Raw genomic sequence first — 102833 nt, forward strand, 5'->3', positions numbered from 1 at the left:
TGTGCCGCACAACCTCTTATCTAAGTCTTGGGAAACCGCCAGTGAACTTACGTATAGATAGTTGATAGACAGCATTACAAACGCAGATGCTTCTACAGAGCTCTAGCTCATGATATAAAAAGCAATTAACAGCATGGAATAAACATGGAATTTGTTATCAGTACAGAGAATAACTGCATGGTTTAATCTGCATCAGCACAGGCACCGTGTCTATCTGCTTCCATGTTTCATGCAGACGTAAGACAAAAGACACAAAGAGATGAAATCACACACGGCAATCGATGAAGACTCATCTGATTAGAACTAGAGAAGCGGTTCTCAAACTGAGGGTCAGGACCTCCCAAAGGGGTCTTGAGTTAAATCTAAAGGGGTCATGAGACGATTAATTGGACAAGAGGGAATGAAAAGCAGAAGATTATGCTCCACAAAGCGATGTCTGTGTCAGGCTTTTCTATAATCATCAGTGTTATCTCGTGAAAAACTAGATAGTTTTATCTCTTCTATCTCAGAAATAATCTGAAGGAAAAATCACTGGCAGGTTAATGATAATTTTATCTTATGAGGAGGGGTCCTGAGTTGGCATTGATTTGTTTCAAGGGGACAAAAATCAAAAAGGGTGGAATCGCTGGAGCACAAGCAAATCCTTCTATAACACATGTTAGTGCCATAATATATTTTTAAGGGATAAGTGAGAGGTTAGTTGAATATCTTCACCCCAAAAAAATCCTTTCGACTACCACACACACGTTAACACATACACACCTGCACAATTTAAATGGCAGGATGAAAATACTTGTGTATCTGCTGTAACACACAGTGCTGGCTCCACATCTGTCCCTCCTCTCACAGTGTGCTTCCTGTTTGCCTGTTTGCATGATGCTGTCCCTCCTCCTCTTCACCAGAGACTATAGATGTCTCTTTGGGGGGGGGGGGGGGGGGGGGGGAGCAGCCAGATTCAACCATTTTATATCCCCACAGGATCAGAGAGCTGCTGACGATCTTCAACTAGAGCTCTTTCCATCATGTTTACCCTCGCACTGTTTGTCCTACTGAGCCATTCTCTCTGATAACTGTTACCCTTCCTCGCTGTGAGGAAGACAACATCGAATGCTGTGTGTGTGTGTGTGTGTGTGTGTGTGTGTGTGTGTGTGTGTGTGTGTGTGTGTGTGTGTGTGTGTGTGTGTGTGTGTGTGTGTGTGTGTGTGTGTGTGTGTGTGTGTGTGTGTGTCCTGCCTGTGCAAATGTTCCCTCTCTCCATCACTCATGCATTAATTTGCTGTCCTCCATTATTGGCCTCTAAATAATGTTCACCCAATGAGAGTGTGTCAACTGTGAATCTATGTACTTGTGTGTCTGTGTGTGTGTGTGTGTGTGTGAGTGTGTGTAAGATGGGACGTTTATTTAACACAGGTAATAATGTTTGGTCTGATACTATCTAGTAAAGGTTTTGAGTTTTAAAGCTGCAGGTGCTGATGCAGGAAGTATTCAAATCATTTACTTTAAACCAGTCCAATAATAATCCTTTTAAAGTAAAAGTCCTGCATTTAGTTTTACTCAAGTGCAAGTACAGAATTATGACAAAATGTACTTAAGGTATCAGAAGTACTCTTTATGCAGAATTGCCTCTTTCAGTGTTACATTCTTATGTTCAGCTCTTAAGCTCATTGTAACTGCTTTATTTACCGTTGAAAACGACAATTCATCATATATTCTATGAGTTGATCATATATTTTGTCAGCAGTTGGAAGATGGAGTTTCCATGGAATACAGAATACAGACGGGAGGTCCTTAAAGTACTCAGAAAAGCTCCATCCGCTGAGGAAGATCTTGTGATACGACTGAAAGCTCCAGAGCAGCTGCTCAGGTGAGTTTGTTTTTGTCAGCTGTTGGTGCCGAATTGAAGAGTGGACATTAGATTTCAGCGTGAGTCTTTGCTGTCATTGTATCAGACACTATGAGCAGTAAACATGTCGAGTCAGTGTACTCACTGCTGTGTACTCAGCACTTAAGCTTTTAATGCTCCTGTTAAACTAATCTGGAAGATTTGTTTGCACACATGGTGTGATGGTTTCAGATTGCAAGTATGATACACAGATGTAAGACATGTCTCATTTCATCATTAACCACAGACTGAGTTTTAATGTATCCACCCTGGTGTATACTGTAATGTGTTAGAAGTTGTATAAGTAAAGATAATACACAGGTTACATAACTCCAGGCTCACCGAAGAAACCTGACAGGAGTTTTGGGGATGGCGCTGGTATTTTAAAGTTTAAGAATAAAACCCCTAAGAATGTATCAGCCAGTACCATTTTTAAACCTTTATGATATAAATATTTTTGGTGGTGGAAGTACATTTATTCAAACATTGTACTTATTGTACCCGCTGGATGATGATAATTAAATAATGATGTATCATCATAGATTAAGCTGCCCAGCAACATACAAAGTGGTTCAAATGAGCTCCACCTTGAACAAAATGATAGAATGAATTTTTTTGGGGCACTTTTATTTGAGTAAAATTTTGACTTTTATTTCTAACAGGGTATTTCTTTTCTGTTGTACTGGTATCTTCACTGAAGTCATGAGTACTTCTTCCACTGCTGAACGTTTTTGAAGAGAATAAAATAATTATTGTCATTATTATGTTTTTTAAGGAACTGTGACTAAGATATGTCTACTCTAATACTTGTCAAATGTATCTTGGGTATTTCTGTACTGCAGTTTCTTGTTTGATAAACGACTAGCCACTATCTGTCTGACATGGCATCTGGATAATGTGTCAGTTGAGCTCTTGTTATTATTACACTTTACACTGATAAGCTTGAAGCTGTTTTACGTTGACAGCTGTTTGAAGGAGATTTGGGACTTTTTGTCTGCAGAAAGTCCTTTAAGACTTTAATTCTGGATTTAATAGACTCTGGGACTGACTCCAGGTCAGTTTAAAGCACCATATTAGTCCCCAGAAAGCTACATCACTTAGTGGGCACTTGCCCCATGACCTCAAGGTGCTGCCTAAACGCAAAGTTTATTGTATGAAATTTGCAAATTTGTTCTATCAGCTGTGGGTCCTGCATTACTTTGTTCACAGACCACATATTCCTAAATAGTTGTGTTTATTTAAATTAAGACAAATTAACACAAAATGAATCTGGTTTGCTCTGTACATTGACAGTGTACTTACCCCCAACTGTTCACTTCTAACATGGGTCCTCCTAATGTTTGTTCATGTTTGTCAATGATGAATTTGTGTTGAATTAATGAATTATCCTTAAAACAGCCTGCTGGCCCTCTCCTCCCTTTTGTTGTATGTTTACAACACTGTATGCTTATGTTTCAATCAGTTTAGCAGTGCTGAAGTCTCCTGAAGTCTTCAGTGTACTTAAATGAAAAATTAAAACTAAAAATTGATTTATATGCAAGATGCAAAATTCCTACTAAGGGAAGCACAGCTGAACTGTGTGTCAGCAGCCTCCAGGTCATTGTTCCTCATTTTTCTGTTTACCTCAACTACATCAGAGTCGTTTCCTACTGCAGTAGGTTCAGTTCTCTTTCTACGAGTGGATGTACCGCAGGTTAACTCACAGGTTAAACACCATGAGAATTTCTTTTTTCTCAAAATGACCTCTTCAGTGCTGTTGCTCTTGTGCAAACATATGGAAATTTGCCTTCAGCTTTTGTGGCTAATAGCAAGCAGTTTTATTAGACAGATGGCCTTTCCTCATTCATCCTGCAGGCTATTTACATTTCTTGGCTGTTCATTATGCAATCAGCGTTATGCGCAAGGATGCTTGACCTGGCTTGATTGCTATTTAGCATGTTGCTACAGTCTCCCTTCGTCTCTCTCGCTCTGCTCTGGGCAGCTTCACAGAGAGCCAAGGTCACCTAAATTGATTCAGTTCCTCACCAAGTACATGGATTCTCCAGCAGGGCTGTAATTGCATTTCTGTACCAATCACTCTAATAACAATCACGTACTGTAATCTAATGCAACACACACGTGTGCACACACATTCAGTCATGTTTCCATCGTTTTCACAGGACATTATATTGACTTACATTCATTTCTGAGAGATTTACCATAATTACTACTTGCGTAACTCTAACCCTTACCACCTAAAGCTTAACCCAAATCTTACCTTTAACCAAGTCTTCACCCTAAGATTTAATGATTCACATGATGGGGACTTGTGTTTTGGCCGCAGTGATCACGAAGAAGAAAAGCAAGAAGATGAATGGAAAAGATCAGCATCAAAAATTCCATATTTAACAATATGTGTCGGTTGTTGAATATGGAAGGCATCACTGTCATCAGTGATGCCGCTGTGACAGTCTTAACACAAATTGGACAAGGTAGAATTAATTGCTCCTGATTGGATCTGACTGAAAACCCAAGGACACACCATGGTAGCGCCTTGTCAACTACAAGCTAGCCACACCCTAAAGCATACCCTGTGTTATCATTTATTTTACTCTAAATGCGGCCAGAATCTACAGAATGAACAGCATGCTGAAGTGAAGAATAAGCTCATTGGGAAGATGTTTACTTTGGGAATAAATCAAGTGAGAAGTGGGTTAATTTCTCATAAGCTTTCATACAGACTTCCTTTTGCAGCCAGTGTGCTCGCCCCCTGCTGGCCATCAGAGAGAAGACATGTTTAAGGCATTACCTCATTGGCTTCACTTTGCAGACCCTGAAACTCTGTCCCCTTATTAAACTGTCTATGATTTACAACCAGTACATAAACAATTAATACATTGTTTATAACACACTCTATTACACTATATATATGTTTTAAGTGATAACAGTTATGTTGTCTGATATTAACAGTAATTCATTAACTGTTGGATGCATCATGGTTTACACTTATTATAGTGTGGCTTCTAACTGCATGAAGTATAAAATGCATATAAACCCATAAAGTGTGCCCCTAAATATACTGTATATGCAAAAACTCATATGATGTTCCAGATCAGCGTCCAGGTGCTCCATCCCCCCCCCCCCCCCCCCCCCAGCAGGTACCACTTTAGGCTGATGTATTAGGAGAATTAAATCCGCTGCCAGCCTGTTGACTTTAACATCATTACGCTGTAAAAGATGAAGGTCCACTTGTTTCCGCTGTGGCTGCACCCCTCACTCTACCCCCACCTCCTCTTCATCCTCGTGTGTGTGTGTGTGTGTGTGTGTGTGTGTGTGTGTGTGTGTGTGTGTGCGTGCGTGCGTGCGTGCGTGCGTGCGTGCGTGCGTGCGTGTGTGTGTGTGTGTGTGTGTGTGTGTGTGTGTGTGTGTGTGTGTGTGTGTGTGTGTGTGAATGAATGTGTGTGCGCGCATTCCTTCGCATCCAGTGGAGCGGCAGTCGGAGGTTGAGGGTCCGTGCAGAGAGGACACAGTCGTGCAGAAACCAGCCATCAGTGTCGCCGTTACAACACAGAGAAACATGCAGGTAAGACAATAAAGATTCTCATCTCATATTCTTATCCGACAGGACGACAGGTTGGAAACGATTATGTGTTTTTTTTGCAGGTGGCAAAAACAAAAAAAACGCGTCTTAAGTTAAATTAAAAGCCAGGATCTGATCGCCAGGGAACTTGTTCGCTGAATTGATATTTTCATCTTATTTTTTAATTCCTCCACGACCCTCAGCAGCTCATTTGCTCCCACTTTGCCGAGAGCTGAGTTTCGGAGCGAAGTTATGTAATTGTAGCCCTGCTGGAGGTTGTGGAGGAGAGACGCTTCTCTGCAGAGGGCTTCCAGCAAGTGTCACCTGGCATCAGGTCTTCCACGGCGACTGTCCTCCCTCTCACTCCTGGTTTATCTGTGAGAGGGATTTTTGTTTGCTTTTTGTTTTTTTTCTCCATGCGTCTCCAAATGTTTCACGCGTGACTTAAAAAAAAAAAAAAGAAAGAAAGAAAGAAATCTGTATCTGGCTTAAAATCCGCACAGCGTGCCTTAAATCCTCGTTTCTGGGAAGAGGAGGGAGATTGTGTTTGTAATTCTGCCTCTGCCTGTTTGCCTGAAACAATTTAGCAGATCCGTCCTTAGCAACAAGCAGCCTCTGAGCCTAAATCCGAGTTAATACTGTAAAGTAAAAGCCCAGCCTCCCTGAAGTGACTTCCAACACCTTGCAAGGCATTGCTCATTGATATTCCCTGAATGCTCCGTTTGAGGTTCCCATGTTTCTCATGGTGGGCTGGAAAACAGGGAAAACCTGTTACTGCAGATGTAAATCAAGTCCTCTTAGGAAGGATGGCACCTCCTCTCACATGGTTGCGCATTGTTCAGTAGGAGAAAGGAAGCTGTGTTTAACCTCAGAGTTTACTTGTTTGTGCTCAGATGCAACCATAGGATCACAGCCAGAAGACAAATGGTCTCTTCCTGCACACCCACCTCTGGATGAACACAAACATCTGCATGAACGCACGTCTTGGTAGTGCAATTCTGGTTGGATGTTGAAATAGTGAGAACGAGGCTTCTCTGTGAATGATGAAGCTCATCATCAATCACTGCATGAGTCAGTCTGTCAGTCAGTGAATCAGTCAATCAGTCACACAAATGTAATCAGGTGGAGAGCTGAGCTCTGCAGGCTTCAGTGTGTGCGTAGATGCATCGATTTGCATGCATGAGCACTTGTTTTTATATTTGTTCACGTCTTGGGTTCATTATGGTCGTTCACTGGTAATGGTTTTAAAGTATTAATTTTTATTTGGGCTGTAACAACTGATTGTTTTCTTTATAGGTTAATCTGCAGACTGTTTTCTCCAGTAATCGGTTAATCGTTTCGTTGTTGACGTTTAACTGTCAGCTAATTAACCAAGACGTTCAGTTTGAATGTACAGAAGAACAAAAAAATCAAATAATATTCACATTTAAGAAGACAAAAGCAATGATTTTTTTTTTTTTGCAATTTCTTCTTAAAATAATGATTGATTATCAGAATAGCTGCAGATTAATTTTCTGTCAGTTCATTGTTCTCTCTGGTTATTTTCTCAGTGAATCGGTGAATCCTTTGACCTGTGAAAAAATCAATATAGTGGCTGATTGATTGTTTCAGCCATAATTTTTATTTTTTCTGGGCTTTGAAGTCTCTCATGTTCCATGTATACACTAAACTTAAGTCAAATTTAATCTGTACAAACCTAAATTATAAATATCAGTGGCCTTTCTTCGCACCAGTTTGGCACCTGCTGCAGCACCTCTCTGTCAACATTTGATTTTTCTCTTCTCTCCTCCCTCCATGGGTATTGACATGCAGGTGTTTGAATTAAATCAGGCTGTGAGGCATCAGGGTGCCTGATATTTCAGTGTGTGACTCACTTGTTTTTTGCCAAAGAATGACTGTATGATCAATAGGGTTTTTAGTTGTTCGCTCATTCTGAGTCATTTTCTGTGAGCTCAGAGTGGCTGTCACAACAAATCCTAAAATCCAACAAATTATTATTTATAACATCATGTATCAGGTTTTTCATGTGCTTGAAGAAAAAGCTCAGTCTGTTCCAAGAATTACTTTGAGCCGAAGTCTTGAATTATCGATTTAGTGATCCCGTGTCTGCCACCCACTTCTGCTTCCACTAACAAGTGTTGTCTGTGTAGCCAAAGCCTGGTACATCTTTTTGCTCTGTGCCATTGAGGTGATGGTTGACTGGCTGACGTGTTCCTTCGCTGTAATGAACCTCAGCAGTGCAGCTTAGTTTGACTCAATCCCACATACGCTGTCCCCACAAATGCACTATTTATACCTGATTAACCTTTGGTCTTGAGTAACTTCTGCTTAAAATTAGGAAATTATTTTCAAAATGAAAGTACTCGATGTACTTGTAAACAGTTTTAAAGATTTCCATCTTAAGTAAGAACTATAGGGCTTAAGGCTAAGAGCCACAAATATGCTGTGATCTTGGAAAATACGGAGCCTACACTGGAAGCTATGGTAGCTACAGAGGTACCACAGGTGGAGCCCATAAGGACTGTGGTCTGTCAGTGGAGATGGTTGATTGTGAAGACTTTAAGGAAGTTGAAGACAGCTTCCTGCTCCTTTTCAACACACATCGAGCATTTCCACGGCAAACCCTCCGCTCACCACTATCACTCTGTATCACAGTGAATGAATGAACATAACACAGCCATCGCACAGGTGAAGTCTCCAATTCAGTAATGACACGTGGCAAAACACTGGGGATGAAACCGTGATGTAAGAAGAAGCCCATTGTTGCTGTGTATTAGAAAGTGAAGGGAAGCAGTTCTATATACTTAAAGCAGCATGTGGTCTGACCATGTACTGTTCACGAGTGATACTAATGAGGGAAACCTACAGTATAGATTTGTCCCCTTTGCATCAGCCATAAATCTATTGATGGTTTTGGTCTTTTCCTGGGATTTTTTTGGCAGTAACAAAAGTGTTGAATATCTTTATCCTCAGTAGCTTCAATGCCGGTACTAGTGGGCTTTGTCACTTATAAGTAAACACCTTTTGAAAAATTTGCTCAAAGAAGTAATCTTTCTTGGGAGGACAATCTCATATGATCAGTTTAATCAGCAGCTATGGATTCTGTCATTCTATCATGTTTTCAGTTATTGGTTCTGCCTTAGATAGAAAGAGATGATGTATTATGTTATTTATTTGTCAATTACTGACCGTCATCTGTGATTGAAATGTTCTGCCCCGGGAAGGCAAAACCAGCCCACAGTTGCTTTTCTCTTATTCTGATTCTTGTCTCATAACCATGCGGAAGGTAAATTCTGCTGTCTCACTGTGAATTTAATGCTCACCTAGTAAGTATTTCATGCTGGACTTTTCCTTTAAGAGGCTCAGTCTGATAATGCAGTTTTCCACAGCACGTCAATCAAAACAGTCACACACAGTCAACCCGCACAGATCATTGACACTACACCAGACAGGCTGACGGCAGCATGCACACACACGCACACACACACATGCAGTGCATTGTGCTACACCTGATATAGCATCTGAGGGACCCACCTGTTCAATAGGTGGCGTGATTGGTAGATTTAAATAATTAAACAGGTCTGGTAACCGTATCCTTTAAAGTGGGAACAGGGATGGGCCCCACACACCTCTGATCCAACTTCAACATCAAACGCAGAGGAGAGCATTTCTTCACAGTACTGCAGAGAAACAGCGCATTGGCAGACTTTTAGCTAGGGACTAAAACGGCCTTTTTTTCCTGAAATCTTCATTTTATCTTACCGTAGTTTAATTTTCTCAGGCTATGGGTTTTAAAAAATGAGCTTTGATACGGTAAAGTCGCCCAAATGGAGGATTTTTCTCTCTGCTGTGTATGGAAGTTAGTGTGCATAAAGAAACACACACAAAGCTCCACGCACGCACAGTATTATTGACCTAGAGGGGAAAAATGCAGTGAGGTGAAAAGATGGTGCTGTAAAATATCAATCACTGATCAATTAATGCTGTGATGTTCATACACGGTATCTGCATTATCTGTCAATGTACTTGTTGACCTGCACGAAGACGAATGACAGGATCTGATGTGTTTGACATGGACTGATTTCTGTGTGTGTGTGTGTGTGTGTGTGTGTGTGTGTGTGTGTGTGTGTGTGTGTGTGTGTGTGTGTTTGAGGGAAAGGAGGAGGAGCTGATAATTGAAACATGGCTCGTCTATTGCTTGGAGCATCCCCAGAGTATTAATTCTTTCTCCACATGAAGGCTCACACATCAATATGATACTCTTTCTCTCGCACTCTCAGTCACACACACACACACACACACACACACACACACACACACACACACACGCAGCATGCAGTCCATATGGATGTGCCATCCTCCCACAGACACACTGATTCACACTGACAGCCATACTGAGAGGCTCAAGCAGACAGGACACAAATAGTATCAGCTCTCGACCGTCGGCCTGCATATTTTCTTCAGAATGCAGCAGGCTTCATGTAAGGAGTCGCACTATACGCAGCCTTATCTTATATACAGTGATTTAGATATTTTCTATTAAATCTCAGGAAAGGTTACAGCTGGTTAGATGGCAATACTGAAAAGTTAATCAGTCTGGCTCTAACTACCATCCAAATAATCATCTGTCAGGCAGTTTTTCTGTCAAGGGACTCGACGTCTTTTTGTTTTCCATGAAAACTTATTTTTGCTTCATCTTCATTGTTTGTTTACTGTGTTCTTCCCTTGTTGAGTTGTTCTATTAAGACAAATGACACTACAAGGAAAAGATGTATTCAAAAAGGTCAAAAACACTGTATTTCCTTCTGTAACTGGTAAAGTGGAGTATGGAACTTTTACAAAAACATCTGTTACAGTCAAGCCTTTGCCAAATAAGCTCACACAATGCTGATTAAAACCTATCACTGCCAGGTAAACCTGTCTGTATTTCTCAGTGTATTTAAATATGATGTCTGTGGTCATACTCCTGCACTGATGCACCACTCGTGACGCATTTTAGGTAACTAGAAATTGTTGGTTTGCCACAGGTGAAGGTGGGGATCATCTGGAGGAATGGGGTTGGCTGCAGCAACAGGTTTCACATCCTGGTTCAGTCCGGTCAACAAAAGCACTTTGGCTGTAGGTGAAAGTTACAATTTTCTGCAACCTGAACCAAGTGCTGTGAGCGCCTAAACATAACAATAAAAACATTAATTATAGGTTCTTTCAATACGTATCTGCTGTTGCAAATTAAAACATGAACATAACTTCTAGGAGACGCATTGCTCTCCCATAAAATTGAAGGAGCAGAAGCATATATATATGTAGATGTGTATGTTAGACCTTCATCAGGTCAGGCAAACATCGCCCACATCCTTCAAACTTCACCATCAGTCTGTAGCACAGTCAGTCTGTGACAAATTTGAAGAAGCATACAACCTTTTCTTTTCTTGCCGCCCATCATTTTATAACTCGAGGGATCACTTTATTCCAACTTACTCTGGTACAAATCTCTTCCATGTTATTTGTCAACACATATCGGCAACAGAAGGAGCTAACTCCCAGTGAAACTGCGTTGTTCTTATGCTGCTTCACACCTGCATGGAGGAGATTTGAGACCACCTCGCCTTCCGCACACAGCTCGGCTTCCTCTGCAGGAAATCCCTGGTGGTAGAATTTATGTGCATGGTTTTTTTTTTTTATCAAGTATTTACTGTATCTCTGCCTTTATGCTGTCAGTACTTGTCACCGCGCTCCTCCTCCTGCCTGCTCGCCTCATTTCTCTACATATTCAAGCACACATGGGCTTACATACAAAGAGACACACAGACAAAAACACACTCTGTCATTCTCACGCTATCAGAGACTGAGTCTACCTCCCTTATGTTTAGATCCCAGTTGGTATTTCTGCTTCACCTGGACAGTAGTCTGGTGACAGGTGACATGGTGAGAGAGGAGGGTGAGGTGCGTGCGTGCGTGCGTGCGTGCGTGCGTGCGTGCGTGCGTGCGTGCGTGCGTGCGTGCGTGCGTGTGGGTGGGTGGAGCAGAGAGTGATTGACTGTGAAGTGAATTGGAAAGAATGAAGAGGTGAGGTGATGGAGGGATGAAGGACAGATTCATGCTGCCTTCCTGGGTGAAGTAGAATAATAAATATTAATATGAATGGCTGATTAAATGACTGTTGTTGTTTCTCACTTTTTCCTCTGTATGTATGTATGTATGTATGTATGTATGTGTGTGTGTGTGTGTGTGTGTGTGTGTGTGTGTGTGTGTGTGTGTGTGTGTGTGTGTGTGTGTGTGTGTGTGTGTGTGTGTGTGTGTGTGTGTGTGTGTGTGTGTGTGTGTGTGTGTGTGTGTGTGTGTGTGTGTGTGTGTGTACTCTCATTTTCATTCCAAGTGAAATTAGGTTAGGTCTTTGAAATATAGCCCAGTGGATCAATTAGATCTCCACAGTTTTATGACGGAGTATTGAGCAATAAGCAGATATTGGAAGAGAAAAGGAGCGTAGGAAGGGAAGCTTGTGGTTGGATTTCTGGGATGAGCAAGGAAGAGGGGAAAATGTGTTTTTAAATTGAATAACCTTTTAAAAAAAGATTTCCTGGTAACTATCAGTTAATAATGCAGCTGGTGTAGGGCTGGCCATGGGTGTGGCACTTAATGGCTAAATATTAATGCTAAAAGACAGAGGCTAAAGCTAACAGATCCCGAAAGAAGTTGTTGGCGTCAGCTACGTTACACATGGCTACAATAAACAGTAGAATATTGAAAACCAGAAGCAACACAAGTTGTTGAGAGAAAAATGGAAATGGAAATAAGACACAGCATTGTTGTGTTGCAGTTTACAGGTATTTGGCGCTAATATTTCATTCTAATCAGAACCTTGTTAGCTCCTTAGCTCACATGCTTATGTGCATTTTCAACCAGGACCCCTTAAAGGGCAGGACAGAGCCGCTAGCGTTAGCCTAAAGCCCTGGAATGCTTGCTTCCTGTAGGTGGTTCGCTAGTTAGTCTGGCATGCTAACAATTGTAGCTTATGTTAGAGCAGACAAACACATTGCTTCATCCAATTTTACACTTCCACCTATGTTTTTGGCTTTGGAAAAGATAAAAAAACAACAACAAAACACTAAGCTCTCCAACCGTATCACTCGTACTGTAGTATAATACAGAATCATTCCTCACTTAATTGAACCCAGGATTGTTGTATTGTTTGAGGTTCGTTTGACCTTCTGTATACGGCGTCATTGTGCTGCAGGGTGTGTATGTGGGCGGTTGCGGTATGTGTGACAGATGTAAAGAAAGGTATATTTGGGAATGTGTGTGCGTTAAGATCTCAGTGTATTTATAGTCTGTGCTTGTGCCTGCTTGTATGTCACCGCTCTGAATGCTCGTCTATAGATGCGTTGTGGAGGTGTCTGTGTGGTCTCACGCAGGTTTGCCTGGTTATTTTTGTAAATTTGTACACTTCAGATGTCCTCACAAGGGTACAATATTAAACTCAAGTAGTGCAGCTGCGCAGACGCTAATTTTTGACAAAACTGTTGAAAGCTCTGTGACAAAATGTATGAAAGAATGTGATATTCCCTTCTCTGATGGCAAAGACAATTATCAACACTCAGTGAGCTTGCCTGTTGTTGTTGTTGTTGTTGTTGTTGTTGTTGTTGTTGTTGTTGTTGTTGTTGTTGTGTCTAAATTAGCTTGTCTAATATTATTCAGGCTGGGATTCGATAGTCAATTGCTTTTTGTTTCTGGTTCATGTATATGCCTGATCTGTTAGTATTCCACTGTAGCAATCTCTTACGAGAACCTTTATCTCCTTTGTCTTGATTTATTTGCACAGAACAATGTACAAAACTTTCAGGTAGTCGGGAATTTAAAGTCCTTTCAATGTTGATTTTTGAGGTTTATTTCTTAAATATAAGTTTCAAAATTGTACAGTATGAGGGGCTTAAAGGGATTGTGATTTGATTATTAGATTAAACATTGGATTGAGATTCATTTAAATGCAAATGAAACCTAACAATTCATATTAGCTTGTCTACAATCTACTAGAACTGGATATAATAATATATATTTTTTAATATCTTACTTAAATAAATACGGATATGTTTGTTTTTCTCATTGTCTGAATAAGAAACATCATAAAATTAGCAAAACGCTCATTTAAATTAGGATCTGCCTGGTAAAGGAATGACAAAAGTAAACCACCAAGCCTCCAGTGATTGGTTCAGAGTACGTTTTTACGTACTTTTTACGTCTGTGACTCGAGGATTTTCCCTGCAGTGACATGCTTAAGAACATTTTGACCTTGAGGAGGCAGTCAGGAAGAACAAATGAAACTCTACTGGCTGAGTTTGACTCTTAGAAAAAGTGTGAGTACACGTGAGCTGGGGCACTATAGCAGAAGAGGAGACAGACAGAGACATGCTGTATCTCTGCTGTGGCCTGGTAGAATGTTAATCACATATAACTTATTAATGGAAGCTCCCAGCTGCTAATATGACATTACAAGAAGACAGCTCTTTCTTTGTCTCTGGTCCCTTTCCACTCTACTCTGTCTCTTCCTTCTTGTACAAAGTTTGAAATGTAAGTATAATAATTGAGAATGTAAGAAAAAAAAAAAGAACAAATGCTTTACTGCATAGTAACATTAATAAAAAGCTAATAAATATCAAATCAAAATCAAAATGAGCTTTCAGATGTTGAAGGAGTGCAGTTTTATCAGTTACTCCGCATGTTTTCCCTCCGGCTGTGGCATATTTTGCTGCTTCCATTGCAATGTCAGCTTTTTCCCCAAGGTAAATATTGAATTTTGGTTTGGACTGAAAGTGTGTTGAACCCCTGGTATTTGAGTTTTATTTCAGTAAAGGTTTTGATGCCTGTCTTTTTACAGGTTGCAGTGTGGCAGGAAGTGCTGCTCTATTTCTGCCTCGTGTCGGCAGAAGTATGTTTTCCCTGGGTTGCCATGTCTGTCTGTGCCCACCAGTCTCAGCCACCAGTCTGTGGTCACTCAGTCTGCAGTTCATGTCCTTCCCAGTTTCCAGTCACTCTTGTGGCCACATAATCTGCCACTCTCTATATCTATCTTTTTATATATTTTTTGGTATATATTCTCTCTCAATCTCTCTCTGTTGGGTACAGTAGACTAACAGTGAGAGGACCTCATGTAATGAGGTCAGAGTTTACGCTTCACATATACCGACATTCATTGAACCAACAGCACAGTCCCTGATCTTTAATAATTTATGGCAAAGCATAGCGATGTGCACCACGTCGCTGCTATGTGTTTGCTTTGAGCGTTATGGGATATGGGTATGTGCTCTGCCTTATAGGATGTGCGTGCGTGCATGTGTGTGCATATGTGTGTGTGTGTGGTTCAGAGGATGTTGCAGGATGTTGTGCAGACATTACAAGAGGCAAGTGTTGCCCCCAGGACAAAACTTGCTGAACCGTTGAGAAGGAACATAAGATAAATATATGAGTTGAAACTGTGTGTGTGCGTGCATGCTTGTGTGTGAGAGTGTGAGTGTGCATGCATGTGCGTGTTGGTATGTGTGCCCTATGATTGTGAGTCTGCCTGTGTGTCCGGTGTTCCGTGAATAAACACCTAATGTAGCGCTGAATTTTCTTGTGTTTACACTGTGTCTGTCTGCATCTGTTTGTCTCGCGGCCTCCTCTTTCCAATTTGTGACTTCCACTGAAAAGCCACACAGAAAACAATTCTTTCTCCTAATTCAGTTCTCCGAAGCAGCGAGTCACTGCTGAGCTCACTCCTCACGCCTTTTCTCATATTACACCTCTCTGCTGTGCCACGGTTGATCTGTGAGTAAGTAGATGTTGGGATAAATGGAATAGTTTCCGTCATCTCTCTCCATTTCGGTGCGTTGTCATTATGTCACGAGCCAGTTTGGCTCTGTGTGTTGGAGTGAGTGTGTATCTATGCAGATGTTCACTCCTCTCTGTGTACATTTTCTCTCCTCGCAGGCTTCCTCCTTTCCCGCCCTTTCCTCTCTCATATTTTTTCTCTTTTTATCCATCTGTTCATGTGGAAGATGGACCGAAATAGCTTTGCAAATGTATTCCCCAGCAAAGTGCTTTCTTATCTTCATCTCCTCTATCTTCCCAGCCTCCATCCCTCCGTCCTCTGGCCGTCCTTTGCTCTTCTTCTCAGATAGGCCAGTATTCATTATGCTAATTGACTTCAGTTCTTCCAGGAACATGAGCAGACCTTGTTCTCCTCACATTTTTTTTCCTTTTGCTTTCTCTCTATTCTCCTTTTCTCATTTTCTCTCACTACTTTTAAGTAAAGGATTTGCATGGTCAGACTCCCATGGGATCAAATAGCTGTTTAAAATCCTCTGTGTGCGTGCTCGCTCCTCCCACCTCCTCCCTTTCTCCCCCTCTGTCATCCTTTGCTTTCCTTTCCTCCCCACAGAGTAAACAGAGCTACTGTTTGTTCTGTGTTCACCTCTTTCATCTTCCTCCCCACACTTGTCCAGTGTGCACATAGTATGTGTGCGTGGGTGTGTGTGTGTGTCTGTTTTGCATGCGCCCAGCAGGAGCAGCTTAATAGACCTCTGCGAGAACTTAAGAAAAGACATTCTCATGAAATCGTATCACATCACATCAAATCAGCGTTTGCTGCAAAAGAGACTGAAATGATGGCAAGACATAAAGGAAATAAACTGAAGAATGAATTAGAGCAAAAAACTTCGACGTCAAGTTTATCTCTGCTGATGAAAGAGGATAAACGCTGTGAGTTGTGTGAATATGAATATGAATATGAATGGGTTGGAGGGGATTGGTCTTGCATAGTAAGAGTCACGATGATAAGTTGGAGCTGAATGTGAGAATGAACAGAAACAGGCTTTTAATTCATCTGAGTGAGTTGCTATTTCAAGGTGTGATTAACTCAGAAATATTAAAAGTAACCTCACCTCAACCCTGCTTTCTCAGAAAGATGATATCAAGGTTTATGTCTCGAGGCTGCACGTCTTTAACAGAAAAACTCAGTACTCTCCATCACAGATTTGTAGATGAAGTGGAAATCAAAACACTTGCCGAACCATCGTCTCTCTAACATTAAAGATGGACCCCCCTTTTTCTTTTTCCTGTATCCACTCAGTGTCATTGCATTGTTGTGATCTACTGCATCTGCAGCCAAACATTTGTAAGAGCATACGGTGAGCGAGTCTACTACATGATGGTGCTGTTGGCTTGTAGAGCCCCTTGTGTGGGATGCACATTCAAACACAGGAATCCAAGCGCTGCTCCAACACTTTATTACTGTGGCAATTAATAAGTGATAGATGGGTGGATTTTTTTATACACATGAAACAGAACACATTAACAAAACATGACAAACCACAACACTGGCAGTAAAGAAGGAAGTAAATTCATAAAATCTATTCATCACTATTCTCACTAGTATCAATGAAAGCATCCATAATGTTTCCATTTGGTACATCCTCATATAATAGAAATGCGGTCCAATGTTTACATGAACAATGGTTCAAACGGCTACATTTAGTATGAAAGGTGTCACTGAGGACAGTAATAAACACGGGGTTAACGTTTTGACCTTTACATTAGGGTTAGGGGTGGCAGAGCTATAGCAGACAGTCGATTTGGACACAAATTTTCCAAAAACCTGGATAATAAAGAACCCCTGAAACATGACCGATCCTGTGAACTGAACGTTTTTTTTTTTAACCTCTTTAAGGTGTTCCTGAAAAACCTCCAGATCAGAGGCTAATCATATTTTCCAGACACACTCATAATCTGCTGCTTAATTTAAAAATCTCAGCCTGGTTTTTTTTAATTTCCATATCGACCTGAACTCTCTCGCTGCTTTCTTCTTTCCCTTTCCTCCAGGCGGATGGAAAGGTGGTCGATGGCAGCCTGCTAGGAGATGCCAACGGCGTTGAGCCTGCGCCTGGCAGAGTGAAGGATTCTGGGAAGTGGCAAAAGCCGCGGTTCTCTCGGAAAGCCTTGATGAAATGCTGCCTGGTCAAATGGATCATCGCCAGCACACAGCCACAGGACAAAAGTGAGAGGGGGGGAGAAGCCAATGATGAGTGAGTGTGATGTGTTGGTGAGACTGACGATGTGGTCAGTGCACACGAAATGTGACTAACAGTGTTTGAATTGATCACCAAATTGACTGTCTGGGCCTGTTCCAGCCTCCTGAGGTCCCTGTGGGCAAGACTGACTCACTGACCACAGGGTCAAGTACCAGAGATCATTTAGTTGCATACATTCATTCATCAAACGTCTCTACATCCTCAATCCACCATTAATAATGTCTACACTGACCTGAAATACTCTGAAACACCCTTCTTCTTCCTCTGTGCCTACCACTGCTGCCGTACATTTGCTGTACATGCACACTGTTCTGGTGGAAAACAACTAAAAGACTTATCATGTCTTTGTGAATGGTTACCCTGCCTGTCTGGATCCAGTATGCTGCGTGGACTGGGCTCCAGTCCTAGTTTGTTCCTGGACTTAGTCTCAGTGCTCCACCCAGTGGTACAAATGTGATTGTGCACAATTAATCTTTTGAGGAAGAGTATTGAGTAGGAAGTGTTTGAGTGAAAGCATTCGATCTGCCTGCTAAGCTCTCAGCATTGTTACAGCTGGTGTATAGATGTGGTTTAATCCACAGAGGTCGCAGTTTCACCAACTTTTATTTCAGCCTCCTCTCATACTTGCCCTAACGTGTTATCACCTTTGACTCATGACACCAAACCTTTCCTTTACCTGCTTGATGTAGAGTGAGCAGAGTGCAGGTAAAAGCCTAGTTTTAACTGTAGTTTCATCTTAACAGATAACAAGCAAGAAAAATATGTTGAACATGTCTCAGTTCTTTAGCCTCAGTTCAGGCTTTCTTTCCATCTTCCTCCTCCTTTCTTTGCCAACCTCCTCTTCCTTTCCCTTCCTTCCCCCTCCCTTCATGAGTTCCTTCCCTACCACTTCATTTCCTTGCATCACCTCTTTTTCTTCACTAACTCCTTGTCTCCTTCCCTTCTTCTCCCTGTCCCCCCCTGCCTTCTCCTTTCCTTCACTTCTTTTCTTCCCCTTTTTTTCTATCCTGCCTGCCTTTTCATTTCCTTCACTAACTCCTTGTCTCCTTGCCTACAGATCCTTGTCCTTCCCTGGCCCTTTTCTTTCTTTACTTACCTATGTCTTCCTCTCCTTTTCTGCCCCCTCCTGTCTTTCACTCCCTGCTTGTATCCTTCCATACTTCCTCCAGTGCGTCCCATCTTCCTTTTTTATTCTTCCCCACTTTTTTACTGTCCCTTCATGCCTCCTTTTTCCTTCACTGCCTACTTGTCTCCTTCGCTACTTATTCCTCTCCTTTCACTGCCCTGCTTTCGTGTCTCCTCCCTTATTTCTCTCCTGTCCCTTCCATCCTCCTTCACCAACTTCTTGTTTTCTTCCCTGCTTCTCTTCTCCTTCTTGTCTCCTGCTTCTTCTTTCCTACTTATATCTATCCATCTATGCGTCCTCTCACTTTCTTTCCTTATCAACTTTTCTCCTTCCATTTTTCCTAGCCCCCTCATTTCCTTCTTACTTACTTGATGCCTTCAGAACTTCTTCCTGTCCATTTATGCTTCGTCTCCTGTGCTTTACTATCTACTTGTTTCCTTGGCTACTTCTCTGTGTCCCTCCCTGTCTCTTCACTTTCTTCATCACCTCCTTGTGTCCTTCCCTATGGCTTCTTGTCCCTCCTGCTACCTCTGTTCCTTCTCTACCATCTTATCTTGTTTCTGACCTCTTCATTGCACCAGTGCCTCTTGCCTTCCTGTCCTCCCTGTTGTATTGTTCACCTACCCTTCTTGAAGCTGAAAAAAGTTTAGACAAAAACAGAAAAATAGATACCTCATTTTGGAGGTACTGTGTGATTGTGACCTGCCATTAAGGTCTGAGGCCATCCCAGCCTCATTTACCATGTAATGGTACTCGAACAGGTCACTGAAATGTGAGCACTACACCTGTCGTATAAGACCTGCCCTTGTGGCTTATCGTGTAATCATGTTTATCTCTCTCTTACACACACACACACACACACACACACACACACACACACACACACACACACACATTGCATCAAGTAGGTGTCTCCTCTCCTCTTCCTTCCTTGGCTCCAGCAGCAGCAGCAGCAGCAGCAGCAGCAGCAGCAGCAGCAGCAGCAGCAGCAGCAGCAGCTCTTCATTAAATGCTGACATGTTTTTCCTCACAGCTCCAACAGGAAACTTTGCAGTTTGGCGGCCTCATCTGGCAACAAGAGACAACTGCTAAGATTTTTGAAAGTTTAACTGACTTTTATGAAAGAAAACACTTTTACAAGCTGCTTCAATAAAACTTCCTTTGGCTGAAAATCAAAAATGATTTCACAGCAGGTGTTGGTCCAGATTTTACTTTAAACTTACTTCAAATTTTACTCTTTGAAGATTCCCACTAATGTCCTCCTGCACCCGAATTACATCTACTCAGTGGGGTTAGGAGGCTCTTCTTAGCTTCTGAACTTTGCATAATGAATCTTTATCTGATTCAGATTATCCTCCAAGTCTTCGGTTGCAAAAAGCATTGAAAGAGCTCTTTGTGTAAGTGAAACAAGAGCACAGTGAGTATAAAACAGTCACACAGAGAAAGAAAAGCAGGGCTGTGATGGGATCTACTACATCTCAGTGATATGAAGGGGAGATAGATTGGCATCATCAGTGGGCAAGCCCTCACCTCGGTAATGACCAGCAGCTAAAAATAGCAGCACAGAGACAGAGATGTGTATCAGACAGAGATGGTGGTGGTGGTGGTGGTGTTGAGGCAGTTTATGTGGTTTAGTTTAGATGTGGAGAGGTTGAGACAGCGAGCAGTGATGAGCAGAATAACTGCTCAGTTTGATAGACTGCTGGACATGAAGTACTACAGACAAGAGTTGGTCTAAAACAAAATGGACAGAGGCAGAGAGGATGCTGGTGCTAACAGAAGGAGAAACTGAGTGTGAGGAAGACGTGGAATGGCAGTTCTTCGTCGGCACTCTAACCCCAGGGCCATAAAATGTCACAAAACAACCTACAGTCCAAAGCCCAAAGATATTGAATTTACACAGAAAAAGAGCCGGTCTTTACATTCGACAAGCTGCAGCCTGTAAATGCTTTTGTTTGACAAATGATTTAAGTGATAAATTCACGATCGAAATGGTTGTTTTAATTAATCGAATAAGGAGCGATTTCCCTTCTAATGCAGAAATGAAGCAATCAAACAGCCCCTCTCTTACACTATCTGTTCTAGATAAGCATGGGGAAGTTTTTCGTTTGATCATCAGAAATTACACTCAGCACAAAGTTTAATCTTTGAATTAAAAGTAACTCCCACACAATGGAGGAAGTGCCAGATAATGAGGCCATATGGGGGAAAGGAGGAGAGATACGAGTGACAGTAATGTGAAAAGTGTAATAAGAGTCGGATTAGATATGGAGGAGAGACAAAGGAAGGAGGAAGGAAAGTTGAGCAGTCAGATTTGGTTTCTTCACTGAGTTGTGAAATATGTCTGCAGCAGCTTCTCTCCGTATGACGTTTATCTGTCAGAGAAAGTGAGCTGAACTTCAGAGGACGAGCAAGTCCCAGTGGCCATGCGGCTCTGTGACCGAGTGGAGGCTGACGCAGGAGGCGTGTTAACGGGTGTCAGTGCTGTGTGTTGCGGTTGGTCAGGGACGGTCATATGAAACAACAGTGACCCGAGCTTCAGGATGTACCCAACATCATGCGATTCAGTTCACCTCCTCTGAGGCGACAAGGGTAGAGGAGAGAAACAAGTGAAGGAGAAGAGAGGAGGAGGAGGAGGGAGTGAACATCATCTGTGAGCAAACTGGGACACCAGTTTAAAAAGGAGCTTTCAAGTGTTATCTAAAGAGAAACGGGCAACATCAGACCCAGGAAACATCCTCAGGGAGAGTGCTGACTTCTTCTGCAAGTTTTTTCAGGCTGCGCTTTCAAACTTGTGGCTCAACATAAAGGGTCTTATTCTTTCATGTAATCTTTTGGTGAAGCCTCTCCTGGTCATTTTTTTCTTCTTCCCCTGTGTGGTTTGTTTTGACTGGTTTTATCTTGTGAGACCCCCGTATCATCCTGCGTGTTTTTTACACTCTCTGGTGCTGGTGGTCAAAGTTTAGAGGATGAATGCATGCAAGGCAGAGTGTGAAAAGGAGATCACCAAGCTGGTGCGCTGCTTCTTTGGCTTCATCAGTGGGACGCTAGTTCAAGGTATTTTCTCTTTTATTTCTGTTTCTGCACATGTATATCAGTTTCATTCCTGTTATCTGTAACAAAGTGTTCTGAGTTTTGTTCATTCATTAGATTTTGAATCAGTGGTGGAAAGTAACTCAGTACATCTATTTTAATTATCATTAAAATTCTGATAATCTTGTGAAATACAGTACAAAACTCTCTTTTAGTGTTTTGCTGGGGGCTCCTGGTCACATTTCAGATGTCTAAATTTTTACCAGTTTCTGCAAACAGACATTTCTCCTCTAAACCACTCAGATGGTTTCACATAAATAACTTTTCAGGCCCAAGAGGTAAAATTATCTAGCATCTCACAGAAAACCAGATGCTAATGTGTAGCAAAACTTTCTCAGATTGTCAATCATCTCATGACCACTCATTTATTGTTGGGAACCATTGTACAGCCTAAGCCTAACTGTGTATATATATGTATACAAAGTAGTTAAAACTAGCTGTACCTGGATCAGCTACAACAGTAAAATGCTGCTCATACATTGATGCATTAAAATGAACAATCCAATAGTATAAAATATGATCATTATCATTCACAGAGGCCAAGTACTTCTGATACGTAAAGTACATTTAGCTGATACTTACTGTATGGACTTTTACTTGTAGAGTATTTTTTAGATGCTTTTACTTAGGTGGGGGGTTTCGAGTACTGTGTTGAATACAGGGGTATTGAGGGAGCTTGTGCTTAATTCAGTTTTCTGAATGTGGCTGTTTGGCCCAGTGGGAGACCGCTGTGTGCGGTCGATATGTGGCAGTCTTGTTTTTACTCACAAAACCTTTGTACCTTGAGGAAGCAGTGCTTTGACTTTCTGACTTTGGATTGAAGAGTTGCTTCTACATTTGTTTTTAGCAAACTTTCCTCTTGATTTGAAGGAGACTTCTGAATGTCACCAAAGTAAACTTTTCTGGGGTGTTGTCTGATCAATGGCACCTTTTCCAAATTAAGATCATTATTTTTGTTACTGTCCTGTTCATCTTTTTACTAGCCTGTCCTTCTTGAGTTAGTCTGTATGTCCTTCCGTTCATCATTGATTAGATGTAAGTCTATCCTCCGTCCTCCTCCTGTGTCCTTTCGTCCAACAAATACCATCAAACCACGGCTGCCGAATCAGCACTTGGTATCCCTCTCTCTTCATCCCTACTGTTCCTGTTTATCCACACTCATTCCTCTTTTTCTAGAAGTTCATCATCAGTCCCATTCTATCTGTTGTCCTCTGCTGTTTCCTCTGTCCCAGATTCTCCTGAAGTTCGTACAGATAGGTGAGGACGCCTCAGGGTGCAGTGTTTACACGGCCTCTTTAGACAGGCAACAGGAGACACAGGACTAAATGATGAATGTTCTCTGCAGAGGAAAAACCGCCGTCTTTTGCCTCTGGCTTTGTTTAGCATTTCTTCATCTTATATTCCTTTTGACAGCCCCCACTTTGAATTTTCATAATGGATTCCTGCACAGGTAGGGGCTCAGGTCTCCACTGATCCATTACCTAAGCTTAATTCTGCCTTCAACATAGCATGGGTGCAGTGAGGAGAGCAAAAGAGAGACATATATGGGTGTTGCATAAAGAGAAATGAGAGGAATAAAGCAACAACCAGGGAAGAAGCAGAGGAAGAAAAATTGGCTTTGATTAAGAAACCCCTGTTTTAATTACACAGCTAAGGTTGTCTTTGAACCTGACCAGCAGAGGTGGTTTTATGAAAAGAGGATTATATCATGAAAGTGAGACTGGATTTGGTTTTAATTGGAGCACATCAAGCAGTTGAAGGGGTTAGGTAGAGATAGCAGGACTGGGAAAAGCCTGAAAGAGCTGCCATATTTCCCCTAATGACCAGTGTTATATTTCTGCAGCTCTGGTAGAAAGTTTTAGTGGTGAGGCCATACAGCAAATTTAAATGTCTGGGGTGTTGTTTACTGAGATTGGAGAGAGCAGTTCATGTCAACACTTTTCATCTTCAGTCCCTGGAGCAGGTTGTTAGGGAAGATGCAAGCATTAAAATGAAATGGAGGGTATAATCAGCTATCTGCAGTGTGTTCAGACTCCTGGAGGCTCACTGTTTGATCAGCTGGCTCTGCACATGCACAGAAATACATGCACTCACCATGCAGATTTTCACTGCATGGTTACATAGCGTGGATTTACAGAGAGTAAGCTCATGGTGGTAATAATGCATCATATTATATTTCTTTGTTGCTTGTTTCATCATTGCAGGAGTTGTTCCTGATCAATCATTTACATGTCAAATGCGGAAACTGATGATGTGACAAACCGCACGGCATCCAGCGATTGGTTTTCAGCCGAGTAAGCTTACATACGATCTTGGAATAGTCAGAAAAATTTGATCCGTTCTCTCGAGTTTCAGTTCCTTCTCTTTGTGATTGTGCTGGTGTGATGAGGTGAGCTGCTGTTGTGCTCTGCTATGTGTTGTGTGGTGTCCAGCGTCCCCTAGTGGACAGAGGGGATATTACATTGCTGCTGTGGAAGTTGTCCAAAGTGGTAACTTCAGATGACTTCTTTTGTCCAACCAACAATCCAAAAACATGTTTAGTTATATTAAAGATGAGTAACAAAAACAGAAATCTATCATATATGAGAAGCTGAAACCTGCAAATATCTGCTTGAAAAAATATTATCTTTTACTGTTTATTACTATAAGAATTGTTGCTAATTCCTTTTCTCTCAACTAATGACGAGTGCAGTCGTAGTGTCCGTCATCTGTTTGCAGCATGCATTGGCCTCGTCACACGTTCAAACTTTTTCATAACTCAACCTTTTGATGTGATTGTTTTGATAATGAACTCATTTGTTCTGCATTTATCATTAATCAGGAGCAATTTGAATCTTGCCCAAGGACACTTTGACATGCAGACTGGAACTGGAGGAGCTGGCGATCCAAAAAAGAAAAAAAAAAAAAAAAAGGCAAATATTTGCTCCTTCCAGCTTCTCAAATGTGAGTATTTCTAAGGGGAAACTTTTTTCTTTTTATTTGAATGGGCACGACCCTCCTGTGCACACTATAGAGGCAAAGTTTTAAGTGGCTTTGTGCTGTAATGCAAAGCTAACAGAATGTAACAGAGCAGCTTTTATGTATTTTAAATTACCTTTACTATTATATCACTTTGATGCAAAAGTTTTAATTCATCCCTTTGGATAATAGTCAAGTTAAAGTTGTTTCCATGCATCTTGGTTTATATTTTACAATTCACTGAAATGGAGAGCCAGGAAATACGGAGAAGTTGCAGTTACAAACCATCAAGCAAAGGCTCTGTCATTCCAGTCCAGGAATAAATACTCCATTTACATCATCAAGGATTTACTGTAAATACAAGATGCGGATTGTTAAAAACAGAACAATTACAAATGTGATATGTGGGAAATTAAGATGGGCTCCATTATCTTCCATTTGTCATAAAGTGCAGCAGTACTTCCACAGGAGCAGTAAACACAGCAGGGGATCATCCCGTGACCACAATCAAAGGAAAGATATTTTTACAGTTGATTCAATCCACTTACAGAAAGCAAGGAAATTTTTACTGAGGTTTCTTAAAGGAATTGCTCTATATTTTGGGAAATTCACTTGTTTGCTTTCTTGCTTAGAATTCGATGAGAAGATCAATACCCATCTAAAATCTGTACAGGCTACAGGCTACAGCCAGCACCTGGTTATCTTAGCTTAGCTTAGCTTAGCTTAGCTTAGCTTAGCATAGCTTAGCTTAGCATAGCATAAAGACTGGAAACAGGGAAACTGCTATCTTGGCTCTGTCCTTAGGTAACAAAATCTACCTAGCAGCTCCTCGTATGCTCTGCATTTGTACTGCTGCAACAAATTAGATATTTCGTTACCATCTGACAAGTCTGAAGGTGACAAAATTGACCTAGCAGCACCTCTGAAGCCAACTAAATATGCCTTATCTTGTTTGTTTAATCCCTTAAATTAACTGCAAACATAACTTGTTCAGAAAAACTCCACAGGATTAATCCTTTAATAGATTTTCCAGATAATTCACGATATATAGGCTGTTGACGCTGTGACATTACATACAGCATGACTGATGATTTTATGCATATCGCCCTCCCTTACTGTACTTGTAATTGTCTGGAGTGAGATAGTGGAGACTTTCATAAGCACACAACAGCAAATTTGTATAACAGAGAGTCTGTAAGAGTGAGATCGTGTATAGGAGTTATAGTCACGCTTCTATGAGGAGAACGATCAGAGGAGAGGAAGGGAGTGAGACAGACAGAAAAAAGAAATGTGGAGGTGTGTGATGTGAAAGGTCAGAAGCTCTGCTGTGCTGTTTGATCCCTTCATCTTTTTTATCTCTCTCTCACACTGTGACGTGGTGTCACAAACTCAAACAGATTTTCAAATGTGGCCTCTCACACACACACACACACACGCACACACACACACACACACACACACACACACACACTGAACAACTCTCTCACCTGTCACCTTTTCCACAGTGCCAGATAGTTGCCTTTGTCGGGACATAAGACTCACACTTTCAAGCTTGTTTGCCTTCTTTGAGGCTGAGATTTCTTGAGCCGGCGGTCAAACTCAGCAGCTCAACGATTTAAATCACTCTGTCAGCATCCAGTCTTTTTAAGTTTGGATCTTGCCTTGTTAGACTAATCCAGGATCTCCAGTGGTATTCAGAGATTTTCAAGGCAGCCTGTTAGCAGTGTTAGCCTTGTTGTTGTGGTGGTTGAGCTGCATTATGGGAGCTGTGATGGCTGCTCTGTCTGTGGAGGCCAGGAGGCGCCTCTCGCGGCCCAGCTGCCTCTCTCACTGCGGCCACAGTGCAGCCAGATACCATCGCTCAGGTAGGCAAGCATGTGGTTGCAGCTCCGCATCATTATCTGTTTCTTCATTCTCTTACCAACTCATTCACTCCATCGCTCTCTCACTGTATCTCTCATTTCTTCACTCTTGCTTCTTCTAGTCCAGAGAGGTTTATAGTCAAACACTGTGTTCAGTTCTTTAAAATCTTTAGAAATTGGTTAGTTTTGAGTCTAAGGGTTGTGTTTTTTAAGTGTCTGTCCAGTAATGACGGGAATCATTAAACACATCATTTCTTATATTCCGAATAGTACATTTACCCTTCACAGTGTTGAAATACTGTGTTACTATACTTATACTTGGTACAATGTTATCGATCAAACAAAAAGTAGCTTAACTCTTCAATCCCACAGACCTGACCGTGGATCAGTCGTGAAGTCATGTTGTTTATCTGAGCTTAAAAATTCACAGAACTATATTTTAAATTCTAGTGGAGACCCCAAAGTTTACAAAGATAACAAATAAGTCATGCAGGATCTTTTTGGAAATGTTTATAGACAGGAAATTAAAGGGATACATTTTTCTCCACTGCAACCAGCTGCAGTGCTAAAGGAATGCTTCAGTAATAATAATCTAATCACACGTATGATGTCCTTAATGATAATATATAACTCACTAGGGCAGAACATCAGTATGTGTCAGCAAGTAAATCTATTTCAATATTTCAGGAGAACTATTTCAAACATGGTGTAGAACATAGAAAATAAATTAATAAATGGATCCTCCAAACTGCCATTCAATGTACTGTGAATGCACTCATAAGATGTGTCTTTAGAAAGCCTTAAATTAATGCCAGAGGCTGTAATTAAGTACTTTTACTTTTGATACTTTCAGTACATCTTGTTGCTACTACTTCAGATCTTTTTCTGAGGTAGAATTTTGAATGCAGAATTTTTACTTTCATCGTTTACTTTTCCATGATGGACAACTTTTATTGACATAAAAGACCAAAGAGCTTCTTTCTCCATTAAAGCATAATTATATTAACAAGTTTGTCGCACAGGTTTTCATGAATTGATTGCCAGCTGAATCACATGAGGGAAAAATGATGACAGCATCAGACCATTGCAGAATACTATAGCTGCAATTTCAAAAGCAAGGAGTCATTTCTCATCATGTTACTACAAATGATTAAGTGTCATTTCTGCGGTTCTTCCTCTGCAACTGCGGTGAAGGCTGAGGTGATTCTGCTGATGTGTCTGACTGAGAGGAAACAGTCTGGGTCTTCTCTTCCTATTTACTGACTGTTGTGTGAGCAGGCAGCGCCAAGCCTGCCTTTTAAAAACCTGTTAGTGTCCTAATGGCCTGCCCAGAGGAACAACCACACACACGCATGCACACAATAGACCCCATAAACTCAGTACGCGAGCATCGATATGAAAGAGAACAAACTTAAATGCGTGTAAACAGCCTCCAAAACACACAAAACACACTCCCTAAAGCATCAGATAATGCCCTGAGACTTACATGCATGATGTTTTGTGTGTGTGCGTGCGTGCGTGCGTGCGTGCGTGCGTGCGTGCGTGCGTGCGTGCGTGCGTGCGTGCGTGCGTGCGTGTGTGGGGTGTGTGTCACCTGATCCACTCTCTTCCAAACTGCGGTAACTGAAATGTAAATTTGACCTTCATAGTGAGTCCTCCACTGTAAAGACAGACGCCCCAGACTCTGACTTGTGAAGGAATAGTAACAGTACAGACTGAAAATAGATTTCTGATTTTATTACTGATGGTTGATTTAGATTTTTCTGGTAAGGTGTAAGAAGCAGAGAAAGAGGAGGGGAAGCTCCACCACCACCCCCTCACCACAACGATATTGATCTCTCTCACTCTGGCCTCCCATCTGCATCTCCTATCTCCAACCAAGTCAATGCATTAACACACACTCACACACACACACACACACACACACACACACACACACACACACACACACACCTCCATTCCCCATATTACCTTGATGCATTAGCAAGTGCAGAGTCATCACCATACTCCTTTGACCTGCTAAACAAACAGACACACAACCACATTTATACACACTCATGCCCACACACTCTAGAAATATCTGTCCACGTTATCTATGGCAAACTGTTGCACACAGTCCAGGAATCAATGATATTTTGTGACGTTGATAATATAGTAATTTATTCATAATCCTCAGGGTTCATCGTCACTCCAACAGTCTTCAGTTCACAGAGAAATGGAAAAATTGATGAAGGAAAAAAGGTTGAGGAGGAGTTGTGGGGAGGTGTTGTGTCTCTGCTATTTGATCTGTGTGCACCACTTTGTGTGTGTGTGTGTTTGCACACTACACACATTTTGGTAATTTGGCTTTACCCATCATTTGCAAAATGTAGCAGCAAGGGAAGATGTAGACAGGGCAGGTCCAGAGGGGTGGTCACAGACCGCATCCTGCAATCATCTTGGCTACCCCTGGTGCCAGAGTCACTGTCTGAAGTGACTGCTAATATTTCTCATTGGAAAGTCAATCAAACGACCAAAAAGAAATACAAAACAAAACGACTACAAAGATGCAAACCGTAAAGAGAAGCAAAAGGACCACAAAGATGCTAAATGACCTTGAAGAAAGGAAAAATTGTCTCTTTCAGTCTGGGCATTTTGTTCAGTGTAGAAGGAGTAGAGAGGGCTGTGTCCAGTGGCCCATTGTCTCATTATCTATCCTTGCTGAAGGCTATTTGGAGTTACAGATAGCAGCCTTTAAGTGATATTATTTCATAGGAAAATATTTAAAGTTGCTCATTTCATTACATCACAAACAATTTTGGCCAAAACCAGAGCAACACAGTTTTACTCATTTTACAAATGTGTGCCACATTCTGGACCCCCCAGTTCAAGAGGTGGATGTGGTGGAGAGAGGAGATACCCTTTGGAGCAGGGAAGCTAAAGAGGAGGTCGAGCAGAGGGGGAGAGAAAGTCTGCGGTTGGCCAAAGTTATGGAATGACAGAGGGGATAGAAGGAGGAGGGGGAAGCAGCGAGCTCAGGCGCACAAAAGCGAATCAGATGGACAGAAGGAGAAAAAGGAGGAGTGCAGTGGAGTAGGGAGAGACCACAAGAAGGACGGGATGGGTGGAAGGATTTGGGGTGGACAGTGTACTCCAGTTGTAAATATCAGTTGGAGTGAGCGCTGACTAAGTGAGTAGAAGGAGGAAAAGTTGCGACTGGGAGCAGCCACAGATAAATTCAGGAAGCTGCAGAGGGAGAGAGGGGAGTGATGGAAAAGTATGCGCGGAGGAGGTAGACACCAGGGGAGGAGGTTTCATGCCCCACAGCTCCTCTCAGTTTCTCAGGATTTCCCTCCCTGGACGCTGCTGCTGCTGCTGCTGCTGCTGCTGCTCTAAGTGCGTTCTCTCCAGAGCCATACTCTTCCATATCTGGAGCTGGACTTGGACAAACAGTGAAGCGGACTGAGTCAGACTGGACAGCAACGCAGAACCTAAATTTGCGGTTAAATTAAGTGTGTGCAGAAAAGGTTTTTGGTGGACCTGAGGATTACTGACTGAAATGCAGCAGGAGAAAGCAGAAAAAAGTGGTTTACTTGGTTGATTTAAAACATCGTAGTAAACACCTGATCAATACTTTTGATTTTATGGACAGTGCAGCCTTGTTCTACCTAGTTTTCACTTGGATGTTCAGCTTTTTGACTTTTCTTGACTAACAAGTCTGTTTAAAGATGATTTCATCCTGAATGTTGTGAGCAGATGCCACTGAGACCAGAAAGTCAGATTGTCCCCAGCTTGCAGATAAAGAGCAGTTACAGTATGCTTTTGTTCCAAAGCTGAGGTTTCAGAAACTGCTTGTGTGGTCGGCTCCCATAATGGGGTAATTTATTTATAATTGCTAATGTTGTTCTGCCGCTTTATGGCATGGAAGATGAGAAGACTTTGGTATTGCATGTTGTGTTCTCTGAAGCTCTCTGTTTCAGTAAGTCAGTTGTATTCATCTGGACCTTCTCTGACCTAATGGGAGAAAAATCCTGAAAATGGACACAGAGGCTGCACTGAATTCTTTGCTTTTCCCAAAAGACATTTTCATGTAAAACCAAAATGTGATTAATGAGCGTAAACTATGACGTGAGGACTGATAATAGATTTCTGGATTAAGAGGGTGAGCAGTAACTTGTGTCTTTGCCAGTCTGATCTCCTGAGAGTGCACGCAGGAGGAAAGTCTGGAAAGTGACTCTAAACGTCTCGTTTAATGCACTGTAATAAATGACTCGTGACACAACCCCCATTTTCCCTCGTGGGTCTAGAGAGGGAGGTTTTCCATATATGTCGGCTCCGAAAAAATTTTCCACTTCAGCATCAGTGTTGACATTAGAGCAGCCTTCATCCAGCCCGCTGGCCTGGCTCTCATGCTGTCTCCTGGGCCTGGAAACAAACCCATGCTGTCACCCACCAACCAGACTGATTCCTGATTACCTCTGTTGAAAACACTTGTTGACTTGCGGGGCCCAGCTTTCCACAGGCCGGCCCAGGTTTCCTTTCATCTCTCTCCACGGGGCCAGGCCTTGTCCTGTAGGCTTGGCCCTGAGTGGGTTCCTCCGATCCTGAAGTCATGGGGATCCAGGGCATGGAGCTGTTTGCCATCGGCGTGGTCATCATCCTTTTCATGGCAGTTCTCAAGCAGTTTGGCATCTTGGAGCCCATGTCCTCATTTGAAGGTAAGGGCCCACCTGTGGCCCCTCTATCTCAGACACTTGAGGTTTGGTGCTACTGTTATCTACAGCATGGTTATGCCTACGATGACTCACTATTCAGTGGGTTACACTTTAGTTTAGCCCCCCTATTTAACATTATAAGCACTACGTAAACTTTTAATAAATGGCTTATAACAGACCATAATGTAGCTGTTCTCAGATGTAAAGACAGTTTCAGTATTTTTCAACAACATATTTTATAACATGCAAATTTTACTGTGCTGTCACTCATGATCTGTTTTTACACCAGCCTCCAAAGGATGAGTTGACAAATACATTGATTAACACATCAACTTATAACTCCACTATAGTCTGTTATAAACTGTTAATTACATGTTTATATACCGCTTATAAAGGCTAAATAGGGAGGGGGCGGGGGACAGGGGTCGGGGTTAAAGTGAAATATTTTATTTATTAAAATCTAGTTAGACATTTAGGTTGAGTTCCAATTTTTGCTGCCTTACTGCATTTCCATATTTGGTGATAGACTGGAAGATAAAATGTTCCTTTGAGGATTGAGAAAATTCTTCTGTTTGTTAAGATAAATACACCGCAGAAAAATCCATTGGATTATATGAGAAAACAAACAAACAAACATCAAAAACAAAAACAAAACAGTGTGTTGAAGCCAGCCAAGGCAAGCCCAAATTGTTGTTTGGATATACCCGTTTGTACTGCAGGAGGGACCCCTGCCTGTTAAACACAGCTGGCAGTGGTTTATGCAGCCATTCGCCAAGATATCTGATCTCTTGTTTCCCTGAAGGAGAACCAAAAGAACATTCCAACATTAAATGGTGGAGAGTACGTACCAGCTTCATTTCTCACACTAATTACCATCCATTTTTGATTTTTAGTTGGTGTATAATTTTTTTGAGTGTACATTTTTGACATTTTTAAACTGACCACAAGATATTAACCACTTTATTTTTCCATAAGCACTATCTTCTCCTGTACACCAGATTTCACCATAAAAGACAAAAGTGAGTCAGAAAACATAGACACAATGTAAGAATAATGAATAAAACAGACTGGGATGGTGATGGTTATGATGTTTTAAAGGACCCGCCTGTAGCATGTAGTGGCATCTATCAGTGAGCTTCCAGACTGCAAGCAGCTGAATACCCCTCGCCTTATTCCTATTTTCAGGTGATTATACACCAATGATATCATACTTATGAATATTATATTGCATGTCTGCCAATAGATCCCCCGAAATCCTACACACTGATCCTTAAATGGCTAATTTAACACCTAGCCAAGGGAGAATGTGCAAATTAGCCTAACACACATGCACATTTACAGTGATGCTGGTCCATGCTTTATTATTTTTTTGTTGTATTTCTGTGATATTTCAAAGTGTACTCTCAGTAAATCTATGTATGACATCAGAGTGGGGAAAGGTAATGGGATGTTTTATTTTGCCTACTAAGGGATATACCATAAATGTTTGATGGATCAAGAGTCTCTGTACATTTGGGACTGTAAAAGAGGCATCAGATACTGCTCTTTGAATGATGCAGTTCCCTTTGATTAGACTTTTGGGCTGAAGTCCAGCCAGTCAGAGTGCCCTGCAGTCAGTGTGCCAAGTCAATTACAGCAGGAAGGCTCCAGTCGGCACATTAGTGCTTCTCATATGGCTCAGCATCATAAGCAGTAAATTCAACAAAAACACCAGTAATGTCCTTTCATAATTTATCACTCCTCTCGATCTCTCCGATCCTCAATTCTTCCAATAGCACCCCCCTTCTTCCTCCTCTCCTCCTCCCTCTGTGGCAGGGTCTACACCCCAGTCTAGCATTACTTCACATCAATTATACATGCGGTATCGAACAGGCTTTCTCTGAGGCCGCCTAAATATGGAGTACTCCTCCAGGACCCTGAAGGACACTGGCCATCTCTCAGTAGCCTCTGACATTCTCATGATGTGTCTTCATCCTGATTCCTGCCACTTCATTACTCCATCACCTCCTCAGTGGAACTAATTTACCAACTACAGTGTCATTATCTCATCTGCCTGAGCATCCTCTCATTGACCTACACATATTTAACCATTTGGCAGCAGGTGTTTTACACTGAAGGCGTATTTTGGCCCTCTTCAAATGTTTTCCTGTCTTCAGGAAGGAAAATGGGTGGAATTCATTTCATCAGGATTCATGAGTCCAGATGTTGTGCTCCTTGTTGATTGGCCTTGCATAGAAATAGATTCGATATGCAGCCCTGCTATAAATATCAACTTTGTGATGATCAGAGTTGTTATTGAGACTTTCCCTGTGGAGCTGATTCAGTTCTGCAGTCATTCATGCCAGTATATGATGAATGTGCTGCTCTGCAAACTGGCATCATGGCACATGGCATTGTAATTTCTGTGTTTCTGACTCCTGTGGTTATTCTTCCATGTATAGTTTTGTGATTTTTGCAAGTGATTCACTTGTAGCTTGATGCCATAGTTACCCCTGAGGACACTGAGGTCATATCCTCAGAAATATTTCTGGGAACTTGAGAAGTTCAAAGACATCATCCTACAATTAGGATTCCAGTTATTTTCTCTATTGATCAATAGATCATTTGGTTTATAATACATTGAAAAAAAATAGAAAAATGCCCATTAAACATTTCTACAGCCCAAGATGACATCTTTATATTGCTTTTTTACGACGAACATCCAAGAACCCAAATGTTACTCTAATGAAAGACCGGGAAAAGCAGCAAATGCTCACTTTTAAGAACCATTAAAAGTTAAGTGATTATCACACCCGGTGTCACACCAAGCGTGCAACAGCCTTGTGAGTGTCGTGTTTTGACGAAGCTCTGACACCTCCTGCTTAAAACCCCAAAATCGCGAGGCCCTGCTTTAACCTCCTGTGTTCATACTGAAAATCAAGATCAAGCAAGCTTTTGCCCTTCTGCTCCACGTTTGTTACGTACGTATCGTAACTTAAGTTTGAGTAAGTTACTTCAATTAATGTATGTACATAACTTAAAATAAGTCAACACAATGTTTACTTTTGATTTCACAGGGGAAACAAACCCCACTGTCCTGAGTGAAAGTCTTGTGTTTGAACCATCCTTCCTTCCTACGCAGACTTTCACGCTCTTCAGAGGACTTTGTCCTTTGTCCTTCCTGTCATTATCCTGTTGGCATAGTTGGGGCAGAGGCCAGAATTAAACCTGGGCCACTGCATGGTGAGCTACCTGGGCACCCTACATAACTTTGATCATGCCCTGTCTGTCTCTCTGCAGTTCATTTCAGATGAGATTTTTAGTTTTGAAAGGAACAAACACAATAACAACAGGATACTGAACCCCAAACAGTGATTAGTATGAGCATAGAGTCCTTGTGGATAGAAAGCACTGTATTGCCATCAGTGTATGAATGTGTGTGTGTGAATGGGTGAATATTGGCATGTGTTGTAAAGCACTTTGAGAGGCCAGTAAACTGTCTAATGTTGGCAAAATGCCCCTCCTGTCTGCATTTATTCTGCTTATTGTGCACATACACTGAGAATTGGACATCTTGTGTCCAGCATTTTGAAAATATTTGCACAATCATATATTAATAATGATTTTTCAGTGAGTGAGAAGGAGAAGATGTAATGTTGAATAAATAATGATTCATTATTATTAAGTGTTTTTATGTGTAACAAAACATGTCTTTGATTTTCCGTACTTACCATCAGTGGTACATTAGATGCCCCTTATCAATCAGTAGACCAATAATTTCTGCTAGCTTACTTGTTGCATTTTTTTTATATCATCAGCACTCAAGGAGATATCCACTGGTGTTCACTAAACATGCACACATTGTGTTTGTCCACATGTGTGTGTATGTTTAAAATCCACTTACATGATCTGATCTAAAACAAAACCGCTGGCCTTTGATTGTTGTTTCAGTCCCATCCTCCCTGCTCTGATGTCAATTTTGGGCTCAGTCCAACTCGGCCCTATTTTGGGCTGACATCTGATGCCAGAGGTAGCCTTGTCTTTAGAGATGTACGAGCCCTATTCTGAGATTCTCTGATACCAATATCTGATATTTTTACTCCACATTTGACTCTCGTGCAGGATATTTTTGTGATGAGTAATGTCAATATCCTGCAAAGAGATGGAGCAGAGAATGAGATGCTGCATAGATCATTTAACAGATGACTTATAATATGTTTCAAAGATTTTAGTTGTCCATTCAAAATGATAAAAACATCAATGTATCATTGATTTTCTAAAACTGCAAAACTAGAGTTATAGAATTTAATACAAATATTCAGTAACTTTAATTACAAAAGGTTTGAAAACCTAGGGTTGTACACTGAAACTGACCACCAGAGTCACTCTCCTCCTTCTTGTTTTTCTTTTTCATTTAGATTTTTTTTTAAATAATATATATTTGCAAGCATCATAATATACAGAATGCACAAGTATCACTCTATTCTCCCACCCTGTGTTACAAGATAATGGCATAAAATTACATCTATTAAACCTGAGAAGAAGCATATGCTCTGTGAACGTATAAATTTAGATCTAACTAATGATCTGTACCGTCTGTGCATCACCATGTGCAGACATTCAAGGCAGACAGGATGATTTCAGTGATTTATAGAGAAGGAACGGCAGGCAGGTAGGCACAGGTAGGTAGGCTGGCATTGTATTTCACATACTGAGTGAGAAGGTAACTCTGTCCCAGGACACCATATATGCACTGAGCAAAGGATCTTACTTTTAGAATTTTTCTACTTCTAGGATAAAGTTACCTGCTACCATTGTCATAAAAACAAAATCTTTGTGCCTGCATGCTCTATCTACTCCTGCTGTTTCATTGTCGTCCACTAGAGGGAGCATTAGCTCTCTGTTTCCCTTTATTACATGATTAGGATTGTTTGACACAGTATCAAATCTGTGTTATGGACCCCAAGAGAGACAGGGGAACAATTAGAAAGTGGATCACGGAGCTGACTGGGAAAATGGGATTCAGGACACCTGTTGACCTTTGTCACCACCCTCTCTGATTCCTTAAAGGCAGGCCTTAATTAGCAGACAGTAAGACGTGAGATGGAGTTAGGAAAGAGAGGAGGAAGTTCAGTCAGCGGAGAATTTTGTGACACATATCACCTCTGGATTAATGTTGGATATCGTTTTTGTCAGAGTTTTGTCACCAACTAGAGGATTAATATCCACTGGAGGAATCCCGAACCACTGCTGGTGCCAAGAAACCTATATGTGTGAGCCTCCTCTCCATCTGATTGGATCTCTCATGGATTAACATGGTGGTCCAGATTTTTTGGAGGGGATTTCTCTCTCTCTCTCTCTCTCTCTCTCTCTCTCTCTCTCTCTCTCTCTCTCTCTCTCTCTCTCTCTCTCTCTCTCTCTTTAGAGGTATTTTTACATCAATAGTCTGATCCACTTGACCTTAATAAAGGAGTTGGACCGTCAGACCCTGCTCTTAGTTGTGGAGAATATCCGGAAAGATCCATTAGAGCAGGAGAGAGGATGGGGAAGGGAAAGGCAGTCAATTAAAAAGGGCAGAAGGGAAGAGCTAAATAGAGTAACAAAAACTGCTGGGAAAAAAATGTGACAGAAAAAGGGTGATGAGTGAGTGACACTGTTTGAGAGACAGGAAGGGATAGAGAAGAACAGAGAGAGAGAGGCTGAAAGAGACTGATGGATTGAGGAAATGTGTATTGAAAGTCCAATAATGTCTTGTAGTAGGGAAAAATAAAAGCGGGACCGTGGAGGAAAAGATAGAAGACGAGGGAAAGATGAGTGTGAGGTGGGAGACGGAGGGACTCCAGACAGTTGGCATCGTCTGCCTGGTGATCATGTTCCTCAAACTCATGCACCTGCTGGGATTGATCGACATCACTGAGACCGGTGAGACAACCTGGGAGGGGGGCAGTGTGGAGGAGAAGGATGACATGGAGCGAGAAGGCTGGAGTGACATTTTACAAATTCTAATCCACTTATAGGTATTTGTGAATATTGTTTGACTCAAGTCTGGATTTGTTATTGTCAGCAAATCCCACGAACAGATCAAAACCATCAGTATGTTACTCCTTCTCTCTGTACTTGACTTTCCCAGCCTGTGTGTATACTCAGCCCCAAGAAATCTTTAAACATGTAAATCTTTAAAAATGGGTCTCAGATATATAATTGCATTTTCATAAAAGGCTCACTAATCTCCTAAAACATCTGGACATTGTAGTTCTTATCAAACATTACTCTAACAGGGCTAAAGAGTGCATTTGTTGGGGACTATTTTCAGCTTGTATGAATACATATTTGGTGCTCTAATGAGTATTTTCAGCACCAGGAGCCATTTGCACTAACTGTTTGTTCTAACATAAGCATTTATTAAGTGGACTTTTCTATGCATTGCTAAATTTATACCCAGAAACTGCCAGGTGTAACTGTTGTGTCGCTAGCAGGAAGAGTAAAAGAGATAACATGTATGTGGAGTACTGTCAACACATATGACCTGAAACTTGAATTATGCTGTTTGATAATGACGCAAAGATGATGAGATTTTAAATTACATTTCTCAAAAATCCTCAAACTATGACCTATTATGCCCATAACATTTGACTAAATAAGTAAATAACCTCAGCTGAGTTATCAGAATTATATATTTCCTTCTCATTCTAAACTGTATGAATACTATTAACTGTGAAACACGTATTTCTCCTTGTATGCAGCCATTTCTAAAACATAATACCTACATATACAATAGATAAATCTTTTCTGCCTCAAAAAGTGTGGAAGATGTGCTAACTTGTGATGCTACAGCAACTTCCTGTTTACATAGTTCATTGCTCTTGATTGGACAGTCAGATGTATCATAGCAACCAACTTACACAAAGTCTTTACTAGCTAAGATATTTCTTTAGTTTCTGTGGTTCATCCGGATTTAGTTGGTGGTTTAGTTTGAAAGTAGATAGTAGTTACTTATGTTAACTTGGGAAGATAACTAATATATTTAAAATAGTTTAGTTTTGACAACAAAGGAGGTCTCCAGCACAGAGGAAGAAGAAATATCAAAATCAAACCATGTCATCCCACAGTTGGAAGCAGTTATGCTAAAATACTGTGCATGGATAATTTAATACCATATCCATTAAATTTGGGTTTAATTAAATTGAGCTGTGGTGTTTGGCTGATGCGAGGTGTCTATATGTATTAAAATCAGATCGAATTTCCCACGTTACTGTTGTTTCATCTGTTTCCAAGGATGAACTTTTATGCTAAAGGGCAAAATACTGTTCAGTCATTACTCTATTATTTGAGCTCAAACTGTAATTTGTTTGGTATAGAAGACGGGGGACCATTTTATTTTTATGAATGAGAGGTCAGAGGTCATCTCCTACTGTCTCCACCTGTCTTATTGTTTTAAATCAACCCTGAAGGAACGATGCATTGTTACATAAGACTGGATCACCTCCCTCCACTGTGGTGTTGGTTTATGTTTCACAGCATATTATCTCTCGCTGCTCTGCTGGATGTTTTATCAGAATATAACGTCTTTTCCTGCGGACCGCTCAGACTTCACAGTATGAACCTCTCAGTGTTGACTTGTTTTCTTTGTTTTGTTTTTTCTTTCTCTTACTATCGCTCTCCCACTGTTCTCCATTTACTCTCTGTCACTCGATCTTGGTCTCAACACCCCTCCTCCTCCTCCTCCTCCTCCTCCTCCTCCTCCTCCTCTCTCTGTCTAAAGATGGTGAGTATGGTCATGGTAGAAACCCACCTGACTTTGAGCAAACCTCCCTCCCTTGTATGGAATGTTATTCTTTCCCCAGTCATGAAGTGCTTTCTCTTAGTATGTGTGAACTGACACTTAATTTGTGATTCGCCCTGTGAGGAAAAGGTGATTTTGATTGAATTTCTCAAATTCTCATTTCCTGCAGTGGCTTTCTTCATAAGCAGATAATTGTTTGGTGACATTTCCGCCATAAAGAAAGTACCTCCTCTTCTTTTTAACTCCCTCGTTCGCCTGCCTTTTGTTATTCCTCTTCGGTTTTTGGCTAAATCTCTCTCTTAAACTCGCACGTTTTCCCCACCTGCTCTATAACAAATGCCTCCCTGTTGAAAGTGTGATCCCACCCCTCCCTGAATGTTGACCTGCATCCACACACTCAATGTCTGCCCCATCCTTCCTCTCTCTACGTTGCTTCTTTCTCTTTCTTTCTTTTCTCTCTTCCTGTCTGTCTCTCCATCCCTCTCTTTCTCCCTCTCTTCCTCCCACAGACAGCAGCGACAGCGATTTGGAGCTGTCGACAGTGCGTCACCAGCCAGAGGGGCTGGACCAGCTGCAGACTCAGACCAAGTTCACCAGGAAGGAGCTTCAGTCTCTCTATCGAGGCTTCAAGAACGTACGTCTGGCTGCTGAGACGTTCTTCGCTGCTCTATATTGCCATGCTTTATATAGCCTTGAATTAATCTGATATTTATCAGTTTTTTTCTTCCTCTCTTGAGTAGGAGTGTCCCAGTGGGATGGTTGATGAGGAGACATTCAAGACCATCTATTCTCAGTTCTTTCCCCAAGGAGGTTAGGCGTTAAAACCACTTCTCCTCTCTCGTCCTTTCTTGTTCGGGACTGCATGAAAACTATTAGGTTGGAAGGGTTTTTGCGAAGAAGGGCCTTTAATTTTTCCATGATTTATATTTTATTTCAAAATTTTCTTGTAAGATTTACCATAAAAAAAATGTAATTTGTCAAAATAGTCAAATATATGTTAAATTATGACAGTGGTGGAGGAAATAGATCCTTTACTTTAAAAGTAATAATACATCAATGTAGAAATACCCTTAATTCAAAATCTTACTGAAGTAAAGTGCAGAAGTATTTTCAGCAAATTGTTTTGAAGAATCAAAGGTTAAGGTATTGCAGAATGCCCGCTGTCATTGTGTTATATGTAAATTATATTGTTGGATCAATGTTAATGACGCGTTAATGTGTAAGAAGCATTTTCCGCATTCTAATTTGAACTGCATTATATTTTGTTGGGCAGTTCAACCTTAAACAGTGAAAAAGGCTTAATGAACACATATAAATACACTTCTACCTCTAGTAAGGTCCTAAAAACCTTATTTTCTTAAAACAAGTGAAAGTTTGAAAGTTGACTTGCACTGAAACCAGGCTGGAATATTTCCACTGCACTGGTGGACATCTTGAGAAAATAAGGAGACTCAGTTATTGACTAAAATGACTTGATAAGAAGCCCCCTCCCCAATCTTTTTCTCTTTTCCTGCTTTGGCAAAAGACAGTTCTGTAAATCTATGACCCTGACTCCTTTTGTCCACAGATGCCACCACCTACGCTCACTTCCTGTTCAACGCATTTGACATTGACAGAAACGGTTCAATCCGCTTTGAAGACTTTGTCATCGGCCTGTCAGTGCTGCTCAGAGGTTCGGTCACTGAGAAGCTCAACTGGGCCTTTAACCTCTATGATATTAATAAGGATGGCTACATCACCAAAGAAGTATGTGCGGGTTATGGGATGTGCAACTTTTTGACAATGAAAAGTTAAACGAACACAGGCAAATGTCATATTTTATTTTCTTGTATAGACAGACAGGAGGCATGGGGAGAAGGCAACAAAAGTTAACCTATTTCTTGCATAAATCCCAATTGTTTCATTCAAATTTGATTAAATCAAAATAAACTGGATCATCTATGCATCATATGTGACATCTGAGACACTTACAATTTGACAACCTATGAAATTTTGAATCTTACCATTACATTCTGCATTTTCTAAAGTGCTGTCTGAGTAATGAAATGATGTGCACTTCATTTGGTCTCTCTCTGATTGCGCTCCATCACTCATGAGAGACCCTATGTTTAAGTTCTTGACCATGTCCGTAAAGTCAGTGTGTCAGTTTCATTCATGTACAGTATAACTTAGAGCTTAGTCAAATTAAAATCTAGTCTCACAAAATAATAAATAAATCTCTTTGATTCTGTCGTCCTCTCTTCAGGAGATGCTGGCAATTATGAAGTCAATCTATGACATGATGGGGAGGTACACCTACCCGTGTGTGCGAGATGAAGCACCCTATGAACACGTGGACAAGTTCTTCCAGGTTCTGAATGCACACAAACACAAATAAACACACAAGCATGTAGTGCTACAAGGCCTCTTTCAATCAAAGCACCCTTTAAATGCTCTCACTAATGCGGCCTTCCTCTCTCCTACAGAAAATGGATAAAAACCGAGATGGTGTAGTGACCATTGAAGAGTTCATTGAGACCTGTCAGAAGGTGACTTTTTCACCCAGTGCCACACACAAACAGATGATACAATAACACAAACAAAATCTCTGTAACACAGATACAGTATTGCACAACAGGTCATGTATCAGTGGTAACACGATGTCCCCTGATAACAGGCACTATATCTGTATTTTAAATGAACAAATCTTTAATCCATGTATCTTCTCTATTTCCCAACCCCTCTCATTCACCTTCAAACAAGATTAAATCTCATTTCCTCTTTCAACCCTTGACATATATGCAATTGTCCTCGACACACATATCGGTTCCTTTTATTGTCAGAGTAACAACACTGACACTTCTGCCCCAGTTGCTCATAATCTCCTGATTTATCTTATTTTATTACTCTCTCTTTTGAACCTGTCGTGGCCCAGATTGCCGCTAAAGTATGTGACACAAACCAAAGCAAAACCAACACTCAGAGAAGGAGGAGGAGTAAGAAAAGAGCCATTAGTTGTTGCCAGGTTTAATGGTTCAGGATGTTAACCTCACTCTTCTGTTACTCTACGCTTCTGCTATACGGACAGGAGGTACAGTAAATGCTTTCAAGTACTTTAAAGACCCACAGTATATAGGGTGTGCTGTATGTAACTCACCCCAAGAGCAGGATATTTATCTGTTTCTGGGTTTTACACCCAGCTCCTCTTGTCATTACGGAGGGGCAGACATGACTGACTGGTCTCCACTGTGGAGCCAGTGGTAAGACCCAACCTCCCATTCTCAGGGTTATCACTGCAACTGCCACTGAGCTGCAGCTGAACCACACTTAACCCAAACCACTGGAGACTGGAGGCGGTTCATAACAACACAATACAATACTGACAACACCTCAAACTGCATATTATGCACATACGCCAATGGACAACGGTCTAATTTCATGTTGAAATGTATTGCATCATTGAATTAAATGAAAGACTGGAAATGTTTTCCACACTGCTGCAGCCAGGCTCAGTGTTCAGGCTCCATCTGTTTTTGTTTTTCCAGGATTTAAGTATTTGAATTGGCAGTTTGAGTCATTTGAGATAATTAAAGTTCCCCCATTAAATGTTTGAATATTTACTCATTTTCCATCACAGGGATTTTCTTTATGCCTGCTAGAAAATGAACTTTTTTTTAAATCATTTTTTAAATTCAAAATATCAAATTACAGTTTCAGTTAGGGATACATTATTTAGCCTTTATTAGCATCTTTGAGTACAGGTAAGCCAGCACCTGACCTTCATCAATCTGCATCGCTGCTGTTCATCCTCATGCCAGTCAAAACTCCACTGAAGACATGTTTCTGTGTTCTCTCCCAGACTCTAACTGAAAAACAAAAACATGTTTGTGTAGCTTTAAAAGCTGAAAAAGGCTAATTGATATTTATGGTCTACAGTGAAAAGCTTTCACCTAATGTAGTGGATGGGTTTGGGCACAATTCTAGACGCGTGTTGGAAAAAATACTGGAAAATAGAGGATGAAATGAGGAAAACATTTGGCTTTTGGCGTCTTCTTGTAATTGTTTTACCACAAATCTGGAATTATAATGTGACTTCAAAAGCAGGGGAAAGTATGTGGGCTCACTCCTGTTGTGTTTGGTCGTCCTGTAACATTAGTGGAGCTCTGACTCAGATGGGGTTAGTAGATCTAGGTCAAATATCTAGATTGACATTATTCATTGACATTTCATTGATCCCAAACACAAACATTGGGCAATAAATCAGCTGCAACTTTGCAGCTGTTCAAACATGGCTTAATCCAAAAAGGACTAAACAATTTAAGTATAGTAATACAATATATACATTGCACAGACTCATAAATGGATAATACACACATATTAAAGCACAGTGTGTATTTTAAACTGTAAATATGTCATTTGTAATTGTAGGTAAAATGATTTTTAAAGCTACAGGTTATATTCAGAATTACTAAAATTTATTTAATCGCTTTTGTCTGGAAAGACTGGACTAGACATGACATGGTGACTGTGGCCACTTGATGAACAGGTATTATGTCTAAAATATTACACGTCAGCGTGAACTTTTGTTTACTCCAGAATGTTTTTCTTTATCTTTTTTTTCCAGGATGAGAACATCATGAACTCCATGCAGCTGTTTGAGAATGTGATATAAAGAATCAAGATGCTCTCAGTTGTTTTCCGTCATATATGTCACGCACAAACACACATCCATGCACCTCAAACTCCACACTATACATGGCATCTGGCACATAATGTAGGTACTGTATAGATATAGGAACTAGACTTCTTTTTCACCGTGCTCCTTTAGCTGTACCTTGCAACTGCTTTCTGGATTAAAATGACTGCTACAGACAGAAGAAGAGCTTCCTGGATAAAATCCCCCAGCTGTCCAGCGTGTTTTTTGTGTCCTAAATGAAGAAACACAAGAGCTCCTTGTGCTTTTATCATCAGACTAAAAGAACCAACAAGGAGGAAAGAAGCTTACTGTACAATAATCCACTGACCTGAGCACACAAGGATACTAGCTTTAACACTAATACACTTTCACACACACACACACACACACACACACACACACACACACACACACACACACACACACACACACACACACGCACACACGCATGGGTTTTCATTCATACACACGTACCTGCTGTTTCTTCAAGAGCACTGAATGAAGTGAACCAAGAGCAGAAAAAAAGGCAGCGACACACAAAAAGAGAAACGAACTAAAGCATGTTTGTCATCAAATATGTGATGTGGAATTAGCTTGCACTACAATTTTATGACTATGTATTATATGCGCCTACAATAAAGGCACTGTAGATACCTGCACCTGATGCACCACTGGTGTATGTATATATGTATAGTTAATAGTTATATACCCTCTGTTGTATTGGTCTCATCTGTGCTGCACTGGGTGATGGAATAGAACCAGAACTGAATATTTGTTTTAAGAAATCTCTCTGTTAATTCATTTTACATCATGTTTAGTAGCAGTTCTCCAGAGAATTTAAATGTATTATTCAAATATTTCTCTTTTTTTTTGTATTTTGGAAGATTATGTTTTACCGGTCAGATTGGAAAAGTGAGTCTGTGCAGGACTGCAAAGAAACAAAAGGACTGTTATAAGTGTGTTCTTACGCTGAATTAAGGCTTCATCTTGGTTCCTCAGTATCTACGAGCATGCTGACTCTAAGTGCCACAGTATTATGTACAGTACAGTAGGACCTTTGTGACGTCAGTTCATTAAAGATGCTGTTGAGAGCTGCGACTTCTCCTTTTTTCCCCCTTTACTGCATTTCCCCTCCTGCATTCAGATGAAGAAGCAGCAGAAACTGTGGGTGAACAAACATGAGGTGAGGTGACAAGAAAGACATTAATCAGTAGGAAAACAGTGACACAAGACACTGAAATAATGATGTTCTCTCAGCTAATGTGAGGTGTGAAATTTGCACGAATTGTCCGTTATGCCATTGTCTCATTTGTTATGACTGTAATCACTTCAGCCTTTTATTATTTTAGTTCGGAGCAGTGAAGTCACACATGCATTAGCTGATTGCCGTTATCTGCCTCATTCATGCCTCACCTCCAATGATTCATGCATCAGCTGCTTTGCGACCAGCTGACTTACAATGTCCAATCATATTACACCTCGGCCTTCATAATATGACAGTTCTCACCATTAACATGCTCATACCCTCGTGACCACACAGCTGGTGTCTGGCTCCCTCCCTCTGAGGACATTTACTCGGTTACATATAAGCATACATGGAGTGTTTCCATGTTACTTTATACTTCTGCTCCACGACACGTCAGACGCAAACACATTTGTCCCACAGCTTTGGTGACTGTAGTTTCTTTTCAGATTGTAATTTTTGATACCCTTCCTGTCCAGTGAAAACCATGTATCTCCACATTTGGTAATTTGGATTGTGAATGTTTCTAATAAACCGAAAGATTAAGTGTTCATTTTGTAATACCTCTTAAGAAAAATTAACTACATAAAAACATGGTTCTCACAGGACATATGAAGATTTTATATGATATGATGGAGGACTGCAGATTAAACTATCAGCATATAAAGTAGTTCAGATGAGTCCAACCATAGACACACATCAGTAAAGTGCAGCATACACATTAATGCAGTATCAATATTAAGCATTTTACTGTGCAATGAGTACTTTTACAATTGATACTTTAAGCACATTTTGCTAGAACTTACACACTTCAGTTTAAATAAGGTTTTGATACAGGATTTTTACATGTAATGGAGCGTTTTAGCAGTATGGTATCAATACTTTTACATAAGCAAGACGGGTCTGAACACTTCTTCCATTACCGCTTGCAGCAGAATACTTGTTGCCGCATAGATTATTTGAGAGTTCCCTCAAAGAGCAGATTCTTTTCCACCAAATCTATAAACATTTGCTATAAATGGTCAGTTCAGTTGATATCAGTGTTTGCAACTGAACTTCCTGAGTTTATGGTTTATCACTTTCTGGCTGACAGCTTCATGCAGCTGACACCATGTGATCTATCATCACATAGTTGTTATCCATCATCAACCCACTCCTATAAAGCGCATACTGGGTCAGCTGCCACCTCACACACACACGCACGTTCACCTCAAGCTCTGCATGCTAAACAAAATCTGAGGATAATTGACTCATTAACTATCAATGCTCCTCTTACATTATCACGCCACTGAAACCAAACAACTGGAGACAAAAGCTTAGCTTAGTCAGATAAATGTGTTTACGTGCACCTAAGTCACCAGATTACTCTGACAAATCATGATAAATAAATACTCTGAGTTCTTGTTTACATGCACTGTAGTAACTGTAAATCTGCATATGCATGCAGATTCAGTGTCTTTATATGAACTTAAACCCCCTCATCATCACTGTTGACCTGCATCCTAATGTCAACCCCAAGAAAAGGAACATTTGGGTAAAATATAACCTTAAAAAATATAAGCCTAAATAGGAATTGTTTGATAATAAATTCAGCCTCATGTTTCTGAATAAGAATATGATAAATATGGTACAGTTATTGTTTGTAAGTTGTTTATCAAATTAAGATGTAGCGTAGCATTAATGGTCTTGCCTCCAGTAGACGGTGGGATTGTTTTAGTGAAATAGTAACTTTAAGATTACAGAAATTACAATGTTAGTCCAGAATCCATCAATGGAGGTTTAAAGTTTAAAAGTGTTGCCAACCTCTGAGAAGAGCTGCTGCTCAAATCCAGGAACTGACATCAGTGTGTCTTTCTCTGGGTGTGTTTAAAAACAAGTTTTGTTTAAACCACACCAGCCTTTGAACTGAGATTCCAACAGCAATGTTATCACAGAGCACATTTGCACTACTGAAACTTGAAACCAGTTGTACAGCTCCAGCGACCAATATGTTTTATAACAACAATAAATCAAACAACTCAAAACATGTCACTCACAAAGATTTTTACCCATTATTTGGGTTTTTGAATATTTAAAATATATTTTAAGTATTTTCCTTTGGGAGATGGTTCAGGCCAAAACCAAGCTTAAAGAGAGTGAATATTATACATATTCATCAGGTGCAAGAATGGATTACCAAAGGCTGCAGGTTATTTGCTTGGCAGTAACTTTGTGATCATTTAAATAACTGCAACTGTGTTTGGTAACACTCTGTCTCCCACTTATGCACAACTGAAGATTTCAGGTGTCACAGACACTATGCATTCTGTACAAATGTATTCACGTATGTTGGATGTTGTTGTATGTAAATGTAGCTATCTTTAGGCAGGCATAAGGATCATTCTGCAGAAACAATTCCTCCTGCGGGAACAATACTCCTGAAATGATAAGGGCCTTAAAGTGACACTTGTATTATTTACTAATCTTGAAGCCCCCTCTTGTAGAGGGCCCCTGGGTTAAATTTGGGTTTTACAACCTTTATTATCATGGATTATATTGTGTATAATGTACTTAGATGATGCTTATTCCTAAATAAACTTTGTTTTACATATAAATACATTCATACATCTTGTCTAAACACGAGAAGCTACTTACTCACTGAAGACAGTAATTATGGGCTTACAGCACATTTTTTGCCCTGGGGCCATTTTTGCAGGCTAATCTGGTCCTGATCAGGTGACCAGAGACAGACTCAAAATTAATGCTAATGTTGCTCCTCGTGTGCTTGGTAGTGCTAGACCAGTGTTTGTTAACAGTGGGAGGGTTGTAATTTGATAACTACAACCGGAACATACTTACATCATACATCATATTCCAGTCGATACTCCACAGAATGACATTGATGCAGACTAATTTACACTGCATAATGTTCAGGCTATGAAGTCCTGGGCAGATGGTTTGGTTCAGCAATCATGTTGGAACTCGTGTGTATTAGTGGACATGTTGTATACAAGTACCAAATACCATGTTGTGTAAAAATGCCAATTCCTGTTTTCAAGAAAATGTCCAGTTAGCCCTGTTATCCAACCTTGTGTCAAATGGGTTATGCCAGCATAACTACCCAGTCCAAAGTGTGTGGATGTCCTATGTAGACCAATAAAGGCAGTGCAAGCAACAACCATCAGATGGCACTGTGGTTAAAACAGACGCTCCCACTGTGCGTGAAGGCGAGCAGAAAGACCCCATTAGAACATTTTAGTGGACGCTGAACGTGTTGGTAAGGCAGCAGTACAGCGGCAGAAAAAAAAGAGGGCAGATTATGCAAGTAAGGTCGCTATTATAAAAGCTGGTGAAGGCACTGTCACTCGACAGGGAGGGAGGGGTGCGTCACCGTTAGCGCGCCTCTGATTGGCTGAGTTGCCGTTTCAAGGCAGGGCGAAATGTGTGGACCTTTGACGTCACGGTAGATGTGGGCATGCGCGGTGACCAACGTCAACCCCGTGGCTTTATGAAAGGCGAAATCCCTCCATGGGCTGAGCGTGCGGCAGCGCTTTAAAACCCCGTCTGTTGAAGAGAAGGTGCTTGTCTCAGTAGAGCCAGGCTTGAAGACGTTTCAGCTCATCACCACAGTCCGTCCTCTTTGGGCTTCCTCCGGCTTCAAGTGTAGTCTATCTTCGGCCCCCATCCCCTACCCTGCGCACCGCTTCAACAACACAAACCACGGGGACGAGCCAACGGACGTAACGTTAGCCGAGAAGGGAAGTGGGCTCCGTCTTCTCTTTTCATCACGCAGGTGAGCACAAAACATGCCGTTTGTAATCCCGTGAGACAAACTTAACATTCATGTGTGGAAGCAGGACGTTCAGAAACTCCTGCTTCTGATGTCCCCTCTGCTTCGTCGTTGCAGCCAGAGCTGAAGCTGGAGAATGGGTAACGGTTAACGTAAAGATGTAACGTAGCGTGAAGGCTCTCGCCTCCGGAAGCTAGCTAGAGGAATTCATGTGCCGGCTTGTCCGCTGATACTGAATAGTGGTCCTGAAACACAAGGCCCAAATAGTCAGTCTCAGGAAAAATACATTTCATGCAGGAAGTATTACTTATCTGGATGATGTGGAGGCCAGATGTCTCAGGGTTTCTAGATATGAGCGTTTTATTGTGACTCCAAATCCCAAAACGCAACAAAGGAAGACTAAACATGCATCGCTACTTGGCCTAGTCCTGTATCATTTGAGTTAAGACCCCGAAGGATAGAGCTGGAAAGACACTACACCTTCCACTCTGCACTAACTGGGACACAAGAGCTTATTTGGCCATTAGGATTTATTGGCTCTTGGTGATGGGGTCCTGGCAACGTGTCGAGGCAGGTGTGTGCTTACAGTACAGTGCAGTATCTGTGTTTGTGCATCCGTCGTAGACAAACACACATTACCAAGCAGGTAAAATGAGCAGACTACGGAAGAGAACATCATGTATTGTTGACAGTTGAAGATGCAGTATGTTTTGGGGTCGGGAGTTGGAGGCCCAGTGTTTGTCAGATGTGTAATAATTGAGCATCTAATCCTGATGCCACGAAGCAGTTTGACTGTTCTGCTCTCAGTCTAATCAATTTGTAGTGGAATTTCCAGATAACGCTGCTGTTCGTAGTTTGGGCATGATTTCACCTGCTTTCAAGGTTCCAGGAGAGCAAAATAGTTTGAAGAAATGTTTAGTACAAATAACAACTTTTATTGTGAGGTCAATGCATTTCAACTAGTATAAACACTGCAAGTTTTCTTTTCACTAAAAATGTTGAGGCTTCTTCATTCCCTGTTTACTCATCAGCAGATTCTGACATAAGCTATAAAGATGACATCGGCCGCAGGTTTTCACACTGGGGTGATGACCATCATTTGTCTATCTGTGTCCATAAAACCAAGGAAACTGTGTGGTGTCATGGCCCTGTTTGCATGGCCTTGACATCAGATGGCTAATGTCTCTTATATTTAGTGATGCATGTTGAGAGCGGTCATAGCTGGCACATACATGTTGAAAATATTTGTTCATATAACTTCTTTTTTTTTTCCAGAGATTCAGAGTGTCAGTTGTCTGTATTAATACAATGAAAAATTTTCACACATTTTCCTACATTATGGCATTACCAGTGAATTTGTAAAAGTAATGGTGAAGCCTGAGGCTGCAGTTCCTAGTTTGGTATAAACTACAGGGAAGCTCTTTGGCACGCTCTCAGCTCATACCCTCCAGATATTTCTGGGTAATTGACGAGTTGACAGGCCAGTTTTAATGTGACCTTCCTCATGTGTTGCACAATGATTATGAGACATTGAATCCTGGTAGGAGGTACAGGAATCCATTGTGTAAGCACAACCGTCACAAACATGTTTGTGACGGTTGAACAGTTATGCTTTAGTTTAAATTTTTTTTTTTTTTTGCCAATTAAGTGTTTTCTATTCATTAATTCCTTTTTATCCTAGACACATATAGCAAACTTGAGCCTTGAAGACAGTGTGAAAATATCTTGGTATTTATCTATATCTTATCTGTATCTTTATCCAATATCCAGAAAAGAATTCAGTGCTCGGCAGCATATTTTTATGTCAAGTCATTAAATCAAGTGGTCATCTTAGATTTTATTTCTGAATTACAATTGTGTGTTGGGCTAAGTTTTTTTTGTTTTTGAATGCCTGCTGTGTGTTAAATGCGGCAGTTCAATCTGTGTACACAACTCCATTCTGGCATGCTGAGTATTTTGCATTGCACCTGTGCCTGCAGTTTGCATAGGACTTGCATCTCGTATTGTGGTACACTGGTGTGGGAACAAGACCAAGCTTTGTCTCTGTCTCAGCTTGATTGATTTCTACTGTTGTACAACAGCAATGGCAATGTTAGTGTTCATGTAGTATGTCTAATTATTGCAGTCAACATTGGGCCTTAAATCGAAACTATGGGAACTGGTCATTTGAGCTCTATTGTTTGCAATTATTTTAGGATTTAGTATCCTGCTGAGTCACTCATAAACCCAAAGCAAAGGACCAAAATAAGTTTTATTAGTGGAGTGTGCATACAAGGAATTTGGTTCCCAGCAGCTCACAGTGCACATGTACGTATAGCTGGTCCCAAAACAAACGCAATAGCTTTATAATTGGTTTAAATGTTAAAAGGGCAATAAGCCATAGAAATGGAGCCAGACAGGTTTCTTGTTTTAAAGGGCACAGGTATCCAGATGACTCAGTAAACCTGAGTTATCTTGGCAGCGGACACAACCTCATGGTAAGCCTCGTCACTGTCTCAGATGAGACTGATTGGGGTTGGGGAATTTGACAGAGAGGACCTTGGTGTGGTGTTAAGGGAGAAGTGCTGCAGGGACAGTTGGCATCACTAGGTGGCGCCAGTGCTTACTGCACAGGTGCTGATTGTCAGGTTCTCCAGCCTCACCTGCTGCTTCCTGTCTGAGAGGAAGTCGATGATTCAATGACGTGTGCATCCAAAGATGTCTCAGTAGCAGGACTCCATCATTTGTACCTGTGATGAATGTCTTGCTTGGTGACCATTGTGATGGTGGAGCATTTGACGTAGAAAGCAAAGTCACCAGTTGTTGAGAACAGTTGTTTTGTTATTCTTTAAAAGTGCGGGCATACATCCTCCTTTCGAAATCCAATCTTAAGTACAGGTTGAGAGGCAGGTGGGTCAGTTGAATTGGTTCGAGTGTTATGGCCTCAAGCCTCCAAACAACTTGTCCCTGCAATTGTAGGTCTGTCCTCCCAGAGGACGTAAGCCACGTTGAGGGAAATTATGCCAGACAGAACCCAGATGATGAAATTCAAAACAAAGATGCCACAATGTCTGGCTGTGCTAAGTACAAGAGGAGGAGCATCAACAAACAATCAGATTGTATGTTTGTTCTTTGAACCAAACCAAGATATTGGATGGAAAGATCATTCCTTTCGAGCAGCAGATCAAGGCTATGGATAAAGAGATGGTGTTGTGCCAGCCAATTTGATGAAAGGGACACCTTTTATTAAAAATGCTCTCACATGCGTCACTCCTGGTCAGGGCTGCAACTAACAATTATTATTGTATTAATAGGGGAAAATGGGGATATTTCAGGAGCGAGAACCAGTCTGGCATTTTAGCCTGAAAATGACAAATGATTATCAGAATATTTGCATATTAATTTTCTGTCAATCACCCAATTGACTTATCAACTAATCATTTTAGCTCTAGGCATGTTTAAAAAGCATTTCATCATGTTTAAAAAGCAATAAGTCGTCACAAAGGCACATACTTCGCCAATGAAGCCAATTCTGAAAATGTCACTGCATTTGATGTTTTTCCTAATTTGATATTCACTTATTCTCACACGCAAGACTGAACAGGTGAAATGGTTTAAGTAACATTACTTAAGTTTAAGTAATGTTTGCAGCAGAGCTAAGAGTGTGCAACCCATTTTGCTTCATAAGTGTTAGTTGTACACCCTTCCTTTTACCTTTTCATTTAAAGTAAGAGCCGTTTCAGGCTAAAACATATAATTACAGGGTGCTGTGTGTGTGTGGTTCAGTATCAGGACTACTTCTCTAATCTAGGCACCCGGAAAGGAGCGAGGCTACTGACCAGCTGCTGTTTCCTGTTGTCCTTACATGAGTCAGTACATGTAGATGTGCAGTCATCACTCTGTAAATGAGGCCAATAAATATAGTGTTCTTCCCCATTTGCCTGAAAGGTGCATAGGTAATTACTTAGAAGGAAATTTACTGGCAGTTGAGTTCAGCTTTGACCAAAAACCCCAATCATCACATGCATCGTTTCCTCAGGTTCCTTGTTTGGCTTACACGTGAGACACTCGCTAATTGCACAAAGCAAAAACCTGTTTAGTGACTGTGAGGATCTTTATCTGGAAAATGTGTTTTCCAGCCTCTCACAGTAGCTCCTCCCCAGTCAGTCTGACTTACAGTAAATGAGCAGAGGATCACCTCACAGGATGTCAGGCCAGGCAGGAACAGGCACAGTGAGGTGAACTAGGTCACAGAAATGGATTCCTGGCCCTGTTTGCTGAAGGCAGCGTGTGACTAAGATTACACCATAGTGCTGGGTCATGCTGTGCCCTCCCACTGTAGTGTGTGTGTGTGTGTGTGTGTGTGTGTGTGTGTGTGTGTGTGTGTGTGTGTGTGTGTGTGGTAGTGATGTTGGGTGATAAATGGTAAGATTTGAGCTCTGAACGGTATGCCTTAAAATAATATTTACTTTTTATTTCCCTTTGCAGTCTGTTTATTGCAGTACTTTTTTTTTTCTTGCTAAATAAGCTAAAAAGGGCTTTTGCTCATAGTGGCTACACATAGTGTTTTTCTAACTTTCTGTTTATGTGCGTGACAAAAGAAATAGAGTAAGATGGGGATTAAAAGGCCAAAGGCGGCACAGCAAACCATATGATTCTTGCATAACAAGGACTGAGCAGCATAGGCAGCAGTTTAAAACTAACCTCCTGTTCATTCATCACTGTGACAGTATCAAAGAAAGATTTATTGTCACCAGTGAGGTGATATTTGTGAGCTCCTTCCAATACTTAAGGGCAGGTTTTTAGGATAATATCAAGTCTTTGTTTCAGAATGAATCCTATGTCAAAATTACAATCCTGCTCAATCATAGAGGAACATCCTCTGTTGTGTGTGTTTGGCTGCTGATATAACATCACCCAATGTTCAATTGCACTGTTTTAAAAATGAGAGAAAACTGTCAGTGATTTGCTGGGTCACATCTGGCCTGGTATAACGAATTTGTGAGTGAATGAATATTCAATAGATTTTTCTTTGTATTTTAAAGATTTCCTGAGTGTGGGTGGTGATGTGTGGTTTAATAAGACCAGTGGGGCCACTTATTGATTTATTGGGAATCACGCCTAATAAAGTAGTGCAGATGCTTGTGCATGCGTGCATGTGTGTGAGGTACAGACATGTTCTCTCTGAGAGTGTTTTAAGCTTCTGTTTTAACAGTTTTACACCAAAATTAGTGTATATGAGGTTTTTTTTTCTGATAAACACAGCTCACTGGAATTTATTTATTTGGTGAAGTTGAAATGAGTGCACATACAAAGGCTGTATTATACTGATCCAGATTGCTGTCAAATCTAGAGCCTATCAGATGCCCAGCACTGTACACAAGACAACCCTTAAAACAAACGATATGCAACCTAACACATGCACATGCACATACACATACACTGCTGGCAAAGTGTCAAGGTGGGTCAAGGTTAGAACTAGCAAAATCATGTCACATTCACCAAAGGGCCAACTAAGGCGCTGACACTTTGTTGAATGATCAACCACACGCACACACAAACAAATACAAATACACAAGCAAGTAGTCAAATCAGTGGGTGCCAAGTAGACCAACTCCAAAAGTGGCTGCCATAGACCATCAGCCACACACCATGACCCAGCAAGATCTGCCACTACAACAAAACAAAATGGACTCCATGTGGTCTTAAAACATATACAAGCTACACTGAGGAATGTAGGAAATAAGCAACACAAACTGACCTGATAAACTGGGAGGCCACAGTTATCCAGTGATCTGTGGAGTGACTGTAGCCCAACCACAAAAAAGGATCACAACATATCTAATTTGTTACATTTAAATACACAACAGCAGTAACACCCAAACAACCACACCAAAAAGTAGATTTCATTAGCCACAACACAAAGTGGGCTTCATCAACCACATCATTAAGTGGTCACACTGTAGTCAAGTAGTACACACAAATGTTGCCAACTTACACTTAAACAGCAACCCACAGTGACCCAACAAAGAGTGGAGTGCAGTTCCCACAACATAAAGGTCACAAACCACAGGTCACCGCACACAAGTATCCATCACAACTACACAAGACCAAGTGACCAAACAAAAAGTAGAGTCATCTCACACAAAAGCCATTACAACCAAGTTTCTGTGCAAAGTGCGAGTTGAAACGTAGAACTCAGTGCGTCACTGGACACCAAAGATGTTTTCAACTGCAGAACACTGCCCCCATTCAGGATCAACACCTAAAATAAGAAACCTTCCCAGTTAACCAGTAAAAAGCACAACTGAACAAGCAGCAACAAGCACAAATAATGAAACAACAGATGACTACGAAGGAAGCATCACATAGGACTAACAATTCAATATTATCAACTTCCAGTGGAATTGTATCATGTTGAATTGTGGATTGTCAAAATCATTGTCTGCAACTATTTTGATGGATCCCAGTCACACTTTTTAAGCAATGTGGAATAGAAAACTTCATTTCTTTAGGTTTTAAATATTAGTCAGACAGAACACGCAATTTGATGATCACCTTGGACTTGAGGAAACTATGATCAGCATTTTTCACTATTTCCATTTTATAGACCAAGTGATAACTGGATTTATCAAGGAGTCCCTACTTACAGTCCTAGTTTCAAGCAAAGTGGAATTAAAAACTAATAAAACAAGGTGCTAATGTTTTGGTCTAATGTAACATTAAACAGTGTAACACCCCTTGTCCCCTTTCCATCTCACTTTGGCTTATCACTGTAGCTGAATAAATGCCTGCATGTAGCACTGATGTCCATCAATCTCTATTAAAAAAAAAAAAAAAAAATCTAATCAGCCACGGCCCAGATTTTGTGCCTCACTTCCAGATGGTTAAATGTTGTAGCTTGTCCTTCGAGGCAGTCAGTGCAGTTTTGAAAATACTGGAACTGAGCAATGACCCACATCATAAGTTTCATAAAAATTTAATCAGCAACATGACAGATGATGGATTGACTGCTAGCAGCAGACTAAAGAGCATTTGTAATTGACTTACCTACTCATTTCTAGCCTACTGGAAGTGGTCCATTTGAAGTCTATGTCTACATCCACACAAGTCGTCTAATTTTTTTTAAATGCTGTTGTAAAGATCCATGAACATAAGAGTTCTAATTGTTAACATTGGTACATGTAGCCAACACCAGCTAGCAAAGCATTCTTTAAAAAGTAAACTCCAATAGCTGAAAGGTTTATCATGGACCCTGTCGGTCGATGCAATTGTTATCAAATGACTGCTTTTAAAAGCCTGTTCCTATAATCTTTCAAAATAAAAGTATAAGTGATGCAAGTGATCCTCTTCCAATGAAATCAAATCAATGTGAAACAACCACTCAGCACACAAGAGGCTGGACTGCACATTATTTTTTTCAATTATTTAGTTGTACTTAGAATGTCAAAACAGTGAAAACTGTCAATGTAGCATGTTCCAATTCCTAATTTCTTCTATTCAACCTCACATTTAAGAAACTTGTTCTGTGTGTGCTGCTCTCAGCAGTGAAGTCTGTGGTTCAGTCCTTGCAGGTCACTTTCAGTATACAGGATAGTAATGTTTTGCATGTAGAGCAGTGTGAGCTTGTTGCATGCTGAAAATCTTAATCTAGGCCTCGTTCCTATATCTATCTTCTCCTGGCTTAGGGGTCTTTGTGTGCAGGGCCTCACCCTGTGATGCCTCCTTATCTCTCTGGGCCTTATTTGTTTCGTCAGTACTGTCCTATCTGTCTTCATGTGCACACCAAAATGTCCTCTAAAATGTCTTTCTTTGTGTGTTTGTGGTGATCCAGCTGCAGAGTTGGGTGTCTTTTGATGGTAAGCAGAAATATTGAAAATTTTACTCCGGAGATGAAACAGTTAGTTAGCAACTTATCGATTTGTCTATTGACATATGGTTAAGTGACTGCTATTTTTTTAGTTATTTGTTTGTTTGTTTTTTTCTAAGCAAAAAAGCTCTCAAGTTGTTGCTTCTCCAATGTGATGTGTTGCTGCTTTTCTCTGATTTATGTCATTAACTGAATATCTGAAATAACACCTTTTATATTTTCTAACATTTCTAACATAGATGAAACAGTTGATTTATTAATCCAAAAATATCAGCAGATTTATTGATAATGAAAATAATTGTTAGTTACAGCCCTAGTAGTATGTAAGAAACTGGCCTGAAGTTGCAGAACTTTACAATTTATGTACTGTAGTATCTTACCTCTAAAATACAACAGTCTGTTTTAAACACTTAATGTAAATCAGTTGTTTGCCGTGAAAACAGTGTCTGCTTTAACATCTCCGGTTCAGCATTATGAAACTGCTAAGGGGCTGAAAGGAGGTAATCTGTCTCCACAGTCACTGTACAAGCAAATGAAACTGGTTACACCGTTGTGAGCAACAGCCGGAGCTTGGCTTGGGTGTGCTTAAAGGATTTCATCAACTTCAAGCAACAAAGGATACCTTTTAATCTTAAATATCTCTGCTGGGCTTGATGAAAAAAATTCCTGAGCCTGTGGGTGGTGGAGCAACCTTAAAGAATCGTGTACAGTTACAGTACAGGCCTACTTTGTCTGAGAACAAATGTGAGGAACTGCGTGTGCTTGCGTGTGTCTAACCTTCAACGCCCATTCACGTGCTGCTGATAGCATGCTGTGTGGGTGTAGGTGTTGCTTTGAGAACAGGATGGAAATGCAGTGAAAGGCTGAACGTCTCTATTCCTCTGATCTATGTAACTGTCTTTCCTGCTGCTTTGGTTTCTTTAGCTGAGAAATGTGTTTGTACAGCACAGCATGGGAGTCCACCTGCTGCTAAACTGTAAAGTATCAAAGAAAGCAGGATTTTTTGGAGGGGCCAAATTTAAAAAAAAAAAAAAAAAAAAAAAAGGTCACAGCATAGTTCAAGTTAATTTTTAACTGGAAGTTGATTAAATTTCCCATACAATGATGAAAGTCAGCAGTCAGTATACAAACTTATTTGTACTTTCAGTACAGTTATATCATCACAACCCTTGCTGTTCCTTTTTTTTTTTCTTCGGCCAGTCCTCTGCCTGTCTCTTACAATCCAGGTGGCAAAACTTAGAGGAAGAGAAAGTCAGTACTGTCAGTACATTTGAAATGAAGATGGTGTCGTGTGCTGACAGGTTACTCCTGAATGATGGTGCACTTTTAGCTGCTACTAAGTACATTATACTTGTATGTTTGTATGCTTTGTCAAAAAGCATTTTTAAGTGTTTTAAAAGATGCTGTTGCTTCTATTTCTTTTAGGTTTTAGCCTTGTATCTTTTTGATTAGCACAAATAAGGCAACTACTTCAGTCAGTCAAGGTGTACACACTGTAATACACAGTACACAGAAACATTCAGTCTATGGCTCACTTAAACCAGCGACCTGCTCACATGGCATAATTGAGTTACAAAACCAGATCAGCTCACACATGCGCCTGCTTTCTTTTTCTTGAGGTTGCATGAATCAGCAAGTAAATTCAACATCTGCGGTTTCTCTTGGAAGTTGTGTAAAGGATGTTTGGCTAAGAGCTTTGGTTGTCTGTGTGAATTATTAGTATTGACTTTCTTTGCTTCTGACAGCTGTCACAATAATTTGATGTTTAGAACAAATGGGTGTGAGTGTGTGTGCATGGACCCGTGCATGTGTGCACATGTATCTGAAGTTGGTATCCACTTGATTTGACTGGCCAAATCGGTATCTTGTGACATGAAGAAATAAGTGTCTGTAGGTGTATGTTCCAACCACAGACCTCAGCAGGTGATTTCATGATTTAGTTCCTCTTTTCTTTTTAAAGCTGTTGGTTTAGACCCAAATTCTTGTTTCAGTTGATCCCATTGAGGACCGAGCGTATGTGGCAGCATTTGGCGACCCATATAGAAGTACCACACTCCCGCATCTTTTTTTTTTTCTTCTTCTTCTTTTCAGTTTTTCAGTTGAAAATCTCTGAACTATGCAGAAAGGCCCTGGTGTCATCACTCACCCCTTTTCAGCCAACCAATGTTACATTTTGATGGGGCAGGACTCATCACCCATCAAAATGGAAAACAGAGGAGAGGCTTGTTCTGGCCCTGTGTGTCTATCCTGACTTTTGATATGTCAGACAGAATCTATCATAACAGAGACAGAAAAGAAATGTATGATGTGTGGGATGAAGGGGAGACAGCATGCAGTTTGCATCATCAAGATTCTAAACTGAAGCAGGTTTGTATCACTTGCGGGTCCGACTGGATGGTTCAGAGGAGCGAGGAGTCAGCAGTCAATGGCAATATGAAACAGAGCAGTTAATACAATAGGTTTTCCAAAATTTGCAGGCACCTTCAGATAGAAGTCAGTCTTACTTCATATAGTGGCACAGTCTGTTGACCCTGTAACTGTGCTGCTGAGCTAAACTCTTATCTCCATTCACCTCCGCTCCACTGACAAGACGCTGACCAACGTAAACATGACCTTACAGGCATTTTACAATATCTCGTCCCTGCACTCCCTGCGTGGTGAAATACGAACCCATCACGTGTACCCAGCCATGTAAAGAGTCTGCTGTCACATGCACTGTGTATCTTTAAGAGCATGGCTGCACACACGTGCATACCTGAACATATTACCAAAACATTACTTGCGCACTAATTTTCTATCATGATTTCCTGGTACAAATAATTTCACAGCGGTAATGAAACGACTTTTGATGCTTGATTGGCAGGTTTAATAATTTGCTTGTTGAATAGGATAGCAGCTGGCTGAGTGTTGAAGTGTTCAGGGAAAAATAGAACAGGAACCTGTCACATGGCTTTGGATCTCATTATGAAGCAAAATACTTCAAAATACAAATGATAAGCAACTTATTCTCTTATCTTGTGTTCTCATTAGTACCTTTCCAAACAGGACCGTGCAACATGGCTATTGAAATAAGTCCAAGATGTCTAATGCACACCTGGTCCTACCTTGTCAACCTTGATGGTCTCATTGTACAGATGATTTTGTCAATTATTGATGTATCATCTCAGGTGTTGTAATTTGACCCCTTTTTCCAGTGGTTATTTTAGCCTGTGGCTCTGCTGTTACCAAGAGTTGAAGGTTTTGGTCTGTTGGTCAAACAAAACAAGCAGTTTTAAGATGTCACTTTGGGCTTTGAGAAATTGTGATGGACATTTTCTCTCAGTAAACAGTCTCTCTCAATTACTTGAGAATATAATCAGATTAATCAATAATGTAAATTACTGTTAGTTGTAGCAGCAGTATAAAGATGCTGGTATTTCATTTCGTTGTGAATTTATTTATCCTTTAGGGACAGTGACACTGAAAGTCTCTGCTGGTGACAATACCCATACATTGCTCTAAAACAGCTGCAGGCTTAATATAGTTCAGAATTTCTGACTGAACTACAGACGAACATCTGGCGGCGATGAAGGCGATACACACGTGTGTTACTGAAACACATATTTGGCGCTAAAGATGAAACCGCCAACACAAACATCTGGTGTGAAGTCCTCCTCCAGTGGAATCCCACACAACACGGCAGGAGCAGGAGCACAGGATCCACAGATCAGGTTACCATGGTTATAGATCCAGGCAGCAGCTCAGTCCACCAGCCTGCATATTCTGGGATGAACTAAAATTACCACCACAGTTGTCTTTGTTCCTCCTGGCTCTCCTTTTCTTCAGTGCTTTTCCTGTTTTCTCTGATACACAGTCACACTTTTTCTGCTTTTGTCCTCTTCGTGTTATCTTTTAAATACTGTGAAAAGTTATTTTATGTTTATGAAACTGCAGATTTCCCCTTTGTTACATAATCACATGAACTCAGTTTCACTTCTCTCCTCTCTCGCTCCAGTTCCCTTCGTCTCTCTTGTTTTCTCTTTGGTTGTCTGATGCTTGTTTGTTTGCATGTGTGTGCGTGTGTAGATAGATTCCCAGTCAACACTAACTGACAGAAAATACCGGGATGATGAGTGTTTTTGTCTCCTCGGGCAACAGTGGAAAAGAGCATTTGAGGATTTCATGCTACAGTAGCATGGCTCTTCTGGTGCTGGCTCATGCCTCATCAGACTGTCAAGCTAGCTTCATTCTGGACACTGTGTCCTCAACCTGAGGGTATGCGCGCCAAAAATGAAGTCATCATGTCTCTCGTATCAAGCGTGAAGGCTCTGCAAGTCGTCATGGTGCCTTGCCGTTCACCTCTGAAAAATTACATTTTTTCCCATTTTGATTTTTCCTCATTCTTTTATTTTGGGGTGTGTTTGTCTGTTTTGACCCCCTTAGAGAGACAGTTTCAAGAGAGATGGACAACTGATTACTTACTGCGTACGTACTGACTGCTTTTGTTGAGTTTAATTCGACAGCTTCCTAATAACAATCTCAAGGAGCATTACTCCACTGAACATGCAGGGCAGTGTGCTCAGCGGTCACAGGGGAAAAATTGAATGTTTGAAAAAAAAGGGTTATTTTTCTGCCATGTATTGGAGCAGCCATCCTGCAGTAGGAGAGAAATGTCAGGCCAGTGACGTTAAGGTAATTTGAGTTTGAGTGCCTGGTTTAAAACTTGTATGGTCATCTGACTGCTGATGTTTTCCGCCTGGTGGATTTCCTTTTTGTGATGGTGCCATGTTTGCCAAGATCTTAGCTTGATTATATCAAGCTCCTTTAACATCCTCAACCCCAGCTGGACTCCACTCCACACTTTTTCAAATATTAACATGCTGATCATGATTGGGAGAGTGGCTTGACTGTGGCAACACAAACAATGCAATGCTCATGTATAGCTCAACTTTCTCTATATAAGGATAACCTTGGCTGGCTGCTCCAGCCACCTGTTGATGAGGACTGGCTTATTTCCCCCCCCCCATTATTCCTAAAATGACACACACCCTCTAGATGGAAGACTTACTTGCAGCATAATTAATTGTAGCTACCTTCCTAAAACTACATTTCACCTAAGAATCTGAATTGGATTCATCACTACACTAACGTTTTGCTTGTGATTAAATGCTGTCTGTCAAATTAACTTATGTCTCACCTCCTTCCTCCTCCTCCTCTTCCTCCTCATCTTTGACCCTTCTGCCTCTCTCCTCTCTTCCTCCTCCCCTCGTCTCTTCCGCTCTTTCCTCTTTTCTCTCGTCCTCTTCTACCTCCTCCTTTCCCCCTCTCTCTTGCCCCTTCCACACAGATGCTCCCAGCCGCCCAGCTTGACAGGAGTGATGGGATGTGTCAACTAGGTATTACACCTATCCCAACATTTTTACACTGCAAGCAGGCAGACTGGCTGGGTGGGAAATGATATTCTGGGATAAAAGAGAAAAAAAAAAGATAAACTGTGACAAGGCACAGTGCAGGTGATGCTAGATAGGCGTCTGCTGACAATTAATAGGACAGTTAATATCTGTTTTGTAAAGTAAAGATATCAGCTCCTACTCTTTAAGCCTGAACAGTGAGGAGTTTATCTAAATGCAATTCTTTTGTATAAAGTATTTTCAAGTGGTGCATCATTGCCTTTTTATACTTCAAATGTTTTGGTGGGAGGCCAGTAAAATAGGGCAATTGTCCAGCTGGACTCGAACTGGGCATTTGTGATTTTATGGTCAGTGTTTTAAAGCTCAAAGCTATCAGGATGCCCTGTTTACTATTTTTTTTCTGAACAATATTCTGATTAAAATTGCTATTATGTTGTGTAAATTAATCTCTAAGCCTATATTGGTGGTTTGTATGGTATAAAGCAAGATGCCTGTACATTTTTAGCAGTCTATAGGTTCATACTGTAGCTAATGAAGTCAACAGTCACAGACTGAACTGTCAACTGTTTTGGAAATTGTCAAGAAGTTTTTTGATAATGTCAGTTATTCTTATAATCACAACCCTGGCAAATTGCTCTTGAATAATGTGCATGTAAGAAACCTGTGAGACATCATGTTAAGTGATTAATTTATTTATGTTCCATGTGGGTCTTAGTTTTGGTAAGTATACCAATAAGTTAGCATGGATTGTAGACAGAGGAATTTCACAAGAAACGTGCCATGTATTTGAGTTTTTAATTCAAAGGCAAAAAAGAGTATATCATCATATTATGAAAAGCAAATGACATTACACTCCTACCATCACCATCTAGACACACACATAAGGAAAAATGGGAAGGCCAAAAACATATTTACCCATACTGCTGTGATATATAACCAATGTTCTTTTTTTATCAGAGTTGGTTTGATAAGTAATTATTTAGTTGGTTTCTAAGTAATGAATAAAATGGCCTTGTTAAATAATGAAATGGCTTTGCATGGAGTCCACTAGGATGAAGGAAACAGGATCCTGAGTGGCAACAAGTTTCAACAAGTTCACCCTTCACTCAACTATAAGACTATTTATTTGCAGGCTAAGGTCAGCATTTGACGTGATCCCCTCAGTGATTCATCATCCATCATGTCCTTGTGTCGTAACACTACTCGAATTAACAGTCAGTCGACCCTGATGATCTAGTAAAGTATTGGTGTGCGATGCCTTTTCATTTGCAGTAGAACATGGTTTTTGAACTGTCTAATGCAGCGGTCTAAAATATCAAAGGCAATACACAGCAACAACAAGTTGTTGTGAAAAGACCAAAGTGCTGTAATTTTGAATATGAAAACAGAATGAATCCTTACAGTTTTGTTAATTCCAGAGATGTCACCAGACATGTAATGTTTGTATGACAACCAAAACTCAATTCACCCACTGTGTGGCTATCTTTTGTAGAGATAGTTAGTCTTTTTCTATATATACATTGTACACCAAACCATCCCTTGAGTGTGTTTGTTAGCGCAACTTTACTTAGACCTGAGAATAATTGATTCCACATCTGTGTGTATGAAGGGAAATACTTCTGAGCAGTTTTGGTTCAGAAAAGACCAGGTGACCGCTTGATTGACTCACAGTCAAAATGTTATTGTATCTTTTATTGGGTTTGGCAGGTAGCTGACTTGCTGACTTTTCACTTGTGTCATTCTTTTGATCCCAATGCTGCCAGTGAGTGACAGTTAATGATTCGCTGAGTTAAAGGCACCGACCAGAAATTAGACCCTGCCATCCCTGCCAGGATAAACCGACATTCCTCTCTCTCTGCCTCGTCTACCTTTTTTTTATTGACACTCAGATCTGATCATTCTGTTCCTCCTCCCTATCAAACACATGTCCATGTTTCTCTCTTTTTCTTGTTTCGTTTTCTTTTTCTCTTTGCATTATCTCACCTCTCCTGCTGTTTGCCTTCTGCTCTCTTCTTGTGTCAGATGGTGACCTGTTGGCAATAAGGATTTTTAACTGAGGCGTAGGTAGAAGTGGTCGTAGTAGCAGTAGTAGTTCTCCCAAAGGTAACTTATTATTTCTCATTTAATTATTTGGTCTATAAAATGCCAGGTAATAGTGGAAAAAATGGCCATTATAATGTCTTACAAGTCAAGATCTTCAGGTGGTTAGTTTTGTCTAAAGAATGGTTCAAATCTAGAAGATACTCAGTCTACTACCACATAAGACAAAGCAAATCTTCTCAACTGAGAAGCTAGAACCAGTTAATTCTGGGCAGGTTTGCTTGAAAAAATGACTTAATTGATGCCTTCAAAGTGTTTCCATAATCTGTTTATTAACCAAAACACCCACAGCAGCCAAAATACACCTGAAATGTTTTTAGATGTAATCCAGAAAAGGAAGCAAATTTTGGCATTAGTTGGGAAAAAAAGCTATCACCAGCATATTTATTTCCTTTTTATTTGATAAATGATAAACAGTTGCAGTTGCATGCTTTTGTCATTCAGAATAGATAACAAAATCAACAACAACATGAGACCTGAGATAAGTCAAGTTTCCAATCAACAAGAAGTGCTGTCCGGCAGCCTCTCAGTCTCTTGGATGTGTTCAGACCCTCACAATGCAGTTAGGATTTAAGAACCGTATAAATCAAAATATTAATCTCTCTGTTTGTCTGTCTTTTTATCCAAGCAGGTGAGGCAGTCCTGGACGATGTAATCGGACTGAAGGATTCATCTGCAGTGTTCACACCAGAGCGAGACAGTGGAGGAACAGAGAAAGAGGAGGAGGACGACATTGAAGAGGCAAGGATGGGCGTGGGGAAGAACACCACTTCCAAGTCGCTGGACAGCAGCAGTGAGGGAGGAAAATATGAAGAGGAAATCAAGCATGGAGCAGACTTCTACCCCATTCCGGTACACGGCTGTGTTTAATGTCCTTGTTATTTTACTGTTGTAAAACTTCATCACAGAGACAAAACCACAGATTCGTAAAGAACATGCTGAGGCAAAGCTCACATAATGAACAAATGACAAAGACAGGATTTGGTCAACATGCATGCAGTCTTATAATTACTGTCCCTCTCCCTCCACCCTCCGCTTCCTAACAGTGTCTCTTTCATTCACCCAAGCTCAGATTTGGCATTTCTTTTTGCTTGGAATGTATTCGTGTTACCGGATGGCCCGAGTACACACTCAAGCTGTATACTTTATGGCCAGTTGGTGCATGCTGCTGCTGCTCCCACTCCGTCCATCCACTTCCTTTGTTTGTCCTCTTGGCATTAGGCCAGAGCTTCATGTAGGTCAAGAAGCAGAATGAACAAACACCTTGTCTGAACCTGTGTGTTTGTGAACTGAGGACACTAATGCCTTGCTCTACCTGCCAGCCAAAATCTGTTTTTGGCAAATCGAGATTGTATTTAGATTGATTTTAAAAAGTCTGGCTAGCAAAAAAACCCCCACATGAAATGCAGTTCCTGCAAATTCAATTCAAGGCATATTTGGAGATGGTTGAAAATACAATTCCAATTGGATTTCCACAGATGCATCTCAGTCTGGATGCTCTGACCACTCAAATCAGATCTCAGTGTCTTTAGCCTTACTCGCAATGCGACACACAGAAGCAGAAGTGCATCAGAGTCATTGCGCTGACTCCAACATTGCATTGTATACCAGCCTCCTCCATCACTGATTTTTTCTGCTGCAACAGACGAGTCCTGCGGCACAACCCTGAGGTTTATTCCCAGAAAGGATCGCAGGACTGTACAGAACACTACAGATCACTTTGTAACCACACAGTAAAGGCAGAATAGTGGCAGTTGAAGGATGAGTGAGAGCTCAACACTAACTTTTCTTATGCCAGCATGGCAAGCAGGCATCAGGTTTTGGTTGCCAACAAATTCTGTATAGTTTGGGTTTTATCTGATAGTTAAGCATTCAGAATTTGAATCTGAGGCATTAACAGTTAACAGTGTCCACCCTCAATTCCCGGTATACAAAATACCAGTCGTGCAGCTGTTGTTATGTTCCTCACAGATCCCTCAAAAAATGAATCCAGCTAATTCAAAAGGGTGTGCCAGCTCTTGTAGCCTCCACTATATTCATTATGTTGTAGAGCCCACTTATGTTGCTTTGAGCTCCAGTGCTCGTCTAGCCCCGCAGTTCTGTAGAATGTGCTACCCTGAACCAGTGAATTTTTCAGCATCACTTTCCATCCAGCTCAAAATGCCTCCCTTCACCTCCCAAGATGTCACAGATGTCCTGTGTTGTTTCATTCAGGTTCTTCTGTTTCTTTGTCTGCTAAATCAGTTTGCACATTTGTTTGTGATGTCACCACATCACAGCTAATACTTATTTATTTTGGGGTGCTCATTGCTCTGTTTGTGCCTGTGCCTGTGCCTGTGCCTGTGCCTGTGCCTGTGCCTGTGCGTGTGCGTGTGCGTGTGCGTGTGCGTGTGCGTGTGCGTGTGCGTGTGTGTGTGTGTGTGTGTGTGTGTGTGTGTGTGTGTGCGCGCATGTGCTTTGTTTGCCAATTTCTGGAAATGGTTGCCATTGGCAACCTGGCAACTGCTACTGTTGAGCTTTGGACCCCAAAGCCCTGGAGCGTATTTTCATACTTCATCTCTTTGCATCTTCTCCCTCATGCATGGAAACATTCCAGAATATATCATCTTTAAATGTAAATTTTGTAAAGCACAAACTCATACACCACACACACACTCGCACCACTCTGTAACAAAGTCTGGCTCATTATTCCTTTTTTTTTTTTCCCTTCCCTCAAGCTGTTAGTTTGACCTCACGTTTCTAGTCTTCCACACAGCATTGCAAAGACACACACTTACACAAACTTTCACACTCCTGCTTTCCTGTCTTTTCATTTGGTTTTGTTAACCAGCTAGTAAAGTGTCAAAGCTTTGTGCATCATCTTCAATCTGCAGTCAGGGCCAGCATGCTTTGGCAAACTGATTGCCTTATGTATTGCCTTGTAAAAGGAAAAAGGACCTCATCGAAAAAAAATTTGTGGCTGCGTGTGTGTTTGTGTGTTTAGGTGGTGGTAAATGGAGTAGGTGGTGCCAGTGGAGACCAGGATACTGAGAACACAGAGCTGATGGCCATCTACACTAAAGAAAATCAAAGAGCGGAGAAGGTAACTCGTGAGGAGAAATGGAGAAGTGAAACACAATCCTCATGTCAACTAAAATGCTAGTTAACCCCAAACAAGCCTCTATGTAAGCAGACTGACACATAGTCACATGTTTCAATAAGATTAGTCATAATCGCAGTCAGAATCACATTTTCCCTGACTTTTCTTTTCCCTCTTCACCTTTCACCTACATTATTAGAGCTGTAATCCTCAAGACTTCACTTCTAGTGAATCTGGCGACACTAGTGGTTGTAGTAGTAACAAGCGTGGTTTAATATGATGGCAAACACACACTGAACAGCATCAGCATCATAGAGCATCTGTTTACAGAGCAACCAAACAAACTCACATTGTTTTGTCAAAGAAGCTCTGATGTGATTTCATGCTGCACATGGTGTGAGTACTTTTCCACACAGCAGCAAGTTTCCAGCAAGGAGGTGTGAAAAATGTAAACTCATGTGCTGACTTGTTTTCTAGATACAGTTTTGATTAATGTTTGTGGTCAGTACTAACCTCTGACAAATGCATTGCTTTTCCTGTGGTTGCTCCACATAAAATCACCCTGCACTTTGCCAGTTAAATGATGTTGAAAATAAAGAAAACATGAAACAGGTAACTGCTGGACATCTTTACAGCACAACAATCTGCCTTATATTATGTTAAGTCAAGCAAATGAAAAGCAGAAGTCCAATATTGCTGATCAGTCGTATTTTCAGAAAAGTCTCCATTCATGTGCCTTTCCTTAAAAAAAAAAAACAACCTCATGGAAAACTCAATTTCATGTTTCATTACTTACCTAATTCTTCGTATTTAAAACAGTAAAGCTCATACACTCATTTCTACTGTAACAGCACAGAAAAGTCCTGATGAAATGGACCTGAAATCAGAGTTTCCATCTTATCTTTCCTTGTTCTTCTTCTGTGCTCTTTCCTCATTGTCACTATGACTGTGCGTTTTTCTTCACTGAGAGAATGAAGTCATGTATTGTTTTCTCTTTCACACTCTTTCTTTTTGACTTTCTTTTTTTTATCATTTCCTTTTTTATCATTCATAAATTTCACCCTCCCTCACAGCTCAGACACACTGAGCAGACATCACTTGAAATGATTAGGTGCCATCTGGCACTTATTTTCCCTAACCCTTTGCATCAAAAAATTCTACCAGAATGCATTATTTTTTTAACCTTTTACAGTGTGAAGTGAAGTGTACAGTACAGAGTAAACATGTCAAGAAAGATATAAAGCTATAGTTCATTCTGTTTCTGTGTGTGTGTGTGTGTGTGTGTGTGTGTGTGTGTGTGTGTGTGTGTGTGTGTGTGTGTGTGTGTGTGTGTGTGTGTGTGTGTGTGTGTGTGTGTGTGTGTGTGTGTGTGTGTAGAGCTCAATGTCTGAGACGTTGGACAGCACAGACAGTGTGGATGCAAGGAGGATGGATATGATCTATACCATTGAAGACACCCCGCCCTGGTATCTGTGTGTGTTCTTGGGTTTACAGGTAAATTGACACACAGCTGTGTTTTTTATTTTTTCCACAAATCTGCGTCACTGACTTACAATGTGTAATCACTCGTCAGTATAGTTTGTCCACCTGACGATCACATAAGAGAAGTGAGAAATGTCTCACCATATCAACTGGAAAACATGCATTTACATGTGTCTTGTGTAATCAGGCTGTGTCCTATTTTTTACGCTGGTTGTACTCAGTCAGTACTGAGTACAGTACATTTTTTTTTCATCACACCGAATCATTATATATGACGCAACTGGAAGCTAGACATGTAAATAGGATTTTGCTCACAGTCATCATGTTGGTGGTTCAGTGGGTTTATGTTCTCAGTGTGTGTGAACACAACGTGTTTGTATGACACTGGACTCTTGTCCTCTGTCACATAGTCATCACTGAGAAGATACCATATCTGCAAAAGAAACCAAAAATATAAGAGATTTAGCGAGCACGTTGGACATTGGACACAGATCTGCATTGGACATTAAATATGGTAGAAGATTCTGCCTCATTCATCAGAACAGTCTGGCCGTTGCGTTGATTGGCAATCCTGGTGCCAGACTCAGAACAGATTAACAAAGGCTGACAGCTAAAGATTAGTTTGAATTGGTCCTGACAACAGAAGAAACTACATATTGGCTGTTCATCATAATGCTTTATTACTATAGAAATTTTAATGAACTGCATTTTCTGACTTTAAACATAAATGTTTTACAAATACACTGAAATAGTAACTTCACCACAGATGAAACTGCACTTATACTGGAAGTAACAAACCATATCACTACAAAATATAGAATTTCATTCCTAAACGATCAAACAAACCAAACTATTCAAGGAAAAGTGCAAACACACCCTCCATCTTCTTTGTTCAGAAAGGGTTTGCCACAGACGAGCAGGCTTCCTTTTAGATTCAGCAGTTCCACCCACACGGGTAGCAGCCCGGGTCAGGTGGAGGAAGGTTAGAGTGGGAGTGAATTTTCCACACGTAACCACAATTATGCTGATTGGCTGATCCTTTTGGAAAATATCTAAATCCGCTCTGGGAATGTTAGGGTGTAGTCCAGGGATGAATACCAGTAATTAGTGAGCCAGACTGTTGTGTGTGGAGTTATGGTCATTTTAAAGACATCATCAAGAGGTATGGCAATTATCAGGTGTGACTTTAGAAAATCAAAATGATGTGTGTATTTATTTATTTTTTGCTGTGTTCTCCACTTCTATATCAAATTTGGTGAAAAGCATAGGGGCTTTGGAGAGTAAAAAAATTTTTTTCTTTTTTTAATTGATTGATTTATTAATTCATTTATATTTTTGCAAAACACAATCAGTTTGAACCAAAGGATGTGGGATGTTATGTTTTGTGCCTGGGAGGAAATCTGATATATATGGAAATATCCTTAAAGGCGTTTTTGCGCTGTGCTGACTTAACAATCAAAATCTCATGTCAAGTGAAGTCAAAGAATGGAGACACACACACACACACACACACACACACCCATAATACACACTGACTCTGTCGCCTCTTGTCTTTGCAGCACTACTTGACATGTTTCAGTGGAACTATCGCGGTGCCATTTCTCCTCGCTGAGGCGATGTGTGTCGGCTTCGATCAGTGGGCCACCAGTCAGCTCATAGGGACCATCTTCTTCTGTGTAGGGATCACCACCCTGCTACAGACCACACTGGGCTGCAGGTACACACAATCACCTTGCATATCTTCTGAATGGAGACAACAGAGCAGAGGTAGCTGAAACGGTGGCGTTTACATGCATGCCAGAGAGATGAGTGACATGCATTTCACTCTGACATGCTTATTTTCCTCTGTCAACTAAAGACACAGCTATATCTTTGCTGGCAAGAGGCCTGCTTTCAGCCATGCAATATGTCACCACGCTGACTGCTTACACACATTCTTTCTTCTTCCTCCTCATCCACAACAAGCTCATTGGTTTCGCTGATGTTGAGCCTTCAGGTTGTTGTCGTTGCACCATGTGATGATGCTCTCTATCATTCTTCTGTGAAATAGTCTGGAATTGAAGACAGCATGTTTCACCCTGGAAAATTATTCAGTGGAATCATACAGCTTCAGTTTCACCAAAAAGACACTTAATACCATTTATTGAATTCCTTCAAAGTCCTCACTACTCGTGAGTCATGACAGACATGTAAACTGCAGAGGTATACAACTGCAAGGTGCTAATTTTAGCTTTTCTTTCACGAAAGAGGAACAGTTCAGTGAGATAAACTCAGTTTGTGTAATAAATCTAATCTTTCCATCACATCGTGGCACATTCCAAGATTTTCATTATTGTTCCTGGAATTCAGCAGCAGCCCCCACCACTCTGGCCAAATCACCTTATTTAGACAAACCCAGACAGTGACAGATAGTCGCTGTTCGGTTTGACAAAACTCCATGGCCTTGACTGATGCCTCAGTAAAATAGTGTGCAAACACAGTCTTATGTACTTTTCTTCTTACTCAAGCATAAAATGGGTTCAGAGAAACTTTTTTTTTTATTATTGAAAGGTGTATGTGGTGGGGAAGGCTGTCTGTCTATATACCAAAATGACTCAGGACTTTGTTCTCTCTGTTATTTGGTTAGACCAGACCACAGGCTTATTTATCTTATTTAGCCTTATTTAGTGATCTTTCCAAATGTTTAAATAAGGAACCAATATGTATGTCTGGAAACTTAATCTCTGTGGTTGTAATTCATGAAAAAAATGAATGATTAAAATTTTATCTATATTGAGGTATCTAGCCTTTAACTCCGCCACAGGAGTTAAAGGAGTATACCACCAATTTAGTATTGCACTTCCATAAAAAGTGGGACTTGAGAGACAGAAAAATAAATAAATAAATAAGTAAATTGTCAAAATATACTGACTTGTAGTCTGTAACACAGTATGGCTCAATCTCCACAGACATGTTATGTGTGTCCCTTTAATATCAGCAGCAGCAGAAGTCACTAGAAGGGCACTCAGAGTGCAGACCTCTGCCAAGGCCAATGCTTCACTTTCCTATGATATGCAAATCTGCAAGTTCAACCACTATACATGCCTAGATATATTTGGAAAACTATTAGAATTATATTCATTGGAAATATTTCATGTACGTAACATTCATTTGAAAACACTCATGCACGCATACGTAAATATCAAATGCTTAAACTGAAAGTTTCTTATCAAAAACAGTTGTTATGAGAAACTGTGGCCGTTCCTCAATATGCGTTCTTCTCTGTACTTGTGTTCTTGTGTACTTGAGAAACATCATCAGTCTCAGTCCAAGTACTGTTCCAACTGTCCCTGAGTGCTCCATAACAACTGTATGAAGCTTGAGCAACTACATGTGCCAGCTGACTGAGGATTACTGGTACCTTGTCCCATGCCACACCTTTTCACCAAAATCATGCCAGTCACTTTTCAGTAATCTGGCTGACAGACAAGCAAACAGACCATACCAGAACACCACATAACCTCCGTGGTGGAGATAACAAAAAAGCTTCTGCAGTATTTCTCTTATCACAGTAGCTACAGGGACTCTTTCAGGTCAGCTACCAGGGCGATGGCTCTCAAGAAAAGATTTGTCTATTTCTCTCTCTCGTTCTTCCTTGCTCTCTCACACAAACAACCCCACAGTCTGGTCTTGGCTTCAACATGAATGGCATTCCTGTCACACCAACAGCCTACACTCTGTGTGTCAGTGCTGAGCTGAGGTGACACATCCAGCCACTGTCTCTCTGTGGGTTACTGTCTCCTGAGAGATTCCACTGAGTTGAAACCAAAGAGGAGAGGAGGCAAATGTCAAAGGCATGTTGATGCTGAACACAAAAACATGTCCTCAGTTGTCTGATTGGTGGTCAAATACAGCGGTGAATGCACCCAAAATGTGTTGCTGGACAAACTGTACTCTAATCAGTACGCACATTGAAGGTTTTCAATCTTAATATCAGGCTACTAACAGGTTTGCATGTTCATACAGTAGGTGTGTGATGTGTATGTTTCACATCTTGAGGAAGCTGGTTTGCCTGGTGGAGAACAGCAATAGACAACAATATGTGTTTTTTGTTTTTTAGTTCGAGTACATACATTTCTGTGAACTGATGTCTTCTGCGAGTCGCAAATTTAGGACAGCAAGAGTCATTCTGATGCCACATGTAAACAGTGAGGCAACTCAGAAGATATCTGAATGCTGAAAAATGAAATGAAAAAACTAAATAAATATATATCCCAGTCCTAAACCTAATGGGGGGAGTAATCTCTGATAGAAAGAACAGGTCTTACATCCAGTCCTTAGCTGGCATACCCAACTGGCTTGTTACCCAACAAAAGACCAGAGGGGTTCTTACACTCCACACGGTGAAAGATTGACAGATAAATGGGAATAATTACTGACAAGAATAGCATGAACTCTCTGTCCCACAATGATGACTTGTAATTGACATGCTGGCACACCCGGTGGTTCTACACAGAAAATCACCTTGTTTGCCTCTGAATACTCCTTTTGTTGCAAATTAGTCTGATTATCCAAACTCATAACATCTTTGCTGTTCTTGTGTTTAGGTTGCCTCTTTTCCAGGCCAGCGCTTTCGCCTTCCTCGCACCAGCCAGAGCCATCCTGTCACTGGACAAATGGAAGTGTAATAATACAGGTAACCCCTCTGTCTCTCACTTTTGGCTCGGTCAGTATAGACGCTCCCGTCTGATATGGCATGATAAAAGCTGGCTTATTGTGTCTTTGCTTACTTTGATCCCAACTCCTAACACTGCCAGCATCAAAGCCTGCAAATACAGCAGAGAATTAAACGTAACTAGAGTTATGAATCACATCTTTTTAATTTCTCATCTTCTCGTCTTTTTCCATCACCAGAAGTTCCAGTATTCAACAGCACAGAGCTCTTCCACACAGAGCACATCTGGCACCCCAGGATACGAGAGGTGAGGCAAAGAAATGAGAGACTCCGACTTGAAAGGTGGATAGGAAGGGAGGAGGGGGAGGATGGATCGACAAAAAACTGGTATAAAACATATCCTTGTAAAAATTAAATGAGCTCAGTAAACATGAGCATGCTGCAAGACGTTATTCAACTTAAATTGAATAATTTCTTACACAATTTTTTACACAATTGTAGTTGAATAATGGATCTTTTTATCTTGAAACAGTGTGAAATGAGCCAAACTGGGACATCACTGTGTGCATATGGCTGCAGGGTTTGATTTTCTGTGACAGGAGCTGTTAATTTGTATTAACCTTTTTCCGTTTGCGTAATCCAGTTGAGTAATTGTTTTTTATGTGAAGTGATCGAGACTCGACTCAATCAAATTGAATCAAATTGTTGCGTGAGACATGGATGGGCTGAGGGCAGCAGGAACGTGCGGGTAATAAAAGCTGACAGGAGAACACAAAGACAGATAAAGATGGGACAAACAGGATTATCAACGCCGGTTATTCAGTAATCCCGTTTCCTCCATACAAAATGTTCCTCATTTTTGATTCTTAAATTTGATTTCATATGTTATTTGACTACAATGAGAAAAATGCTAGTGATGTACTAGCTTTCCTCCAGGACATTTGTTTTTATGTGATCGGTGCTGAGCAGAATCCATCAGATCCAACACATGCTGATGATCTCATGATCAGTATAGATGGTTCCAACCTTTCTGTCACGTAAAGTCCCACTTCTCATTTTTCCTGAAGCTTAATAAACCGAATATTCATTTTCATAAAATGTAGGCATAAAATGAGGCACTCTTTATTTCAGGTGAGGCGGGGGAGGGGGGGGGGTTCCTTTGCCAAATGCTGCAGGGAGGTGTCCATTTAGATTTAAGTGTTTAATTAAACATCTAGTTGCTTCAGGCACCATCGTCTTGTATCCCTCTGAGCCTGCACCTGTACTTCATGGGCTTGAGTTGTTGACTCAAAGTGAACATGATTTCAAAGAGTTTCAGTGGTAGTTCCATGTTCTGCCACTTTTTTTCAGCATTTCTTCTTCATTAATCCCCTTTTTTTGTCTCTATAATTTCTTTCTGTCAGATCCAAGGGGCTATCATTGTGTCATCCCTGGTTGAGGTGTGTATTGGCGCGCTGGGTCTGCCCGGGATCCTACTTAAGTACATCGGACCTCTGACCATCACCCCTACCGTGGCCCTTATCGGCCTGTCTGGTTTCCAGGCTGCAGGGGAGAGGGCTGGAAAACACTGGGGCATTGCTATGCTGTAAGTACACACTCAGGTGTCAGCAAAAACATCTTTTAAGTGGCCTGAAATCCACTTCTCTGTTGTCCCCTTTGTATGTTCAGTATGTTCTGATGATGGTGATTCAGATGGATGTACATCAGTGTGATAGTGCAGCTGGGCAGAAATGCATTTCCATGTATTTTGTGGAAATAACTGAATGTACTGATCATGGACAGCTTTAGCAGATAATGATGCAGGGTGGTATGGCAGGTTTCGATAAGTGTTTCGGTACTGTTTTTATCTGCCATGGAAACCTGTCACCATTGTTCTCTGTTGATTTTTTTTCTTACACAAATGGTTCAGACTGTGAAGATGCAGACGCAGGATTAACTCATGGGGGAAGATCCACTTCAGATATTCACATGGTGTGACACCAGTTCCTGCTGTGTCATGGCTGTTGACACTGCAGCTGGAGGGCCCCTCCTCTCGCTCTGCAGGGACTGAGGCTATGTGCCTGTAATTGCCACTGATTTGCTCCTTCTGAGGCAGTTAAGATAATTGATTGGCTCTGAAACCTCTGGGGCCCCAGTCAGACGTAGATGGGAGGAAACATGAATAGAAAATTAGGTCTCTCAAAGGAGATTATACAGTGTAGAAAATGATAAACACAACAAGATTGTTTCTGTCTGCAGGACTATCTTCTTGGTGCTGCTCTTCTCTCAGTATGCCAGAAACGTTCACTTCCCTCTGCCAGTCTATAAAGCCAAGAAAGGCTGGACTTCCTATAGGCTGCAGGTCTTCAAAATGTTTCCTGTAAGTACACAACTTCTCATAAAAGGACCTTACATACCTTTGCTTTTGTGCCTTTTTAACAAACTGTGTCTGGGCTCCACTTTTGATTTGTTTTTCTTAGTAAATATTCTGCTCTCTTTTATTGAATTGACCTTGGTTTCTTTACAACTCCCCCCTTACCTCCACCACAAAGTGTGTTACCATCTAAGTCACAAATTATTCAACAGAGCTAATCTCCATCTCCCTGGGAAGTTAAGAGGTTTCCCTTTGCCTGCCTTTTGTGCAGCGTGTAAATCAGTCTTTCCCTGCCCTCTGCTGGTGATGTATTGAATAATAAAAATGCTCTTAAATTCACATCATTATGCCATACCTGTCTCCTCAAACGGCTTCCTGTTGCTTTTTGCTTTTTACTGGGTCACTCTTAATTGTAAAAATGTTAAAAGTGACTTGATTTTGTATCAGTCAACATGCCAGAGCCTTGGAAGCTAACAACACTGTGCAACATGGATGTGCTTATTTTCACTGTAAATTAAAGTGTGGCAAATGAATAACAATAAGTTAGAGTGAAGCAGAAGTTAAAGCATCTCTGTCTTCTTTACTGTGACGCATCTCTTACTTATGACAGGGATTTAGATTTGAACTCTTCGATTGATTGATTGATTGGATCGTTCAGAAGTTGACATGATTCAGTGAATACAGCCAGTGTTGTCATATGGAGCTTGTTGACCTCCACCCCCACCTTCATCATATGTATTTTTTACATATTTGACATAAAACCAGATTACTGAACACATCTGATATAACTGTCATAAGGATGCAGGATGAGAATTGATGACATGTTTTGTTTTTTATTTGACTTCATCCTTGTTGTGAATGTCTGATAAGTTTTTTTTTTCTCTCTTGGACCCAGATCATCATGGCCATCCTGGTGTCGTGGCTGCTGTGTTTCATTTTCACTGTAACTGATGTTTTCCCGCCGGAGGTAGACAAGTACGGCTTCTACGCCCGCACAGACGCACGTCAAGGAATCCTCGCCGTTGCACCGTGGTTTAAGATCCCATATCCCTGTAAGTGTGTTTATGAAGAGAAAGAGGAGGCAGATGCTGTTGGAAAGCATTGTTGACGTTAATGCCTGGACTCTGTGTCCAGGCATTAACGTCAGCCCACTGCACTTAATGCAGCTGTTCTTTGTCAGTGATGTCACTATGATATGTACAGTGCAGATGGAAAACAATGAGGAAGTATGCCCATACAGAGGAATTAGTCTGACCGTGTTGACCCAGTATACTGTATAAATAGAGGGAGGGGCAGATACTATTAGTGTAAATCGCTTTAAAATCCAAGAACAAATTTAGAAATTAAACTGAAAAGTACAAAACTGATATAAAAGCTGAACCTTCTCAATATGGACCACAGCAAAACCCCCGCCGGTGGCAATGAGGCAGGAAGTGTCATTTTTAAGATATTTTCTATGTGTTTACCTCAACAGTCCAGTGGGGCCTTCCTACTGTAACAGCTGCAGGTGTGATCGGCATGATGAGCGCTGTGGTGGCCAGCATCATCGAATCGATTGGAGATTACTACGCCTGTGCACGCCTCTCTTGTGCTCCTCCGCCTCCCATCCATGCCATCAATAGGTAACTCTTTTTTCTGTTCTTCTTCATTGTCTCTAACATTTCAATTGGCTCATGAAGTGTCACACAGACATTTTACTGTCTGGAGATTTGCTTTAATTAGGTTGTTTTTCCTTTGTCTCTTTAGGGGGATATTTGTAGAAGGTATTTCCTGTGTGCTGGATGGTCTTTTTGGGACAGGAAATGGCTCCACCTCATCCAGTCCAAATATAGGTGTCCTGGGAATCACAAAGGTAACACACACCTGTATTCTTAGAGTTTCTGTTCTTAACCTGCCTTTTGTTTTTGACTATTTGAATGATTTGGGGTTGAGAGCTGTTGGTTGGTCGAACTTAACAATATGATGTCGCCTTGGGCTCTGGAAAATTGTAATGGGTATTTTTCACAATTTTCTGACATTTATTGACAAAGTAATAGGTATATTGATTCAGAATGAAAATAATCGGGGGCTCCCCTACATTAAACCGATTAGCCCTTCATACAAAGTGTCATTCCATTAAGGTGGAGGTCTACATCAACTGTGAGACGCACACATCACTCTCTGTCATGAGCAGGAAACATCCATCAACATGCATAATGATGGGCTTCATTCATTCAGCTTCAACTACCTTATATTTAACTGTAAATGACTTTTGTTAACCAACATGCACTATAAAATAGATGTGGATTTTTTTCTCTTTTTTTAAAGATTTTGCCTCTATTGTCCTCATGCTTCGAGTTAGGGTTAGTGGAGAACAAGTCAACAGCAAAATAGATTTTCTAGTCCTCATCCACTCCAGCCTGCTGCTTTCAGTCTTTGATATGGTGTACCCTCCTCACACAGATGGAGGTTTTAAGAGTGAGTAGCTTTCCCTTTACTCTATCTGATCTCTGATCGGTCTTCCAGGTGGGCAGCAGGCGTGTGATCCAGTATGGAGCTGCCATGATGCTGCTGCTGGGGCTCGTGGGTAAATTCAGCGCTCTGTTTGCCTCTCTGCCTGACCCTGTCCTTGGAGCTCTGTTCTGCACCCTGTTTGGTATGATCACAGCGGTGGGACTGTCCAACCTGCAGTTTGTTGACCTCAATTCCTCCAGGAACCTCTTTGTTCTGGGTTTCTCCATCTTCTTTGGTCTCATGCTGCCAAGCTACCTCAAGCAGAACCCGCTGGTCACTGGTGAGTGGAGACCCCTTCTGTACAGTATACAAACCAGGACCGGGCAATATCACAGCCCCAATACACTTTTGTTCAGACACGTCTTAAGCTCCTGTCTCTGTATCTTTCTCAGGCATCGTTGAGATTGACCAAGTGTTGAACGTACTCCTCACCACTGCCATGTTTGTTGGAGGCTCTGTCGCCTTCATTTTGGACAATACTATCCCCGGTAAGGTGTTTAATCCACTCTTTTTCACATTTGCCACTCTAAAATGTATTGTCATTGTGCTATCAAGGTTATGGCTGGATGGAAAGGTGGTTTACAGGATGCAAGAAAATTATAATTGCGTGGCTGTGTCTGCACAAAAGGTACAGGTATACCTGTAAAGGCAGAACATGCTGTGGGCTTTTAGATATCTGATTTGGTCTGGAAACATCTCATCAAGACCCCTCTGGGAGAGTTGGAAGACTTGGAGGGGAGAAGGATGTCAGGGCTGAGCACCTGCTTTCTTTTTCTTTATCTTCAAAGAGATCATAATACTGTGCCAACAAAGGAAAGCGAAACAGTTCATGTTGTCTGTCATGTTCCTTCTTGTTAAGTTGGGCTTTTAATTGTGGATTCTGAGGAACTTGTGATTAATCTGTCTTCCTTTTCTCCTCAGGTTCCCCTGAAGAACGAGGCATCAGGAAGCTGAAACGTGGCGCTGGTCTCAGTGCAGCAGAGCTGGAGGGGATGAGATCGTATGATCTGCCGTTTGGAATGGATTTCATCCACAGACACCCCATTTTCAAGTACTTCCCCATCAGCCCCTCCTTCACGGGCTACCAATGGGGGAGGTTACGGGAAACCTGCAGGAGCAGAATGGGACATGGGGATGCAGTGAAGGGGGGAGGAATGGGAGGGGAGGGAGGTGCAACACCAGGGGAGAGTCGGGTATAGCCAACGGGCTGGTGCTAAAAATTCTGAAATGTGTCTGAGTTTGGGGAGCAAGGGATGGTACACTAAGGTAAAAGGATGGGAGAGTGGAGGACAGAAGCAGTGCGGGATTCAGGATTGTGTGGAAGAAAATGTGATGCACCAACCCACCCCCCACCCCCCCATCAGTGTGTGTTTTCTTTAGCTCGTGTCAGTCTTTTCCCACTTCCCACTATGCTATTTTAAGCATGCTATAGCAAGTTACAGCATGCTATAAAAGATGTCACCATGCGGAGGTTACTTGGTGTGTGTGCATGTGTGTACAGTAATCAGCAAGAGATACAGTTTTGTGCATTTATTTAGTTGCACTTTAATCCAGAGTGAGACAGATGGACGTCAAACAACCAAAGCTTGATGATTCACTGACTCGTAATCACTGCCAAATTTTACTGCAAATGTCCTTTTATAAAACATATTTGTAGATGATATTATGTCAATTGAGGATTATGCAAAATTTCTGATATGAATCATTTGCCTCTAGACTTATTATGCAACCTCATTCGAGATACAAACACACATGCTCACACCAACAGCCTCACCAAAACTAGCTTGAGCACTACAATGCACGTCAGGGCCATGCCCATTGATGGAAGTGGTTTGTCAGGTGCCCTTATCCATGCAAAGTGATTGTGACATTTATTTTTGCACTATCTGCCTCCTGAGTTCAAAACCAGAATGTCACTCTACAGCTCCCGTCCCTCATTTCTTCAGTAAAGCACCCCAGAGACCCATTTAGCAGCACGTCATATCTGCACATCTCATTTTAAAAAACCTACGACCCCCTCCGCTATGCTAATGCTTATATTCACAGGATCTCCTCTGTAACATACCAGTTTACATACTGTGTCAGTATTAAGCAGTAGTTACCAACAAGCCCAAACCTCTGGTTTTCCTGAACACACCGCTGTCTCATTTAGCTGTCAAATGGGACCTGGCTTGCTTTGCTTTACTCTAAAACAAAATAAATTGTTGTAAGATATTTATTTTTATTTAGTAACTTTTAATCTCATCTAACATAGGCAGTTGCACATTGAAACAAGCTTTTTATAAAGCTCTACTGCCGTGATTAGCGTGGTGCATTTGCAAAAGCTGCATTAATGTCACACAGTAACACGGACGTGGCCTTTTCAGACAGACTTTGAAACCACCAACGATGAATGACAGCAGCAGAATTAAATGTTTTTATCCCATGACTGCAGAGATCTCTGACCCACAGTTTTAAGGTGTGACTTGTGCTCTGCTTTTAGTCGTAATTTGTATTAATGTAGGATTTACAAAGGCCGCGCCATAAACTATTACACCCCTGCCACCGTCCAAAGCCACTTGGTGGGCACTTAAATAATTGTACTAAGAAGTAAGGGTGGTGTTTTTGTTTGGATATGGAGTATTTAAATGTGATAAAAGGGGTTTGGAGAGTTTAACTGTCATCTTTTTGTTCTCTGGATGGACTCAACGATGCAGTGTGTGTCTTTGCAACAGCCAATCATAACGCTTGCTGATGTCCTTAACAATTTTCACTGATTTAATGGCATTAACGACTTTCCCTTATATTCCTCCTCCTCCTCCCATCCTCAATCACCAGTACGCCTCCCACTCTCACTCTGCTTCAGTTAGTTTACTGCTGATGTTTTTTGTTTGTTTTTTTACTGTTCATGTCTGTTGTAGTTCAGACGTAGCAGCACATCTGGCTGAGTAACAGAAAATTTTAGAGTATCAGAAGTCTGTTATGAGCCCAGGTGTGACCCTAGAGTGAGTCTCTGATTTGACCACACTGTGTGCCTCTGGTGTTTTAATTGAAAAACAGCAATTTAAAGAAAGAGTTTGCAACATTCTAATCTTTGTAAATGTGAAAATTAATAGCCGTATAATGAGAGAAATAACAGCTCAAAAAAAACTACTAAATGTTTATCCCCACTGAGATTTTTACTAAACCAAAATGCTAAAAGCTCTTTTCTTCCTCCTCTCTTACTGAATACCAAAATTTTTTCTTTAAGTATTGGCAATTGTTGCTAATCCCCAATTTTCTCACCTTTTATCTCTTTTTAAAGCTATTTATTTATTTATGAGAAGAGTTGGTGTTTAGTGGTTGCTTAAAGCGAGTAAATGTTTCTCTTGCACAATGTTGAAAGTATATTTATTAGTTTACTTGTCCATGCCCTGTTCAGATTGGTGTGATGATGACTCACTGCTGCTCGTCCGCTCTGTCTCAACTGCAGTTGGTGCTTTTAGAAACTCACCTGTGGACAACAGTTTTTCTAAAGATAGTTTCTAAAGTAAGATGTAAGCAGCTTCTATTTCATTCCATTTATACCATTTTGTTTTTAAAAACAACAGAAGAACACTTTTAAAGGTAGAACTGGATGGTTGAGTCAGATTTCAGCGTGAGGGCCTTTTACTACAGTACTGTTTGCACATGTTATGGTGCCAAGAACGTCAGAGTAACACTCACTAACCTGAAACCCTAAAATGTCACAAGAATGCTGCAGATTTAAAGTCATTTTTTGCTTGATGACCTGAACATAAGTGGCTAACCTGCTTTGTGACTGATTATTTTTGGGCCTTATTCTACGATAGCATGGCTAGCTGTTGCCCCATTTGTGACTTCAGCACTCTGTACATTAGTCTTGTGATCCATTCACTTAGTGATCCCTATAAGCATTTTTTACCTGTTATCTAGCCGTGGGTTGCATCTTCACATGTGCTTTTTCTGATCTTGCAGAGGTCTGCAGTCAGTCCAGCATTATGAAATTGGTTAAAATGCAATATTTCCACAGATTGTGGGACTGTATTCTGTTGTTCTACATTTCTGGATGTACTTTTAGCCTATAATACTCTGTGACACAAATGGGAATTTTAGCAAGCTATATTGCTTGTTTTTTGTTTCTTTTTTGTTACACTCTATATCACATACTTTATTTAGATGTTACCAAAATGAGCCCCACCCCCACAGTATTTAAATGAGGCACAAATTCTTCTTGATGTTGTTGATTCTGTAGTTTCACAGACTGCAGTTCATCAAAATCCCCAATAACAAAATTTGTGTCAACATTCTGCGATGATACCGTTCTCAGTCACAACTGTCAAAGTGCAGAATGCAATGAAGTAAGATGAAAACTGAAATTCCTAACTGGGTCTCAGAATTTGGTGTAACACTAACAGACTCTGTGGAAATATTGATCTCACCTAAAATGTTATCATTCTGGGTAGACTGTAGACATCTGTGATATGACACAGAGAAACAGTCATTGCTGATCACACAAGAGGCTAGGCTAGCTAGCGACCATTGATGTGTGCAGAACCTGCACGTTGAAAACCTCACTCTCCTCATCTAGGACTGGCAGCTGGAGAGCTGTAGATAAGACACAGTGTTATGGGCTGTTTGGTAAAATTAGCAGTGTGTTATTGGCACACCAGCTGATGTTTTTGGCCTCCTTACCATTGCTACGTGACCTTGCTGCAAGAGCAGATGATGATTAAGAAAAGGGTCAGAGAGCAGTCACTGCCTCCTGCATCCTCTTTCTCAGAGAGGGAGTCAATGCAGGGTGGTTTGGCAGTTTTTGGCATCTCGTTTAGTGTGTCCTTTAGTACATGGGCTGCACACACATTAATCACATGCACAACATGTGACGTTGTTTTCTGTGTCATATCATGTTCATGCAACCAGCACTTGCTACTCCCATCACACCCTCTCCCCTCTCTCCACACACTCTCTGTTTAAACCCCCCCCCCCAACGAACCATGTAGTGAAAATATAATGGTGTCCTCTCATGTTTGGTGTACCTGGTTTTCTCCCTGGGAATTCTTAATGTTGATGTTACTGAATGCAGGAGAAGACACCGGCTGGCCACCTTATTAAGAGCCTTGGTCATTGAAAGCTCAGTGAACATGCCTTTCACTTTACAGCAAGATGAACATTGGACGTCTTTGTGTCTAAAGGCAGCTTCTCCTTGTTTTTAACTTTTCCTTTCCAGTTTTTTATCACACTTTCTCTCTTATTATAGGATCCTATACATATCCGTATGTATTTCTCAAATAGCTTTTACAGAGTGAAACCAGTTATAGTAAAAATACCTTGGATTTCCCAAAACTTGGCTCTCTTCTTTTATCATCAGGTTAACCAACAGATGGCTCTTAAGAAGGTGGCCATAAGGTGTGTAACACAAAGACATCAATCCCTTTCAGTTATTTTGAAGGGGGTGCTACCTGAAGAATATACTTTTGTGTATTGTGTTTTATCTTTTTCTGTGTTTTTGTTTTTTATACATTGTTTTCATGTTTTTGCAAGCAAATATTTGTAAGAAACAAATCATAACTTTTAATCTTAAATCATGCTGGAAAGTGCACCATTTTGTTGTACTTTTTATTTAAAAAGTAAATACATTTTGATCCTGTTTTGAATCTGTGGTTTGGTGGAATCCTTTTGTTTATTGGGACCTTCTCATATTGTATTTTTTTACTCTAACATTGCTTTCTGTCCTTGTTAACACATTACCAGTATAAATGAAAGACCGAGCTGAGAAACTTTTAATAGATGTAATAGGAAAAAAACAGTCTATTGAGTAAAGTTTGCTAAACATTCTGGAAGAGAAATTGTGTAAACTAATTGTAGCAACAAAATGTTTATTTCTTTGTTCCTAAAACAATTTAATAAGATGTTACAGAATGAATGCAGTCTTTTGTCTTTATTGGTCACCAACTGTGATTGTGACAATAAAAGTGAAATATGTAGCTGGTCAGATTCTCTGACAGTCTGATTTAACTACGATAAAAAGACTAATGGCTTTCCCAAATATTGATGTGCTGCACAGAAAGATCTAAAAACTACTTATCAGTTTCCTCTAGATAGGCTGGATTACAACCCAGGCAAAGCAGCAACCTCCTGTCATTTGGTTTGTGGTAAAGTAATTAATAATTGTGTTTGGGAATATGCACTGCTAATACACAATATCAGCTAATACACTAAGAGCCTTGACATGAGTCCTACTTTTTACCATATCTTGGGTCCCTGTGTCAAAATCTAGTTTCAGGAAAATGCAGGTGTAAAGTTACCAACTACACTGCCAATTATTTTCTTATTATTAATTGTGTAAGTCTGTGAAACATTAAAAAGTTGAGAAAATGGCCCCATACAACTCCTCAGAGCCCAAATATCCAAGCAACTTTCCCAAATCAAAACTGATTTAATGTACCATCATATAGCCTATGATAAGAATAAGTATCATTGAATCCATTTTCCAAAAGGAAAAGAAATGAAATGTTAGGAGTGGCAAAAATAAAAATACTCAGTTGCAGGTAAGAATTGATCTGTCAAAATAATTACCCAATTACATAAGTCAGAAGCATGGCACACTAAAATAATTCTAATACTAAACATGTTGACTTATATCACACTACATACCATTTGGTTTTCTTTTACTGAGTCCATAGAGTTTTTCATGGGACGTTCAAAGATCAGTTTTGTTCGCATTCATCGTGCCAAGTAAATTTGGCTGTCCCTGGAGGAGTCGTGCAGGCTGATGGTGTGCGTGTCTCCGGCTCTCCCATTGTTTGCGTGTTTTCATTCATCTCCGCACGCAGCGCGAACAAAGGGGCGTCAGGGTCGCTCTCTGATTGGCTCCCAGCCGAGCCCCCGACGCTGCTGTGCCGCGAGCTCCGCCACAACAGATGGACCTCTCGCGCTTTCCTCCTCCTCCCTCTACCACCTCGATGCACGCGCCCCAGTGATTGTTTCCAACGGCAGGAGAGCGAGCGAGTTGACCGAGGAGTTTATCGTTAACGGATAGTTCAGCCGCCGTAACGGGAAGAGGAGGAAAGAGGGAGGAGGAGGTGGAAGAGGAGGACCGGAGAGCCTGCGTACCCGGGTTTGGTGAGCCGAAATAGGATCCCCAAAAGTCGGCAGGCATCAGACAGGAGCGTCGATGTAGCTAAGTGGGCTGATCACGATGCTGTCTGTGGGTTGATGTGGCGATATGGCCCGGGGTGTAGTTTGATAGCGTGATTATTTGTACAAAAAGAAGACTTAATAATGTTTTGACAGCGTAAAATACGAAGCAGCAACATTTATCGCTTTTATAAAATCACAGGCGACACACAAACAGGTTAATAATCTCGAATATCAGGCATGTGTAGCGCATTAAATGAACATACAGTGAGAACAGATATGCTCCATAGCACTTTCTGTGATGGTCCAGCCTAAATCTTGGGCAGAAAATGATACAGGGGGCAAAGCTGTGTGTTAGTAAAACAGGTTACATAACAAGCAATAGATAGTTAAGATTCCTCTCAGCTCACATAATGCTGGCTGCACTGAGGCAACAACAGTGAATAGTCTACCCAATGTTTTGACTTTGAGGTAATGTCCACAGGCTAAAAGTAATGCAGTTTAATAGAACAACCCTGCTCTCATGAGGCTTATAATGTTCAGTTTTTGTTAGCAAGGTGTTGATTAAACTGGTTATTTTGCAGAGAAGTTTCTGATATTTAGTCTACCCACACGGAGGTGGACAAATGATTGAAATCAATACAGTTCAACAGCAGCACAAGCCTCCAGAATGATTATGAAGTTAAATCAAGACCCCTAAATCATATGCTTAACATTATAGGTGGGATTTTTTTGTTGCAGGGCTGTTGTGCTAGACTGTGTTAGTTTAAGGTAGGTTTAAGTTGCCATCATAGAAGACTAGACATAGAGACAACCAGAAAACACTCACATTTAAGAAGCTGCTTTTGCTTGGAAAATAACTTGAATGATGATGAAACAATTATCAAAATAGTTGCAGATAAATGTCAAGTGATTGTTTCAGCTAAAGTCAAGGAAAGGGCAAGGCTAGAATAGATAAATAGGATTGAAACAATTTCCCCTTGGGGATCAATAAAGTATTTCTGATTCTGATTCTGATGCTGAAGGATAGTTTCAGCTTGATGTGCAGAACCTGGAAGCCATATGTAGATCAAATGGAGCCTTGCAACGTTTTTGACAACCAATGCCTAACATGGAGCCAGAGACACAAACACACACTATTTTTGGCTCTGTGTTGCAGGCTAGTTGCTGGAGCTCAGATGTTTTTGGTGTTGCTATGACAATGGTGACAATAGTGAGGCAGAGCATTAGTAATGTGGAGGCTGGAGGCAGGGGTGGTGGTGAGTTTGAAACCGGACAAGAGGAGGTTTGGAGATGTTCATGGTCCATTTCAGCCAAAGACTTTGACAGAGGAGGTTCAGAGGCAACAGGGCGAGAGGGCAGAAAACAAGTATGTGTGTGTGTCAGTGATAGGGGGTAGGGGGTGGGGTGGGGAGTCAGGAAGCTGTGGTCATGAGTTAAACTAGCACAGTGGATGGCTTCTAGTCTTTCATGAGGGAATGTGGGGGAGACGGAGGAGAAAGCTGAATGGGAAAAACAGACGGCAGAGAGGAAAGAATTTCCTAATCAATAAAATTGGACAGCTACTAATAAATTGAGCTACTGTGGTACAAAACAACTGAGCAGATGACAGCGAATGAGACATAAAGATATGGAGAAAATGGGGAAGATGGAGACTGAGGATTGGCTGATGTTGTAATGAGGCAGAGGGGAATTCAGGACTGGATCAGCTGTGGGTCAGTCTGATGGCGTTTATATGTCTGATTCAAAACAAAAAGTGTAGACAGTTTTCTGCCGTCTAAGATAGGACTTTATTTAGCCTGAGGGAAACTGTTGTGAAGAGCAGTTGCAGTACAAATGTGAAGAGAGCATCAGTGATATACAGGTAGTTTCCAAAGAGACAAGGTCATCTGGTTATAATGGACAACAGCTGTCACTGGCTCTCCACTGTTTTGGTTAACGTTAAGCTAAGTTTTACAATATGGGTTTTAATCTTAAGAAGTAATGTAAATACACACTCTGAACATAGTCAAGGAAGAAGTATGATTTCATGAGTGCATAATCACCTGAAAATAAGAATCGTTGTGTTTTTGTTACCTTTGAACGAGCTCATTATATCTAGAGAGGGAGCCAGTCCTCTTCCACACTGCCATGTTTCTACAGAAGCCCAGAGCAGACAAACATAACACTGGCTCTAGAGAGCGCCTTTTGCATTTTTCATGAGATGTCACTAGTCCTTTTCAGGCAAACAAAATAAACGAAAGGCTTCATTATATCTCCACCAGACAACAACAGCATTTAGACCTTGCTGTTGGCAAAGATTAAAGAAACTATAGAAAAGTAAATACAGTAGAACAGTAAACTGAATAAATAATGCAAATATTTTTGATCTTTTATTTTTGGTGTTTCAGAAAGGGGGGTTACGTTTGTGGGATTTTGACTCATGACCTCTGTATTTGTAAAATTCTGGTTATGTTCCTGGAACTGGGTATTGAACCTCAATACTGTGTTGGTATCATGTCACAGTAGTGGCATCAAATGTCTGAACAGATTCGTTGTCCTGTTTGCTTATTCTTCTATCAGATTTTGCCAGTTTTTACTGGGGCAAAGTTCTTATACAGCTGCTTGTATTTGGATAGGTTTTCTTTCTTTTATTAATGAAAAATAGATATTTGCACCAGTAAAACAAAACAAAACCCAGCCCTTCCTAACTGTGATGTAGCCTTTACCGCCAGCAAAAGACACAACTTTGTCACAGTATTACAATAAAACAAACCTGAGACAATATCTAGGCTCATATCACAACATCAGTCTTGCACTGAAGTGTCTCGCAGCTCTGTCCTCTGAGATCTTGAACTGAAGAAAACCATGAAAATCCCTTTTTTTTGTTTGAAAACTTTTTGCAGCAAACACTAAACAGGGTAGAGTGAGTGATACTCCAGCAGCAGCTCTAAAGGTCAGATGTCCGATTTGATCTTTATTTCAGGAGGTCACATCAGGGAGGGATCAATATTGTTATCAGATGACAGTTAAGTGACTTAAAGTTCACGTCGGTCCTGTATCTTGCCAGACAATTACAACATTGTCTTGGTTTGACGCTGGCCACATGTCTGTCTCAGACCGCTGGCATCACCTGCTATTGAGTCCACGAGCACAGCCGCCCTTAACCACGACCGCAATATTAAAGACTAATGATTTCCATTGTGTAGGTGAATGCTTAGCTTTTGAGCGCTTGACATCGCTAATATAGGTGATGAAATATTGATGGACCTTGGCAGGAGGCTGGGCTGATTAGTGTTTAATATTTAATTTGTGCACAATAACGGAACACATTTATTTCAGAGATTGACAGCCTCAGGTTATTTATCAGCATTGTGTGTTTAAGGCTGCCTCGTTACTCTGCTTGTCAGGTCTGGATTATCTTTGTTTACAAAGTGATCAGATATGTGTCTGATCTGAACATTAAGATCAGGGAATAGGAAAAAAGACAAAGCTGTTTATGTGTGGGCCCCCTTAGTGTTTTTATCCGTGCTCTTTGTTCGGCTGTGCATGATAATTCATCTGTGCCTCTTGAATTGAGGAAGTTTTAGGCTCTGTAAAGACTAGTGTCAGTTTCCTGTGTGACTGAGTGAGTAAAGGAGGAAGTGATTTAACGGAAGGGGAGCACTTCCTTTAAACACCCCCACTCTTCCCCGTCTGTTCGCCGTCAGACTCATAAGTAAAGATCCTGAAGAAACTGATACCTGAATGATAAACCTGCTAATACCTGAGGATACAGAGTCCACTTGCCTAACTGTTCGCTCTCTCTCTCTCTCCACATCTGCAGTTCCCTCTTTCTGGTGACTCAACAACATCACACAGCCTTCACTACGGTAAGGTCACTTGTAGCCTGACATATGTACCATACTTATCAGGCAGACCTGTCTTTCTGATGTTTTAATATTCTGGGAGTTGATATAACAAGGTTTCCATCATCTAGTCATTACTGCTTTTTTTACCAGAGGAATATGTTGAGGTACAACACATTTAAATCTCTCCAGTTAAGATGTCACATGAACATAATTCCCTCTAAGCACAATTTGAATTATATAAAATCTAGGCTAAAATGACATTCATGCCTATGCTTCTATTTAGAAAATGAATCCTCTTCTATGACCAGCCTGCCTGTCAGCTGTCTTTAAGCTCAATAAACACAGATAATATTTAACCAGAAATTCTCCCATTTTCTCCCATTAAAATCTTCTAAGGACCAGTACCATTTTTTTCTAAATGGCTTCATGAAGCTATTCTCAGGAAAAATGGTGCTAAATGCTACCATCAGCATGCAAACAACCGTAATGCTAACATGCTGGTGTTAAGTAGGTAATAATGACCCTGAAAACAAAAAAATGTCTGACAATGCCAAGCATAGAGCTATAGCACTGTAATGACTAAAAATCTAGAAATGCAAAGCCTAAATTTAAAAATGGTCCACAAAAATGTTAACTGTTTGTAAACGCATTGGTGTTGTCCTTTGAAACATGTATGATATACAGAGAAAGCAAGAAAACAAGATTCATTTCAGTTATCCAGGAAATAAAATGTCCACACTCGTGTTTCTAGAGTTTGACATGAATCCTTCGGGTGAGCTGTGAAACGTCTTCAGTGCTTCACCTATGTGTCCTGTGGATTTAATGTGCTGTATGTACAGATACAAATGCAATAGATCAGTGGATATAATGTGTGCTGCCACTAGCTTGCTCAGAGATTTAAGCAACTGAAATGATTTGGCTCTGCAGGTGACCATGTGTCCTGCACCTGTTCATCTCCTTCTGGAGGCTTGTGTTGTGCCTCCTCTGCAGACAGACAAAGACAAACACACACAGTCATTCAGCAAAGAGGGAAGCAAAACTCCACAGGGTGATGGCTGAGTGCCATTTAAAACAGCTGCATGAGTGCGTGCGTGTGTGTGTTTTGGAGTGTTTATGTGTAAGAGAGGGACAAAAAAGACATAAGGAGAGAGTTAAAGGGGTGACAGGAAAGAGAAAATATATTGTAGGCAAGAGGAGGAGGAGAGTGTGAAGAGCAGCTGTCTCACTCCATCACACACCAAATGCTTTGATTGGGTGATGAGACATACTGCAGTGGTGGCTTAACAGTTAACCAAGTTGATCTGACTCTTGAAGGAAATACACTGACAGGAAAGCAGATATGATCTGCTGTTGCTGTTTACTCTGTGGAGCATTACCTCGTCGTCCTCCTCTTCCTGCAATCTCTTTCCTCCTCTCCAGGCTGCCCTCTTAATGCCTGTTGCTGGTCATGAGGAGTCATGAGACTGAATCAGATGGACGAAAATGAGAAACTCTCTGTGTTGCCTCTTTGTCTTTCAGCTCCTCTCATGCTTACTGAGAATGGATGACACACAGTACGGGGTTAAGATAGGAGAGAACAAGTACATCAGCAAGTAAGCATGAAATGCCACGCTGTTTCTCTCATAAGCTCATGTTGAACAGTCTGACTTGTGAAAGAAAATTAACTTATGCTTTATTCACCTTTAGTATGTCTGTGATTTAAAGTAACAGTGAGTGAAATATGGATTTCAAAGCACCACACTTGCAGATTTTCGCCTCTTTACGATCTATAAACAGACAGACTTTACTTCACTGCTGACCATTTTCCAAGCATACATATATTTATTGATTTCTTGATTCACTGATTGATTTAGTAGTACACTAAACACTTGACTTAAGTATAAGTATCACATGGTGCATATCACAAAACACAAATTTTCCTCAGGAGGCCTCACAATCTGAGCATAAAATCCCTTCTATTCACAGACCTTTGATTAAGTTTAGGGAAAAACTCCCCACAAAAACCCCTGCAACTATTCTTTTACAATAGAATTTTTATAAATAGATTGTAAACCAATAAGAAGAATAGATCAGAAGATCGTTGAACAACTTCTAGTGTTGCATTAAAGCACCTGGGCCACAAGGCTCAAGCACACCTTTCACACAGATAGGAGAAACGAAACAAGCATACAGGGAGAAAGACACGGACATCTAATGGAGTCGGAAGATCCAAAACATCTGAAATGAGGCACCGGCAGCCAGACGAGAGAGAGAGAGAGAGAGTCCCAGGACGACCAATCGTCAAGAGGACAAAGAGAAGAAAAGACAAGCAGGAGAAAATAAATAGAGAAAGGAAGAGAGCACACATCTGTGCTTGTGAGACACAAACAACAAAGGGTTAGATATGCAGTGGCTTTCGGAAAGTTGACAGTAATCCCAGCCCATGCAGGCTCACAAGAGACTGTAAGACAATGAAGAAGATCAGAGAGTGAATCAGGATGTGCAGACCCAGATCCACAAATTCAGAGGGAGAACGTTTCAAGACAAACATCTTCAGACAGCCAGAATCAGAAATCTGGGTTCTTTAACCATTTTTAATAGGTCATTGTACATGCAGCAATGAAACGCCCAGTGAAATTCATCCTTAACGTCACGAAGATCACAAAAACACAAATGCTGCTCCTCAGAAATGCCTTTTTATCCCAAGGAGAAGGTACCAGCTTGTAATTAAGCCCAAAAGGACCCATTCAGGCTTTGAGAGCGATGTCTTGCCTTTTATTCTGCCAGTATACTATTAAAAATCAACTTGCAGAGGCCTAAAAATTGTTAGTTGTATGCAGTTGTATGTTTAATACATAAAACAGTAATACAGTCGAAAGAAGGGACTGTTATGAAACACACTTCATGATCTGTTCAGCTGCTTGTTGTTCGCACAAACAGAATTAATTTTCAGATTTCAGGAAATCAATCTGACGGCATCACAATGGTCAGCAGTGATGTGAAGTACACATGACTTTCAGTTAGTGGGAAACGTCAAATAAGCGGCACGCTCCTTTAAACAGCATTTCCTCCTCAGTGATTCAACATCTCTGTCTCCAGGGTAACAGTCCTCTCACATCTTAAGACGTACAACCTCTACTATGAAGGACAGAATCTCCAGCTCAGACACAGAGAGGTGCGTATCTACAGCTGTGTGTGTGTGTGTGTGTGTGTGTGTGTTTGCTTTTCATTCCTGTTTTATCCTTTTCAGCAGAAGCGTCTGAATGTCTCCTCTCTTCAGCGCTGTCTGTCTTCCTGCCGCCCTTTTTAGTTTTCCTCTCAGTCATTTGCAGACTAATATACCCCACCCTTTATCCCAAAGGGGTAATAACTGCCCATTGTGTGTATGTATATGTGTCTGTGTGTGTGCATTGATAACAGCTTCTCTCTCCCAATAGGAGGAGGGGGAGCTGATCTTCGAGGGCTTGCTGAATATCTTCTGGGGCCTGCGGCGACCAATCAGGCTTCAGATGCAGGATGACCACGAGCGAATCCGGCCACCCCCCTCTTCTACATCCTGGCACTCGGGTTGCAATCTGGACAGTCAAGGGTAAGAGGTCCAGACAGATCAGTTACACCTCAGTGACCCTAGATGGTGATACTCAGCAGGTTGGGGGGCAGATACAGAATGTGTCTAGTTTGTCTGATGGAAAATGAAGTTAAATTTGTGTCATCACTTCTTGTACAGGTATGATATTGCTGATTTAATTCCATGCAACAAATGTATGCTTGATTTCCACAGTTTGTTGAAATTGGCAATGTCGCACAGACAAAGGGAACCTTTTAACCCACACCTCTGGCTCAGTTTTAGATTTTGTGTCAATAGGCTTGACTTTACAGCTCAGCTCTGTAATCCCACTCATCAGAAGAGGCGATGCTCATTCGAGGGATAACAGAGCTCACGGGCACGCAGCTGGGTGTTTCAGGGACAAAATGACTTCGAAGTAACTACACCTTTACAACCTTTATTTCTGGTGTCAGTCCAAAATTACTTAAAAAATTGAAGGGCATACCCTCACGAATCGTGGCAGTACATGTCAAACACAGAAAAGCTAGCTGTCACAAGTTGAAACTAGCCAACAGGGATATGACGTACATAAGGTGGTGTATAAATGGTGTACAGAATGCTGCTGTTTGGCAGGAAGTCTAATAATAAGATCTACCTCTGTATCAGTGGTAGTTAAAGTCCTTGTTCTTACAGTCTTGATAGTATTACTGCCTGTATTATACTGCTTTGTAACTCCCCCTAATCATTTAATCTGAAACCAATGTCCTTGAATGTAAAAACAGTTTGTCTCAACAAAATATTTCCAGCTGAATCTTTACAGTCTCTTCTTCTCTTACTCCTATACTTTTTCATAATTCTTGTTTTGAAGTTCCCCCACCAGCACAGATGGTCAACAGGAGACACAGCAAAGCCCGCCCACAGTGGAAGTGACGCCACCTGACAGCCAACCAGAGAACAACGGTGTGATGGAAGAACAGACAGACGGTGGGTGGCTGTAAGGAGTGTATGAATAAGGACACACACTGTGTATCACTCCCAGTGTACAACAGTGTGCGGTAATAGCAAATCAACTACTTCACTCGTGATCAAGACAAAAAAAAGAAACATCGCGTTAGGTCATGAGGATCAAATTAACTAAGCTTTAAAAACACTGTGGACCAAATCTCCAATTAACTCTCAGTTGCTTTATATAAGCATGTCATCACTGCTGGGAGGGAACCTCTCATCTCAAAAAGGCAACTGCTTGTGAGGAAGGGATTAAAGCCTTATTCTTAGTTTGCCCACAGTTTTTTTAATCCTAGAGGAGTTTACTGTACAACTGAAACTTTAGATGAAATGAAAACATATCAGGAGTACAAGGTTTGCATACACAGCACCACATTCCTCTCTCATATCTGTTTCATCCTGTCTTTACCTGAACATTAGAAATACTCAGAAACAGACAGGTGATGTTTACTTCCATGACGTCAGTGTGATTAAACTTTTTAAAAAAGATTGCAAGCTCAAAGGGAAAGCCATTACTGTGAGTTCAAGTTTTTCTTACAGTTCTTGTTAAGAATAAAAACTGAGGTAGTGATTGTTGGTTGGACAGAGGACAGTGAGAGCACCACTCAGCTGCTCAGGACGAAGAGTGATGCTGGGGTCTTAAGGCGGGGCCAGCGGCGGTCACCGAGCGACCAGAGGAAAATTCGACGCCATCGCTTCTCCATCAACGGACACTTCTACAACCATAAGGTTTGTCAGTGGATCCTTGGAAAGTCTGAAAAAATAATGCAAATAATGTACAGTGACTTTGTTATTGCTGATGTTTAAACTAATTGACAAATAATAAGAAAAACTGATTCACAATGACCCATCCATGTTTATATCTGCGCAGTCATATACATTAAGTTAAAGTAAATAGGAAGCTGAAGTCATGTTATAATGTTGTTTGGTTTTTTGGTTTTTTCAGACAGCAGTGTTTACTCCTGCTTATGGCTCAGTGACCAATGTTCGCATCAACAGCTGCATGACCACACCTCAGGTCCTCCGAGTTCTCCTCAACAAGTTTAAAATTGAAAACAGCCCAGATGATTTTGCCATCTACCTCGTCCATGCGAGTGGAGGTGAGTGTGAATTATTCCATTTATTTCTTGGTGTGTGTGTGTGTGTGTTTGTGTGATTTGTTCTGTTAACAGCCCCTTGTGTTGATGTTTCAGAGCGTGTGAAACTGAAGCGAAGTGACTATCCTCTGGTGCTGAGAGTAATGCAGGGTCCATGTGAGCAGGTCTGCAAGGTTTTCCTCATGGAAGAGGACCTGGGAGAGGAAGTCACATATGATGTAAATCCCTACATTTATTGTAATATTTTCTTTCAAGGAGTTTGAGATACAGAAATGTGACTCCCGGCTATAAATGAACATGTCTCACTTCTTTTGTGTGACAGCATGCAGCCACAAAATCCGTGCCTCCGTGTCTCAAATATTTTTATTTACCTCTTATCAGTCTCTATTTTGGGGCTTCACTGTTGTATTTCTCTTCCCTTCCACCAGGTGGCACAGTATATCAAGTTTGAAATGCCTGTCCTGCAGAGTTTCATCACCAAACTGAAGGAGGAGGAGGACAGAGAGGTGCAGAAACTCAGGAGAAGGTACAAAAAATACTGTATATCGTCTGCTTCACCATCAGCTGTTACAGTAGCTTACAAGCATGCAAAATATGTCATACAGGAGTCTAACTAGTATTACAATTTAATATCAAATGTATCTTTGCCAACATACACATTTATTCTTTCTGTTTGCATTTATGTGCTTGTACTTGTAGGTATACTTACCTGCGGTGTATAATTGAGAAGCAGCTCAGTTGTCTTCCAGAGGGAGCGACGTGTATGTGATCTGCTTATCAAATTGTCAAAACATTCCCAGAGTACCATGTCCTCCGCCCAGCTGTGACAAGAGTGAGTGACCAAGAATCAGCTGACAAAAACTCAATCTACCTGTTTCAGCCACTATCCTGCTCCTCTGACTTCCTGCCTCCATGTGGGTCCTTTTTCAAATCATCCAATCAGTCAGTATACAGACAAAACTTGATTGAGTGCACCATCTCAGCCGTCGTCCAGAGCCATGATGGGTCTCACAGCATCATAAAGAGTCCCAATTCAAACCAGATCACTATCTCTTTCTCCTCAGCATCACACACAGGGAGACATACAGAGAAAGACATTCCTCTTCTCCTATGTAATTTTAACCTTTTTGCAGTGTAGAGCTTTGCAGAATGATCCTAAAATGATCGTCTTCCCTCCAGATTGTAAGATGATACACAAAATCAATTTAAAGCACAAACATCATAAGATGTGGTTTTAGTAAAAGTGCCTGTTAAAAGATTTCCAAGCACACAGACACATCGGAAAATTCTTGGGGTTTTTAACTGGAAGGTTAAAGCACAGGTGAGCTGCAACAGACCACATGGTTTCATTCAATGTGAAACCATCCAGTCCCACGTAGCACTGCATGCCTTTATGTTCCTGGCCGTTTGATTATTTGTTGAATATTGTAATTAGAGGACTTGAATCGACCCTCTCCATTTCATCGCAGCTGAGAAGCTCACTGCAGGATTATTGAGGGCCGTGTGAACAGATGTTTATGTTGTGACCGTCAGTCTGTTGGTGGTCTGATGGGGACAGCTGTCTCTCTGCAGGCGTTCAAACTGAATGTTTAAGTCTTTGTATGATTGAACTTAAAGGAATAGTTTAACATTTTGGGAAAGGCCTCTTCACCATCTTGTCGAACCAGCAGCTGGTTAGCTTAGCATCGTACAGCTAGCCTGGCTCTGTCCAAACATAACAAAATCCACCTACCAGCACCTTTAAAGCTTTTGTTGTTTTACTCTGTATAAACACTTGAGTGCAAAAATGATGGTTATGATGTTGCTGGGCTTTATGTGCCAGACTATTTCTCAGTTGGGGCATAGTTTGGCACGTAACTCCCCATGTTAATTGGTTTGCTTTAGTTGGCTGGTAGGTGGATTTTGTTACCTTTGTACAGAGCCAGGCTAGCTGTTTCCTCCTGTTTCCAAGGCTGTTAGCTGTGGCTTCATTTTTGCCCTACAGACATGAGAGTCCCACCGATTTCTCATCAAACTCTTGGCAAGAAATAAACGAACCCCAAAATACCAAATTATTCCTTTAAAGATAAAAAAGCATCCTGAAATAACATAACACATATGAGCCCCTTTTGTTTTCTGGTGTCCTCACTTGCATTACTGCCTTATGTGAGATGCAAGAAGATGTCACGTTGAGATTTTAAAAGCACACACTGTTTGACAGATGAACGATGTTCAGCATCCGTCTTCACACAGTGGCTCCTGGTAGGGACTGAACTGCACAAAAATCATTTCACATCCAACGGTTTGTGACACGAGAAGCACAACACGAGACTGTGAATTACGCTGAAGATCTTTGATGGAAGAATGTTGTAAATGTGTGAATGAGCATTTAAAAGCAGTTCACTTTGCCTCCACATGTACAGTGCTTTGCATACGCCTGCTTTTGTCCGTGTGCATAGCCCCTCTGTTCAGTATTTCTAAGATCATTGTAAAAAGTGTGTCTGTGTGACTCAGAGAGTGTGCATGTTGTATTTTTAGTGACTCTTAAGACTAGCCTGCTTTTGTATTGTGTCTTTTACAAAATAATGAAGGAACTTTAGTCTTTAAGATGTTAAGATCTCATGCCACTACTTGGAAAATGTAGGGTTTTTTCTTACGATGATTGTTATTTAATAAAAAAAAAAGAAAAAGATGAGCATATATATCTGTAATCACCTTCTGTCTCATTGGGGTCAATGGGTGGAAAGGTCGCATGTTATACAATGATGTTTAAATCTTGTTGTACATATGTAACAGTCGTAGTCGAAGCTTCGGGAGAGCTCGTTAAGTGCTCTGATTCATTCCCTCAGTGGGAGGGCACATGTACAGCCACACACACGCAGATATTTATGTCTGATGTCTGTGCTTCACCGGCTTACTGCACACTCAGCCAATGAGCAGGTGTGAGAGAGAGTGATCCACTCCACCTGATTGAGGTTGTCTGGAGGATAACAGGTTGGCCTTGAAACATACTTCTTACTGTCAGAAGAGTCTGAGCTGCTCACACACACTCTCTGGTCTTTACTGTCAGAAGAGTCTGAGCTGCACACACACACACTCTCTGGTCTTCACTGTCAGAAGAAGAGGAGCATCATCTGAAACACTGCACTGCAAACAGCCTCTCAACAGGTGAGATTGTTTGTTCTAAGATTGTTCTCTTAAATTCAGCAGGTTTGAACAATGTTCTTTGTTTTTCTGGATTATTTTAGGCAGTAGATTTCTCTTGTTTGTGGATGTGATGTTATGTAGTATCTCTTATGATGCATAATTTAGGCTCTATCTCCAGGAAGCACAAATAATAATGTACTGCAAAGCAGGTCATAGTGCTTCAAACTGCATCAAATTCATGATGAAGGCATGTTTTGTGTTTCTGAGTCTTGGCTGCTGTAGCTGTAATCTGAGAGTCATTGGATTATTGTCAAACTAAATGACCCAGCATAATTATAGCTCAACTCATCTTTTAAGAGGACTCAGATTAGACTGTGAACAGTTTGTTGACGGCAGAGCAAATGATGTCATGCTGCTCAGTGGATAACGTCAGCGGTGGAAGAAGTATTCAAATTGTTTTCTTAAGTCAAAATTGTACCGTGCTATTAGTAAAAATATTGCAATTCAGTGGAAATGTATTTTTAACATAAATTTTAGCTGCTTCATATACTGATGGGTACTTAATGATGTCATATTTTATAAACTAATCCTACATTTTGTCCATTAAACCTCAATCTGAAAAGTAACTGAAGCCATTAGATAAATTTAGTTCAGTAAAAAGTAGCATGTAATAAAAAAAAACACTCATAAAGTTCATGTATTGCGTAAATGTATTTACTGTAATTACTTCCCATCACTGCATATACTCTAACATTCTGTAATCATTGAATAGAAAAAATACTGTCAGCAGTGTGGAAGAAAAAAGTCTTTCTGTCATTTAACAATTCAACATATTTTGATTGAAACATTTGAAGTGACATAATATTCACCTCATTATTTACTCTAGTGATGACTGACAACAACAGTGTTTCACTTATTCAATGCTAACAGTCACCCGTTGGTGCTGTGATCATTAACGCAGCAGGCCCACATATCTAGAGGCAGATTGCATCTACCAGATCCTAATGAAAGCACATAGGAGATTATGAAAGCTATCTGATCCCAGGTCAGCTGCACTGTTAAGTTGTGCTTGTGTAAGATGTGTTTTCAAAGCTGGATTAAGAGCCACGATGTGCTCTGCTCTTTATTTATCAGCAAAGTAAAAATAACACACAGCGGGACCAAAGCTGCATTGAGAACATCTCGTCAGTCTGTGCCTTCAGTTACCACCACAAATAAGTACATGTACTTCAGCTCTGTGCTTAAGTACTGCTTAGGTTATTTATACTTACATTATTAGTATTTCTAATTTGTGCTACATTTGCGAACCCAATATTGCACTTTTTACTCGAGTGCAGGGATTTGGCAGCTGTTGTTACTCAGTGCTGATTTGTACATATTACAAATATATAATCAACTTCTAAAAAATGCATTTTTTAAAATACACTACTCAACAACGTTTAAATTAGAACAAAAAATAATAATAACAATAATTGCTTCATCTCAATCAGCATTTCAAATGCTGTGCACATGTTAATGCACAGTAATGCCAGTGATGCAATATATTTAATAATATTACACTTTTCAAGTGTCAGTGTTGCAGTGTTAATACTTTTACCTTTGATAGTATTTCTGTTGATAATATTTAATTGGTACTTGGTTCTGTTTTGCTCACTAATATTTATTTATTTGAAAGTGTTCGTATGGACTTTCTTAACATTTAACATACTGTTTTATGATGTCTTCCTTTTTGTATTTGTTGATTGATTACTCTTTTATGTATATATAATAGTTTTTCTCTTTTTTAGTTCTTAATGCTGTTTATGTCCTTTGATTGTCTAGATTAATGATTACTAGTAACAAAATATGGCCAAATTTTCATTTCATACTTCTTCCACCACTGTCAAGAACTGATCAGCTGATCATTTCAGTACAACAGAAACAACAAGACAAGTCTGTTTTCTTCTTTTAGTGACTGGGCAGAAACTTGAATGCTCTCCAGTAGCAAATTCATGCATCCTCATAATGTGTCTTTGTCTTATTTTTACAGGACAAAGAATGATGTCGGGCCTGCAGAAACTCCCCCTCACAGTGACCCTCTGCCTGCTACTCCTCGCCACACTGTTGCCCAGCTCTGAAGCCCGCCGTGGTTTTGGAGGTGGTGGCTTTGGCCGGGGCGGAGGAGGCCGGAGCCGGGGATGGGGCGGCGGTGGCGGCCAGGCCTATAGACCTGTCCAGAGCAGTGGCCCCAGTGCAGGCAAAGTAGCCGGGGCCGCTGCAGCTGGTGCCATAGGAGGAACATTGATTGGTTCTGCCCTGAGCCGCCCTGGGTACGGGTATGGTGGAGGATATGGAGGATATGGAGGGTACGGAGGGGGATTTGGAGGGGGTTATGGAGGATATGGAGGTGGTTATGGCTACCCACGATATGGAGGTGGTGGCTACGGCCTCAGGCCTGGCTATGAGGCAGAGGGCTCTGGAGATATGGAGTACTACACCGGAGCATCCAGTGGCCCCATCTACAACAGTATCATCGTTGTCATCGGCTCCCTGATGTCCCTGCTGATAGGCCACTGGGTGGCAGTCATGTAGAGCTGGAGACAGAGCTGTGATCCCCAAACAGACACAGATTCAAGCCCTGACTAAAAATAACCCACAACCTGACAGAGGACAGAAGTAGAAAAGAAATTCGACCCATTAAATCTCTAAACCTCATCATGTCAGTGTGCCACCATGCTTCAGTCTGCAGGCATACTGATAAACAAAGAAAACCACTTCCTGTCGATATTTGTCAGAGTTGTGCAATAAGTTAACTCAATGAAGAACCAAAGGACTGTTCTCCACACTCCCATCTCCTTTTAAAGCGGCCAGTCTTTTTATACTTTTGATGATCGTGGTGGTGGTGGTGGTGGTGGTGGTCTAACGTGTTTTCTGGTAAACAATCTGTGAAGATAGACCAGGAGTAAATTAGATGTTCTATCAGCTTAACTCTACCTCAATAAGTCATGTCAGGGCCAGAGTTTAAGAGCAGCTATGTACTTCATATAATTATGCCATTTCTCAGTATATTTAGACAGTTTTCGCATTCTGTCTGCTGTGCACATTGTAGATTGATATGTAGACTTTTATGTAAAAAAAAAAAAAAAGCAAAATATTTTTCCATGTTTAAAATTGTTATATAAATAAAAGAACTTAGAACAAACATTTGTGTTGAATTTTATTGTCAACGTTTCAATGCTACCTGCTAAAATAACTGCTCTCTCAGTGAATACAGATAGATTAGACTTTCATTGCTTTGTGCTTGACATTTGATTCTTGACTAAACAGCAGTCTCCAAAAACAATCTCAGCACAAGCTCCACTGTCTCGTGTAACTTTGTAACCTTGTTAGGAAAAGTGATATACAAATAAAGTTTATTATTATATTAATCAACACATTGTTGTTAACCACTGCTTCCAAAGTTAAGATTGGAGCTTAAAATAACTTAATGGCTGCATCTTCATGACAACAGAACAAACTCCATCTGCTGATGAGAACTGTGCGTTTTCTGAAAAACTGACCATACATGCAACCAACGGTATGTTGGAGGCCTACAGCCAGGCCAGCGGCTCTGTGAGGCTGCACAATGGTGCTTTGAGCTAAATGCTAATGTCAGCATGCTAACATGCTGATGTTACATGTCATAATGTTTGCTAACTCAGCTTTAGCATGCTAACATGTGCCTATTAGCATTAAAGAAAAAGTATGTCTGAAGCTGATGGGAATGTTTTTGGTATTGAAAGTATTTAGACGCAAACAAAAGTACTGCACAAACTTACATTTAGAGCAACAAAGTCCTCATATGGAGGAGGTCGAGGTGGATGAATGGGTCAAACACTGGACTTTCATCCAAGAGATTAGGGTCCGCTTTTCATGTCTAGTAAAACCAGAAGTCAATGTTGACTTTTCATTTTTAGACTTTATTGAATTTTTTGTCTGTCACTTTGTTTTTTCTTCTTCTTTTTGGTACTCACCTTAGATGTTCATCTTCCATATTCCAAACTTCGTATTAATTTTCTACCTGTGTTCATTCTGTTATACCATTGGTAGTGTAACATTGCATAATTTACTATCCGTTGTTGGTGTTAGGGGCTGCACGGTGGCGCAGCAGGTAGTGCGTGTGCCTCACAGCAAGAAGGTTGCCGGTTCGATCCCCAGGTCAGACGGGGCCTTTCTGTGTGAAGTTTGCATGTTCTTCCCGTGCTTGCGTGGGTTCTCTCCGGGTGCTCTGACCAAAAACATGCTCATTAAGTTAACTGGTGACTCTAAATTGTCCGTAGGTGTGAGTGCGAGTGTGAATGTTTGTTTGTCCTTGTATGTGGCCCTGCAATCGGCTGGCGACCGGTTCAGGGTGTACCCCGCCTCTCGCCCATTGTAGCTGGGATAGGCTCCAGTCCCCCGCAACCCCGAAAGGGATAGGCGGTATAGATGATGAATGGATGTTGGTGTTAGCATTATGCTACAGTTCACATCAAAGCACCTCAGTAGGTGAAAGCAAACACAGCCATTTGTTAGTTTGAGTCACCTTTATTATGTTACAGATTTGAACTTTGTTAAATTGATCCTTCCTCTGTTCATACTCACCTTTGTTGTTCTTTTGTTCATACCTATCATGCAGGACAGTTGTCGGTGAGGGGCAGCCCTGGAAATGCTGCGGACAGCTTTCTTTTCTGTAGGAATGTTTCTTATGTTTGTTTGATGCGTTCTAAAGTAGTTTGTTAGGATTGTTTACCTTATATAGAGAAATATTCAGAATCATAGAGTTAATTTTCTGAGTTAGTTTCCTCGTTTTCTTTTCTTTTTTCTTTTGTTGTGGTCTGGGTTACATTATAATGGAGAGCACTGGAAGTAAAATATTCACCTCTGGGAATTCAAGATGTCTGCTGTGTCTGCCTAGCTACCACCTTCCATGACATTCAAAATATGAAGAAACAGTGAATACAATCTCACACAAATCTCTAGACTGAACTGAAAACCATCTGAAATAACAAAAATCCATTCACTTAATTTTCTTCAATACCTTACTGTGT

At 40.9% G+C, this 102833-nt stretch overlaps 4 protein-coding genes and 1 long non-coding RNA gene across 10 annotated transcripts; all 5 read left to right on the plus strand.

Moving 5' to 3' along the window:
• The first annotated feature begins 1743 nt into the window (after positions 1-1743).
• LOC139332948 (uncharacterized) lies at positions 1744-17469 on the plus strand. Its single transcript, XR_011602305.1, has 3 exons — positions 1744-1864; positions 5347-5444; positions 17295-17469. It is a non-coding gene; the product is annotated as an uncharacterized lncRNA (long non-coding RNA).
• An 8967-nt stretch (positions 17470-26436) lies between these two features.
• kcnip3b (Kv channel interacting protein 3b, calsenilin) lies at positions 26437-44769 on the plus strand. 2 transcript variants are annotated; one of them, XM_070965138.1, is made up of 7 exons: positions 26437-26545; positions 39508-39632; positions 39739-39808; positions 40566-40744; positions 41244-41348; positions 41464-41526; positions 43602-44764. In XM_070965138.1, exons 1-7 carry the CDS (start codon positions 26440-26442, stop codon positions 43647-43649), a joined length of 696 nt encoding a protein of 231 aa, XP_070821239.1. In that variant the 5' UTR covers positions 26437-26439; the 3' UTR covers positions 43650-44764. The 2 variants fall into 2 exon arrangements, with proteins under 2 accessions (XP_070821239.1, XP_070821240.1); XM_070965139.1 differs by lacking the exon at positions 26437-26545 and adding an exon at positions 36900-37137 and having other exon boundaries at positions 43602-44769.
• A 3591-nt stretch (positions 44770-48360) lies between these two features.
• On the plus strand, positions 48361-84056 carry slc23a2 (solute carrier family 23 member 2). 2 transcript variants are annotated; one of them, XM_070965134.1, is made up of 16 exons: positions 48361-48688; positions 61861-61909; positions 64653-64876; positions 67008-67106; positions 68481-68597; positions 70145-70302; positions 73172-73260; positions 73479-73546; positions 74643-74824; positions 75478-75598; positions 76488-76644; positions 77067-77214; positions 77339-77444; positions 78098-78365; positions 78478-78573; positions 79007-84056. In XM_070965134.1, the coding sequence occupies exons 2-16, from the start codon at positions 61861-61863 to the stop codon at positions 79282-79284; spliced, it is 2160 nt and encodes a 719-aa protein (XP_070821235.1). In that variant the 5' UTR covers positions 48361-48688; the 3' UTR covers positions 79285-84056. The 2 variants fall into 2 exon arrangements, with proteins under 2 accessions (XP_070821235.1, XP_070821236.1); XM_070965135.1 differs by lacking the exon at positions 61861-61909 and having other exon boundaries at positions 48371-48688; positions 64656-64876; positions 79007-83716.
• Positions 84057-84933: 877 nt separating this feature from the next.
• Positions 84934-97340, plus strand: rassf2b (Ras association domain family member 2b). Of its 4 annotated transcripts, none has more exons than XR_011602304.1 (12): positions 84934-85186; positions 89007-89052; positions 90550-90623; positions 92110-92185; positions 92448-92599; positions 93426-93541; positions 94149-94291; positions 94509-94662; positions 94756-94877; positions 95088-95185; positions 95359-96336; positions 96585-97340. XR_011602304.1 is itself a non-coding variant. In XM_070965136.1 (11 exons), exons 3-11 carry the CDS (start codon positions 90571-90573, stop codon positions 95426-95428), a joined length of 984 nt encoding a protein of 327 aa, XP_070821237.1. In that variant the 5' UTR covers positions 84934-85186; positions 89007-89052; positions 90550-90570; the 3' UTR covers positions 95429-97340. The 4 variants fall into 4 exon arrangements, 2 of the variants coding, with proteins under 2 accessions (XP_070821237.1, XP_070821238.1); XR_011602303.1 differs by having other exon boundaries at positions 95359-96332; XM_070965136.1 differs by having other exon boundaries at positions 95359-97340.
• A 330-nt stretch (positions 97341-97670) lies between these two features.
• sprn2 (shadow of prion protein 2) lies at positions 97671-100467 on the plus strand. The gene is made up of 3 exons (XM_070965140.1): positions 97671-97706; positions 97757-97806; positions 99815-100467. The coding sequence occupies exon 3, from the start codon at positions 99823-99825 to the stop codon at positions 100354-100356; it is 534 nt and encodes a 177-aa protein (XP_070821241.1). The 5' UTR covers positions 97671-97706; positions 97757-97806; positions 99815-99822; the 3' UTR covers positions 100357-100467.
• The last annotated feature ends 2366 nt before the right edge of the window (positions 100468-102833 follow it).

Source organism: Chaetodon trifascialis, chromosome 6, assembly GCF_039877785.1.
Source record: "Chaetodon trifascialis isolate fChaTrf1 chromosome 6, fChaTrf1.hap1, whole genome shotgun sequence".
Taxonomy (NCBI): Eukaryota; Metazoa; Chordata; class Actinopteri; order Chaetodontiformes; family Chaetodontidae; genus Chaetodon; species Chaetodon trifascialis.

What these genes read in the sequence shown, in the direction of transcription:
- kcnip3b (XM_070965139.1), top strand. Translation starts at nt 37,026, where the DNA reads ATGAGTGTGAGGTGGGAGACGGAGGGACTCCAGACAGTTGGCATCGTC. An exon ending in GATCGACATCACTGAGACCG is followed by an intron (nt 37,138 to 39,507) that starts GTGAGACAACCT and finishes TTCCTCCCACAG; the next exon opens with ACAGCAGCGACAGCGATTTG. An exon ending in TCATTGAGACCTGTCAGAAG is followed by an intron (nt 41,527 to 43,601) that starts GTGACTTTTTCA and finishes TTTTTTTTCCAG; the next exon opens with GATGAGAACATCATGAACTC.
- slc23a2 (XM_070965134.1), top strand. Translation starts at nt 61,861, where the DNA reads ATGCTCCCAGCCGCCCAGCTTGACAGGAGTGATGGGATGTGTCAACTA. An exon ending in CAGACTTCTACCCCATTCCG is followed by an intron (nt 64,877 to 67,007) that starts GTACACGGCTGT and finishes TTGTGTGTTTAG; the next exon opens with GTGGTGGTAAATGGAGTAGG. An exon ending in CACTGGGGCATTGCTATGCT is followed by an intron (nt 74,825 to 75,477) that starts GTAAGTACACAC and finishes TTCTGTCTGCAG; the next exon opens with GACTATCTTCTTGGTGCTGC.
- rassf2b (XM_070965136.1), top strand. Translation starts at nt 90,571, where the DNA reads ATGGATGACACACAGTACGGGGTTAAGATAGGAGAGAACAAGTACATC. An exon ending in TCCAGCTCAGACACAGAGAG is followed by an intron (nt 92,186 to 92,447) that starts GTGCGTATCTAC and finishes CTCTCCCAATAG; the next exon opens with GAGGAGGGGGAGCTGATCTT. An exon ending in CCTCGTCCATGCGAGTGGAG is followed by an intron (nt 94,663 to 94,755) that starts GTGAGTGTGAAT and finishes TTGATGTTTCAG; the next exon opens with AGCGTGTGAAACTGAAGCGA.
- sprn2 (XM_070965140.1), top strand. Translation starts at nt 99,823, where the DNA reads ATGATGTCGGGCCTGCAGAAACTCCCCCTCACAGTGACCCTCTGCCTG.